General features: G+C 44.5%; 1 protein-coding gene and 3 long non-coding RNA genes across 6 annotated transcripts; 2 read left to right on the forward strand and 2 right to left on the reverse strand.

The window, feature by feature from the left end:
* Positions 1-2,402: 2,402 nt before the first annotated feature.
* CAB39 (calcium binding protein 39) lies at positions 2,403-90,173 on the reverse strand. The gene is made up of 9 exons (XM_053903832.1): positions 90,068-90,173; positions 52,704-52,859; positions 27,125-27,289; positions 24,863-24,981; positions 19,739-19,907; positions 12,598-12,657; positions 9,710-9,775; positions 5,579-5,722; positions 2,403-4,982 (listed from the first exon to the last, which is right to left on the reverse strand). Exons 2-9 carry the CDS (start codon positions 52,815-52,817, stop codon positions 4,794-4,796), a joined length of 1,026 nt encoding a protein of 341 aa, XP_053759807.1. The 5' UTR covers positions 52,818-52,859; positions 90,068-90,173; the 3' UTR covers positions 2,403-4,793.
* Positions 13,125-18,310, reverse strand: LOC128777330 (uncharacterized). The gene is made up of 2 exons (XR_008422604.1): positions 17,160-18,310; positions 13,125-16,167 (listed from the first exon to the last, which is right to left on the reverse strand). It is a non-coding gene; the product is annotated as an uncharacterized LOC128777330 (long non-coding RNA).
* Positions 90,174-104,615: 14,442 nt separating the features above from the next.
* On the forward strand, positions 104,616-113,722 carry LOC109264935 (uncharacterized). The gene is made up of 3 exons (XR_002078934.2): positions 104,616-104,651; positions 111,731-111,920; positions 113,166-113,722. It is a non-coding gene; the product is annotated as an uncharacterized LOC109264935 (long non-coding RNA).
* An 863-nt stretch (positions 113,723-114,585) lies between these two features.
* Positions 114,586-117,156, forward strand: LOC128777332 (uncharacterized). 3 transcript variants are annotated; one of them, XR_008422612.1, is made up of 4 exons: positions 114,586-115,008; positions 115,130-115,728; positions 116,757-116,817; positions 116,981-117,156. It is a non-coding gene; the product is annotated as an uncharacterized LOC128777332 (long non-coding RNA). The 3 variants fall into 3 exon arrangements; XR_008422611.1 differs by having other exon boundaries at positions 115,130-116,817; XR_008422610.1 differs by having other exon boundaries at positions 115,296-116,817.
* The last annotated feature ends 18,587 nt before the right edge of the window (positions 117,157-135,743 follow it).

A 135,743-nucleotide genomic window follows, 5' to 3' on the forward strand; every position in this document is an offset into this window, starting at 1 on the left:
AAAGATCGGATACAGGGTATGTCATTACACCACTAACATTGTGGTTTTGGGGCTCCGCCCTGCTGGGAAGCCCCCCCTCCCCCCGCCCATCCCAGCTGACGGCTGAGGACGCTGGGGCGAGGGCTGCTTCCAGGGACTCTTAACTGCCACCCTTCTGGTGCCCTGGCCCAGGGTAAGTAGCTTCTAGAGGGCAGAAGCGGGTGCTACGGGGAGGCTCGGGGCACCGCTCGGTCCTCTGTGTGTTCATGTGTTGAGGGCTGGCACTCGACCCTACCCCGCCCGCCTCATTCCCCACGGGGAGAGGTCCACGGCGGGGCTGCCCGAGGGCCGGGGAGAGGACCCCTCGCAGAGTCAACAGAGCACGAGAAGGTACTATTTGGGTTAGGAGTGGGGCCGGGACGAGGGGACCCTCATCCCTTCTCCACACAGGTGACGCCGTCAGGTGGGGAGATGTCAATCTCTCTCAAGCGTGGAAGGGGGTGTGTGGGGCAGCTCACCAGGGAGGGAGAGGAAACCGGCTGGGGCGCGGCCTCGTCTGGAAGCTTCCCCTGGGCTGGCCCCGTGGCTCCCCCTACAGCCTTGTCTGCTGCCCCCACTTCATCTCCACCGAACCGAAGACCCAGGTGCTGAAGAACAGAACAGGACCGTGTTATTTCCACAGATCACCAAGTACGTAGGTGATAAAAATTTGTTACCGAGGAACAGGAGTCCTGAGGAGCTGAAGTTCGTCTGGTAGAGAATGCTGAAAAGTTGAAATCTTCCCCCTAAATCTCTAGTGGCTGTCTTCCGGAAGGGCTACCTAGAAAAAAGTACTGCACAAGTTATAGAGGACACGACCTCCTACCTAGAAACCTGGCTGTCCCTGTACTGGGAGCCCCAGGTCCCCGGGGACGAGCCCAGCACTAGCCCTCGGGGCCCGAGGTCGTCGGCTCCCACCGGACCATCACGCGGGCAACCACACACCAGCGGGGCCGTGGCGGTCGCTGTGAACAGACGCCGTGCGGAGGCGTCACGCCACTCCTGAGGGGACACAGCTTTGTGCGAAGATCACCACCTCTTCGGTCGGCGTGAACCGGGGCAGGGACGAGTCTCCACGACAGGCTGTGAAGGCCTTTGTCCCTACTGACCGTGTCTTGGGTTCTAGACCCCGCGGAGGATCGCAGGCTGACCACAAGCGGTCAGGCGGGCGGGCGCTGACCGTCAGCGTGGAGAGGTGTTCAGACGGCTCCTGAGGGAGGCTTCCCTGTGGGGTTAGTTCCTGGGATCCAGCGCACAGGCCTTTGAGATTGTAGTGTGTGGGGTGTCTGGCCTCGTCCCTCACACCTTCCAGAAACAAAACGGCTGGAGTGAGGGCACGAGGCTCTGAAAGTGGCAGGAAGGCCGCAAAGGGCCGGGGAGGAAGAACGCTCCTTGTAAACCGAGCGGTAGCTGAAGGGCAGTGTGTCTGGGGGCATTTCTGGCAAATTCTCAGGGGATCGCTCATTCATGACCTCGGAATGGCAGAAAAAGCCATCGGGCACTGAGGCCTCACAGAGCTTGGAGAGTCATGATCTACTTTGGCCCTTACAAATAATATATATAAATAAGGAGGGCAGGGTAAGGGCTACACGTTGACCCCCGAGCAGCCCGAGACTCGCTTTTTCTTGGTGCGGGGAAGTGACACCGACAGGTGACCGGTGGGAAGTAGAACGTGAGCTAACGCACAAGTCCAGCCCTCAGCGTGGCCACTTCCTGTCTGATCAGAGAAAGGGCCAAGTCACAAGGTGTGACCTCACAGGGCCGTGTCATCTCTGGAGACGAGGGACCGAACTACCTGGAAGAAATAGGCAACGAATAAGATGTGTTCGGATGCGGGGTTGTGGCAAAGACACGTCCCAGGCCACGGCCCCAGAGAGCGGCGATCCCATTTACAGACAAGGGTTAAATTAAAAAGCGAGGACAGGGCTGTGCACCCCACAGCACAGGCGGCCCGGGGACAGAGGGCTCTCTCGCCCTCACTGTGATCTCACCCTTGGAACTTCTAATCCTCCTGCCGAATGTACAGTTTTACCCTCGAACGTTAATAATAAAGGGTCACAGAGCCATGGGCAAAGGGTCCGCTCCCCAAACGCTAGGGTCTAAAAAAGCGATCAAACAAGGAGTAATATCGTGCACGTGAAAGGCAGGGCGAGGGAGCTGGGAGCCCGGTCGCATAACACTCCAAAAGTCGTGTAACTTTTAAGGGAAAGTCGCACCAGACACCCAAAATCAAACCCTGAATAGGAAAAAGGACTTAGAAAGGCATGTGTGTTAGCTGTTTCCCGTTAGTTTGTGACAAAATGTGGGCCGGGGTGTCTCCTGACGGGGCTGTTCACAGAGACACAAGTGCAACTCTCTGGAAGACACCATAAAAACAGAAGCGCTGTTTCTCCAAAATTTTATTTTTAATTTAAATTACAGGGCCAGCCAGATATTCTGATAAGAAATTTACGTTTCCTCAGGAGAAAGGAAATGCTTTCAGGGCACTGTTAACAACTGTATACATCTCCACCTTTTTTTTTTTTTTTAAGGGTTAAAAATCACATTGAGTAACTGTACCTGACTCATGTAAAATTAAACCTTTGTAACACAAAAAGAAACCACTTCCAGTATAATAGTTTTGGTGATATGAATATATTAAATGATCGTAACTTTTCACCTTTGAAGGTTTTCACATTTCTGTTAGAAAACAAAAACAGAACGGGTCTTAACTATCCCCGGCTCCCAACGCAATGGTGGCACATCGCCGATCTCCGGGACGTGCTGCACCCTCGCTGTGTCCCACACACAAGTGCAGGTACCACCGCCCAAGTGGAAGCTGTTTTGTTGTTTCAAGTTCTAAGAGCCAGTTTGGCGGGGAAACTTTTCTGCCACTTGGTGTAACTGATGTTTTCGCACCAAATCCAGACACCAAGCACTGGACCGCGAGACCCAGAACGTCTCCTCACGGTCGAGTCCCCCGTTCCCTTCCTAAGTATCTTGGGTATTTTTCATTTCCGGGAGTTTGGATCGCTTTCCCGACTTCCAGTAGAAAAACGTGACTTATTTTACACAGATTTTGGAAAAGACAGCCTCAGGAAAAGCAATTATAATGCAGACTGCCTTTTGACTGAGATAGGATAAAACACATTTATATCTTCTGGAGCTATTTTCCTCGCCGGTATTCCCAGGAGGTCTGAAAAACCTGCCGATGCTTAAAACATCAACTGGGAGTCTCATGTTGCTGGCTGATAAATAATTCAATTAGTAAGAGAGGCTAGCAAAGAGTAATTATATAAATTTCTTAATCAGCTACAGCCATGCTGAATTCAAACTGGCAAACTCTGATTTGTTAAGTTGTTAGTTGTGATCTTCGTATCACTAAGATGAACAGATACCATTCTAAGAACTTGACATAGATATGTTCTAGGAGACGTTCTGCCGTGGTCACAGTAACAAAGTGGTGCAAAATCAGTTACTTTATAAATACTGATAATTTGCAGCATTAAGGAACAGGACATTAAAACAAAATAAGTTTCCCCATAGGACACCTATGACTAGGGGCTCTTCTTTTCCTAAGAGAAGCCAAAGTTTTAATTATTCAGTTTCACAACTATTGTACTGGATTACTTACTCTAAGAAAGAAAAGGTGCTCTACAGAGGTTCCCCCCCAACCCCACGAAGAATCAGCATGAACTTAGCATAATCAGCATCATTCATGTCTGGCGAGCTCATGACTCATTGAAATGAATAAGGCCGATACTGCGCAGGGAAGCGTGGCTGGCTGAGTGCCAGGCCTACCGAACGGCACCCCAGTAGATAGCTGAATACAAAGGATTGGTTTCCATTTTGTCTTTTAATGCTGTGATACTTAAAAGTTAAATCAGCATTTTCATGTGATCGGAAGTCTTTCAATTACATATGAGCATTCATTTTTTTTTTTTTTTTGCAAAAACTCAATATTAGGTAATAGTTACATACTAATACAGTAACATTCCTCTGCTGTACAAATTAAATCATTTAAAAGAAAGGAGCATTCTAAGAATTATATACAAAAGAAACCTGTAAGCATTGTTGAAATGAAACGCAAGGTGTCACTGTTAGCTCTACTGGTTTAAAATACCTTCCAAAAAGTAAAATTAACAAATACCCTTCAACATATCCAGGTTTACAAGTCTCAAGAAAATCAAATGTCAAAAAATTCTAGAAAGCTGTGAAAAGCATATATACATTTTCCTCATGACCTTATGAAGCTTCACGCCTTTGAAAAGTTGCTATCGATTCATTCGCACGCCAACTTTATCCACCCCAAAAGCTCCTACCTTGGATACAGCTCCCCTCTGATCTCAAACACAGCTCTGCTCGATCTTCCTTCAGCGAAGGCGTACAACCTCACCACGAACCCACGCTCAGATCTTTAACAGAGATCAAAGCAAGCACGCAGGTTGAATCTGAAAACACCAACCCCCTTCTTCCCTAAACCACACCGTCATCTACACATCTGCCTGCAGGAGCCTAGCCAGCCACGTTCAGAACTCTCACAGCAAACAGAGTCCTCGAATTCTGAAGCGACACACAGATCAAGAAAAAGTCCACGTGTGCTCTAGTGGGCAAGAAAGCAGCAGCTACGTTCTCCAACTTGGACTAAAAAAAAACAAAAAAGGTAAAATGAAAAACCGTTCACTTAACAGCAGGTTAGCAGTAATGTTCCTCATGAACCGAGAAGAGTGCCTGATGCTGAATAGCTAACAGCAAACGCTGAATCTGGATTTACTATTTTAGGTGTTGATTGGAAATTAGGCTTCTTGCTGAGCTGGTCTCTTCAAATCCCTGATCTGTTTAACTAAATAGGTCTTCTCATCATTAAATTGTTCGTCCTCGGTCCTGTCATTCTGAAACTTGCTGAGGAACTCTATGAGTTTGGTCTGGTTCTTGAGGAGGATGTCTAGGATGGGCTGCGTCTTGTTAGGATTGGCTACGAACACCTGCACGGAGAGAAAGCAGCATCAGTCGCAGGAAGGGATGAGACCCAGATGTCCGCCCACAGCCAGCAGGGCACGCGTGGCACACGCCCGATGCTTCCCCGGGGCCTGTGGTCAAGTCATGGTTCAGAGGATTTTGTTTTGGAAGACTGCATTTTACAAGTGGGGGGGGGGGGGTGAGGTGGAGAATTACATGTTTCAGCACAGAAAGGACTGACAGATTCATTCATGCTCTGAAATTCTGCAGCTTGGTATTAAAATATAGACTGATTTTAGAATAAAATGGGCAGAAATTATTTCTGGGCAAGGAAAGTCAGAATGGATTCCAAGTACTAAAACCTCCATGAAAAGCATTAAAAAATGCACTAAAAAATGCTTTACTTTGTGATTAGTAGTAGTCTACATCAGAAATGAATGATTCTCCCCTTGTCCCCCAGTGCAGATGGTGTACCTTTCTGGGTCTGTTTTTGTCAAATGTTGTGCTACACAAATAGGAGCTCAGATGACCAACACGAAGCTAGTAAAACCACAGCTAGTGGTAAATGAAGTGAGATGAACAACTGGAGAAGGAAATCCTGTCTGTGGCTCCCATGCTGTACCTTAAACACGTGGAAGGCCTCAAACTGGATGTTACGACTCTTGTCTCGGAGGAGATTCATCATCAACTTGAGGTTCTCTGGTTTACTGATGTATTTTGTCATAATTGTGAAGTTGTGTCTGTCTAACAGTAGTTCACCCAGAAGCTGAGAAGACATTTAAACAATTACTCTTACATTATCATCGAGATTTCAAGTAAATCCAAAGTTTAAAAAAATAATTCACTTTATAATCATCACTGTTAAGCCCAGGACAGTAGGCACTCAAAAGACCGATGAGTGGAACCGAATTACGACCTACAAGCTACCGAGAGCCCACCACCTGCCACCCGACCACGTACACCGTTCTTCTGGGGGCTTAACCTATGCGGAGTCCAACACTGCTCCCTGGTCTTGACATGTGCCAGCGCACATTTGGCCCAGAATCTGAAACTGTCACAGCCTACTTTTCACATAAGCATTCCTGTTGTCTCATTAAAAAACAAAAACGGAAACAAAAAACTATCAAAGAAAATGGTTAGAAGATAGGTTATTGATAATTCTTTAAGTCTGACTTAACTACAAATCTTAGTGTAATTAATTAAAATTATTTTATTTACTTGGATTTCCCAGGAAAGAGTGTTTCAGGGCCAAAGGTTTCCACACACTTACCCTTGAACTCGCCAAAAGTTATGCTTTTATCATACCTGATTCAGGAAAGTTTATGAGTATTTCTCTGTTCATTCTTTCTTTAGCAAACTATCCTGAAGATACTCTAGTTTTTTCTTAATGATTCATCATCACTAATGACATTAAGCTAAAAAAATGTCTGTGTCTCCAGGGCTTACTGAGTTCTAGAGTCATTATATACCACATCGGTGCTTGATTTTCCAACCGTCCCTGCTCGCTCTAGCTGTCTTCGTCTGAAACCAGTAGTCACCTCCTCATGTCAGTGAGTCAGCTTCTAGGTGAGGTCTAGCATGCCCGCCGTGGAGGAGGAGTAGAGTTGCAGTCCTTGGGGCTGGGGCTGGGGCAGGGGCAGGGGCAGGGGCAGAGGAAGAGGCAGAGGCAGAAGCTGGGCCCCTGCATCAGCCCACCTGGGCTTGAATCCTGGCTCCCCACTGCCTGTAAGCTATGCAACCTTGAGCACATTAATTTCCTGGTGCCCCAGTTTCATCATCCACAGCGGGAGTGGATGACAGTACCTATACCTCCTGAGATACATGCATAGTGGGAAATAAAAGCACGAATATGTGCAAGGCCCGTGGGACTGGAGTCTACATAGAGACATGGACTGAGCTCTAAGGGAAGGAAAATGCATGAGTAGAGTTATTCTGCCCTGGATTAATTGCTCTGGTTAATTCCTTTCTGGATTCTTGACTGTGTCCTAGATAGTTGAAAATTTCCAGACAACTATCTCTAGATAAGTAATATGTAATATTAAATAAAAAATAACCTGATGTGCAGGAGAACAAATCTATTCTACTTAGGATTTATAATGAAATTCTAGAAAGAATTCAAAAGCTCAAGCTCAGGTTTCACATCAATCTGAATCACAAAATGTACAACTATCAGGGCACCTGGTGGCTCAGTCGGCTGAGTGTCCGACTCTTGATTTCAGCTCAGGACGTGATCTCACGGTTCATCAGTTCGAGCCCTGCGTCTGGCTCTGCGCTGACAACTCAGAGCCTGCTTGAGATTCTACCCGCCCCCCCCCCCCGCCCCCGTCTCTCTGCTCTTCCCCAGCATGCGTGAGCGCACATGCACTCTCTCAAAATAAACTTTAAAAAAAACCCCACAAACCCAAAATATACAACTTTCAAGGTAAGAAGCAACAAGTATTTACTCTTACAAAGACTCAAAAGTTACTATTAAGCATGTGAAGGGGTACAGCTTTCCTGGTGTTCATTTTCTATCACAGAAACCAAAGAAATACCAAGCATGGCTCACTTGGTTATCTGGAGGAGGATAACTGGTAATTCTTTAAATTTCTTGAGACCTAAACAAAAAAGTTGGAGGTCTTGCACAGGGAATACACATTTGCTGGTAAAATAAATATAGGAATACTTAATGCCTGTGTAGCTGGAAAAAAAGAGCACAAGTAAAAATCCATGTTTAAAGTACCACTGGTTCTCACAATTGCTGCATGCGTCCTGAGGTGTCACAGAGCCGTGGGAGCTGGGGACCGGCCCCATGTCCGTGACCGAGGGCTCGCACACAGCGGTCTTAACCGTCCTTTTCAGGTTGGCAATTCCAAAGTGGCCAGAAGGTCTTGAATGCCCTTCTCCTTATCGAAGCAACCCCAAGATTCAGAATTTGATTTGCGGACGCACTACCTTCCTCCCCCTCTCGTGAGAGGTATTGGCCCTGGAAGCTACTATCCTAGGTAGTCCTGCCTGGCCTCCTTGGCCTTGGAAGACACTGGCTCCATCCAGCTGCTCATCCCTGTGTGACTGCTGGGGAGACAGGGCATCCTGGCCCTCAGATATGAAGAGGTCACTTTACTGTGTTGAGAATCACAGGGGAGCCTACATTATACTATAAATATTACAAGTATATATGACATTATAGTACACTAATGTACAGGGAAGACAAATTCCTGAAACAGCTGCCAGAATTTCCACACCGACCCCTGAGGATGAAAGGACTGGCCTTACCGGCGGCCATCGCCCAGCCAGCGCACCTGGAGAGATGACAGGATGGGCTGGGTGGCGAGGCCCCAACAGCGGCAATGAGCAGAAAGCACCCCAGCCTGAAGGGCCATTTCGGCCGTGATATATTTCCAAGCTGTGTCTATTACTGGTCCCCAACTGTAGGAGTTAGTCTTAAGAGAAAAGAAGGAAGTATCTGGCCAGATGGAAAGGATTCTTTTGGACATTTGGGTGGTAGAGAGTGTTCTAGTCAAAGGATACAAAGTCTAAAAGAGGCTCCTGAGGTCCTTTAGTCAATCCCCAGAGAAAGGCAAGGTCTTGAAGAGTGCTCTCCCTCTGGCAGGAGGGCAAGCAGGAATGGAGTCCCGATCAAAATGAATTTGGACACCTCTGAGAGGAACGACTCGGAGCAGAACAGAATTTGAAGTGGACCCAGCAAAAAGTACAGGTCGAGTTAGGATTGCGCCTTCCACCCCCAATCCTTTGTGAGCTGTACCTACAGTTCCTGTCAGCACCACTTACTGACAGAGTGAGGGGTATGCTTTTGTTAACTGCAATGAGAATCTTCTAGAGCAGAGGTCAGCAAACTTTCCGTAATGGACCAGAGACAGTCAACGTTTCAGACTTGGCAGGCCCATAGAGTCTCTGTGGCCACCATTCAAATCTGCTGTTATACTCTAAAGTAGTCTTATATGATATAGAAGTAAATGAATGTATCTATGTGCCAATAAACCTTTATTTACAAAAACAGGCATTGGGCTGGATTTGGCTCATGAGCCCTAGTTTGCCAATCCCTGTTCCTGAGTTTTAACTTTTTTTTTTAAGTTTATACATTTAGAGAGAGAGAGAGAGAGAGAGAAAGTGTACGCGTGTGCATGAGCAGGGGAGGAGCAGAGAGAAAGGGAGAGAGAGAGTTTGCCCAAGCAGGCTCCGTGCTGTCAGCGCATGGACCAGGCCAACACAGGGCTCAAGCTCACGAACCGTGAGATCATGACCTGAACTGAAATCAAGAGCCGGCACTTACTAGGCCACCCAGGCGCCCCTTGAATTTAAATTTCAAATGGAAGTATGCATGTCCTGGTCTGATACAAAGCGGCCAAACCTGCCTGTGGTTGAAGGTTTCACTGCTCATGGCCGCCCCGCCCCCTCCTCATGCAACAGCCTGCGTCATCCCGGAAGCACAACAGCTACCAAGACTTCATCTAGTTGGTATGAGTCTAAGTTTCAAAAACAGGCTTCCAAATCTAAAATACTGCATTGCTAAGAGGTAGAGACCTCTTCAAAATTCTGCATATTCTATGTTGATTTCTCCACTTACAAGCAGGTGGGCAGGTGCCCTGTGCCGACCACAGCTGGACTTCGTTTCCACAAAAATCCTGACCAAGGACAAATGTATTTTCCTCTCAAAGGTCTAAGACCCACACCAGCATATCTCTCATTCCCCAAACACAAATTTCACGCGCAGGGTGAAGAGAAGTAAAATACATAAAATAATCAGCCATACCTTGAGTGACTGTCTTTTTGTCACATAGTTTTCTGAATGAAGTAACTTCTCATATTCACTGAAGAACTAAAAGACAAGAAAACATGTATCAGGAATTATTTTCTTAAAGACTGGCAGAGGACCTTAAAAAGCTTGAGCACAAACTTCTAACACCACGAAGGCCAACCACTGCCCATCTGTCTCACACAGCCTTCCTCAGTGGCACTCAGAGACCCTCAGGCCCCCGCCCCGAGGATTACCTCCAGGAGGGGGGCTCCTGGGACCGAGTCCCGCCCAGTGCCGGCCAGGCCCACACAGCTGGAACCTGGTCCTCCTCTGTCATCCAAACTCCACGTGCATAAAACAGAACTCCTACCCTCCAGCTGTCTGCTCAAGGTGGAGTCTGGTCTCATTTCTTGGTTTTAGGTTAGAAGATTTCCTATTTTTTTTTAATAGTTCAGTGAGTCCAAAGCATATAGACAAAGAGAAAGTCACCTATTCTTTCAATGCATCAGGCAAGAGGAGAAAATAATTAAAACCAGACAAGAGGAGAAATTCAACACTCTCAAATAGGTAGGTGTCCTAGAAAAGGTGGGACTTGGGCTCAATCTTGAATAATAGCAGGGATTTCATTTAGAAAAGGGGAGGAGATAAAATGGGAAGGACACAGCATGAGTGAAGGCTGGAGAATGCACAACGTGACACACTTAGGAAGTGACACATGTCCACCAGATTTACACAGTGCTGCTCACTAACAAGCACGGTGTCACTGGCATGGTGAGGCGTGGCAGCCGATCAAAGCAGGAGGTAGGAAATGGACAGGAGGGACACAGGGTCCAAGGCCACAGTTGCTAACACGGGGCCTATGCTTCATGAGGGGTCCTGCTCAGCCACTCAGCTGTGATGCAGAGCAGGGACTCCTCGAGGAGCTGCTCTCAGGGAACTGCACTTCTGTCACCTCACCTCGAGGGCTGCATCCGCTACAGGCCACCGCGATCAGATCCCCCTGAGAACGCCCCTGGGAGAATGTGTTTTGTTTTACAGATGTTGTCATCTTTCGGTTGATTTTGTTCCCCTGAGTGCTTTCGGTTATTAGAAAGCTCAGGGCCGAAGTGTACAGGATTTGAGATCGTGTGATTTTGTAATTTTGTGTAAAAGCAATCCTCCCGGTTTAATTTAAATTACCTGCCTCCTCACTTTCCTTCTCCCTCCCTCAGATCTGACTGCATTATCTACACATTTCTGTTAGTTGCCTCACATAAATATTCCTGAAATTTTGTTGACCAATGTCATCTATTGATAACCTGGCTGAAGGTTAATAATTGTAGTAATATTAATTACTAGCAAACTGACGTCAATGCCTGAAGTTAAATTTCTTGGAAATTGGTTTGTATCTTTGGTAGGCTTTAAACTAAGATACTGGTATGTCGGATTCTTTCGAATCTTTGAGGCCATGTCGTAGCACAAACAATCCGACTGAGCTGACGTTTACTGACGCTCACCGAGTTCCGGCAGTGCCCTCAGGCACTCGACACACATTCTTACTTAATCCTCACAACAACACGCCACAACGCTTAGGTGCGATCACGAGCCTTCTTTTAGGGCTGAAGATCCTGAAGGCAGAGGGTGAACGAAGGCAGCCGCCCAAGGTCTGGCAGCACAAGGTGGGGCTGGCGCCCGAAGCCCACACTTCTAATTGCTGCAGAAAGGCACCCGTGAGGTGACTGTGCTGCCGTCTGAAACCAACGCACAAAGACACACACCACATCCCGGTGGAAAATCAAAAAAACCTGACCGGCAACGTTTAAGCCCCTCCTGAGACTGCCTCCGAGGGACCGGGATGCACTCAGCACTGCATGCTACCGAGTGGGAGGGAGAGGCGAACACACAGTTCGAAAGCGTAGATTCTGCCTCTGAGAACCTTACAACTGAAATTTAGTTGAAGAGTAAAGTGAACAACGAAGTATCAGCAGTGCCTAAGATTTCAAAAATTCAAACGACAAGTGAACAATGAAAACCCACGCCAAATCTCGCGGGTCAGACGGGAATTTCAAGCGGACTGTTACTATCCTGACTTCTCCAAGAACACCCATCGGGCTGTGGGAAGCGTGTAAGTCAGGCCGGTCCGGCCTAAGGATGCGCCCCTGGGCACGGCGGGGGCAGAGCTGGTGCGAGGTGGGGGCGAGCACCTGACCCTGGGACCTGAAGGCTGCTGTGCGGGCCAAGGGCACTCAAAATTGTTTATGTCGCTCAGGATGTCGGACAGCAACTCAAACTGCTGGGCTAGTCCAGTGTCCTCACTTTACAAAGAGGACGGACTTCTGAATCCCCGGGGTAATGGCCTCGGCCATGGCCCCGAGGAGCCAGCAGCAGGAGCAGGGCTTCCCGAGGCAAGTGCTCTGCTCGCCCTCGCAGCTGCCGCCCCCCTCTCTCTCCCGGAGGTGGCAGCAGTGTGGGCAGCCGACGGAAAGGAAGGGAAACTTCAAGTTTGATAATAATTTTCTTTTTATCTTAAATGTATTAACTGAGGGTCGATGGGGGGTGGGAGATGCGGGGAGGGTGGGTGACGGGCATTGAGGAGGGCACCTGTTGGGATGAGCACTGGGTGTTGTATGGAAACCAATTTGACAATAAATTTCATATTAAAAAAAATGTATACTGTCCTTTGGCAGCAAAGGGCTTTTACTTCCTCCCCTAAAGCAAGAAAAGAAGGGTAGCGTGTCAATCAAAAGATAAAAATTCTGCTTCTGACCAAGTAACAGTCAATACCTTAGTTCAGTAGAGAAATGATTACAGCACCGTCTAAAACCATTACATATGCAAAATAAGTATCTGGGATACAATCTAATTTCAATCTTTCATTTCTGGTACAAAACTTACAATTTTAAAGTAGAATTTCATATACTTACTTTATCATAATGCTGTTCCAAAAATTCTGCACTGAGCAATTTATGTCTTGTAAGTAAATCCTAGAGAAAGAAAATACACTATTTTACAGCGGTTCTGCATTTAAGTTCTTTTAGAAAGAGAATCCTAAAACATGCCACGCCATTTTACCTGATAAAAACTGTTGTTAAACTCACTATACTTAAAAACATTTGCACATGAGTTGTACTGAAAATGTGGATTCTACGGAAGAACAAATAAAATCATTAATAACTGGCAACTGTGATTGTGATGGTGATGGTTGGTCACGGGTCTACAGCTCTTAGAAGGAAAAATTTAAAAACAAACACATAAGGCAAGAGAAATACAAATTCAAAGAAAGGGAACATGGCAATAAAGTGAAAGAAAAGTAAATGATTGTGGTAAAGTATCAAAGAGAATACTGCTTCTGGAGGAGAAAGAGGGAATTTCTTTCATTAGAAAAAGTACTGGAGGTTCCATTTTCTTCCTCCTAACTTCTGTTATATTTAGTTTCATATCTAATGAAGTCTTTTTTTTTTTGGATGCAAAAAGGTGATTTTATTAAAGCACAGGGACAGGACCCGTGGGCAGAAAGAGCTGCCGGAGACAGACTGTTTTAAAAAAGCCCCATTGTGTTATAAACATTAGCTCCTAAGTAAGCACAAGGCTGCCAAAGTGTAGGATCAAACATCAGAGTGACCTGGAGTACAGCTGCATTCCTCACCACGTGGCTTTCCCAGAAAACAACTCCAGGATCATTCATTCAGAAAACATATACTATGTGCCAGGTTAAGTTCTAGGTGCTGGGGCTCCAAAGACAAAAAGATGTGGTCCCTGCCTTTAAGGACCTAAAAGTTAGCAATGACTAGCCTGGGTCTCACCACGTGGGAAAGAGAATGGGAACTCAGGACAGCATAAATGGTCAATATTTGGTGAATTATGGAATAAAATTCCTTTAGAGCGGCCTACTGGAGAGGTTAGTGCCAATAATCCCCTTTCTCCGAACCAACTTTCCTTGTTCTCTTAGCTGTTTGTGTTTGAGTGGCCCAGGTCACAACGAACCATTGTTTCCTGAGGTATGTCCAAGTGTAAGATCGGTCCTGAGAAACGTTCGAGGAAACGTCCCATGGCCAAATGCACGTGGAAAATGCTATAGCTCTGGTTCCCTTGTGGGGAGCTGGCAGGTCTCGAGAGACCCTACAGGGAGCTCTTCTGTCATGTACTTTGTTACTGCCCTTCCCAAAAGGCCTTCCTCACACAGGCTTTCCCCTTGGCCTGCTGACCTACTGATCACCTTCGGATCTCGCCCCCACATCACTGCCATAGCTTCCAGACTGGTCACCAGCATGGACAAAGTTGTCTTTACGTCTGTGAGATTACATGACTGCCATCTCCCATGCTAGACTATAAGTTTTATAAATACCACGTTCATGTCTATTTTTACGAATCTTTGAACCCCCAGCACCGATGCAGTGCCCAGCACATAGAAGAGTGTGATATTTAATACATAAATGAATGAACCAACAAAATCAGGAAACAGGTTTGGGAAAACATCACATCAAGCAATCCTTAAAGCATGCTTTTAAGAAGGTTTCTAACTCCACCCCAAAGATTTACCGGTGTTCAAACTGCTGGATAGGGTACGCATCGTATGCCTTTCTTGGGCCATTTTTTCCAAATCCCCCTTGGGGACTCAATAGACAAAATTAGAAAACCTGGAGTTTGAGCATCCTCAAGAAGCTGGAAGAGAAATGCCATGAAGCTTCCCAGTATGGGGGAGGAGACGGGGGCGGGGAGAGGAGAATTTACATTAGTGTCCTGGCCCACAGGGTCAGCTATTAGGGAGACAGGGACATGAGAACTTGAGGGCAATATATGAGGCATGCTTATTAAAGGCACCTCCTCCTTCTATAGCTACTGCGATCTGCTTATGGTGGTCCCCCCGGTGTAGGAACCTCAAGGGCAGGGGTTTGTCTGGTTCACTGTTGAACCCCAGCACCTAAAGAACAGTGCCTGACACAGGGTAGGCAGACTCGTGGAATGAGCCGAATGAACAAATGAGTAAACGGATTAAGGGATTAGTGTGTCAGGATCCATATAAGACTGTGTCATTTCTACTTTTTTTGTGGCTAAATCATTCTGGAGACCACTAGAAGGAAGTACAGAGAAAAGAACTTGGTGTTCACTGCTCTGCCATAATCTGACAGAAGAGAATGCCAAAGGAGGGGATCTTAGAGACAATGGCTCTCAACTACGGTTGAATTTCAGAAACAGGAAGGTAGAAGATATTGCTCTAGAAAGCAAAATTCCTAGACACGTTGTGCATACATTTTTAGTGAAGTTTTGAGTAAGAAAACTACTCTGAAGGATAGATCTCAAGTAGGAACAAGAGCCTCGCAGCTGGGCCACACACGAAAAGGGGACCTCCAACGTTTCCCCAACTAGGAAAGATTTTCTTCATTATCATCTGGTTTAAAGAGACCAGGAATCTCAGGAAACCACTGCCAATGTAGGAACCAAATCTCACTGGCCTTGGAGTAGGAGAGACCGAAGGGGCGCTCTGAGATGGCTAACATAGGAGACGGACCCCAATGCACAGCAGGACGAAAGCCCCTTGTTAAGAGGGCCACACCAGGGCCTGGAGAGGAGAGTGAAACACTGGTAGGAGAGAAGAACTGCCGAGAGCCAGCACAGAGAAAAAGGCTGATTCCAAGCTGGGAAGAGAGGAGGTGGGGACTTGGGCAGAGCCTCTACCTACTGAGCGATGAGAAGGAATCTCACCCTAGGAGCTGGAGCCACGTGCTTTGGAGGGCTCCCCCAGGGTCGGGGACAGAAACCGACAGAAGAGAAGATGAGGGGGAAAGGTCATGCAGTCAGTGGTCAGTGAGCTGCAAAATTTCCAGCGTGCCACATGGTCCCAGACCACGAACTGCTGGGTCGGCTAGCAGTGGGGAGGAGAAGCAGGATCTAATTTCCCACCTCCCTAAATTCCAGTACATCCAAGGCCCTGGTAGCACTGGCAGACAGGGGTCATCTCCTGAGCCCAGCAGATTGAGCACCAACTTCTGGGTACACTGAATTTAGAAAGATTCCTAAAAGTGGGTCTGGGACTCAAACAGCATGTTGCAAGGACAGTCCTGGGATCCCTGAAGAAATGCTGTTGACCCCGGGGCTCGATTTCACAGAGCCCCGGCAAGTTGTTTGGCCCAATTTCTTCCTTGATGCTTGACCATGTACCAGGACGAGAGACTCAACTCTACCAAATGTGTGTGGTTCACTTTTGGAGCTCTTAACAGAAAGTTCTCCCTGTGCTAGAGTCAAACCTGTCCCCAGGTTATTTCCAGAAACTGTCAGAGCCGACAGAAATAGGTTCAACCCACTTTCTATAGGACCCCAACTCCACATACATGAAGTGCTCTCACGGCAAGTCCCTACCGAGTCTTCTCTTCTCCAGGCTAAATACGTCCAACTTCCTTTAACCACTCCTCGAAAGACAGGATCTGAGTCCCCCTCACCATCTACTGTCTTCTGAAAGCCATCTATTTGTCTATGTGCCTCTTACAGTGTAGCGCCTGGAACGGAACACATTTATGTGCTGTTACCTTAATGGCTCATAGTGGGGCCAGACCGTCAACAGCTCCTTAGGTCACACACTACATGGTCACATGTAGCTCTGGGGCAGCATCATCATACTGTTTAATTTTTACTGCACGTATTCAGAATTCTGTGTACTCAGAGTGGGCTCTGTAGGCAGACTGCCTGGGTTCAAATTCTGGCCTCCCATTTTTTGCCTGACCTCACCCAATACTTCTAGGCTTCAGTTTCCTTCTCTGTAAAGGAGATAGTAAAAATACCTCCCCCAGAGAGTTGGTTGAGTAGGGTATGGAATTGCCTGCACTTTAGTAATTGTTATACTTAGCAATTATTATATTTAGTATTGACTATATTATTATGCCTTATTCCCACATCCCTTATTTATAGAGTTGGGTCTTCAAGTGGAAGACGTCAGTTTGTTCTGTTCCATTCTGGCCTCTCTGGATCATTCTGAAGCCTTATTTTAGGATTACCGCGGTCTGCTGTCTTTCCCTTTGTAGTTCTCACCTATACATTTGAGAAGTTGTAGGTCTTGTCACATTTTATCTAAGTCATTAATAAAAATGTTCAGCTGGACTGAGACAAAGCCCACTGGAAATCCACTAGAAATTTCTCTCCAGGGTGATGGCAATCCATTTTGCAGCACCTTATGCATATGACCTTTAGTTAGATGTAAATCACTACACTGAAATTCTACCTAGCTCCTGTCTTTTCATTGATTCCATCGAAACAGATCTGTACAATTATTTAACATCCAGTATATCCTCATAGTTATAAAGGAGTAATTCTAATAGCTGCTGTTTGCTCCACACATAGTGTGTGCCCTGACATACTAGTATTCTTACCTCCATTTTAACAGATGAAGAGCTTGAGATTAAATCCGCAGCAGGGCCGGGAACCGAACCCAGGCAGCCACACTCTGAGTACCCTCATCTACTGGCAACTATGAGATTAATATGACTGAACTTACTCTTCGTGAATCCATGCTGGCTGTGGGTACACGGTTTCCTTTCCAAAATGCTCAGATATCATCTCTTTAGAAACACTTTCTAGAACCTTACACAGGTAAAACATCAAGCTCCAAGCTCCACCAGCCTCTCTGGGGAATCTACCTTCTTTTACTCTGGAAAAATTGGAAATATATTTGTTGGCCTTCTGATGCCCCTCCCGTCTCAAGTCCTCAAAAAAGAAATCACGAACAATATTTGGCCACTGAGTTACTATCTTAGTACACATTCATTCAAGCTACGGATCTTGTTAGTTTTAATTCAGAGGGGGTAGTTTTAATTTCCTTTTGAGACCCAGCACCCATTCCACAGATTTGTAAATTCAAGTTTATGGATGAGCTGCATTTCTTCAAATTTTTTTGTGCACAGTGCAGTTTCTGGGGAGACGGGTCTGGTCACATTCTTCAAGGAGAGTGCGAGCCCCGGATCTACCCTCCTTTTCCGTTATGCAAATATTCTCTCAAAAAGGACGCCAGCAAACCAGGACAGGAGAGTTCTTCCTCCCCCTAAGCACCTTTGGCGTGAGGCTATCAGACTCTCACTGCTCTGACCGGGTTCCCTCTCGGAAGGATGGGGAGGGAAGGTGTGTTCTGATAGGTCCCGTGCCTCTCTCTCTCACGTGTCGTCTTGGTCTGGGCTCTGCTTGATTTTGTCTTGGGCAGCTCTCTGTTCAGGGGCCTCTTTAGGGAGTGCTGCCCTTTCTATGTAATCAGGAGTGGCTGAAATACAGAAGCCAAGCCAGCTTCCCAACAAACACGGTCTCTTCCAGAGTCCATCCTTCGAATCCTGAACCATCTTTGAAAGCTTCCCTTCTTCAGGGAGACACTACCTGCCTGGCTCTGCCCAGTCTTTTCCTCTCTGGCTTAACATGAGCTGACAGGGTTGATTTACCCACAGTGATTCCATCACCACCATTTTCTCCTTGGGGAGAATGGAATTCAAAGAAGCAGCCCTAACTGAGGGCTGATAATGAAATTATCAGCAAGGCCAATCGAGACTGTCAGATTCTGTGAATCACATTTCTGGCACAGTGTTAACACGTCTCCCTTCCCGTCAGCCAGCCGTGCCACCTGCGCCAGGCGCATGGCATCGAGCACTCCGCTGGGCCGGGAGGTACGACTGTGCCCCCCCCGCCCCCCCACTCCTCTCCTTCCCACCCCACCCCCACCTCTCCCAGAGTGGCCGCTCGCAGCTCATGGCTTGCTTTCTACACAGGATCTCTTCCCAACAGGTGGTATTACCACACCTCCCTTCATAACAGGCCTGCTGCTTTTCAATGGAGCATCCCCTTCCACCAATATATCCTGATTATGAGTCCTAGCCCCAAAATGCAGTGACACAAAGACATCAGATTTGTCACTTTATGTTATAACCTCGAATTCATTTCATTCTGCTTTATAAATTGACATATAAATATCTGAGATCTTACCTAAGGCTTCTGACATCCTCTTTAATAGTTTCAGGAAAATAAATCCTCGGGTACTTCTCACGCTATTACCTTATTCTCATTCCAGGTGAAACCCTAATGGCCAGGTCCCCAGGTTTTCATCCTGTTTTAAGGGTGTTCATTCACTGTGAGGGACATATTTTACCTAGAGACCAAGGCGGATGCTCATTATCTCAAGGGCTCTTTACCCTCATAAAACTGACCCTCACGAGGAAGTGGCTACTTCTCACCCTAAGAGTGTCCATGGTTCCTGAGCATAGCTGTCTGCAGGTTAGTATGTTAAATCCTGATTAAAGTAGAGGTTCTAAATAGTCACCTATGAGGTCAGACATTTTATATAAGGGAACGTAACATATAAAGGCATACTTTCATTGTGAGGAACACTAACAAATATTACTGCTTTATTTACCGTAAACAGCACAGAACCTTGCAATTCAAAACAAAAATCTGCATGTTGTACAGTGCTATTGAATCCTAGGTGCGTTTAATTTATACAAATATAGAACAGGGCGATAGGGTGTCCTGGGAAGGGAGGCCACATAAAAACGTGAACAGGGCAGGCAATTCTGCTCCCCTTGCCCCGAGCGTTCAATAAATAAGCTTTGGCATGAACATGGGACGGAGAGCTAAGTCCGTTGTTCCCCAGGGCCTGTCCACAGTGTGGAAACTTCTGCCCTGGTTGTGCTAATATTTCAAGACACGCATATCCCAAATTAGCATGGCCCTGAACGGAAGACAACGGCTTGGTGTTTAACCAAAGCAACTGCGACAGTACGTTCCAACACAGGAGAAAAACTCGTTTGTCCCACACACTGTGTATCAACATACCACGGCTGATGAGTATGTTCACAGAAAAGTGTACTTGTGACCATACTGCCCGTACTTTTAGACAGAGTTTGCAATCTAACCCTCCCACCCTGTCGAAGCTGTGACTCTACTGCACACACCTAAGTCATACATACACACAGAACGCAGATCTTCTCTCTTGCCGCTAGAGGGCAGACGGGTATAGACTCAGAGGTTAGACGTTTAGGAAAGAACAGCAAACTGGTTAATCTCACAAGTATATTTAGAATTCTACAGTTTTTATGTTACCTTGAATGTGGCAAATGCATCTGAAGCTATGTCAAACGTTGACATTTCGACATATCTGAAGAAGTCATAGAATTGTTCTGACCACAGAATGATTTTTGCAAGTGGTTCATGTCTGATGCATTCTCTTAACATTATCCCACAATTTAGAGCTATTTCTGGAGATTCATACCTGCAAAACGAAAAAAAACAACAACAAACCAACCATGATTGCTGTTTCAAAACCCCTATCACTAACCGTTCACATTTTTAGAACAGGAAGTTGAGATGTGTCTTAATTAAGTGACCAGAGTGGGTTACAAAAGGCATCTCTGTCACAGCAGGTGTGGTGAGCTCAAGTGGGTTTACCCCAGAGGGTGTGCGCACGCACGTGTGTGCACACACGCACACATACACACACACACCTAGCTGGCAACAACTGCTTCAACCCAAAGAAAAATAAAAGGCATGGGAGTGATCACATAAATAAACATTCCTTATTGAAGCTAAAAGATCTGAGGAGAAGTATTCGGGGTCACACCCCCAAACGAATTCGTTTTACGTGGGGTGCCGTCAAGACTTCAGAAAACCCAAAAGCTGAATTAAAAAAACACAACAGGAAACAAACAAAATCGTTTCCCAAACTCAGAGTATCTACATAGGTCTATCAAACATGCAGCATTTTTACTTCGTTGTTTCAAGTCAATACTCAAAACAGCGCCTCCAAGGCTCTTGGCAATGCCAAGCCTACGAAGCCGAAGGCCTGACCCTGCGGTCACGGAGCGCTTGTCGAGGAGGCCCTGCGGGACTTCGCAGTGGGTACTGGGGACGCCCTGGCATCTGTTCGGCACCCATGGCTGCGTCTCCCCTCTGTCAGGAAGGAGCCCCGTTTTCCTCTCAGCCCCACCGCCCCCAACCCCCCCACTGCCTCTCGGGCTGCACGTGCTGGCCACGTGTCCTTCCCACGCGGCGTCCCCTCTACCCTCCCGCGCTCGTTGCATTTCCCCACATCCAACTAGCAAGGACCTCCTCCTGGCCGAAACAGACTTCTCTCATGACATAAATTCCACTACTTAGTGTCCCAATGGTGCTGACCTCTGCATCTCTGTCTTTGGAAAAGGAAAGAAAAAGCTCTCTCAGTTCTCCTTTCCACCCCTCGGACTGTTCCTCTTTCTTGCCTGGCCGAGGGCATCCCTCCGGTGCCGCCAGCCTGCTGGTGGTGGGGCATGCCCCCCCCCCCCCCCCCGCCCCCCGTGACTCCTAAATCCCTGCTCAGGTCTGCTCCTGGACCCTAGTCAGGCATTTTCTGTTGCCACTGGACACTTTCAGTGAAAGGTCTACCGCAGCACTACATCTCAAAATTCGAATCTCTTCTCCCTCCACAGAACAGCCGCCCTCCCCTGCTTCCTCATTTCTGTTTTCTGGCACCGTGATGTGGTTTCAGAAACCGGGTCTAAGGTCTTGCAGAACCTCCTCGTCCGATAACGGAAGCGTCCTAGAGCTGCAGTTACTACTAGCCACACGTGGCTACTGAGCACTCCAAATCTGGCTAGTTTGACCGAGGGACTGAATTTTACGTGTTAAGTTAACGCAAAATGAAATGACCGCCTGCAGCTTGGAAGAACTGCACTGGACAGAACAGTTCAAACCTCCCGCCTTCGTCTCTTCTCAACGCTTCCATCTTTAGAGCCACCACTGGTCCTCGGGAAGACTTCTTTGAAACATTTTAGTTTCATTTCCTTTCATCCATTCCCACGGCTGCATTAACCCACACCTAGAGAAAGGTAAGTGCTCCCCAACCAGCATCTTTGCTTAAGCTCTGTCTTAACGAATTTACCCAGCACACAAGTAGATCAAGAGCATTTCCAGTTGAGGAGTTCAAAATGATTTCTCCTGCCCATCAAATAAAGACAAACTTCCGGGCTTAAACGTCCAGGCTCATGAGATCCGCTCCTTCAGGAAAACGTCACCGCCCATTCTGCCATCAAGCACTCCAGTTATCTCCCTATTGCTGCCAATCACCGTGTTCATTCCTGTCCCTGGACCCACTCTCCTTTTTTCTACTAGAATTCTAAACCCTCTGGAACTTCAATCCTTAGTCTCACCTCTTCCACCAACCCTTGCCTTATTGACTAAACCCACACCGCACCCCCTGTTATCCCACAGTCCTAATCGTTATCTGCAGTGTTATCCTTCTGTTACACACAGGTTCATCACAGGGCCTCAAGAAATGACTCCTTTGGATCACTTCTGGCACAGCTTCTAGCAGGCTGACTGGCGCTTGGGTGACTACAGTGTCTGCCCACAAAGTGGCTGGTCAAACAATTCACCTTCGCTGATCTGAATTTAACAAGCAGGAGACCGGAAAGACAAGAGTAAGACAGTTTGGTACAACAAGTTGGGCAGGTTTTGAGTGGTTTTTCAAGCTTGTCTTAAATGACTAAGCCCTAAACTATCGAGTACAAGGCAAACAGTTATGCTGTACAACCTGTTAGCACCAGAGTGGAGAGCACATTCACATTTAAGTCACCGGGGGAAAAAACTGCTGCCTCCAGATGCAGCCTAACGCTAGCGACAAGCCTATGTTGAAACGCACAGTGACTCCGCCGGATGGCTAACGTCAAAGCACTTACGGCCTACACAGTGGTCACACTGCAGGAGAGGAGTCTAGACTCGTTAAGTGAAGTACAAAAACCTTAAAAGGTAGCTCACAAGGCTCCTTGAAGAAATGGCTGTTTCCAGGTCTGAGGCGGGAATCTGTACAAAATCAGCACGGGACGTCTTGTGCCAGAAAGCAAGGAAGCTATCAAAGACTGATGGGGTCCTGCCAAAAGGACACAAGAGCCAATCTGAAGGAGCTTCCCGATGGCCCAAGATGACGCAATTTGGATATAAAAATTTGGACATCGTGACTGTGATGGATTGAAACACACCAAGTATATTTTTAAAAACCCCACAACTGGAGTTCATAACGACCTGATCACCAATTTAAGAGAAAAGAGGACAAAGGAACATGTTAAATGAAACCACAGGGATGTAAAATTCAAAATATGTGATTTTTCTACAAAGATATGACCCCGTTGCTTCAACAAGTAAATGGCATAAAAAAAAAAAAAGAAAAAAAAAAAAAGGTGTAAGAGTCATATTAACCAAATTCAGTTTGTGCACCTCGCATGGAACTGGATTTAAACAAACTAACTGAAAAGTGACATTTTTGTGTGTGAAAATCAGGGACATCTGAACACTGGGTACAAGACAATGTTAGGTCTGTAAATGGTATGGCGAGTATGCTAGGGGAAAAAAAAAATCCTGGGGTGCACTATGTACTGGGGACGCACGCTGAAGGAATCTTATGTGTGAGGAGGGAAAAAAGGAGGCAAAGCGTGTGAAGTAATAACGACAGAATGTCAACAACCGTCCGCACTGGGTGACGGGTAGGAAATGGCTATTTTATTCCCTCCAGTTCTCTGCGCAGTTTCCACTCTAAGGGCTACGCGGGACGGGGAGACAGGCGCTGGCGGGCACGGGCACCGGCACCAGCTGCACCGCCCGGGCTGCTCCTCGCCTCCCTGGCGGACGTTTCTGCTGCAGCCACTCACGTGAGAGCTGTCAACTTTTAAGAAAAAGATAATTTAAAGATAAACTGTACCTTAAAATTCTTACTTTAACAACGTTTATATCGTTCTTTTGGCTACTCTTAAGCGAAAACACAGGCCAACTAATTTATGATTTTTAACCACCACTGTTTTCTACGGAAAAGGAAATACTCAGTTTAAAAATACACATTTTTAAATGGTGCTCTAAAAAAACCATTTTTAAATGGTGCTCTGGAAGGTGCTCTAAAAACACCAAAATTTCAAACTACTCACTACATGCTTACACACACAACTCTGGACTGGTAACAACAAAAAATGAGATGCCAAAAGTTCTGTATGGCAACATCTGAAGAAGCAACCAACAGAGATTTAGAAACAGAATGAAGGAAACAGAATGCTGGCATCAAACACATGCACTGACTCATGCTTTGTCTAAACAAGTTTGAACTTGGGGGAAGTGTTAAACCACAGAGATGTGAATCAGAGGGAGGCAAGCTACGATGCGAGCGGTAGGAGAGCAAGCTGATTCACGCCAACAGTCGTGCCAGTAAAACGCCTGTCCGCCAAGTTAATAGAACAGCACCAACACTGGGACAAACAGATACACACCAGACCCAGAGCTGGCGAACAACTCCTGTGTGAAGCAATACGGTGACCCTGCCGATCGGGGAGGCTCACTGATGAGGGAGAAGAGGACTGGTTTTCTTTTGAGGTTTCGGTTTTTAGGCTTTTCTGGTTTTTGTTTGTTTGTTTTTTTCATACTGACAGACTACCACAAATGCCTGCTTACTAGTCCAGTAGTTAAATGCGCTGTCAATTACCAACCACGTCGGTTGGTGAGTGGACACAAACAGGTACAAAGCAAAGAGCACTACTTCATAAGCATGTTCTTTGTTGACCGAACAGAGTCAAGCTATGTAGCATCCAAGCTCCTTTTACTAGGCAGCTTTCACAGCCTCACAGTGTGCATGTCTGCCCAAAGATGTCTTTAAGCACACGATTTAACTGATATTTCATATAAATAAACTTCTAAAATCTAGAGAACAGAAAGAAGACCACAGAAGACTTTTTTCTTCAGTTGCATAGGAGCTGAGAATTTAAGGGCTCACGATTCATCCACCTTTAAACTCCCATAGGTATTTGCAAACTCAATTTAACTCACTGGCTTAATTTTAAGAGGGAAGTGTGTTCAGGGCACCTGGGTGGCTCAGTCGGTTGAGCGTCCAGTTCTTGATACAGGCTCAGGTCATGATCTCAACAGTTCATGGGTTCAGGCCCTGTGTCAGGCTCTGTGCTGACAGTGTGGGGCCTGCTTGGGATTCTCTCTCTCCCTCTCTTTGCCCCTCCCCCGCTCATTTTTTTTTTTTCCTCTCTCTCTCTAAATAAACAAAAAAAAAAAAAAGAGGGAAATGTGTTCAAGATCTATGGGAAAATGAAATGGCTGAACTACAGAGAGAATACTTTCCCACATTCACCATCGTGTTTTTGCCTAAGACCATCTTTCCTTTTTATTTTTCAACTGAGAATATAAATTTTGTTATATTGTACATACCCTTTCAATAACATGAACAAAATATTCTGTTGAGTGCAGATGTATTCAACAGTAGGAGTTCTTGTACCAATTTGTCTTCTGAGAATATTGTTGAAAATTTGAGCCACGTCTTTTTTGCCCTATTAGGAATACAATCATTAAAATATTTACCCGACTAACCACCAAAAAGCCCAGCCACCCTCCCAAATAAACTCAAATTAAGGCATTGCATATTTATATAATTATGACTGAATAGCTGACTTTAAAGTGCTCATAGATACTAAATTTTCTTTATTTATAATTTCAAATTCTAAGTCTTAATAGTATACTATATTTATCATGAGCAATGTATTCAAAGTGAAATGTTACTACATATAATTTCTAACCCTTAAAATCATGCAGACTCAGATATGAAAAATAAAACCTTGCTATATGCTTACAATGTTCAGGGATCTGATTCCCACCCATAGGGAACAAACAGCCTCAAATAAAATGCTCGTGTTGTAAACAATACACGTAATTTCCTCTTATACTGATGGATGAGGAGAAGCTGCACGCTGCTAGTATAATAAAAATGAAAGAATTCTGTAAGAAGCTGAGCTTTCATGGCAAGTAGACACATCCCCCTATTTAGTTAGGTCTGTTCAGGAGAGATTTTCTTTGATTAATCATGAAGGTTCTAAGTACCACATGATGTAGCAGTTCAGAGACCAGAATTATGTAACTGTGCTTTACAAAACGCAATAGAAGGACGTGACTGCTATACAGTGAACCTTATAATAAGAAAACTGCACAAGAAATTAACAAACGGAGAACTGAACCCCAGGAGAGGTTTCAGAAGGGCCACTTGTTACGAGGCTGACGAGCCTGCAGGGCACTGAGTGAAATGCTAGCTTTCCAGTGCCAGAGATCATCCCGGGGCCTGTGCTAGATCAGGAGCGGCAACGGCAGTCTCGAAGAACCCATCTCAAGGGCACACACTTCTTGGTAAATTTAAGTCACTAAAGTCCCAAGTGAACATTAAATTCAGTGACCACGTTGGGGAATGAGATGTGTGGACAAAGGAGAAGGAACTGGACGTTCCAGTGCGTTCCCCACTTTGTAGGCAATAAAAACTGTTGTTGGTGGAATTTGATACACTATTAAAAATACATGAAATCGGCTCCCTAAATGGAAATATCATTTTTATGTGTTCTACAGGAGAGCAATACTTTCTATTGTCCTTTATTACCAATATTATTCAAGCAACCTACGAACCACACTCTCTCATGACTCTTCAAAACTGAATCTGGCTATGTATCTGCCATTCTTTCCCCTGGTTTTTCAGGCACCTGCACAGACATCTGATCGACCACTCAGGATGATAAACACTGGGGCTTAAAACAAAGCCCACCCGTGACAAAGACTCAGAGGAACCTGCTCATAACCATGCCACAGCCCTTCATTACCATATATACTTCTCAGACTACTTTTCAGACTGCTGTCAAGGACCATTATTCTCACCGTTAAATTCACTAGCTAAATGGCAGGATTCAGCTGCATAAGCTTGGGCAGTAATAGCAAGTGCCTCCCAGGGCCAGGCAGGAGATGCATATGGGCCCAGCAGGCCTTGAGACAGAACAGCAAGCTGCTGTGTGCAGCACACCCAAGCATGTCATGGTGTAGTGGCTGCTCTGTTCCAGCTGAGGGGCCGGGTGGGCCCACAGGCTCAACGTTGCCAGAGCTAAAATTTTCAAGGGAAGCCAGAAATTCAAAACTGTGCATAAAATCTCCTGCTATTTAACCATTATCCTAATTTAAACATTTAAAAGTAGTGCCAAGCGAACAAAACGCATGATCTCTGCTGTAATGAGTTCTCAACAGGTTAAAAAAAACAAAAAACACAAATACATAACTGGATGTCTTCTAAAATCTCTTCTACCTCTAAAATTCTAACATTCCACAGTCTTTAGATTTATACTCTGAGAACGAAAGGCCAGTGAATTAGGTGAAACAGCAGGTGTTTATTAACTACGATGTAAACAAAAGGGCACAATGAATACCTAAGAAGCTTCGTACACGACGTGGTGGAACAGGAGAAGAGAGACCCGGCCCAAGCCTGGGGCGCCCCTGAGCTCCTGCCCAGCTCTGCTAATTAGGTGGGCAGCCTGGGCTCGCTTACAGGTCAGTAACCCCTGGGCCAAGAGCTCGACAGGAATCTTAGGATGTTTCAAAGGACGGAACACAAGGAAAAGGACCGTGAATAAGGTACTGTTTTTGAAAAATAAGAAACTGATTTCTGACCTCAAAGTCAATGAGCTGTAAATCTGCTACCAGGGTGCTCAGGAGCCCGCTGTTGTAGAGTTCTTGAGCGAGCTGCGCCACCGCCTCTGTTTGTGGCTCTTTCTCATTCGTGCCATACAGAATTTCTTTCATGGCAACCAGATTTTTGGAAACTTCTTCTGTAGCCTAGATTTGGGGGGAGAGGAGAGAAACAACTCATTAAAAAAAAAAAATATATATATATATATATGTATATATATATAAAAAACATACCTACACTTGTTAAACACCTTCTCTCTACAGTACCTACCCAGAAAGCTACGTAAAAGACACAGAGGTGTGCAAGCCCTGTGCCTGACCTGGGAGCTGAGCACTGTGGACGTGTGTACACGTGGGCCCCGACACACGTGTTCGAGGAGGGGCCGGCAGGTTACAACATGCACCCTTGAATACTGCCGACAGTGGTACTGTAGCAGGAACAGAACAGGGAGGGAAAGTTTAATCCGCCCCACCTGGCAGGGAAACAACACGGAAGAGGCACCTGAGCTGACCGGAGAACGGGGAACACTGACAAGCAAGAATGAGGGAAAAGGAGACTGAGGACAAAGGAGACGCATGAGGTGCCGATGAGGGAGCGGGAAGAGCACAGGGTCTGTCCAAGAAAAGGCATGGGGGAAATAAGGGAATGACACAGAAGGGGGCTTTGAACGTAGAGTTAAAATGTTAGGAATAAATAAAAAATCACTAAAGAGCCTCCACTTCTGGCCAAGACGGAGGAACAAGCGGCCAATTTACCTTCCTCCATGAAAAAGATGAAAAAATAGAAATTATATGAAACAATAAATTTTAAACCCTGAACTTCGGACAGCACAGGGCAGTGATCCTTGAGAGGAGGGAAACGAATGAAGTGAGGCTCACACCTGCCCCAGCTTATTGCCTGGAGAGGGTTTCCAGGCCACATCACAGGGAGGGAGAAGGCAGGCAGAACCAGCCATCTCCACAAGTTGAGGAGACAGCTGGGAAACTGCAGGGCAGGGTACCAGAGAGGAGAGAGATTAGCTTCTGTAGTGGAGTACTGATAAGCAGGTGCATGGGAGGAACACACCCAAAGTCAGGGAACAGCCATGGAGCTCTTTCCAGGCAGCCTGCCCTTCTCTGGTCTTCTCCAGAAAACCCCCTGTCAGGTTCTGTAACTGTTCTTTAAGAAAGGGGGGGGGGGGTGCCTAATGTCCCAATCCCATCTAGAATGGAATGATGCAGAAGACACTAGACCACAACCTCCCTGTAAATGTCACAAATGTTAATGTACCCTGAGGCTACCATCAAGAATTTCTGCAACTAAATCAGAGAATTCATTTGAAGCCAGGTCTCTGAATGACACTGCAATGAAGGCTTTCATTTGGCCTCATTAACAGCCCATCATTCAACTCTGTGGAGGTAGCTCTAGACTGTGAAGGGCATCCAACATATCAGCTATCACTCTCATATTTGCAATCATCCGCGGATCTGACACGGCCACCTCCCATGGCCTCCATCGTTAACCACAACACTGAAAAGGAAATAACTGAATGGAACCCACCGTTATGCCTTTGAATCATCATACTCTTTTCAGTTAACAAGCTACTAATAATCTTTGGGCATGGTCCTCAGTGACTTACATATAAACTTATTTCCAAATCATATGCAAACGACTTTCTGTTAAATACTTTGATAAAATACGAAAACATTTGACCCATGAACCACAAAAGGGTTTGAACTGTGCTAGTCCACTCACACGCGTCTTTTATAGGACAGTACTATAAATGTGTTCTCTCTTATGATTTTCTTAGTAGCATTTTCTTTTCTCTAGCTTACTTTAAGAATACAGCATCCAACATATATAACACACAAAACGTGTTAACTGTTTATTTTATTGGTAAGGCTTCTGGTCAACAGCAGGCTATTAGTAGTTAAGTTCTGGGGGAGTCCAAGGTTGTATATGGATTTTTGACTGTGTGTGGGGGGGAAGGCAGTGGCCTTATCCCCGTGTTGTTCAAGGGTCAACTGGATACTATTTCTTCCACATTTCCTGAACATAAGAAAACGAGATAAAGTTAATTTGGTATGATCTTTTTATTAGGCCTATGCTGATTTCTAAGGACTACTACTTTCTTTTCTAAATGTTTAAAATCATCCTATTAATCCCATACAAAACCTTATTCAGTACCAATGATAAACAGAATCTCTAACTTTTCCAGTCTGCTGTTACTACCCTGTTCTGTTAACGCCTTAGATTTCTGATCGCAGTTCATCATCCAATACATCAATTTTAAGCATCCCAAAATGTACTTTTTGGGGGCCAGTAGGTAAAATCATTTATCAATAGTCCATGTTCTCTTACAAACTAAGTACATGTGTTACCTCTGTAATTTCATTTTATTCATCTTTATTCTTCAGATGATTTTCTTTGACAGGGAGGAACCTGACATTCAGCAGGTTTTCGGAGTGTATTATCTGTGGGTTTTATACCAGTGACCCTAAGTAGTAGGCCTCAGCCCCCTGTGCTTCTCTGGCTAGCTTACCGTTGTGAGGCTCTTGGTAACCTTTCACATGCCTCAGCTTACAAATGCTCTTCTTTGAAGTCACGAGTTTAGATCTGAATCCAGACCATACTCTGTGCTGTCTTCCGACAGCAAAAGACAAATAAGAAGGAGGGGGGTGATAGTTAAAAGGTATGAAGTTTCTTTCTGAGGCGATGAAATGTCCTAAAATCGACTGTGGTTATGGTTGCACACTGTGAATAAACTAAAAACCACGGAACTGTGTGAGTTACCTCAATAATGCTACTTAAAAGAATAGGGAGGAGAGAAGCAAGGAAACAGAAAGCAACTTACAGTCTTTCTGAGATGAAAGGCAACCTAGACCCACTCTTCTTCCCTCTCAGAAGACAACACTGTCACCTGTATTATGGGTGGTGGCGGGATGCGGGGGGCCGGCGGGGGGCACCAATGGCCTTCCCACATCTGCTAACCACTGTACTCATCTGCTTATGCTGATCCTTCTGGATTCCACTCACTGTCTGGCTTTCTCAGGAACTCAACATGTCTATTTTCTCACCTCCTTCTCTAGTCAACTCCGTCTCACTTGTTTTTCCCCCAATCAGGTTTTAAATATGACCAGAATCATTAACAAAATCAAATAAGCTCCCCTTTCACCAACCACACAGAACCTTCCCGGCTACTGCCCACCCGTAATTAAGCCTCTAAAAAGCATCTACCTGTGAGTGCTACAGTCCACATCTCCTTCCTAGTCACTTCCAGCCCAATCCCACGTGGCTTCTCCACTGAGTACATTACAGCTTTTAGCCAGTCACCAATGGCCCGCCTGCCAGGAAACACAATTCTCAGTCTTTAGTACATGTCAGCTCTTGGCAGCATTTAAAGGTGTTGATTACACCCTTCTTTTAAAACTGCTCCTCCCCTGTCCTCTGTGACTCACCACCACCCTAATTTTTCCTGCCTGTCTCCCTGGTCGCTCCTTCTTGGCTCGTCCCTCTTGAAGAGGCCATTTAAATATTGGGAATTCCTCAAGGCAGGGTACAAGGCCTCTTCTTCTCGTTCTATCATCTCTCCCCCGGTGATTGTCATCTACACCCACAGCTTTAATTAACACCTAAATGCAGATGCCTCACAGATTCCTATCTCTAATCCAGTTCTCTTACTAGTACATTCCGCAGCCTACTTGAAATGTCTCCGCTTGAATGTCTTGAGGTACCACAAACCCAATGCTACCAAAAACAGAACTCCTGATCTTGCCCTGATGCCTGACACATTTTTCTCTTGTTCTCTATTTCAGGGGATGATACCACTCCCGCTGCTCTTGTGAATGTCAGAAACTCAGAAGCCATCTTCAACCCTTTCCTCTTTCTCACCCCATCCCAATACCTAATTCAACACCGTGTCTCCCCAGTCCATCCATTTATCCCCGTACCACCACCACCCACATCAGAGTTCCCATAATTCTTGCCTGGACTATAGTTTACTGACTAATTTTCTTGAATTCCTTATAATCCATTCTCCGTATCACAACTAGAATGATCCTTTTTTTTTTTTTTAAACTCTATTTATTTAATTTGAGAGAGAGAGAGAGAGCGCACGAGTTGGGTAGGGACAGAGGGAGAGAGGGAGAGACAATTTTAAACAGGCTCCGTGTTGTCAGCACAGAGCTCAACGCAGGGCTTGAACTCACAGACCGTGAGATCATGACCTGAATTGAGATCAAGAGTCAGATGTTTAACTGACTGAGCCACCAGGGCGCCCCTAGAACGATCCTTTCTTAGCACAAATAAGATTGTCATTACCTTTGCTTCAAATGCTCCAATTACCTACTGCTCTCGGGATGGAGAAAATTTCTTAACTTGGCCTGTAAAACCCTGCATGGTCTGACCCCATCTTACCTTACCCTGGGCTACAATTTCTCCCCCACTATCTCTACGTCAATACTCTGGTCACACCGGAATTCTTTCAGGATCCCTGCGCATGTGGTCTGCCAGGCCCATGCCCTGCCCCCACCTCCCGGCCACCTCACATTCTTCCTTCATTGCTCAACTCAATGCTCGCTTCCTCAGAGGTGATCTTTCTAGGTAAATTCCATCATACATTCACCACCACCACGTACTTCTTTTCTCACGGTTGCATGTAATTCTGCTTTTCCTTGTGATTTCTAATTAACATGTTTTCTTCTGCTCTGTCAGGAGCCCAGTGCTTGCAAGTGTGCTATACACGGTCGATGAATGGCTCAACATCTGCATCATGATCATCGGGATGTAAAAAAAATCCAAATGAAAACCGAACATAGGGAAATATGATGTTATCACACCATGAAGCCAACGAATTCCTAAGACATAGTGCATCCAAGAAAGGTAATCTACCTGACAGAGCTACATCAGTGAGCAATGAACATAAATCCCTGTGCCATCACAGAGAACAATCTGGAAGAAGACACCCCAAACTGAGTATAGTCTGCCTATGGCAACAGGTAAGAAGAATATATATATATATATATATATATATATTTAAAGTTTATTTATTTTGACACAGAGAGAGAGAGAGAGAGAGAGAGAGAGAGAGATATCAAGGGAGAGAGTGCGCACACATGTGTGAGAGCAGGGGTGGGGCAGAGAGAGGGAGAGAGAATCCCAAGCAGGCTCTGTGCTGTCAGCGTAGAGACTGACTCGGGGCTCGATCTCACAAACTGTGAGATCACAACCTGAGCTGAGATCAAGAGTTGGATGCTTACCCAACTGAGCACCCCAAGGAGAATATTTTCACTTTTCACTTGCTCTATTTCAGATCTGTATATTTTACAATTCACATTTTATTTTTTTTTAAAGGAGCAAAAAAAATAAAGGGAATGAGATAAATAGATCAAAGTGCTTACTACACTGGTGCTGATTTATCTTCTTTAAAAAAAATTTTTTTTAATGTTTATGTGTATTTGAGAGAGGGAGAGAGAGTGTGAGCAGAGGAGGGGCAGAGAGATGGAGACAAAGGATCTAAAGTGGGCTCTGTGCTGACGCGGTGAGCCAAATGTGGGGCTTAACTCCATAAACCGTGAGGTTGAAACACGACCTGAGCCGAAGTCGGACACCCAACCGACTGAGCTACCCAGGTGCTCCTGATTTATCTTATCTCTGCTTCTGTTCACTTTTTTCACTCCTCCCCAGAAGATATCCCCTCTGAATTTCTAAAACTTCAAACAAATACTAGTATTACATATGTAAGTAGTTTACATATGTAAGTAGTAACTAATCACACCTTGAAAATCAACAGGGCCACAAACAATGCCAAATGAAAAGCTAAAGACTGGAATGAGTCTAACAATAAAAGGCTAACTTGAACTCATCAGAAACAGAGAGTGGCACTGGGGACAGGAGACTTCCAAACCTGGGCATATCGTGCTCTCTCTGTATCTGAACATCTAGCTTCACTCCTGCCATATTGAGATAAGACTTCATAATGAGGAAATCCATGGTTAGTTAGCATCTACAGAAGATAATCAGCAGCATGATATGAAAAAACTAAACCTCATCAACCTTGTTATTTACTAGCAGTCCTGATAAATGAGAGATTAGGTGCATATTTCAATTGAGGACTTTTAATTTTATGCATATTTCAACTGTTTCTGTGATGTCTGTTCCATATGACATGGATAATTGTAAGCTGATTAAACTACAACTTAAAAAAAAAAAAAGAAGAAGAAGAAACCTGTCCAAATTTTACTAAAACATGATCAGAAAACCTTAAGAAGTATTTCACCTGAAAAGGTGATGTGGCGGGTGTTTACTGAATGAAGATACAAGAGAGAACAGATACCCTCGCCTGTTCTTGTGTAGATTTGGCTTGGTTCCCTTCATCAGCATTCACAGTGGTGACCCCGCCTAGCCCCCCCATCTCTGACCTGCTTGCATTAAGTCAACATGTTCTCTGCCTCTCTGACCACATCCTCCTTACCTGCACCTCCTTGTCCGTCCCTTCACACCTCATGAGTAAGCTACTCACACCTGCGTTTCTCCAAGCCCTATACCCTTTCAAACTGCTGAGATCATCATGTCACCTAAGCCACTGGGCTCCTTAATGACCACGTGGCCTATCCTGCTAAGACTGCATGTTTTAGTGCTGCCCGTGCCCACAGCTCCAGGTCTCTTGCCCCCCTAAACGTTGGATGTTCTTCACTGGAACTTTCTCTATTTCAGCAACCAGGGTTCTGAGCACTGTAGAGAAAGGGCCGGAACCTGCGGACACTTGGTTTGCCGAAGTTCATGCTGTTCAATTGCCTTCAATCCAGTCAGAAACATTTCTACAAACTGGATTATTTCTAACCAGTAACTCCTAGCAGCAGATGTTTCAAAACTGCTCTACTTTCCTCAAGAGACTTCAGTCTTTCTCTCTGCTCCCTATCTGAACATCTAGCTTCACACCTTCCATGCTGAGATAAGACTTCATCATGAAAACATCCCTGACTTCCTCCATCCATCTTGATGTATTTCTGCCATGCTCCATCTCAACTCTGGACACACACCATAATCACTTGGGGCCTTGAAAAAAGATGCCCCATCCCCCCGAGAGACTTACTAATGACAAAAGGAAAAATAGTACTTTCACATGCAGACACCGTCATACATGAGATCAAAGTAAATGGCAACGAGACCATTGAGCTCATAGCCTCCTGAGGAGGCGCTGCAAAGGGTACAGCATTCTGTGATTTTCTTGCCAAAAAGGCCTCACCTGCATTGAATCATAAGGAAACATCGGCCAAACCCAAACAAAGAGACAGTCTACAAAATAACTGGCCAGTACTTTTCAGAAGTGTCAAGGTCACAGAAGTCGACAGAAGACTGAGACACTGTTCCAGATTAAAGGAGAGCAAGGAGACGTCACAACTAAATGCAAAGTGACATCCTGAACTGCATCCTGGTCCAGAAAAAGGACATGAGTAGGACAACTGATGGAATTTGAAAAAGATCCATGGATTAGTTAATAGTATCCTATAAACGTCAGTTTCCGGATTCTGATCATTAGACTGTGGTTATGTAAAATGTTAACATTTAGGGAGGCTGGGTGAAAGGCAGTCTCTCTGCAATCATTTTGTAAGAATAAAAAGTTCATCTACTCTCTTATTTTGCTTTTTCTTCACAGGTGAGAGGCATCTCTCCTTAGTTCCAAGGCTGATGGCTCAATATATGTGTGCTGGAGAAAAGGCCCCTAAACAGAGAGTCTGGTCTTTCCTCAAGTCCCCCCATGTGCCATTTTGCCAGTTGTGTGGCCTTGTGGAAGGTGTAGATTCCATACCTTCAGACCTGAGACTCCAAATAAAGGTCCTCCCTATTCTCTACTGCCCTCTCCTCTCCTCACCTTCCTGCCCTGATATCTTTGTGTCTCCTCAAGTGACCCTGAATGCTCACACTACTCCTCTCCACCCTCGGAACCCCCCCATTCACAAAGCCTTCCCTCACTTCCCCCTCTCGTCCTCTGATGCCACAGCAGTTGCTACGCTGTTTCGGCCCCTGGCCTTGTAGCCTTAGATCTTCTCCTCTCTACCTCGCATTTCCCTAACTTACCCTCGGGCTATGGAAAGGGCTTGCTTACACTTTTTTATCCCCTCCCCTCTCCAATGTCTGAGATGGTGACTTACACGTGGCCTGACTTCATGATTTTGTTAACTGACTAAACCAAGCCTTTTAGTTAGTCGAACTCGGTGTTGTGGGACACAGATGTTACCCTTGGGTGTCCACTGAGCATCACATTAAGTTTCATGGGCACAGACTACTAACAGCAGCCAATTGTTTTACAAATACATGGTCATGAAGAAAACCATGCGGAACAATTAGCACCCCTCATGACCAGCCACTCACGTGACTGGAAAACGATGTGGATCATGCCTCACTAATCGTGCTGCTGCCCTGTCTGGGTGAGAAGCACAGAACTGTAAGTTCTTAGTTGTTTTCTTGAGGCTTTTGAGCCACACACAGTGGGAATTTGGGGATACCCCACAGAGCAGAGTCACAGGGACAAGAGTCCGGGGCTTGGTAAAGCTTCTTGGAATCAAGGCTCCAAGGTGAGAAGCCTTGCTGCTAACTGCCAGAGGTGAGGCATATTAATCCTATGCCAGAAGCCTCGCTGACTTCCACCTACAGCTTACTGGTAACAACTTCATTTCCAATTAGTATCTTCAAGAAATATTTTAAAATTTAACAATGTAAGTTACAGGATCAACCTAAAGCAGTAACCACCAACACTCCGAAGTTCACCTCCCACACTCACTTCACTAGTAACGATATCAGATCCATACCTCTTTCCCTCCCAGCGTGAGGACACAGGAACTACTTCAAATTTTTCAGTGTAGTATCCATATGATAACCTCTCCAATTAGAACTAAGGCTGGGAGCCTCTGCACCACCTGGTTTCCCATTAAAAAAATACAGTGAAGTGGCAAAATAATTGGCAAGCCAAACATTGGTGAAAATGGCCTATCTCAAGACCACCACCAACTCAGAAGGTTTCGTGTGAAATCTCTTGCCTTAGCCCAATGTTCCCACAGCACCCATCACTGTACTATTTTACTGTCATTAGGGGCAACCACTAGGCACAAAGTAGTGATACAAAAATACCATTTTAGAAGAGGAGAGACTCACTCACTCATTAGTGCTTGCAGACCATGTCCCTAAAGTGCTCATGTCCCTTTTCACCCTCCTCGTTTGGACCCAGGCCCAAATACTCAGTAGATCTCAAAGTGGCCTCACAGCAGGAATGCGAGGTGACAAGGTAGCTACTCATAGGTGCAGGCACAGGGTTGTATCTGGTGGGGTGTAAGACTGGGTCTGTCCGCTCTCTTACCCCCAGTTTTTAATACTGTTACTAGGTAAGCCTAATGTTAAGATACAAAGCACACTGAAAAATAAACACAGCTAAAGTAGTATGTTTAAAGTACAGATATGCCTGATTGCAAAATTAAAAGGTAAAAAACCCTTTAAAAAAAGATATTCTACTTCATAACGATAATTAAGTTAAAATGGTCCAATATGTTTTCCCTCCTACCAGAGGCAAAGACTTCTAAAAGATACACTGGGGGGGGGGGGGGGGGGGGTGGAAAATAAAATGAAACAACACACTAGATGGCAATTTGGCAAAATGTAGCAGAAAGTTTTAAAAGGTGCAATCTCTATGAATCCCACATTACACCTCTAGGAATCTATCCAAGGGAAATAGAGAATTATGCAAAGATGTAAGTATAAGCAGTGTGATTTACAATAGCAAAGAATTAGAAAAGTTATCCCACTGACCCGGTTAAATTATAATGTACCCATAAAACAGAAGACCATGGCAAGCTTTAAAAATAAGTAGATCTCTACTGACATGCAAAGATGTTAACATTAAAATGAAAACATAAACCGGGTTACAGAACAGTATGATCCCACATTCATTTACTTATTTGCCCCAGAGACAGAGTGAGAGGGAGGACACTAGAACAAGAATGAGAATCTAGAAGGATATCCCACCATGTCAACACTAGTTATTTCATGTAGTAGTGGAATTAGGAGGATAAAGCTCCTAAAGACAAAGATACACATATGGAAATCAATCACAACTATCAGACATAACGAAAGGAGCACAGCTCTCTCAGACACGTGCACCCCCATGTTACCCACAGAGTGTTTCAGAAAAGAGAAAACAGAAGGTGCCGATGTCAGCCTCCTCTTGCCCCACCAAATGATTTCAAATGAACAGGACTGTGGCAGATAGATGCTAAAGTAAGGAGAAAGAATCTGATGACTAAGGTTGTGAGCCATGAATACAAAGGCAACATTTCTTTTCCTTTTCTTTTCTTTTCTTTCTTTCTTTCTTTCTTTCTTTCTTTCTTTCTTTCTTTCTTTCTTTCTTCTTTCTTTTTCTTTTCTTTTCTTTCTTTCTTTTTCTTTCTCTTTTTCTTTTTCTTTCTTTTTCTTTCTTTCTTTCTTTCTCTTTCGTCCTCTCTTCCGTTCTCTCTCTCTCTCTCTCTCTCTTTCTAAAGATTTTATTTTTAAGTAAACTTTACGCCCAATGTGGAGCTCAAACTTACAGCCCTGAGACCAAGAGTCGCATGTTCCACTGACTGAGCCAGCCAGGCACCCCAAGGCAACATTTCTTAAACCAGTCAGTCAGGAGGAGAGGGACCAATCCTCTCAGAGAAAATGAATCATGAAATGAACTGTTAAGTTTGAGTGATGCTGCAGTATGCAGTCAGAGCACCTTAAGTGTTGAAACAGACATCAGCAATCCTCCAAGTAAGTGGCTTTTAAATCCTTTTGGGCCACTGATACTCTGTTCTCTACTCTGTCCATAATCATTTTTTCAAAATAAAAATCTTACGTAGAATCCCAATATACAAATGAGGATAAAGGAAAACTAAAAAAATGTACAAAGGGAGGAGCGCCTGACACCAGAGCCTGTTTCTCGATCTCGAGCACACACCCTTGGAACGTCAGGCTTAAAAGCAAACACACACACAAAGCACACATTTCCACCTGCCCCCACTTCTAACCACACTAAAACTCCCTGCTATAATCTGTCTCATTAGAAGTATCAAGCTCCTCTAGAGAAGCAGGTAGCAAACTTTTTGTGGGTCATATAGTCTCTGTCACAACTACTCAACTCTGCCGCTGCAGCAGGAAAGCAGCCAGACCGTGTCAATGGATGGGCATGTGTTTAATACTGCTACTTTATTTATTAAACCAGGTAAGGGGCCATCCTGGGCTGTAGTTATTGACTCATGCTCTGGAAAATATCTGGTGGGTAGAAAATAGGCCAAAGGGCACTTGACCCTAGAGTTGGCTACAGGCAAGCACCACATCCTCTCAATTCTCCCTCAGAAATCTAGTCTCCTATCTCAATCCTCCTTATCCTTTCACGTTCCCTCTCGCCGGAGTACTCTTACGAAGTGCATCTTCTGCCATTACGTCCGTCTTCTCCAACACACTTCCCGTCTCGCCCCATCTCTGACTGAAACGCAGCTGGTGGGAATGGGAAGTGGTACGGCAACTCTGGAAAAGAGTTTGGCGGATTCTTGCAAAACCAAACGTAACGGTTACCTTATGACTCTTGTACTCTTGGGCACTTATCCCAGAGGAATGAAAACCTATGTTCACACAAAACCCGTACAAAAATGTTCACAGCTTTATCTGTAACAGCCAAAGACTGGAAACAGTCTAGATGTCCCTCAATGGGTGAATGACTAAACGCACTGGGGTATATCCACAGAATGGACTGAAACTCAACAATCCGGAGGCATTACTGTTACTCAAAACTACCTGCATTGATCTCGTGGGAATTAAGCTGAATGGAAAAAAGCCAGTCTCAAAAGGTTATATACACTGCATGATTCTATTTATAAAATATTCTTGAAATAACAAGATCACAGATTTGTGGTTGCCAGCAAGGGTTAGGGAAAGGGGGAGAGGAGATGGGTGTGGCTATAAAGGGGTAGCAAGGGGGGCCACTGCGGTGATGGAACAGTTCTGTGTCTCGATTGTGGTGGTGGTTACAAAATAACCACATAGCTACACAGACAAAATTGGTGAAATGTGAACTAGGCCTGTGGACCCCACCAATGTCAATGTCCTGGTCCTGATACTGGACACAGTCATGTGCCATGTTACCACTGGGGGAAACTAGAAGAAAGGCACATGGCATCACCCCGTATACGTTTTTGCAACTTTCGTAAATAAGTAATTATTTAAAAATAAATTTAAAACAGAGCAAAACAACGACAACAAAGATTTCTCCAGCTCCCTCGGTATATCTTTAGGTTGTACAAAAGGCCTTTTTCAAACCACCACAACCTACATCTGTAGCCTCACTTCCCACCACAATCCTCTATCCAGTCCCCCCTATCATGTCACCCTGAACTTGCAACCATGTTCTGGACATTCCATTCCCTCTCACACTTTGCCTGGCAACGCCCTAAAATCCAGTTCAAATACCACTTCAAACCTAACTTTCTACACGTACCTCTCCCTGACAGAGGCCATAACTGCTTTATCCCCTTGGTTCCCACAGAACTTCATTCCTACCTCCAAGCCTCTGTATACTATAATATTTATATACCTATTTCATCTGGTAGATTATAAACTCCTTAAGAATGGGGATAAAATTTGATCCATGTGCCCATCTATCTGCCCACATATATGAGGGCACTAAAATGTCTGTGGATTCAATCAAGTTGGGAATCATCTTTTGCAGAAGATGACAATGGAGGTAATGAAGTCACCTTTTGCCAGAGACTGTCCTTCCAACCACTGTGCACATGAAACTTGGCATAAGGAAACATAATTCAGATGGGAATCATTGTTTATAAAGCATTCTTTTTTAGAAACAATTTTGAAATGATCTATTAAGCAGAATTTTCCATGCTTCTGTTCACCATTAGTTTATATAATCGAGTTTATTATAATTTACATGTGACTAGTTTTTATTGAGAAATGTCTCAAAAGAGCCCAGATTTTTGGGGGACTGGGGAGGGAGGCTTAAATAGTTTATTATTTTGTCTTATATTTTTATATTTTTGCATTTCTTTATACCCATTTTAGCAAAAAAAAAAAAAAAAATCATTTAGCAAACCAGAGTCTTCTAAACACGTAGCAATCTATATTTAATACCTTAAATAGCAATTCATTCTCAAAAAGGGATCTATTAAATGACCTCATTGAAAAACAGTAAGTTCTTAAAGCAAAGTAAATTAAGATAAAGGATGAGATGAAATCTAAAAGTAAACTGAAACATGTTGATGCCATTGATAAAAGCAATTCTATTTTCACAGTAATTCTTGTGTTAATTAAAAAAAAACAAACTCCTATAAACACACACACACACACATGCACCTCTCTACTAAAGAAAATGTCTGAGTCTTCTAAGCGGAAAGATCATGGGCTAAGAATAACCTATTAATAACCTTATGGTGTCAAAGATTACTCTAAACAAGTTTAGTAACCATGAGTCACTATTAAATGGCCATGCTAGGAAAGGCTACTCCCTCTGCCCCTCTTAAATATGCCAACATAGAGCAAACTTATTCCTCTCATGAAATGAGTGAATATAGCTATTCAACACCGTGAACACATGCATTCACAGCGATGAAGGGGCCCAAGTATAAGCTGAACGAGGCAGTCATACCTTCTTTATATAGCATGCCGTGGGCAAAGAGCATGTAAATAGTCATTACATACACAGATTTATGTGGCTGTTAGCAATGAAAGAAAAAATTCCACTCCATCCCACTCCACCCCCATGCCCTAGTTCCCTAAAAATAAGGATGGTAAGATAAACCATTTTTTTCCTAAAGGTATAAGGAGAGTAGTTTTTAAATTCTTTTAAAAAGGTGTGACACGGGTCCTAAGGGATTAATCTATTTGTATTATACACAATTCATAATATGGCAACTGTGTACATATTATAAAATACCAACACGTTACAAATAGGGGAATAAGCACTCAAATGTTGTATTTATCATTTTGTCCACAAGATCACAAGAAATGAATGAGAAAATGCACATGGATGTAATGAGTAAATCAGAAACAGGCATAATTTCACAATGGGTTTGGCAGAACTGGGAGTGAATTCCATCTCTGACTCCAATACAATGGGTTGTATTAGAAACAATAGCTTTCTTCATGTGGATCATGAGAATAACAACAGGAAACTGCTCTACCTCGAAATAAGATGGATGCCTATTCTTACGAAGGCACGTTGCAAAATACAGTGCTGTATGCACATAAGGATGTGTCAACCATGAAAGCCTGTATTCCTTTTACAAGAACTAAGTGGGCTCTTAGCCCACACCAAATACATACCCTTTCCCATTCCTTAGGAGACAGAAATCTGCTATCTCATAAGGAAGACAATTTCCACCTATTATTTTTCCTCACGGCAAGATGAAATTGGACTCCCTGTTTTACTTCCACTTACAGGTCTTAGTTCTATCTCCTGCGACCATCTAGAACCTTCCCTTTCCTCATACGAGATATTCCCTTAAAAACATTTTACTAAGAGCCTAGGGCCCACATTTTATTCTTTCTCTACTTCACATCTCCAGTTCATTCGATTATTCCTCATGGCAGAGTTCTCAATTTCTGTGTCAGCTGGTCACTCCTCTCTCAACACATTCTAGTTTCTCTACATTTTCAAGTAAGGATTTGTCTACTCAGAGCAGATGATCACTTTGAATTTAAACAGTGTATTTCTATTATTGCCACCTAGGCTTTCAACAGTCTTTCTGGGTATTCTATGACATGATCTATTCTCAGGGCAAACATATGTGGTTTGTAAGCCAACTCTATCTCAGTTGGTCCATGGATAGTCTTTTCTTACTCTTTACTGACTTATAACTGACATGCAACAAACCACAAAGATTTAAAGTGTACAATTTGGTAAGTTTGGACTTACGTATACACCCATGAAACCATCAAGACAGTAAACATATCCATCACCACTAAGATTCCTCTGTAGTCCCATACTTTGCCAACCTCACTCTAACCCTCCACATCCCTGCCAATCCCAAAGCAACCACTGATCTGCTTTCTGTCATTATGGCTATCCATAGAGTATTGTATAAATAGAAGCATACATTATGTACTCTTTATAGTCTGGTTTCTTTCACTCGACCTCATTATTTTGAGATTTGTTCATGTTGCTGTGTACAGCAACAGTTCCTTCTTTTTTGTTGCTGAGTAGTATTCCATTGTATGGAAGCACCACAACTGGTTTATTTACACACCTAGGCTGTTTCCTGTTTTAGACTATTACAGATAACGTCGCTATGAACAGTTAGACACAAGTCTTTGTGTGGACATAGATTTCTTGTTCTCTTGCGTAAATACCTACGAACGGGATGGCTAGATGTAAGTTTAGCTTTTTAAGAAACCGTCAAACTGCTTTCAGAAGTGGTTTATCATCTTACATTCTCACCACTTCCAGATGTTCTACATAATAATCTACATTTGCTACAGCCCAAGTTTTCAATTTTTGCCATTTTAATAGGTGTGTAGTGGCATCTTCTCATGGTTTTACTTTGCAATTCCCTAATGATAAACATCTTTTCAAGTGCTTATCTGAAATCTGTATATTTTCTTTGATGAAGTGTATATTCAGATTTCTTGCCTGGTTTTTACTGGATTGTTTGTTTCCATATTGTTAAGTTTTCAGAGTTCTTTACATATTCCGGATGCAATCTTTCATCAGATATATGCTTTGCAAAGATCTTCCACCATTCTGTGGCTTTTCAGTCTTTTAACAGTGTCCTTTGAAGAGCAAAAAGTTTTCATGTTGATAAATTTCAATTTATTTTTTCTTTTAATAGAGTATGCTTTTGGTGTCACATCTAAGAATGCTGTGCCTAGCTCAAGGTCACAAAGATTTTGTTTTCGTTTAGAAGCTTTATGGTTTTAGGTTTTACATTTAGTTGTGTGATCCATCTTGAGTTAATTTTTGTATATGGCATAGGTTATGGGTTCAACATTTTTTTGCATATGTGGCTATCAAATTGTTTCAGTACCAACTGTTGAAACAACAACCCTTTCTCCATTGAACTGCATTTGCTCCTTTGTCAAAAACTTTCCATATGTGTAGATTTATTTCTAGATCCTGTTCTGCTTCCCTGTCCTATTTGTCTATGTTGATGCTACACTATTTTGATTATTGTATCTTTAGAATTATTGGTATTAGATGGTGTGAACCTTCCAACTTTGTTTTTGTTCCAACTTGTTTTGATTATTCGAAGTCCTTTACTTTCCACACAAATTTTAGAACCAGGCTGCCAATTTCTATAAAAAGCCTGTTAGGATTGCAATGAATCTATAAATCAATTTGGGAAGAACTGACATTTTAACAATACTGAGGCTTCCATGAACAAGGTATATATCTCTCACTTATTTAGGTCTTTCAACTCTTAGCAATATACTGTAGTTTTCAAATGCACAGATCTTTCATTTGATTTGTAAGATTATCCCTAGTGTTTCATATTTTTGATACTACTCCAAATGATTTTTTTCATTTTGATTTTGTAACCTGTAACTTTGCTGAACTTATGTATTAGTTCTACTAGCATTTTTGTAAATTCCTTCAGCTTTTCTAGGTTGTGTCATCCATACATAAAGACAGTTTTACTTCTTCCTTTCCATGCTTTTTATTTTTTTCTTACCTGACTTACAGGCTAAAAACTCCAAGCACAAAGTTAAACAGAAGTGGTACTTTTATTTAACAGAAACTAAACAGACATCCTGTTTTCTTTTTTTACTCCTTTCTTATTTTTGATCTTAGACATACATGATTCAGCCTTTCGCCATTATATGTAGTGCTAGCTGGAGGGTTTTCGTGGATGCCCTTTGTAGACTGTGGAATTTCTATTCCTAATTCGCTGAGAGTTTTATCAGGATCAGAGGCTGGTTTTTTTGTTTTTCCCTCTTCCTCTTTTTCTTTCTTTTCATGTACTGACATGAGTTTGTCAATACAATGAATTACACTGATTGGTTTTTGAATGTTAAACCAGCCATGGGTTCTGGAAATAATACATCGCCTGGTCATGATGCATTGTCCTACTATTAGATTCAATTTGCTAAAATTTAGTTTATAATTTATGCATCTATGCTCATAAGGGATATTAGTCTATAGTTTTCTTGTAATGTCTTTGCCTTTGGTATCAGGATAATCCTGGCCTCACAGAATGAGTTAAGAACTATTTCTTCTTAACTTTTCTAAAAAAGTTTGTGCAGAAATTGTGTCATTTCCTCTTTAAATGTTTGGTAGAGATCGTTAGTGAAACCATCTGTGCCTAGATTTTTCTTTGTGAGAAAACTGTTAACTAAATTTTGAATTATTTTAATGTGGATATACGGCTACTAAAGTTACACACTTTTTTCTTGAGTGAGTTTCAGGATGCTGTGTCTTTCAAAAAATTTGCCCATTTCATCTAGTTGTCAAATTTATTGGTATAACGATGCTCAACTCACAATATCCTTTTATTACCCTTTTAATATCTGTAGAATCTGTAGTGATGTCAACTCTTTTGTTCCACATACTGGTCATTTGTCTTTTCTCCTGATCAGTCCTAGCTAGAGTTTACAAATTTTATTCACCTCAAAGAACCAGTTTTGGTTCTGATTGTTTTGTTTGGTTTTGGTTTTCCTGATTTTTATTTGACAGATTTCTGCTTTGATCTTTATTTCTTGATGTTTAATTTGCTTTTTTTTTTCTAGTGTCTTAAGGTAAACACTAAGACTTTTCTTCTCTTCTAGTATTTGCACTTAGTGCTATAAAATTTCCCCAAGTAATGCTTTAGCAACATCACACTGATTCAGATGTTGTGTTATTTTTATTTCACTCAAATAATTTTCTAATTTCTCTGATCCATGCATTATTCAGAAGTATGATGTTTAGTTTCCAAATATTTAGGAATTTTTCCCAGGCTCTGTTATCGATGTCTAATTTAATTCTATTGTAGTCACAGAACATATGTTATGTAAATTTATCTTTTTAAAGTATTGGACCTTCTTTTAAGGCCCAAAATATAGTCTACATTTACTAACAATGTGTCATATGTCAAAAGGGTGTAGGAGTGTTCTGCTGTTGTTGGATACAGTGTTCTATAAATATCAATTAGGTCAAATTGGTTGACAGTATCATTCTGGCCTACTAGAAGATCCTTGCTGATTTTCTGTTTTGTTCTATCAATTATTGAGATTGGGGCACTAAAATCTCCAATTATAATTGTGGATTTGACAGTTTCATCTTGCAGTTTTATCAGTTTTTGCTTTGTTTTATTTTGCTTTAAGGCTCTGTTACCAGGTGCATAAATATTTAGGATTGTTATGTCCCTTGGATTAGTTGAACTCTATTTTATCATGAAATGATTTTATCCCTGGTGATATTCATTGCTCTAAAATCTACTTGTGTCTGATATTAATAGAGGCACTCCAGCTTTCTTTTCACAAGTATTAGCATGGTATATCTTTTTTCATCTTTGTAATCTAAATGTGTCATTATCTTTAAAGTTCATTTCACATAGGCACATAAAGTTAGGGCTTTTTCATTCAATCTGATGATCTCTGCCTTTTAACTAGGTTATTCAGCCCATTTATATTTAATGTGATTATTGATATGGTACATCTGAGTCTATCAACTTACTGTTTGTTTTCCATTTGTCCCATCTGTTCTTTAATCTTTTCCTCTTTTTCTGCCTTTTTTTGGCTTAATCAAATATTTTATTTTCTCCTTTGGAATCTAGTCTGTTGTATTGTTGTTGTTGTTTTTTAAGATTCTAGTACAAAGCTATACTTTGATCTGTACTGCATTTTATCAGTTAGGATCACGCCCTTCCTTCAAGCCTTACCCTACCGACCCTAACAGCTAACCCTCTGGTGCCTGATTCAGTTACCTATAGAGTTTACTATCCTTCTACAATATTTGTAATTCACAGACTCTGCTAATAATCCCTTTAATTCTCTTCATATAAATCAGTAACAATAAATGTCACAGTTTAGAGTTGAGGACAGTATCTTACAACAGATCACTAGAACCCTGCCTAGAAGCTTAGAGTGATCCACTAATCATGTACTAGGTATAATTATTCATCCAATCATTAAAAATGTCCTCTGAGTATCCTGAACTAATTAATGAACATAAACCTATGTGGAAGATACTAGGCCCAACAGGGCAGATCTCCCAAGAAGGGTCATTTATCTCACTACTTCTGTGTGTGGTAGCTTTAAAGGGAATGTGATCCTTGGCCACCATCATAAAATCTATAAGATACCTGGCTATTATACCCTCTTATTGGTCACAAACTCAAAATACAAATTGTTACATACTCTCAGTAATACCTGTTTTATCCTATTAAGTAGGAATTAAGAGTTCAGAAGAGTCATAAGGTGACAGTATTTCAAGTTAACTCTGCTTTGTATTCCATTTTCAATAAATCCAAATAGTTATTGAGCTGTCTTTGGAAGGTTTATATTCTAACAGGAGGAAGAAAAAGTAAACAAACATCATTAGTATATTAAAAATGTTAAGTGCTACAAAGGAAAATAGAATAAGATCAAGGGGAACAGGAAAGCCAGGGAGGAGAGCTGCATTTTAAACAGGCGGTTGGGTGAAAAGTGACATTTGAGCAAAGATTTGAAGGTGATAAGGGAGTAAGCCAAGCAGAGAGCTGGGGGAAGAACATTCTAGGCAAAAGCAACAGCCAAATGCAAAGGCCTAAAGGCAAAAGCATGACTGAAGTATATCAGGAAAGGAAGTCGATGTGGGGGGAGCACTTGGAGAAAGGCCCATTGAAGCCCTGGGTCTGACTGTCCAGGGCAAGGGTCATTGTTTATTTTTTTGCTGAAGGGCAGATAGTAAATATTTTAAGCTTCGCAGGCCACATAAGGTCTCTGCTGCATATTCTTATTTGCTTTTTAAACCAACCCTTTAAAAATGTAAAGACCATTTTTTTTTTAATGTTTATTTTTGAGAAAGAGAGAGAGACAGGATATGAATGGAGGAGGGGCAGAGAGAGAGGGAGGCCACAGAATCTGAAGCAAGCTCCAGGTTCCCAGCTGTCGGCACAGAGCCCAATGCAGGGCTCGAACTCATGAACAGTGAGATCACGACCCGAGCTGAAGCTGGACACCCAACCGACTGAGACACCCAGGCGTCCCAGTAAAAATCATTCTTAGCTCACAAGCCTTACAAAAACAGGCCTAAGCAAAGATTTGGTCTGTAGAACTTAGTTCAGGTCCTTGTAAGGACTCTGACTTTTACTCTAAGGGAAATATTGTTTGACTCATGTTTTTTTTTTAATTTCGTTTTTATTTTTTAGAGAGAGAGAGAGAGTGCGCGCGCAACCAGGGGAAAGGGAGCAGAGAGAGAAAGAATCTTAAGCAGCCTCCATGCTCAGTGCAGAGCCCGATGCAAGGTTCAATCCCACAACCCTGGGATCATGACCTGAGCCAAAATCAACAGGTGGACACTTGACCAACTGAGCCACCCAGGTGTCCCATTTGAGTCATGTTTTGAAGGAACGAATACGGCCGTAGGGAGGCAAGAGACACCAGTTCAAAGGACACTATGGTATTTCAGAGCAGAAGACAAGGGGAGACCACACCAGAGTGTGTAGCAAAATGGGAGACATGGTTAGAGTCTGGCTTTTAAATCCCCCCAACCAAAGTGAATGGATTTGCTCATGAATTGGATTTGGGAAGTGTGAAAGGAGTCATGGATAACACAAGACTTTTGGCCTGAACAACAGGGACAGAAGGACCAAATTTCATTAACCATGCTTGGAAAGACTGTGAATGGATGTGTGAAGTGGGTGTTTTGCTTCCAAAGTAGAATTTATATTTCTTCAATCCGGCTACAACTTTGTGGCTCATTTATTTATTCTTCTAAAGCTTCAGAATAATTAATTACTTGTCAACTTACAAAAAGATCCTGCTCTGATTTGAATGAAATCACTTTAAGCTTAAACATTAATTTGAAAAGAAACGACATCTTAACTATATTCCATCTGATAGAGTGGACCAGGTATTCTTTGGTGCCTCTGAACAAGGTTTTATAGTTTTCTTCAAACAGGTTCTGCATCCTTCCTGATGAAAGTATTCTCAAACATCTTATTTGTTGTTGTTGTTATTGTAAATGAAATACTTGCTTAAAAAAACTACAATTTCTAGATAGTTTTGATTGGTATTTAGGGAGGCTATGGATTTAGCTGCCTTGTAAATAAACTCATTTTTACGTTGATTTGCTTGTGTTTTGTACAGATATATGAGAATGTCAATAATGTAATTCTCCCTGTTTATTTGCAATAGCTGTATTTTTTATTTCTAAACCATTTCTTCCTTCCTTCCTTCCTTCCTTTCTTTTTCTAAACCATTTCTTTATGCACTGGCTGGATTTCCAGAACAAGGCTAAATAAGTCATAGCAAGCACTCTGGTTTTATGGGACTACCTTCAAGCTTTCAGTCTTAAGTATGAGGTCAAAGTTGTTTTTCACGGTTTTTAATTTAGTGGTTAGATTTTCACCTTTCCATGTATTTTCAGGTCTCTGTTCCCTTTTTTGCCATTTGCATCAGTTGCTACTACCTTTTGAATGTTGATAACAAGGTGAATTGGGAAATTGCAGGGTTCTCCTCCCTCTTCTTAATCTATTTCAGAAAAAGTAATTTCTACAAGTTGCCTTTCAGAGTTGTCCCTTTCCACTGAAATGAAATTTATTTTTCATAAATTCAACTATTTTCCTTTGCTTTGTTTACCCTAATAGCAGGAGGTCTATTCTTGCTAAGGTTTAAAGAAATAGCTCTCAACCTTGGTGTTATGGATATCTGGGGCCAGGTAACTCCTTGTTGTGGGAGGCTGTCCCACGTTTAGCAGCATCTCTGGCCTTTCCTAACTAGATGCCAGTAGCAGCCTGTGCTCCAACACAGATTAAAACCAACAATGTCTTTAGACATTGCCAAATGTCCCACAGAAGGCAAACTGCCCCTGGTTGACAACCACTGGTTTAGTCAAGTAGATGATATGGATTCTAACGGAGACTAAGCATGCTTTCTATAACTTACAGGACTCACCTCCAGTGCCACCTCCTCATATAGCCCATCTAAGTTAGGACACTCCCCCTACCTGCTGCCACCCCCCACACACCCACACACCTTCAGTCGACTACCACAGATGTCAAAGCATTTACTCCTGTGGACCCTTGAGACCCTTTCAAGAGGCCCAGGAGGTCAGAACTGTTTTCAATCAATACAAACACATTTGCCTTTTTCTGCCGAATTGCCATTTGCACTGACAGTGCTGACCCTCTAGCCTGAGTCAAGGCGGGGACAACAAACTGTACCGGCCATCATTGCCATCTTCATCACCATGTACTCAGTTTAAAAAAAAAAAAAAAAAAAAAAAAAAAAAAATGCCATTTTGCTTAAGAATGTCATGGGAAAGCAGAAAAAAATATTCATTTTATTATATTTTGATATTTGAGTACACATCTTTTTAACATTTGGTGTGATAAATACAGGGGGTATACGTAAAACACCTTCTGCCCCTTATTAAAGTAAATGGGTTGTCTTAAGGAAAAGTAATTGTATGACAGAGCTACAAGCTGAATAAGCCACTTTTTTAATGGAACATCATTTTAACGTGAAAGAAAAACTGACGAATCATTCAGGCTTAGATATTTGGCAGACATTTTCTCAAAAATGAATGAAGTGAGAGCTTGTCACTTTAAGGAAAACACCCTATAGTATCTGCTGCCCAATTTGAATTCTGAAATCTGAATACAACATGCATAAGTCTGACCACTTCCCAGTACTTCCAGACTTTTCTGATGGGATTAGTGGTAATACTTAAAAATGTGAATTTTTGAAATTGTATAATGTGTCAATATTTGGAAGATGTGTATACATCAGTGATCCAACACTTTCTAAATGATCAATGCATGTTACAACATCATGCATGGATAAAAGATCTTTTCAGGGTGCCTGAGTGGCTCAGTCAAACATCTGACTTTGGCTTAGGTCATGATCCCACGGTTCCTGAGTTCGAGTCCCACAGTGGGTGAGCCCTGCTTCCGGTGAGCTCAAACCCAGCTTAGGGTGAGCCCTGCTTCTGTCTCCCACTCCCCCCTCTCTCTTTCTCTCCTGGAATTCTCCCTCTCTCTCTCTCTGCCCCTTGCTCACTTGCGCCCTCTCTCAAAAAAAAAAAAATCTTTTCAAAATGCAGAGTATGAAAAGTTTATTTATATACTCTCAGATTCTATTACAATCAAGGAGCTATCAATTGGGCTTTTTTCCTTTTTTATTAAAGATTTTTGTTTATTTATTTTGAGAGAGACAGAGACAGCACGTGTGGGGGAGGGGAAGAGACAGAGGGAGAGAGAGAATCCCAAGCAGGCTCTGTGCTGCCAGTTCAGAGCCTGAGGTGGGGCTTGAACTCATGAAACCGTGAGATCATGATCTGAGATGAAACCAAGAATCGTAAGCTTAACCAACTAGGCCACCCAGGTGCCCCAAGGAACTATCAATTGTTGAATTTTGGTGTGGCTATCAAAAATATTCAGAATTATCTGAAAGGCTATTAAAACACACCTCCTTTTTCCACCCATACATCTGTATAAGGCCAGACTTTATAACTTCAACCAAGGAACATATGACATCAGAGTGAATGCAAACACAAATATGAAAATCTAGCTATCATCTGTTATACCCAAATTTTTTAAAAAGTTTTATCATATCATAAACATTTATCTATTATCTTACAACGGGAATGCAAGAAACTCTAGAATTTCCATGAAAGATCTAAAGTTGAATTATAAAAAAATTTTACTAATTTTAGATTGCTTCTTTGGTTTTAAATATTTATTTGGGGGTGGGGGCAAGGGTTGAGAGAGACAGAGGGAGACAGAGGATCTGAAGCAGGCTCTGCACTGACAGCACAGAGCCCGATGCAGGGCTCAAACTCATGAACCATGAGATCATGACTTGAGCCCAAGTCAGATGCTTAACTGACTGAGCCACCCAGGCACTCCTAGATTGCTTCCAATGACAGAAAGATAGATTAATTCAATAGCCTGTAACAAATCTTAATCCCATGGGTGTGAACTTCGTTTTTTTTATAGGAACACAGGTAAACCACATCTTAAAAAGATGGTAGTAGTTAAGCAGTCTACTATTCAACCCAAGAGAGGAAACAACCTCCTAAAGTAAACAATAGGGTGGAAGTGGTCATTCCAGTCAAATACTCATTCAAGAGACAGCAGGTATCCAGCCCATGGTAGACAGGTACTGTGGAGGGCACAGGTGGGCCAGAAATAACACTGGAATCAAAGAGCTCATGTTCTAATAAGAGAGAAAAAATCCAACACAAATAAAATCATGTTCAAAGATGGAGGCAGTGCTGGCATTTCCAAAGGAGGTGACCAAAAGGTAGAGATTTGTTTTAGGGGGCAAGCATGAGGAAGCAAAGGGAGTATTCTGGGAAGCCATCTAGGAAAAAGAGAGGTATGGGGTGGTTCTGAAAGATGAATGGGGGCTGGGGTGAAAATCCAAGGGAGTGGACAAGACAAAGGCATTAAAAATGGTATAGCTGATCATTTGCTTTAGTTGCTCTAGTGGACAGAGGCAAGCTGAGATTGCTAGAGCTCACAGAATAGTGGGGAGAAGGGTTGAAAACTGCCTAGAAAAGCAGAGACCAGGTCATGAAGGGTCTTGTGTGCTATGTGAGGAGTCTGCACTGAAGGTTTAAAGCAGGGGAGATATTTTAGAAAGAGCATTAAGGAGGCTACTGCTAAGATCCATAAGAGAGGTCATGAGGATCTTCATCAAGTGGGAATGGCAGTCAGGATCAATTCCTAATCCCTTAGGAAGTAGGATTCATAGTATTTCACGAAGATGACATTTTAAAGAAGGAGGAGAAGGGGTGCCTGGGTGACTCAGTTGGTTTATCTGACTTCGGCTCAGGTCATGATCTCATGGTCTGTGAGTTCAAGTACCACATCGGACTCTGTGCTGACAGCTCAGAGCCTGGATCCTGCTTCAGATTCTGTGTCTCCCTCTCTCTCTGCCCATCCCCGGCTCGTGCTCTGTCTCTCTCTCTCTCAAAAATAAACAAACATAAAAAAAAAAAAAAAAAAAAGGAAGGAGACAGATCAGGATGAAAGCCAGGTTTTGGACTATGGTGACTGGACAGAGGGAGACACTTGTCATTGATACAAGGAACACAGAAAGGAAACTGGGAGAGATGCCACTCCAAGAAGACCACAGGTGGAAACACTGATCAGATAAACCACTTCAACAATGAACCCCCCTCCCCACCAAATTAAATAAATTTGAGAACCTGAAATGAAAAACCGAGAGAAAAGTGAGAAAGCGATCTGTTGGATGGCAGTATGGAAGAAAGTATGTGGTGTCTAGGCAGCAGCAAATGCCATTTGAGGACTCTATTTTAAAACCCCAAATAAACCCAAATTGGGATTTACTGATCTTTTAAAATCACTTCATAATCTGTCTTACATTTGCTCCTAATCAAAAGATTGAAAATATAACATAAAACCAAATGCATACCTTTTCTGCTTTTTTGTCAGAAATGTCTTGCTTTTCCAGAACAGCCATGCTCTCCTTCAGGTTCTTCACAATGTCTGCTGGGGATTTGTGAGACTTCCCAAATGGGAACGGCATGGCGGCAGCGACAGATGCCTCGCTGCGCTCTGCCTGCTTCACCTGGGGGCACAGCACAAGGCACAAGTGAGAAGAAGTGGGGTCAACAGAAGACATACTTTCTAAACCCTAATCTGGGAAGAAACCCACTGTCTGAGAGAGTCATTTTATGACAAGACTTGCAAAGTGAGTAGGAACGAGGAAACCTACAAATATACACAGGAAATGATAATGCAGAGAGATCTTAGAATTACAGAATGTTTCGTACCTCTCGAAACACCTTTTTTATCACCTGCACCCCTAACCACCCATTTGAGGAGGAACATGCTGGTGCTGGTGAGCAGGGCAACTCGCACTGCCAGGCCCCACGCTAAGCACTTTAATTCATCATCTTATGGGATCTTTTCAAACAATTCCCCGAGGGACATTATTACTCCCATTTACAGGTGAACTGTAATGAGGTCAAGAAACTGGCTCAAGGTACCAAGCTGTAAAACCAGCTCAGGTCTATCTCAATCCAAAGTGTCCTTAATTACCACACGGTACCTCTAATTAACAGGTATCTCTTACGGTTGAGGAAACTGAGGCAAAGAGCTAGGTAAGGAGCTTAGCCAAACAGCACTAGCAACAGGCTCACTATCTAAGTCTCTCCAGATATGCCCTGGCCTGTGTTCATGCTGTTTCCTCCTAAGCACCCCGGGGGCACCCACCACCTTCTCTTCAGTCAGTCAGGGTCTCTGAGTTGGAGAATCTTGGACAGAGCCTTGGGCAAAGCTCCCAGCGGATCCTCAAGTCCCTTATGTGACAGTTTCATCATGTACTCTTTCTGCCTGGATAGGACTATCTCCTGTGAAGGAACTCACTGGATAAAACCCTTGGGGTAATGAACTTCTGGAAGTTCTTAATTTCTTATGGGCAGCAGAAAACAACATTCCAACCACATAAACCACAATATTATATCATGTAAAAGGAGGACATCCACTAGAAGTCACCATGAAAAAACAAAGTGAACAAGACAAACAATGGAAAGTAACTCGGGAACCAGTCAGAACTTACAACTTCTTTTACTAAATGGAAAGAAGCTATATTCACAGACATTAAACGACCTCACGGAGATACCAAAAGATAACTTTTTTTCCCACATGTGAACATGAAATATCTCCACTGCACAGCATCAGTAACACTTCTTTTGAGCTTTGCCTAAGACTTTATTTGAATAAAGTATTTAAAGGTTTTTTCTCCAGGGTTTGAGATACAGTGACCTGTTTACAAATAAACATATAGGGGGAAACAGCATGCAAATGAAGGTCAATGTTAAGCCTACAATTAAATCATGAGCATGTATGTTAATTCTTGACATGTTTTGATATGATCTGTCCTGACCAATCTTTACACCCAAATATCACCTATATAGCTCACTTCCTACTAGACTGTAAATCCTTCTTTGATCGCATTAAAACCACATCTCCATTAACAAAAGAGATATGTCCTCAAACACAGGTTTTCAAAAACCAAAGATGAATACATTCGTTTCTAAATATCTTTTCTATGATAAGAAGTTTGGATTTTATAGGTGAGTTATCCCAAGTGGCTGTTACATTATCTGATTACCTGGCTAGATGGTACATAAATCGTGGTCACTCTTTTCCATTATTTTCTTTTTAACCTTTTGTTTTTTGAGGGGGTAGGGAGTAATGCAGATGCTTTTCCATAAACACAGTGGACTCAGAATCACAGTAAATCCTCTGAAAATGCAATCTTTCCTATTTGTACTCTGCAAATAATAGCAACGATGCTACAAGTCAATGTTGGGTGGAGGGTGGGAAGAGTTTAATGGTATTTTGCAGGAAGTGTTATGGTGCTATGCAACAGAGATATTTTCAGCTTGGGCTCAATGGTGGAAGAAGTGACTTTCCAGGGCAAAGGGGGTTTTAAAAGGTTCTACCATAAACCAGATACTCGTCATAGCAGAAAGAGTACAGCTGGTGAAGATAACACATATAAAGTGCTTCTGTGAGGGAAAGAGGAAGCATGACACAATCATTCCTTTTTTAATTAGTATACCTATGCAGCCAAGATTTTGCAGAACATATATACTAGTAAGACTGTGCTTTGAGGAAATACAGTTAGTATTTCCTGTACTAAAAACAAGAAGTGGACACTCCTCAGCAAGATCCTTGAAGGATGTGAAACACACAGGCGTATGTCTGAGTTTTGGAACTGACAATCCCAAGAGTATGGACATAACCAGGCTGGAAGCAGCAATGGTTAAACAAGCATTAACATGGTTAAGAGACACCTTTCACCATAACAATCTACCTATCTTCCCTGTTTTCCTTCTTCCTCCTTTATCATCAGCAGTATTTCATTACAAATATCTGAGGGAGTTTTAGGGACTAATAACAAGAGCCCACTGGCGAAGGCCCTTCGATAACTCTTCACCGCCCTTATAATAAAATACAAATTCCTACCATGGCCCTCCTAGGCTTTGCCCATCTCCAACTCATGGCCCAGCATCCCGACCTTTATCATAGAGGTCCAGCCACACTGAGGTCCTTTCTGTTCCCAGAAGATGCCAACTACTACTAAGCCCGAGTGCCACATTTGCAAATATGGTAAGAATCTTAATTTTTAAATCTAGATGGTGGATATATGGATTTTCATTGTTACTCAGCTTTTGTGTATGTTCAAAGTATTTCTTAATACTGTTTTAAAACTGCCTAAACTATGTTTTGGACATAACTGGAGATCATGAAAGAGATAGACAAAAATATATATTACAATTGAAAAATCATTTAGCTTTCAAATACAAATTTCCTCTGTCCCTCAAAAAAAAAATACATATATATGTGTATGTATGTTTTTGGCTCATAATATACCTCAGCAGGATTCTTTGGACTGAGTCAAAATTATTATTGCAATTGGGAGAAAACCGACCACTGTTAGGATTCTAAAGAGGGCTGTGGAAACCCATACCTACAAATCTCAAAGTGGAGATAAGCCTGCTCCTGATGGTAAACAAACAGCAGTATATGCTTGAATCCCAAAGATAAAGAAGACTTGGAGGGGAAATTTAGCTTGAAATTTTGAGGGATTGGGGGAAGGGTGGGGTGGGAAATAATGAAACATACTAGTTTCATATTAAAATTAACATTTATGGAATTGCACACTAAAGCTGCACGAAAGGAATCTATGTGAACATGTAGCACTGCATACCCCTTAGCTTCCATGCACTGCTCTCCCTTAGTTGTTGTTTTCCTTTCTCTCTGAATGCCCTTTCTTTCTGCATTTAATTCAGTGCCTCATCTCTACTCCAATGTTGATGTCCTTCAGGGTTCCACCCTCAGCTGTGTTCTTACTCTGCATTCTCTGATTGATCTCACCTACCCATGGTTTCAATAACCTGAAACCCATTTCCTGCTCCAACCAAATGGACTACATTTCCAACTACTATTCTCTATAAATGTCTTCCAGGCAACTCAAACCTCACCCCAAGTCCTATTTCTAAGTTCCCCTTCACAGTGAATGAATCCATCGTTCACCCAATCACAAAACCCAGTCATCATACCCCTCTTTCCACTTGTTAACTCTTCCATATGTGATCAATTCATAGTTTCGGTCAATTCTACTTTCTAAATCTCTATCCTACAGACACCAAATGTGGATCTTCACTATTCTCCACATAGGGCAGTGGTTGTCAATGGGGCCAATATATGACTTTTAGGGGATGTTTTGGGAAATCTCGTTCACACAATGATTGGGACCACAAATCACTCTCTCTCTCTCTCACACACACACACACACACACACACACACACACACACAAAATAATAACAACAACAAAAAAACAAAACCAAAAACAATTTCTGTGCTGTTGTTCACATAAGCATAGCCTTCAGCTAGATTCTATATATTCTTGGGGCTGTGGGGTTCGGCTAGGGATCAGAATAATGAAAGTCTTTCTATCTACTTCTGCATCTATGTCAGCCACCGAGAGTCAAACTTAATAGTTTTTAAGAAATGGTTACATTATTCATTAGCAAAATGCAAACACTGAAGCACTACACAAGGCAGACAGTGAAAATCACCTGCAAAGCCTATAGAGACAACAGGTATTAACAGTCTGTCGTACATTCTCCTTTTTATTACTTGCTCCATGTCTGTGGTCGTTCGTACTGGGAGTCTATTCTCTTCTTCAAACAGAGACCAGATGATACTAGAAACGGTCACTTAATTTCTTACAAAGAACAAAAACTGCACATCACTGTTCTGTTATGTGAATGCTCTGAAAAGTACAATGTTCCACCCCCAGGAAAGTGCTGGAGAACATACAGAACACCTACTGGGAAAATAAAAGTCTAACATAATTAGAGTTAGCATTGCTGGGCACTGCCCTTCTTAGGCAATCTGTTTTGGCTTGTGCGGACACCCTCCTAACTGTAGCTAACTCTATTCACCTGTGTATTGACAAATACCGAAAAGTAGTCAAATGGTCCATAAGCCACTGATTAGGACATCCATTCATTTAAATACCAACTATGCACTCACAATATGCCCCAAGCTAAAGGCATCAAGGGCACCTGCTCTACAGAAGACAGCATTCTGGTGTGTATGGATGTGGGTGTATGTGTTTAGAGACAATAATGAGAAGCTGCTGAATGACAACACATTCCTAGACAGCTGAGTTAATGGGATTCTATACTAACATACTGTTAGATCTGACTCATAAACACTTGGTGGTCAAATGCAAAAACTGAAAATTGACAAATAGTCCCACATACAATAATAAGACTTGCACACACGGCTGCTAAGGTAAATCAAGCAGTCATGAGAAGTGTGGAATGTACTGCACACTTAAACCCATTTTTAGACAGCTGGCTCTGAGACCTCACCTCCTGCTTCTACAGTTAGTGTGACTTACTTCAAATTAATACTCAATATCTAAAACATGCCAGACTATCCATATAGTAGTGTGGGGCAAGTATATAAAGCACAGTGGTTAATTACACAGCTTTATTTTTTTTTAATTTTTTAACATAATTTATTGTCAAATTGGCTAACATATAGTGTGTAAGGTGTGCTCTTGGTTTTGGGGTAGATTCCCGTGGTTCACTGCTTACCTACAATGCCCAGTGCTCATCCCAACAACAAGTGCCCTCTTCAATGCCCATCACTCATTTTCCCCTCTCCCCCACCCCTACATTCACCCTCAGTTTGTTCTCTGTATTCAAGAGTCTCTTACGGTTTGCCTCCCTCCCTCTCTGTTGTAACTTTTTCCCCCCTTCCCTTCCCCCATGGTCTTCTGTTAAGTTTCTCAAGATCCACATATGAATTGAGAACATACGATATCCGTCCTTCTCTGACTTATTTCACTCAGCATAGTACCTTCCAGTTCCATCCATGTTGCTGCAAATGGCATGATTTCATTCTTTCTCACTGCCAAGTAGTATTCCCTTGTATATATAAACCACATCTGCTTTATCCATTTATCAGCTGATGGATATTTAGGCTCTTTCCATACTTTGGCTATTGTTGAAAGTGCTGCTATAAACATTGGGGTACACGTGCCCCTATGAAACAGCACTCCTGTATCCCTTGGATAAATTCCTATTAGTGTTATTGCTGGGGTCGTAGGGTAGTTGGTTCTATTTTTAATTTTTTTTTTTTTAATTTTTTTTTTTTTAACGTTTATTTATTTTTGAGACAGAGAGAGACAGAGCATGAACGGGGGAGGGGCAGAGAGAGAGGGAGACACAGAATTGGAAACAGGCTCCAGGCTCTGAGCCATCTGCCCAGAGCCTGACGCGGGGCTCGAACTCACGGACCGCGAGATCGTGACCTGAGCCGAAGTCAGACGCTTAACCGACTGAGCCACCCAGGCGCCCCTATTTTTAATTTTTTGAAGAACCTCCACACTGTTTTCTAAAGTGGCTGCATCAGCTTGCATAATTACACAGCTTTAAAGATAACCTGGGTTCAGATCCTGACTGCCTCATGCCTTAGCTTAGACTTTTGAGACCCTTTTCCACATCTCTAAAATGAGAAAAATAGCTTACCTTACAACTTAGCACAAGAATTAAATTATATGTTTGAACATGATTAGCACAGCATCTGCATATGGTAAAATTTGAATAAATAGTAATAAAGGATAGTTATGCGGGGTTTTTTGTTTCTCCTAACATCTGATTTGTGGGGTGTCTGGGTGGCTTAGTTGGTTAAGTGTCTGACTTGGGCTCGGGTCATGATCTCGCAGTTCATGAGTCTGAGCCCTGCATCAGGCTCTGTGCTGACAGCTCAGAGCCTGGAGCCTGCTTTGGATTCTGTGTCTCCCCCCCCCCCCCCCCCCCCGCCAAAAATAAACAAACATTTTTTAAAAAATTTAAAAATAAATAAAATCTGATTTGTGATCATTTCTAGAATGAAAAATGGGTAAAAAAAAAAAAAGGTATCTACACAGATTGGACAGCAATATAAAATGAGTGATCTTATTCGTCTTTTTAATTTTTTTTTTTTTTAACGTTTATTTATTTTTGAGACAGAGAGAGACAGAGCATGAACAGGGGAGGAGCAAAGAGAGAGGGAGACACAGAATCTGAAACAGCCTCCAGGCTCTGAGCGGTCAGCACAGAGCCCGACGCGGGGCTCGAACTCACAGACCGTGAGATCATGACCTGAGCCGAAGTCGGACGCTCAACCGACCAAGCCACCCAGGCGCCCCCTTATTCGTCTTTTTAAACCTGCATCTTCCAAGTTTTGATTCAGCTTTTGGATGAAAAGGCTACATGCCCTTCTTAGCTGTAAATAAGATGCAATAACTTACCTCCATTAAAATAAACCATGAATAGCTTTAAGAAGCATTTGGACCTTTGGTTAATTACCAAAGCCACCAAATACATACATAGATCATCATTAACTATATCAAAACCAAAATTAAGTGTCCAAGAGATACAAGACTTTGGAGTGTGTTTTGCAATTAATACACCTTGCAGGGGCCAACAGTGTTCAAAACTGGGTACTATTCAGGAGTCAAACTGATACTCTTTTATAGCCTAGATGGTAAACCAGAGGGTTGTAGTTGTAATAGTAGTATTTAAATTATTTGTATGATCTCTCATGCACGTCACAGTTTATAAAGCACTGTCGCTTCTCTGTTCAATACCTCCCCCGATGACTTCCCATTTCACTCAGAATAAAATCCAAACTCCTGACCAAGGCATATAAGGCTCATTGTGATCCACGCCTTTCTATTCTTGTCTCTTACACCCCAGACGTTAGCTACACTCCCTGGCTTCAATTCCTGGGCCAGGCCTATGTACATTCCCCACACTGTCTAAGGAGAGCTTTCAGCTCAAATCCCTGTGGCTCTCTCCCTCATTTTACCCACACTTCTACTCAAATGACACCATATGAATAGGGCCTTCCCAGACCACTGTTTCCAAAATAGCACCTCTCCCCTACTTTCATCTCCTTATCTTGCTTCATTGCTCTTCCAGTACTTATCACCATAAACTGACATATGTTTATCTGCTCCTTTCTGTTAAAATAAGTCCTATGAAAACAAGGACTTCACTGGTTTCACTCATTCATTGCTGTATACCCAGAAACTCTTGATTTCAGCTCAGGTCATGATCCCGGGGTTGTGGGATCGAGCCCCACATTGGGCTCTGCAGTGAGAATAGAGCCTGCTTAAGATTCTCTCTCTCTCTCCCCGCTCTGCCCTTTTTCCCTCACTTACGCTCTCTAAAATTTAAAAAAAAAAAAAAAAAAAATTAATACAAGATCATTTCTCATAGAGGAATCAGGTCTCCATGAAGGAGCAGGAAATACACAAGAGGAGCCTGGGACATGTTAGTTACTTCAGAAAGCATAGATGAATGAATGGGTTCATACAAAAAAAGACACAGGAGCCAATCTGAGTAGGCTTCCACAGGCCAAAGATGATACAATTGGGGCATAAAAAGGGAAAATGACTACAATGAATTGGCACACAAATTGAACCTTTGCGTATATATTTAGTAGTAATATAAGTATATATAATTAATAGAAGTAAAACATTAAAATCTATGAAAATTATGGTACTAAAAAAGAAAATTTAGTAGTCACCTTAGAGCCTGTGAGAGCAACACCACAATACCCTCAAAACTGGTAAATGAAGGGAACGGCGCATTTATCCTGTCTCTTCTATATAGCCTGTATTTGAGGGTAACCAAATAGGTGGCAAGGAAAAGTTCTTTATAGAAGATTCACATAAACGTACTAAATGTAGGAAGAAAAATTGAAAATTACCATTTTGTAATCCTTATGAAATAATGGATCTAGGCAACAAACATCAATGGCCATTAAAATCACAAGTGAAAGGGTGAGGGAGAACTTCATAATGGATACACTGGAAAACACTCATCTATTGCTAAAAATAGGACAACCAGACATCAATCTGTCTCATGACATAATGCAATAGGAAATACAAAGTTCCATCTATAAAAATCTGATTTCCTTTCCCCTACTAGAAACAAAAAATCTGAATAACCAAGTTTCTAGAGCTACCAGCCTAAAGGAACAAGTTGAACAACATCACTAGGAAGCAGTAAGTCAAGCCCAGAACAAGGGACAAGTCAAATAACTGGTTTTCTCCAACAGATTAAAGGGCATAAGGCAGGGTGAGGTGAGAAGCAGAGAATATTAAATAGTGAGACACTCACAAGACATCGTCAAATATATGGACCTTCTCTGGACCCTGATTCAAATAAACCAACTTTTAAAAATGATATATTGGCAATCAGAAAAATTATACACTGGACATAATTAAGGAATCACTGTTAATTCTGTCAGGTATCATACTGGACTATAGTAGACAGTCTAACCGACATGTCCCAGGCTCATCTTGTTTGTGTACAGTAGACAAGAGTAGATAGGAAAAAATATCCTCAGTTAGACACACATACCAAAGTTGGAGTGATTTGAGATTTCCTTTAAAATATTCCCTAAGAGTAAGGTGGGGGGGGGGGGCAGATAGAGGAAACAAGGCTAGCGAAGTATTAATCACTGTTGAAACAGGAGATTCATTATACTACAGCCTATTTGTATATGCTTGAACATTTTCATAATTTTAAAAAGAGTAATAAGGAAAAGTTCCTATTCTGAAGAACTGGCCTGTCTACTGTGCTTTGCTTTTCCCCTCTTATTTGCCAAAACATCCAAAACGTATGTGTTAACTGCAGACGACCACCTTAATCCATGATTCTGACTTAAAAACAACACATTCTCCTTTACAGAGCCTCAGAGCTCTCTTACTGCACTGTTCCCATCTACACGTGTTCATTTTGTCCCCTGCAGTTCAATAAGTAAACTTTCCTGTTGAAGGCAGCTAGGAGGAGGAAGAACATTCACAGAGAGTAAGTACATGGGCAATGACTTCAAAAGCTGACATGCAGTGTCCTTCCTTGAAATAATCCTCGGAAAACTACAGCGATACCACCATGGGCAGTCCCTCCTTGGGAGCACAGTTACTTCTCTACTTGCCCCAAACCCGGCCCCTCCCCCTACCACAGATAAATGCCAGTCGCTCCAGGAAGATCCCACAGTAGAGGTCCCCACCCTTCTCACACTCTAAGCTTTTAAAATCCGGATGATGCTGTGCTGTTGTTATTTATATATGTATCACCTCCAAAGAGTCAGGAACCCCTGTGGTGGCCAACTGAGTATTACCCATCACGTTACATGCTTTGTACAAGACTCCAGATAAATTTATTGACAGGGAACCGAAAAAACACTTCTCAAAACAAAAACAAATAAGGCCACAGAAATGACTGATACATAAATAACCAGGAGTTAACTAAAAAATTTTAATTTGAAACCCAGCCTGAAAGGGGTTAGGGGCCACCACCTAAATAGTTTGGGAGGTCAAGTGAGCAGGAAATCCTAGGAAAGTCCCTATAATTTACCTGTTGCTATGCACAAAGCTGGACCCCTACTTACCGAGCAACTCTAATTTACCATATAAACATGGCAAAATTCTGATTAAAGTGTGACGGATTAAGGTATAATTAACCAACATGGAATACTGCTGGGTTCCCAAGATGGTGATACAACTGTAGAACTATCTTGTTTTGATTCGCACAACTTTTTTTGCATGGATTGCTTCTTTAACATTAAACTAGAATGAACTTAACAGCACTGATCACTTGTGCATTATACTGTGATGTATATATATTCTCTAATCCAATGTCTACACTTTTTTTTCATGTTTATTTATTTTTGGGAGACAGAGACAGAGGGCCAGTAGGGGAGGGGCAGAGAGAGAGGGAGACACAGAATCAGAAGCAGCTCCAGGCTCTGAGCTAATCAGCACAGAGCCTGATATGGGGCTCGAACTCACGAACTGCAAGATTATGACCCGGGCCGAAGTTGGATGCTTAACCGACTGAGCCAGCCAGGCTCTCCAAAACATTTTTTTCCTTAATTCAAGTGTAGTTAACATGCAGTGTTATATCAGGTGTACAAGATAGCAATTCAACAATTTCATGTATTACTCACTGCTCGTCAAGTGTACTCTTAATCCCCTTCGCCTAATTACCCCCATCCCCCCACCAACCTCCTCTCTGGTAACCACCAGTTCGTATAGTTAAGGGTCTGGTTTTTGGTTTTTCTCTCCTTTCCCCTTTGTTCAATTGTTTTGTTTCTTAAATTCCACATATGGGTAAAATCATATGGTATTTGTCTTTCTCTGACTGGCTTAAGCATTTTGCTTTAGCATTATACTCTCTAGCTCCATCCATATCGTTGCAAGTGGCAAGATTTCATTCTTTTTTATGGCTGAATAATATTCCATTGTACATATATACCAGATCTTTATCCATTCATCTATCAATGGAAACTTGTGCTGCTTCCATAATTTGGCTATTGTAAACAACACTGCAATAAACAGGGGTGCATCTATTCCTTCGAATCAGTGTTTTTGTATTCTTACTACAAACACTTTATCCATTCCCACCTTCTTGAATCCTATGGTAAATACTTTTATACATCTTTCGAGTCGCAGAAAAGGCTATCCCTGAGATCCTATAATGAGTGTGTCAGTCAGGATACAAGGCAAGTGTCTTGACTCCAAATTCTCTTTGTATTTACCTGTCCTTTCATCTTTAAAAAATTTTTGTTAATGTTTATTTATTTGAGAGAGAGAGTGAGTGAGAGAGAGAGAGAGAGAGAGAGAGAGCGAGCATGAGCAGGGGAGTGGCAGTGAGAGAGGTAGACATAGAATCTGAAGCAGGCTCCAGGCTCTGAGCTATCAGCACTTGGGGCTTGAACTCATGAACCATGAGATCACAACCTGAGCCAGTCGGACGCTTAACTGACTGAGCCACCTAGGCACCCCTATCTGTCCTTTCATCTTACATACAGATGAAGTATTACAAAAATGTACAACATAACGGTAATAAATTAATAAGTATCTAGAAATAAATGTTCACCAAGTCACTTTTTACAAAATATTGATTTTTAAAATTCTGATCAAATAGGCAAAAGGCAATCTCTAAGATTATGGAGTTAAATAAATGTGAAAAGAATACCCCTGAATGTCCCCTAGCCCTAAAAAACACACAAAATGAAAACTGGTCCATATCTCTGTTTCACTTGGTTTGGAAAAGATTTTTACTACTCGTTACTGAAAACCCAAGTTCCTTTTCTATTAAATATCAGAAATGCACTGCATAGAGAGCCAGGCTATGAAAACTGTATACTCCTCTCCAGTTTGAACTAGTATCTCAAACACATGCATCCGTCTGAGCGATCACGTGCTTCTCCATCCACTCATCCTTCATTCTAAGTAAATTATACAATGAGTACTTAATGAAATGGGCTTAGTAAAAGTGATGTTTAGGAATAATTTCACTTTTGTGTTCTTCTAAAACAGGCTGTTAATCCTTGAGAATTTCTTTTATACTAAACATGGAAATGTCAAATTATGAATGCTTATGAAATATTCTCTAATGGTAAAATTCATCCTATATTTGAGTAACAAAGCAAGAGACACGTACTTCTAGGAGAGGGCTCTGCTTTAAGTAGCCGATTTTTAGAAAAGTAATTTTACGAGAACTTGCTTTAAAGTATGAGATCTTATTTAAAAAAAAAAAAACAAAACAACAGAGCTCTGTGTTAATTTTGCAAAGAGGAACCTCATGGTAAATTTCAAACACTTCTTGAAAGAATCATACTACTTGTGGTAAGTTGTACTGTGGTAATTCCAGAGTAGCATACAGTCAACATGGACTTTCAAGACTAAAATAAGATAACTAAAGTAAGACAACTAAGTACAATAGAATATTTCAAGCTAAATCCTTTCTGAAACAAAGGCGGGGCATATAGGAACATCACTCAAACAGTTCCAGGATTCACTTAAAAGAGTGGGAAGTATTTTAACTGAACACAGCTAAATTAACTCTTAGGAGTTAAGAATGTATCACGGATCAGAGCTCTGGGACTTCCTTCAGCACACACACTAGTAACTTCACTTCTGCAGAAAAAAGTTTGCTCTTTGAATACATATTTGTTCTTTGCCCCAGTTGAATATTGGCCTCAGTAGCAGTTTTCAAATGTCTTTTGTTGATTAAAAGAAACGTGGTTTGCTCAGGACTAAAGCAAGATGCCATGAATGGGAGTATTCTTAAAAATGGTTTTCTTCCTTAGATGCCTGGGGCAGGGGGGGGGGGGCTCAGTCAGTTAAGCATCTGACTCTTGGTTTCCGCTTAGGTCATGGCCTCATGGTTCGTGGGTTGAAGCCCCATGTCAGGCTCTGCACTGACAGTGTAGAGCCTGCTTGGGATTCTCTCTCTTCTCTTTCTCTCTCTCCTCTCTTTTTTCCTCTCTCTCTGACCCTCCCTGCTTTCCTCTCTCTCTCTCTCTCTCTCAAAATAAACTTAAACAAAAAAAAAATTTTTTTTTAACGTTTTTTTTCTAGAGGCGCCTGGGTTGCTCAGTTGGTTGAGTGTCAACTCTTGATTTCAGCTCAGGTCATGATCTCACAGCTCCTGAGCTCAAGCCCTGCATCTCCCTCTCTGTCTCCCTCTCTCTCTCTCTCTCTCTCTCTCTCTCTCTCTCTGCCCCTCCCCTGTTCATGCTCTCTCCCTCTCTCTCTCAAAAATAAAGAGTGAAAAAAAATGTTTTTCTTCTACTTGTGACTAAATGAATATCAAATTCTAACTCAGCTTAGTAATATTACAAATAAAGTTGAGTTTTAAAAATTAAGGTCCATGTCTTTTTGTTTCAATTTTCTGCATGAACACAATTTGGCAAAACTTAATATTTTATATAAATAATTCCATGCAAAATACACCTTTAACAATGTCTTTTAAATTCATCATGAAAGTAAACACACATTTCAAAGCTGAAATTGTTCGATCAACACACTCTTTACTGAGTCAGCAGGGTGCCACTGTCGCATTTCTCCAAAGGACAGGCTGGTTTGTAACTATTTCAGCAGAAATACTCATGTCACAGCCTTTAGGTCTTATTTCTATTGGGCACCTGTATGTCCCCCCCATCGTGTTCAGATCTGCCCAGCTTTACTTTGTATTAAGGTACCGGGGCCAGTTGTCCCTGGAAGTCACGTAAAACGAGTGACGGTAAAGAAACTCCTTGTCTTCCCTCTCCTAGCCAGACGTACTGGACTCAGGACTGACACTGAGCATTAAGTGTCAGTTCTTCATCTTTATCAACTCTGAAGAAATGATCCCTGACCTACCCACCTTAGAAGGCAATGTCTCATATGGGGCGCCTGGGTGGCTCAGTCGGTTAAGTGGCCGACTTCAGCTCAGGTCATGATCTCACAGTCCGTGAGCTCGAGCCCCGCGTCGGGCTCTGTGCTGACAGCTCAGAGCCTGGAGCCTGCTTCGCATTCTGTGTCTTCCTCTCTCTCTCTGCCCCTTCCCTGCTCATGCTCTGTCTCTCCCTGTCTCAAAAATAAATAAAAACATTAACAAAAAGTTACCAAAAAAAGAAGGCGATGTCTCATAAAGAACAAGTAATTAATGGGTTTCTCTGGCCACAAAAAGACCACACAATGTTCTGTACCAGAGTAAAACAAGCCAAGGAGATTCTGAGGGACTCAGGTAAGGCAGCAGTCTGAGTCAAAACATGAAGATTGTTAACTTGTACCAAAAGCGGATGCCAATTTACACTGCCATCAACAGTGTACCAGCTCACTGACAGCAGGCTCTAGTAATCCTTCTGATTTCTTTTGTCAGATTGAAAATGCTATTTTCTTGACCTCCTCCTCTCCCTTCCCCTCTCATCAGTGCAATTCTTTTTATTTGAATTGCTGATAACTGATAACAATGAACACATTTGCATGCCTACTGTCCACGTGTACTTTCTTATTAAAACTGTACATCTCTACTGCCCGTCAGTCTACTGGGTACGGAGTATGTCTTTTTCCTACTGATTTGTAGGATAGTGTATAATTATGAATATTATCCCTTTGGCTGTTATTTTTTTGCAAATATGTTATCCTACTTTGTCATTTTCATTTTAACTTTTTAAATTTAATGCACAAATCATTTTCTTACAGCTTTATCGACAACCTTTCTCTTTATGAATTCCAGAGCTTCTACCAGACTTATAACTGCATGCTGAATACGAATGTAAGATTCCATATTTACAGGTATCAGACATTAAACAATGAATATCCTTTTCTGAAATAATGTTCTATGAGAATCTAATCTGACAAACCTCACTACATTATCCAGTTTGACAAGGCATGTTAACTTTTACATTAGCACTGCTTAGCAGTGGGGAAAAGGTCAAGAAATCTACTATAACATGAATTCATGACCTTTCTCCAGTTAATCACCAACTAATTAAGTTAGTTGGGAGGGAGGGCGCACAGAATGCATTCTTTATACATAACTTTACTAAAACGCATGTTAAGTACAATGTTAAATAAACACGAAAGTTGGTATTTTTCAAAATTATAGATGTATGGCTTGAGAATATTTTAAGATGAATCTATAGACATGCCTTTTAGACATGGATTCCAACATGATGTGATGAACTTCCTTTTCCTACACTTTATCCCAGTCTAAGCAAGCCCGAGGCAAATACCAGGATTAGAAGGAAATTGACAATATGCCATCAAACCGCGGTAGCAATTTCAGTGAGCACCAGGTAGGAATATTTTGTAGTAGACATGTATCCTCGTGTCCTAGGGACTGACGCATCCAGGACTAGAGTAAAAGGAAAGTGAGAGATTCCTGTAGAAGAAACTCAAAGCTTTTTGAGCAGCCTAGTCAGACATGTTGCTATGTAAATTACCATCACCACACTAGCCTGTGAGCTGTATGTGTGCAAAAGCCATAGATCCACGTCCAATCTGCACTACATTAAGCACAGGTGGCAATCAAATTCCTATAAAATTTATCCGGTTTTGGTTTTGTTACAGAGAACTGTGGGGGAGGTGACTCAGAGGACCCCCTCAGGTATTCTCCAGCATTCCAGCCTGTCACTGTCCTTAACAGTGCAGTGTTTCACAAATCAGAGGAACATATGGGAAGGAGAAGAAAAAGGAAGAGAGAGACAGGGAAGCAAACCATAAGAGACTCTTAATGATAGAGAACTGAGAGTGGACAGAGAACTGAGAGTGGACGGAAGGAGGTGGGAGGGGGATGGGCTAAATGGGTGATGTGTACTAAGGAGGGCACTTGTTCTGCTGAGCACTGGGTGTTATATGGAAGTGATGAATCACTAAATTCTATACCTGAAACCAGTATTGCACTATATGTTAACTAGAATTTAAATAAAAATTTGAAACAAAATTTCACCCACAAAAAATGCAGTGTTTCAGACTGAACCCTGCATTCCACATGTGCTCTGACTGGCTAACATCACCCAGCCATGTATTTCATAAACATAATCTTGGACTCCATGAAGAGCTTTGATAGTAACATACATGGCTGTTTTCTATTAAGCAATTTAATTGACCTAGGTCTTCTCCACATGTTCCCCATCTTATTACTTCTCCCTACCAGATTCCTGTCAACTACAAACCTGATCAGTAAGTCACACAGGTCTTTCTTTACTTATTAAAAGTACGTATACTGAAGCTTTCCAAATAAAGCAGGCCACCAAACTGCATTATAAGTTTAAACAACCACCAGGCCATCAGGCCACCTAACTGTATTACCACTAGTGGTGATGGCTTACAGATTTCTCTGACCTTATAACACACATATATTCACACGTTAAAAAAGTATCACACACACAGTATGAGCGAACAGTACTTATCCTTAAGAACTAAGATTGCAATGATATTCTCTCTTCTATTTCATTCCATCCTAGTCCCTTGCTCCCTTCCTCCCTTTAAAATGCTACTCAGAGCCCTCTGAGCCGATTTCACAAACAAATGACAGGATGGAACCTGCAGTCTGTAAAACAGACTTCTAATCAATTAGGGTCACTCTTTTACTAATGACAGCTAACTTATTTACAATGTTGAACTTCTCAAATTATCATAATATGGCAAAAAGATTTCATGACTTGGTTTAAGACTTGAAATTACAATTACATATTACAAAGCCTTATCTAGAAACATCTGTAATACATGACTGATTCCATGAATATGTTAAAGGCCTTTTATCAATATGATCTGTTATCTTTAATTTTATCTACATTGATTCATATACAGATAGTCTTTTTTTTTAATGTTAGCCTGCTTTGTTTTTTTTTTAACGTTTACTTATTGAGAGAGAGAGAGAGAGAGAGAGAGAGAGAGAGAGAGAGAAGGTGTGCTAGTGGGGGAGGAGCAGAGAGAGAGAGAGAGACAGAGAATCCTAAGCAGGCTCCGCACTCAGCACAGAGCCAGACGCAGGGCTAGATCTCAAGAACCAGGAGATCATGTACCTGAGCTTAAACCAAGAGTCAGACGCTTAACCAACTGAGCCACCCAGGCACCCCTCATTTACAGATAGTCTTAAGGAATTAGGAGTTACATTGTTACAGTTTGAGAATTCGTTCCAGAAAATGTGAACTGCACAACTATTTCTTTACAACCTAGCACTGTATTTCAATAATAGAGGTTAATCAATGTTCACGTTTTAAAATGTGACACCACTCGTCCTCAAGCATGAAATCACAAATCCATTTTTCTTCTAGTTAAATTTACTACTCCCTTTGCTGCAGGGTTGTGTAAATATAGTCCATCTGATCATGGGCAAACATCATGGCTTCACCCATATTTTAGTAAACGAGAAAAGCAAACAGCCAATCCTGCTCTTTTAAAAAGCTGGCAATTCCTTAAAAAGAATGTATAATTCAAACTGGAACTGTAAACAAGTGGGAGAATATGAAACAAAGTTCAAATATGAAGAAAAAAGCCTTTTAGAAAATTATTTTTGTGTCAAAGAAAAGAGAGATTTTTAAAAAAAAATTTAAAAAATGCTGTGGTTCTAAAAAGGTATACCTGAGAGGGGTGAAATGTTCATTTTTCTCTTTTGAGAAAACAATTTCCTAAATTTCAAAAAAAACAATTTCCTTTTGAAAATTTACACCCTTCAAACTTCTATCTAAAGGATCAGATATAAACCTGGAAAATCACTTTCCTTCAGGGTCCAGCACTGCTATTTTTGTTCTGGCCAAATGCCCATGAAAGCACAAACATGCCACAAAACCAGCCTGAGCCGAAGCACCATAGTTGGGGATTTGAAGGTTTATTTCCTTTTTAAACCACCGTATAGTGGTATTTAGTGTAAACAGGCTTTTTCCAGCACAAGTATTTGGAGCCACAGAATATATAGTTCCATGGCCCTTCAGAGGATGGTGTAGGACATTTTATACTCAAGGAGGATCTCTCCGAACCAGTCAGCAGATCCCTTCCAGCCCTCCATATCAACATACTAAGTGGCTGGCACGCAGATGTCTGATCCTGGGTTGGGAGAAAAATTCTAGGTGAGATAATGAAGCTAAAAAACAATTCATTTCAGAGGAAGTAACTGGAGGTCATTTGTCAACTGACTGGCACGATGAACTAGAAAAACTCTTGGGAAAAAGCTCCTGATCCTAGAGCCCAGACTCAGCTCATGGACCAAAAGATGTAGTCATGCCTCCTCCTGTGGTGCACATTCACTAGTTGTTGTTCCAGGACTCCGTTTACCACTGGGGAGCCACGGCACACCCACATGGGATGACCGAAACCTACGGAGGACTAACAGACACCATCAGACCCTGTATGAAAAACCCAGATACGTGACATGAGCAGCAAGTTCAGAGGACAGACACAGCACCCTGTGCTGAAGACCTCAGACTTCAACTGAGGGGATGTTTCTTGAGCTGTGTTCTGTAGACAGGATAAAATTGGGTAAGAGTCAGAAAATGTATTACAATATACTGGAAGGCTTTATGCAGCAATCTGAATTATGGTAAGAAAACAAAAATTATTTTGTAATTTCATCAAGCTCTGGCAGGAAATAAAGTATCAAGTGAAGAGGAAGGCAGAAGGTAAAAAACTCACGGTAAACCCAAGTGCTGTTTACAGAGTAATCACATGCCTTCTTTTATTGCCCAAAGAACATTCCACACTTGATGGAGTGGTGCTTTCCAGGTGAGTGTTGACATCACAATACAGTCACAATGGAAAACTGCTTTTTAATCTGAAAGCTGTATCTAAAATACACAACAAAAACATCTTATATCCAAGGGAGTACAAAAAGTTAAGTTTTAGGTAGAGATCCCACGCATCCAGGAAGAGCTATGATGGATGCAATTACTTAACACTGAAAACATATTTTCTTCTACAAAAGTTCTGAATATGGGATTCCATGTTTCCTTTACTATTTCAGCAGAAGAATCTACTAACTCAAGTGAATGTGGAGACTAAAGTATTCGTTTAAGTGCTATACAATCTGCAAAAAAACCCATACGGAGATTATCCCTTCTGTGCAAGCTTCAAAAGCTACTTTCTTGGGTTTTTTGTTTGTTTGTTTGTTTTTAATGTTTATTTGAGAGAGATTCCCGTGCATGCAAGAGGGGCAGAGGGAGAGGGTGGAGGCAGGAGGAGGGGCGGGAGAGGGGGACAGAGAGAGAGAGAATATCCCAAGCAGGCTCCTCACTTGTAGCGCAGTGCCTGACATGGGGCTCGATCCCACGAACCGTGAGATCATGATCTGAGCCGAAATCAAGAGTTGGACGTTTAACCAACTGAGCCACCAGATACCCTAACATTCCCGGTTTTTAACTTTATCTCCCAAATGCTTGGATTATTGCTAACCATATCGCCAATCTGTCAAAATTTTAGTGGTTCAAACAGGAAGTTAATGTTAATGAAAACTGGGCTTTCCACAGGTGTTCCTGGGAGTAGGAGGTTGCACAGGGTGAGCCTATTCCGGTGGGTGCTTGACGATGCAGGCTTTTTAATTTTTCCAGACTAAAATGACATTAGTCATGAGTCGGACAGTGGCTTCTAAACCTAACTCTAAGGTCCAAGGAAGGCAGGTGACGGGCCATCTCTTCTCCAGCCCAAACACCTCATTCCTATCGGCTTTTTATACGGAACTTCAGTGTCAGAAATTTAACAAAAATTTTTAAACTACTACTTTATAATAAACATGTCTGCACGTTGAACACAGAACTATTTTCTGAGAAAAAACACTGACCTAGCCTCCAAGTCAATTTATATAACTAGATTTGAAATCAAGTCCCGGTTAAGCTTTCTTTTTTTCACTTTTACTTAAAAAAATGTTTTAACGTTTATTTATTTTTGAGAGAGAGCGACAGGGTGCGAGAGGGGCAGAGTGGGGGGTGGCACAGAATCTGAAGTGGACTCCAGGCTCTGAGCTGTCAGCACAGAGCCCAACGCAGGGCCTGAACTTGTGAACCAGGAGATCATGACCTGAGCCAAAGTCGGAAGCTTAACTGACTAAGCCACCCAGGTGCCCGTAAGCTCTTCAATTTTCAAAGGCTGATACTGGTACTGCTGGCCAGCTTAGCCAAGTGTTAAGGCAGAGTGGTTACTAGAAAGTTACAACCTTGGACTTCTCTGCTACCCAATTTTAATAAAAAGTTCAGTGGTATGAACGATTACAGAGGGCTGCTCCCAAAGCTCCAGAGCATCAGAAAAATAATGATTTAACTGAACTGTACTCTGGCCTAATATTATTCTTTATGTTTTTATACTAAGATACGTTAAACTTGAACTTGGGTTTTACAGACACTGTAGAGAATTGAGAGAAATGTAGTATGGACTCAGAGCCTGCTAATAAAGGATCCACAGGGTCTCCATTCCTGGAAAGATTACACTTGTCCTAAGCAGCTGGTTTGTTTTTTATCTCAGGAACAGTCTTGCAATTGATCTTGTTTTCTTCTTTGTTCTGGCCACTAAAACTTAAGAGCCACAGGTCTGGTGCCTAAGTACGTAGTGTAAAAGACATGCACTTATTTGTGTACTTACCCTGCCCCAAGAATCATTCTATTTGCCTTTCTTTATTTTTCCTTGGCTCCTTATGTAAATCTTTGGGTGATGGTGGAGGAGGGGGAAGGGACACGAGGGGAAAGAAAAGAGAAGAAAACACACCCCTAACTTTTTCCATTTCCCTAAATTAGAAGGCAAGGAACATGAAAGAACAGCTAATTTTAGCACGAGGGTGTGGCTTTTAACCTTACCAACAACAGGATAAATTGGGTAAATACTGCAAGATCTAGTGTGTCGATTTTCTCGTTCAAGTGAAAATAGGTAAGGCTGCTAAGGGGACATCCTGTCTGGGAGAGATGACTAAATTAAGTCAAACAGGTAAAGTGTATCAAGGCAATCAACGGGTATGGGGTACGTTAAAATAAGGTACTCGTATCATTTTTCTTCAGAGTCAAATAATTCCTATCTGTGATTACAATGGCCCAGGCGTCCCTGTAATTCGAGAGGTGGTCGGAACAAGCTCATCTCTCAAACAGCACCTTCTCCGGTGTGCAACGCCTATTTAGGCCCTGTCATTCTCCTTTCTGGGAAGTAAGGATGAATAAAAATATTTCCAAGTTTATTCGACATATTTTTCAAGTCTCTATTATGTGTGAGGCATCGCAGACATTAAGGTCTAAGTGGCTGCCTTTCTAGAAAAATACTTTTTAAAACCACTTATACAAAATGTATTCTATTCAACTAGTGTATAAAATACCACTCATAAATTTAAATGGGTGAGCTGTACTTTCAAACTTTTATACTCTATTCCACTCTCTTCTCACATAAATTAGTAAAAGCAGTAAGATTACAACTTGCAGGGAGGGGACAGGCAAAGGGCACAAGGTAAAAATGTAAACAAACTGCAAATAAGGAGAGAAAGCAAAACGCCACCTAGTCAAATACTGGTGTTTTAGACTAAAGCAGATTAACAAAGCGGAACATTCCACCCTTGGGGAGCAAACATTCCAGTCCCTCCTTGTGTATTTCTGGGACTGCTGAGTGTCAGTGCAGTAGCTTTCAGTCAGGGCTGGAATTCCTTTGGGATTCTGTGATCCAGTCCTTTATAGACTCCTCTGGGCCCTGAGGATATCTAAGGGCAGAGGAGCTACAAAGGAGCCTGCTTTTCAGACTAAAATGTGAGGACAAAATGAGAACAGGAAGGGGTATGTGGCCTCAGGGCAGACAAATAACCAAGCAGTTCACCTGAACTTATTCTTGGTCACCTGAACAAAGCAGACAGGAGGATAAGAGCCCTAACAATCCTCCCGGCTGGGAAGGTCACAGGGTCACTCTGAAGATGCCCCCCCCATCTCCTTCTGGCAACTGCTCCCCCTCTCCGCCCCCACCATTAACACGGCTCCAAGGGGAGGTGCTCCAAGTGCTGGAAGAACCATACTCCCCCTGGCCCTAGCAAAGTAACGTAGAGGGGCAGGCAGACCTCTCAGTGAAAATCTCAACTGCAGGGCTGAAGCTCCGTGAAAGGACTTTTACGAAGTGCAGGTGGCCAGGCTCTCAGGTGGAGAAGGCTGGTCTGCGCAGAGGATGTGGTGAGCAAGCAGAGCAGAGAAACGCAGCAGCAAATGGAGACTCATAATAAAGTCTGCGTTCCTGGTTCCGACTGCTGAAGGCCCGGGTGCGTTACTGCCTTTTCCCATACTCCTCCTGAAATAAGCTTCCACCGAATCCCTGCCTTGTTGGAAGAAACAAGAGAGTTCCAAGTAGCACAGGGGCTACCTCCTAGGTATCGCTGCTCCAGTCCTGTGCCCCAAAAAGGCAGCTCTAACAGAGGGAGGGCTCAGACATTTCTCCTCTTAACTGGACCGGAACCCACCTAGTGAAGACTGAGAGTGGCACTTTTATTCCTGTATGTACCCTACACACCTCCATTCAGAGCTGAATATCTGAAATGCGTCATTAAATGACAGTGGAAGAAACATGAAAAAATGTGAAAATAGGTCTGTTTATTATCACAAATTGAGAATAAAGCTCAAGATTATACAAGCAAATGTAAATGAAATGCAGTTTTTTTTCCCAGCCATCCTAAACTGAACTCTCAGGATGATCTTGCAAAACTCCTGATCTTTCCCTTCAGGTACTGATGCTCTAAAACTTGGAAGAAATACGGACAGGTATAAAGACTACAAAATTACATAAATTAAAGTGTATGAATAGTGGTATATCATCCCCCTAAACTGTTATATGGCACCCAAGAACAACCATTTAAAAACTAGGACTCCACACCTTCTCTTCTTATTGAGCAGTTCCTGAGAACTGGAGGGAGAGCAGATGAGGGAATCTGGGTGAAAACAAGGTGTTTACATTTCGAGTGTCTCAGTGTCTGACCTGAGGCAAAGCAGAACATTTTAGAGTTAGAACATCACAGCTCTCATTCAAAGAGAAGCCAAGCCAATCCAGTGAAAAGTCCTCTGGGTTCCAGAGGGACTACGTAGCTGCTATGCTCCAGAACTAGTGCTTCGAAATCAAGCTATTTAAGGATCTGATGGACAGCCTTGTACTCTAAGCACCAAAAATGGGGGGGGGGGGGGGGGGGGGGTGGGTCAAGAAACAACTACTTTTGCAACTGCTATATGTTAGATGACATAATTTATCATCCAAACCAGGACAATTTGGGGAATGAAGGGGGATGCAATGAATAATTATGTGGGGACCAGAGGCATAAACCTGGACTTTCCCTGGCGAACAGGACATTTGGTCACCAATACTAAATTGTGGCTACCGTGCCTCCCCTATGACCACCCAACTTTTCTATTTCATTTCCCCCGATTAAGGAAAGCACCCTCCACTTACAGCAGGGCTTAGCAGAGTCACCTGCACATAAATAATTTATTAGTGGTGATAAAAATATGTCTCCCTTGGCAATATTTGGTATTTCAAATCAGTAAACATCAAAATTCACTAGGTTGATGAAGGAATATGCCCATGGCACAGAGTAACTGTAACTCTCCACTTCCCACCAAATACTCTTTGCTCCAGGCCAGGTGGTCAACAAGTTGCCAGTTCCCTTATAAGCTGAAATATTAGTCTGATTCACCCCACCATGCTGTCATTGCTGAAGGGATCACAACAGGCTGATCTAACTGATCTAATTTCCGCAAGAGCCCAGCTCCCCATCTCCATACCCTTGCCCAAACCTCTGAGCTATTTTACCCTGGCTTATGTACCCTTGTATTGGAAAATTACAAGAAATACATTTCATGTTTGCCCCTACGGAACAAGGGCCAACTTCACATCATCTTCACAAGGTAGGATACTAAAGGAAAATCAACAGTGAGAGGTGCGTTTGTGCACACACATGAGTTTTAAATAAAGGTTGGGTGTAATGTGTCTCCTAACATCCAAGCACGTGATCTTAGGAATGACTTTGATAAACCTGAAACCATAAACCTTCTGAGCTCCCTGCTAAGAGATGACTTCACTAGGCTTCCAGCTGTCTCTACTTTGACCACTAGGAGGATATCCTCAGCACTAATTTCACCTTCTTTAGGTTTATGGTGCTGCATCAGATAGGGCATTCCAATAAATCAGTGCAACATCAACTGGAAGAATCTAATTTTGAATATCTTTAACAATTCAATGATTCAGAGAAGCAAACTCCATTTTCTTCCTTCACCCAATAGCTAATTTAAAATAACAGCTTTACTGACAATAATTTACATACCACACAATTCGCTTGAAGTATACAATTCAATAGTTTCAATAGTTCAGAGTTGTGCAGCCATCACCACAACCAATAAAATACCTAGATTTTTTTGTTTGTTTTGAGACGCTGGAGATCACTTGCCGTGAGGATGAAAAACAAATGCGTGTTATTTTATCTTCTGGCTTACATGAAAGGAATATCTTAAGAATCTGGATATATGCTGGACCAAAATATTTCACAGAAAAGCCAAATGGGCAGCATATGAAATTGCCTTACTCTCCCTCTCAATGCATCCCTACTAACATAAGCATTACCACTTAAAAAAAAAATCTCAATTAACATCCCCCTCATTGTTTATTTGTATTTCTTTTATTTAGCCACTACCTGAATTGGCTGTTTATTTATCCAGTGTTTGAGTCTTTGACATGTTTGAAAAACAGCACGTTTCAAGGGTTAAGAGGATAAGCTCTTACCAGACCCAAGTTGGAACCCCAGTTCTGCCATTTAGAAGAGAGGTATATACCTCTTGGGCAAAACATTTACCTGATTATAAAATGATAGCATGACTTAAAATTTTAACATGATTAAACATCCAAGGTAGCATTTACTAATAAACAGCAGTTGCCAGTTTGAACAAGCTTTTGCTATACTGAGCTAAATATTAACCCTTTGTCTATGATCATGCAAACTTTTTTTCACACATTTATCTTTTTTGTTTGTTTGTTTGCTTTTTTGCCTTTTGATCACTTGATAGCAATGGAAATAAGCCTACTTCCTCATCCAAAGGTCTATAAATATTCACATAAATGTTCTTCTAATTTATGTTTTTAAACTCATTCTTCCATCAAATTAATTTTCTGAATTGATTTTCCCAAAGAATAACCAATTATCGAAAAATCTTCTGCTAAATAATCCTTCCTCTTTCCCCACTGATGTGTGATCTCACTCACCTAGTAGGTACATATATACCTTTCACTAAGCTCCCTAAGTTAACTTTTTAAAAATGACTTTACTCTCTGGCCAACAGTAAGCTAACTTGGGCAATTTTCTTGCTTCCTAACATTCATTCAGTCTTCACATTCAAAAACATGGTAACTCTCCATTCTTACATCTTCTTTCCACTCAATTAAGTTTGTAGTTTTCTTCATAGAGATCCTGCCCATCTTAGGCATTTCATTGTTTGTTGTATGAGATTTTTCTCCTAATATATAATATACACAAGAAGGGGAGGGGCAGAAGGAGAGAGAATCCTAAGCAAATCCTAAGCAATCCATGCCCAGTGTGGAGCCCGATACTGGGCTCAATCCCGCAACCATGAGATCATGACTTGAGCCAAGATCAAGAGTCGGATGCTTAAGCGACTGAGCCACCCAGGAGCCCCCTAATATTTTTACAACTGGATACTGCAGGAAAGAAAAACAAATGCTACCAATTTTAAATACCTTTATGTGGTATATGGCTACCTTACCAAACTTAGTTTTTCAGTTGATTCTGGTTTTCCTAGGTTTAAGACTGTAACATCTGCACGTATTGCTATTTTCTGCCGGTTTTTCCGAACAGTTATACATTCTACTTGATGTTTTCTAGCATCGGCCAGGTTGATACTGAGCATCAGAAGTGTTACTGGACATGCCTATTTCACCTTCTTATTTCAAGGGGAATTCTACCACAGTTTTCCCATTGGCAGGTTGTTTGCTGTTGGTTTAAGACAGATACTCTTTAATCTCCTACCAGCTTTTGAAGAGCTCATAATCAAGAACTGGTAAATTAGCACTGTTATCTTGGCGCATACTGAGATGACACAGCACAAGGGTGCCATATACACTGGTGCTGGACCCCAACGTACCCCGAGGGTTTGAAACCCCAGGCCGTGTGACTTACTACCCATTTATCCTCGGGCAGATTATTTTACCTCTTGGTCTAAATTCCTTCATCTGTAAAATGAGGCTAATAACACTAATAACCACCTCTTTGTCAGGGCTGTTGGGAGGACTGAAATAATTAGAAAAATGCCTGGCGCGCAGTAAATAGCAAGCGTTACCTGTTACCTATCTTCTTAAAGGAAGAGAACTGCCTATTTAATTATTTGCTGGTGTTTTACTTAGGATTTTCATGACTACTTTCCTAGGTGAAATTGAAACATAGTATCCTTCCTTTGTAATGTCTTATCAAGTTGCCATTCTTATATTCTATCAGGTTTGTAAGAGTTTTTGCCAGTTTTGAAACATGACTTCTTTATCTTTTGGTATTATTCTTCTAGGATCTAGAATAAATGAGATCATTTATTGAAAAATCTCTTTAAAATTTTAAAGAGAACTTATACTTTCTGTATCATCCAGGTCCAGAGCTCCACTCACTTTTTTGGTTCGGAGGCCATGGCCTTTTAACCTGTATCTAATACATTCCATGGTTAATAACCTCTTCAAGTGCTCTACTTCTCAAGACAGTTCTGAAAAGCAACCAGTTCCACCTTCATCGTTAGATCTTTCAAAGTCATACATGACACATTCACTGAGAGCCAGTGTTTCTCTGGTCAATTCTTTCTGGAGGCACTCCTCTGTCTTGTTTCTCCTATTTCTTATTTCTTCCTCCTCTTAACAACGAAAGCCTCTGTAGAAGAGAGTTTTGCCCTTTTCACACACCCACAGAGCGTCTGTATACAACATCCTATGCTAAGCACCCTCATCTCTCTGTCTTCCTTTCACTATATTTAAGTGTAAAATAAGATAAACAAGGAAAAACTAACATGCCTCACCCTCACCACCATCCCCCATAAGGTTTTGCCTTGTGTGGAGGAGGAATGCACTCTATTGTCCAGCCCTCTTCCCAAGGAGGCAGCTTCTAATCACACACCATGTAGTTAGTGTTCAGGAATAAGGGCAAGACAAGCTCTTGAGTAAACAAATGGGTTATGACCAACTGTAAAGAACAGGGATGAATAATTTTAACAATATAAAGCTAGAAAGTATTTACTTTGCTGTGTGCACATCCCAGGAAGCTGCTACCAGTTCTAGCTCCTTTGTGTCTACTTGAGAAGGCAAGGCACAGAGGATGTGGGCCACTGAATTTGTGTCTAATGTGCTCTACAGTACTTCGGAAGAGCATAATATACAGCTTACATTCCAATGCAACGAACAGAAGTAAAATGATCTTGGAAAAACATCAAAATGACTTCAAATCCTAGAAAATATTCCAACTTACACACTTGTACATTTTTCAGATAATCTCAAATATGAATGAAACTATCTTTACAGACATCTGTATCCTGCCTACATCCTTATCCAAGACACTTAGAATTCTATTACAAAAGGAAATAGTTAATAAACTGTTTTGTAGCTTCTAGAAATCAACACTTTGCTAATGACTCACTCCCTTCTGGAATATGTCAGCAATCAACATCAATTTCAGTCTCTATGATTTGTGGATTCCACCTTTCCCTTTTTTGGAAAAACAGTACATTAGTGTCTCTAATCTTCCTCTCTCTAATCTCCCTGTCTTGAGTGAGTCTTGACCTTGAGTGACTCCCTCAAAGTCTGGCAGGGGCACCTGCGTGGTTCAGTCAGTTAAGCATCCGACTCTTGACTTCAGCTCAGGTCATTGAGCCCTGTGTCAGGCTCTGTGCTGACAGCCTGGAGCCAGCCTGGGATTCTCTCTGCGTCTGCCTCTCTCTTTCTCTCTCTCAATAAATAAAACATAAAAAAAAAAAAAAAAAAAAAAAAAAAAAGACAACTGACAGCCAATCAGTGATGTGAACATTCTCTCAGTGTCCTAGGATCTCACACATCCTGACCAGAAGATTTGACCTCATGTTTCTGTTACAGAAATTTCCTGTGTTCCAGGATAATTCTACATTCCAGTACCTTGTGGTGGAGGCAACATAGTGGTGGGTTACAAGTGCACACTCTGGGACCAGGGTTTCAAACCTAGATGTAGGACTTCAGGTCAATTATCTAGCTTCTTTTTTCTCCATTTACTCACCTGAAAATATGGGGATGAAAACAGGGTTATTACGGGATTAAATTAGGTTAACAGAGAGGTCAACGTGATAGCAGCAGGTAACATAAGTGTGTTATGTTAGCAATTATTTATTCTTTTTACTTCGTTTTTGCTTACACAAGTAGATAATCTTTATGCTGCCTAACACTGAACTGGTGGTATACCTCAACGACGCCAATCAGAACCTCTCATTTCAGCAACTCCCGGCCCTACTCAGGACAAATAGGCAATAAAAGAAACAGGGACAGACAATGCAGATGTCTCAGCAGGTTACATAAATGTAGGAGGCAGCCAGCTATGTTCAGAACAGTGAACAGTCTGCAAACTAGATCTGGCACCCACCATTGTTAATCTCCTATAAATGCCCCTTTTCTTAGGTCAGGACACAAAATTAAACTCCCAATAGCAATGTAAAATATCGAGGATGGAGAATTTTAAAAACTGGCATAAAACAAGAAAAGGCAACTTTTGCCTTGCCTTGTTCTTCCTTTAGTGACCAAAATTACAGGAATGCTAAATTAATCATTGATGTGGGTATGTACATATTTCTATTTGATGACCTGTTATAAAGAGAAATTATTCTACCTTTAAGATATTGTTTAAAAAGAATGGTTTAAACAATAACAGTAATATAGCATAAAGTTCAGCAATTATGAGTCCATCTGCAACTATGAGACAAAACAACTCTAAGTGGGTCCTTTTGACTACTTTAAAACTATTCCAGAAGGTTGATATCACAATGAATGATACAGCTAGCTACAGATCAAAAGAGTCGATGTTCACATAGAGTCCGCTTTAACACGTTCAAAGGCTTAAAATATTTGTGAGAACGCGCATGTTGTAGCAGAGTCTCAGAGCTTCGGTCATCATAAAAGCTAAATGGACTGGGCGCTCGGAGCACATCAAACTCATGATGCGGAGCATTTCTCCCTGAATCTTCACAACTACTGAATGCACAGGTTCGTTCTATTCTCGCTACTTTACAGAGGAGAAAGCTGAAGCGGCATGGGGATTAAACACCCGCCCAAGAAAACACAACCAGAATCTCAACCCAGGAATTCCAAGGCTAGAGACCCTCTTCTTATCTCTACGCCGAGCTTTAGTGTTTTAAGTCTCTCCACTGCCTTCTCACAATAGCATCTGAGGCATTTATAAACTCATGTAATTTCACAGTGTTTCTCAAATTACATGGTGCATTATTTTAGTAGCTCATAGCATACATTAAAAAACAAAGCAGAATGAGAAGTATTCGAACACATCATACACAGGAAGGCCTAAGTATTGTTTCATGAAACTTCCTTCTCAGTTTTGACAGTGTGTTCATGTATGATGCTGGGTCACTGATTGAACATGTAATTTCTCACATGGGTGGAGGTTTAAAAAAAAAAAAAAAAACTTATCTAGAGTGTTCATTCTTTTACTTAACAAAACTGAAAATCAAATTATTCCAATCTTAGTTGGATTCCAAACCTGATATAAGTAATCATCCCAATCAAAAAGTAAATGCTTTGAATTCCATACTATGTATGGATATGTAAAAAGTATGTAAATAAGAAGCTTTCTCAAATTGTGTTCCAAAAGAACCCTCCTTCAAGACTTTGAGGGGAGTATTTCCTAGGAGGTGGGGGGGGGGGGTGTTCTTGTAAACAAATTTGGCAAATTGGGAAATACTGCACATTATATTTCCTTTGTGGACAGCCACAATGCACATTACTAAAAACTCTGACAAGCTCTGCAGAAAACAGTAACACAATTACTACCAAAAATTAAAATCCGATTAACTGTTTTTAACCTGGTGTTTTCCCAAACTTAAACTTCATTCTGAAACTTCTCCCAACTACTACTCTCTCATAAGACTAGTGTTCTACAAAACAGAATTTGGGAAACGCTGTTTTAAGTGAGCTGATCTGGAAAAGGGAGATCGATCTCTAAGAAAGTTCAGTTGTTATAGTACATAAACCTTCAAAAATAAGCACAAATATAGCAGAGATAAATAAAACACACAGAAAATTGCGTTTTGGTTAATCTTTCATCTCTGAGCAGTTTTATCAGAATATCACACAGCTGTATCATTTAATAAACATTACCAAATAATGTGTTACACTATGAAAACACAGGGTGGGGGAAGAAGGAAGAAACGAGATATGAAAAGAGATTTTAAAAATCTGCAATTCAAATAAATTACAATCTATTGTACAAAACTTACATACATAGGAAAAACTTAAAACTCACACACGAACACCGAGTAGAGAATAAAACCATACTGTGAAGACACAGCCCAGATCTGCAAAAGTCTTGATAGTGACCTGAGTTTCTGTCTCACGACTTAGAGAATCTGGAAGTAAACGAACTGGCTGATAACATGCCAGCAAAGAGGGGAAGAGTTGTTTACCTAGACTAGGAACACTTTGAGACTGGTATATAGAACAGGACCCAGCATAATGGGCTACAGAAACTTCTTGTGGAACAAATTAGTTCATAACAGATGTTCAGGAGTTATGAATGCTCAGGGGTGGCAAATATGTCTGCCATCTCCTGCCAATGATAGAACCCTGGGCTGGAAGTAATCCCCTGATCTAAACCGGCACACCACCTTTCGTAGAGGATTAGTATCAATTATAGCCAAAGAATATTATCTTTAGTATCAATTATAGCCAAAGAATACTATCTTAAGCATGTTCTTCACATCTTCAAATTTGATTCTACATTTTGGTCCTTTCTTTTCCACCTCCATGGTCTCTGACTAATATTTTTCTTTTTCCCAAAGCAAAGAGCTCCTAGAACTCCACAGCATATATATTTAAAAGCTGACTATAAAATCTGATGTGAAGCGCTTGAGAATTTGTTAATCATTAGTTAGACTTATTAAGTTTGTATTTTACCACCAGATAACATTAGTTCTTAGCCATTTATTTGTAAGTACAAAAGTAGAAAATTTGAAAACACATATTGTGATGTTACATTACCTGAAGCAGAGAACTACCGTACTGTGAAATAACACTAGGCACCTGACCAACCAGAAGAGAAAAATGTTAAAGCGTGGTTACATGCCATAAAGCCCTCATAAAGAAACCGACTTCAAGACCAAAGGCAAAAGGAGAGGTACCTGGTACAGGAAAAAAAGGCAAGTCAGAAAGTTTACACATAGGATCACTGAAAATAAGGGCCAAAGAGGGGCACCTGGGTGTCTCAGTCGGTTGAGTATCCATCTGATTTTGCGGGATCAAGCTCCGCGCTCAGTGTGGAGCCTGCTTAACATTCTCATTCTCTGTCTCTCTCTCTCCCTGTCCCTCTGCCCCTCTCCCTACCACCCTCTCACTAAAATGAAGAGGGGGGGAAAAAAAAAAAAGAGCAAAAGAGACAAGGGGTTCTCAGTCTGATCCTCTTAGCGTAACAATGGCATGACTGGAAAGGCCGAGAGGTGGAATCACTTGCCCAGAGTGAACTGATTAGACACTGAGTCAGGACCCAGCCCAGGCCTTCCAATGCCCAGGCTTCTGTGTTGCCCGCTGTAACAAGGGCCTCCCATCTCTCTACAAGGCTACCATGAAAAATAAACACCACCTACTGGCCTAACTAAAACTAGAAACCACTAATCAACTCACAACTCCATACAACCAGAACATGTAGAACAAACCATCTCATTTTGTATTATAACAGGTGGCTACTGTCTGGAAACCTATTAAAAGCCTCATTAGGCTATATTTACAAACTTAATTCTAAAGTACTAAATCAAGAATGGTCAGCAAAAAAACTAAGACTCTGTAGAAGAAAACAAAACTGAGAGTCATACCGCATTCCAAGGAGCACACATTTTGAAGTGAGGCAAATCTAGGTTTGAATGCTAGCTCAACTGTGCAGTGCCTGTGCGACCTTGGACAAGGCCCTCAACTTTCACTTCCCATCTGTAATGATGCTAGGGGACAACACTACCTACCTCAGAGGTTTGTGCAACACTCAATGGTACTCAAATGGTAATTTTCTCCCCTGATCTATTTTGTCCATTTCCCTTGATTCGTCGTCTATTCCAACTTTTAACTTCATACAACCACCCCCTAAGACTTGCCAGCTGCATCACAATTTTAAACATGAACACACACCTTTTAAAAGGGATTACGTGCCAAAGAGCATGTAATATGTGAATACAATCTTTGTAAATGTTAGTGAAAAGGTTTAAAGAAGACAGTGCTGCATAAAGTATAAAACTTAGTTTCTTTCAAGCAAACTGGATAAAGAATGAACAGAGCCAGGCTCCAGGATCAGCCCTGTGTCTAGTAAGTCACAGGACCCTGAGCAAGTGACTCCACTTTGCAGAAAGCCCCACGGGTTACTGCTCAAAGTTAGCCACACACGACTCTAGTTATAGTGGGCCTGTGTTCCCGTCTGCAGAAAGAACTATTCTGACCGCAGGGTCTCTAAAATGCTCAGGTTTCTTCCCCCTGCAACAAGTTTGGCATCAGCATCATCACAAAACTTATTGTGTCCAGTGCTTTTTATTCGCCAGGCCCTGTTCTGAGCACTTGAGATGCGGTACCTAATTTAATCCCCCTATGGTTTTCTCACACATGGGCTATATTACACCTGTCCAAGAAATCTAAGCTACAGAGAAGTCAAGGAACTTGCCTAAAGTTACAGAGCCCGCAGGATGGGCGAGGGTTCAACAATCCAGGGAGTCTGGTTGCAGGGAGTCTGTTAGTGCTTTTAACCACTAGTAATACCGCCTCTCAGAATTCCATAAATCCCAGAGTGGGCCTTAACTATAGGCATGTAAAAAGAAATGTGCTCATGCTATTTCTTCCTCATGCCCAGATACAGCTGATACAGAACCCACTGTGGAGGGAGAGAACCATGAGTAACACGTTAACGGTACTATAAGACCAAGCTATTAGACGAAGTTATAAAGTAGCAACTTAATTAAGATCAAGCAACAAAATGTATATTTTGTTTCTCAAACATTTCATCAAAATAGTCAAAGCAATGTGATGCTTTAACATGATCACACTTCCTTAGTCATCAACAATTGATCTTCTGAGTAATGTTCACAGGGAACAATTCTAAAAAAAAAAAATGAGACTGCCACTAAACATTGGTTAACTAGATTTTCTCAGTCTTTGTAACTACGCATATGGAAATGCATATATACATACAAACAAACAAACCCAAATATACAACACTATACTTTCAGTATCAAAGTGTGAAGTTAGACACTGTGTATTAAGAATCATGCAAATAGGTATGTACCGGACGCTGCCAATGAAATGGCCAGAGCGTCTACCTCCCTCCTCTGGGGCCACTTTACACCTGACTGACCTCTTGCAATTCTCCGCATGCCATTCTTCCTTCCTCTGCCAGCTTAACATCACAGATGCTAATAAGGCACAACTCCTCCATCCCCTCACCCCCTGTATCTCAAGAGAGAAGTTAACAGCACAGTGGAGCCAGGAAGCTCAGGAAGGTAGAGAAGGACGCATACACATATGCACACACACAAATCCCAAAACAAAATGCTAATGGCAACCACCTGTTAAGCTTCATTTTATCACTATCAGTCTAGCATCTGTCACCCATTCTATAGTAACTCTGCTCCCAATCCTTGGAAGGCCTGAGAACCAGAAGCAGAACAAACATTTCACGCTTACCACCGGACGGGTCTACTCCACAAACGCTGGCGGTGGAAACGCTTGACTCACTTTGCTCTGCCGCCATGCTCTGGACTGATAAAGGCAGTGACGAGGGTCCAGTCAGATAGCATCGAAGGGTGAGACACACAAAGGAAGAGCGCTCGTACAGCTCAGTTCCTCCTTTAATTAAGGATGGCCCCGACACCAGGCTTCTCTCCAGTAACAACCAAACTATAGACTGATGACTAAATCTTTATGCCATTTTTAGGCTACTTGGCTTGATCTGCATTCACACAAATACAAGATCTTCACACCTCAGTAATAATAAAACAAGTCACAAGCAACCTCACCTGGAGGTTCAGAGATTTGCTCTTTCCCACAATCTGATAACACAACAAAGTTTTACCATTTTGCTATGATCCATACTAATCCACCTAACACATTCCTATTTCTGTAACACCAGACAACATCCATGAAATTCCAAATCAAAAGGAGCCATGGAAAAAAAGAAAATGGATTTTTAAAACAGAAATACCACCAGAAAGGTAACCAGAAGACACTTCCTGAAGTGAAATTTTACCCTATACTGGATTTTATATTCTGTGTGCTGGGTGTGGATTTGGATTTGTCTGTATTTTTACGGCAGATGGCAAAACCGGGAATGATCAGAAATCAATCCCTCCTGGAAAAAAGACTCTTTGGTAAGCGTGGCAGTAATTACAGAAATCTGCAACTTACCAAAGTTGATCAAAAGAAAAAAACTTTAGTAAATATTCAAAAGTAATAAAGGGTGCTTTGTGGTATATACATTTGGAATATAAAAATAAAGATTCAAATAAAACCAAGTTATAAAACAAAACCCCATACTTACATTAGACTTTTTAAACTATTTTTATATTAACTTTATGAAAATTTATAAAACCCAACTCAACATCTCACTTTATATGAAACAGAAGCAGAGTCCTCATTAATACATTTTAGAATGTAAAGCAAAAGGGGGAAAAAAAAAACTGTTTTAAATGAGAACCTGCAGTCTGAAATGCAAAGGAACTAACTTGAAGGGTCTTGAAATTTAAAAAAAAAAAAAAAAAAAAAAAAGTCCCTTTTGTTATAGCAGCAAATTATTTCACCAAATTCTGTATTTTACTAAAGAACACCAACAGAAGAACTAAATATATACAGACTAAATCTCTGTGATATCATGATCAAAAAGTAGTTAACTTATATGGACACACCTAGCATAAAGACTATTGGGGGGGGGAGGCAGTGCTGGGATGGGGAGTGTATCACTGTGTAAGGGAGATATTATACCAGCTAAGAAAATAATCTTTTTATAGTGCCTTTTAAAAAAATTCATACACTCATACAGCAGAAATGTGTGATCTCTTCCATATCTGACGACAACACACACCCCAAATAATAAAATCTTTCTTTATTCAACAATAGGATCCAAATCCTACAAAGAAGTTAATAAATATACTCCAAACAAAACGCCTTTAGAAAAAGTTCTGCCCACAGTAGCAGTTATTAAGCATGACTACTGCATTTGATCTGAGATAAATAATGAAACTTGTCAGAAAAAAAAAAAATACATTTAAGACTTCCCTTACTTGGGTAAAAATATTTTTACATAAAGATATTTAATGACAAAAAATTTTAATAAAATCTCTCTCTGTCTCTCTCTCTCTCTATATATATATGCAGTTTTTATTTCATCACACAAAGAAAAAACAAGCACAAAAAGACTGAAAAGAAAATATGCAAAAATGTTAACAGTAACCAAATCTAAATGGTTAAGATTACAGAAGATAATTTTAAAAAATTTTCTAGTACTTAACTGCATTTTACAAGTTTTTTTAACTGAAAAAGTTGACATTCAATTGTCATATAAGCAAACAAGTAAGTGTTTACAAAACCAACACGGGTCCTAAGCTTCTTCAACAGATCATATTCCAGACTTCAAATACAGCTATTTGCCAGTAATTTGGGAAAAAAATGTACACAATCACACTAGATTTTCACGTCTCACTCTCCTACATTTTCATAACTAAAAACTAATAAAGGAATGTTTACCTTTTTCTAAATAGGTTCTATGTCCAACTTGCCATCCCAGAATATTAGTAACAATCTGATTTTTTTTTTTAAATATCAATTTAGATTGCTTTACACAAATGCCACTTCAAAGACGTTATGATCAGCTCAGTAATTCCAAAGCGTAGCCACCTCATAATACACAGTGGAAGAAGTTTTGATGCATCTTAGTGAACTGCCTACAGAAATGCCTAGGTGCAGACAACCTTATTTTATACACATCTTTCCAATACCTCTTAAGCACCTGATATCTAGTGAAGCTTTTTGCAAAAGGTACTTCTCTTAGCTTGAACATGAATTTATTTGTAGCTGTCAAAATCGATCTCAAACTGCATTATATTCAAGGCACAGAATGTCAATTCTTTACTGGGCCTCCTCTTTCTTTCACAAGAACGCCTTTAGTATCTCCTAGCTTACATTTCCGGGCCCATGAGTCACTGAGAAATGAGCTCCAGGTTTACCTTAGAATGCCGTTCAAACAGCTCCTCTACAGTATTCATGGATCTGGTCCCCAAATACCTCTTTAGCCTACCCTTAACTGCCCAACATGGTCATAGGCAACTTAATTATCCACTACTTCTAGACTATGCCTTTTTATCTTTGTCCTCTAGTTTGCTGCCCCTCCACATACCGTCTCTTGCCCAGCCGTCCTCTCCTAAACCCCATAAGCCTTCAAGACTCCGCTTAGCACCACCTCGCCCAGGAAGCCTTCCAGATTTCTGCTAGGCGGAAGTGATCGATCGGTTCGGTCATCCCTGGGTGCCTTCCTAGCACTTTGTAGTTCTTTCACAGGACTTATCACCTCCTTCCTGGTACCGAGGTTATTTGTGTACTGGTCTTATCTCCCACACCAGAAAGTGAGCTCCTCGGGGGAGGGGACCGTGGGCCCCTGTTCACCTTTGAATCCCTCCGGCGCGGACCGACTAAGGCACCTGCACGCAGTGCAGCGGTCAGCCTGGTTCGACCGAACTCGGGAACGCTCTGGCCGCACAATTCCTAACCAGAAGTCAGTTAGGCATTTTCCCGAAATGAAGATCACAAAGATGCTGCCTGCCGCCCCATAACAGGAAGTTTACCAGGGGCCAGGAGCCCGTGCGCGGTGGGAGTGACAGCTGGCCCGGCCCGCACCTCCCTGCCCTCCCGACTCCGGCCGCGGCCGCCCCCACCCGCCATCCCTGCCAGAGAACCGCGGAGGGGTGGCAGGAGAGCACCGGGCTCCCAGAGCTCCGGCCGCAGGCCTCTGGGCGCCGCGCCGGCGACGGCGAGAGCAAGGGAGGGAAGGCTCCGCGAGGGGCCCGGGCCGGGCCGGGCCGAGCCGAGCCGAGCCCAGCCGGGAGGGCGGGCCGAGCCGGGCCCGCCGCCTCCGCCACCCGAGAAAATGGAGGCAGCCCGGGGCCGGTGACGGGCCGGGGCAGGCGGAAGCCGGGAGGGCGTCCGCGCCGCGAGCAGGGCCGGGCCGGGGGTCACTCACGGGGCTGGGCCGGGCGGCTCCCTCTCCGCCTCCGCGTCGTCGCCGTCCCCGTCCTCGGCCGCCGCCGCCTCGGGCTGCTCGCTCGGTCCCCGCGGGGCGGCACGGGCGCTCGGCCCCTCCGTTGTCTTCCGCCTGCTCCTGCTCCCGGCGACGGGCTCCCGCGGCAGCGGCGGCGGCGGCTGAGCGGGCGGACGGCGGCCCAGGGGCTCCCGCGGCGGCCGCCGCACTGCTGCGCTCGCTCGCTCGGGCTGCGGCTGCGGCTGCTGCTGCGGGGCCCGGCGCCGCCTTCGCCTTCGCCTTTCAGCCGGCTTCTGGAAGCTCAGTCTCTCCCAGGCCGCGCCGCTCCCCGCTCCCGGCCCGAGCCCGGCTTTGACGTACGCACTGCGCAGCCGCCGAGGGCGCGACGTCGGGCGGTGCCGCAACGCCCCCTTCAGCCTCGGGCGCCCCCGGGCGGCCGGGCGGACTCGAGCCACCGGAGTCGGCCCCTAGGCCGAAGCAGAGGGGGACGCCGAGAAAAAACAGCAGCAGCGGAGGACGCGAGGTCTTGCCCCTGCCACTTTAAATGTTGGTGCTCAGCCCTTCTTTGTCGGTCTCGGCTCTCTTCCCGGAGGAACCCTACGTCTGCTTTCTACGACCACTTCCTCAACTCTTCACAAAGCCTTGTTTCTGCTAAAAGCTGTATTTTTGTTATTCGCTATTCTCGGTGGTGGCCAGTGAACGAAACAGTCCCTGCTCCTGAGACAACCAGTAAACAAAGAAACCAGCACATATATGTCATTGGATGTTTCCAGTGCTATGGAGAAGCTAAGGAGGGGAGAGAACGGAAGATGTTGTTACAGCACTCCTGCAAGGAGAAGCTGCTTGAAGAAAGAGCGTGCTGTGGGCTTCGTGTTATGGAAAGGCAGAGGGAACAGCAAGGATGAAGGCCCTGAGGTGGGACAACAGGGAGTCCAGCAAGGCAAATGCACTGAGGGAGGGGACAGGGGAGAGAGAAGGAGAGAATGGGGGCCAAATAGAACACAGTGAGGACTTTGGTTTTTACTCCACTGGAGATGTGAAACTATTTGAAGGGTTTTCAGCAGAGAAAGTCATGATCTGACATTTCAGACGGCTGTAGAGACTAGCCTAAAGGGCCCGAGGGTTTCAGCCAAGAGACTGAATTGGGGTGATAGTTGATAGGGCCAAAGCAGATTTTTTTTTTAAGTTTTATTTCATTTTGCGCACTTCAAGAGACTGGTTAGAAGGCTTTTGAAATAGTCTAGTCAAGAGAAGACAGGGGGCACCTGGGTGGCTGGGTCGGTTAAGCATCTGACTCTTGATTTTGGCTCAGGTCATGATCTCACGGTTTGTGGGTTGGAGCCCTGCATCCAGTCTCTGTGCTGACAGCACAGAGCCTGCTTGGGATTCTCTCTCTCTCTCTCTGAAAATTAATAAATATTAAGAGAGAGAGAGAAGACAGGCTCAGTCCAGGGTGGTAGCACTGAAAAAATAAAGTAGTCCGGTTCTAGACACATTTAGAAGGGAGCACTGACAGATATTTGCTGATTCCTAAAGTTTTTTTCTTTTCTCAAGCAACTGGAAGATGCAATTGGTAAAGTGAGGAAGACTTAAATAAAAGCAGACGGGAAGGGAGGAACTTGGGAATCCATTTGGGGGCATGTTAACTTTGAGCTGCCTGTTAGACACCCAAGTTGGAACCGGATATAGAAGTCTGGGGCCTGGGGGAGAGGTCCAGGCTGGAAATAGAATTTTGGGAGTCCTCGGAATAGGTAAAATCTGAGGACTCAATGAGAACATTTGGGAAGTGTTAATGAAGCGTAAGGTCAGGGATGAGCCTGAGGCCCCCAACGCTGAGAGGTCAGTCGGGGAGATAACAAGGAACCAGCAAAGGATTCTGAAGAAAGGAGCAAGGGTGCCATGGGAGACTGAGGAAAGCATCATGTGCTAGAAGTCCAAGGATAGAGGACGGATTAATGCTGCCATAGCAGCTAATGGTTCAAGTAAGGTTAGTGTTGGTGATTTGGACATGGGTATCAGCACCACAGAGGTAACTAGTGGCCTTGGTAAGCGCTCTTGAAGCAGAGATGGGTGGGAAAGTCTGACTGGAGTGGTTTCCAGGAAGAATGAGATCTAGGAAGATCTCTAGAAAGAATGGGACTGTAGAAAGGGATCACGCGTATAGACAACTTTTCCATGAAGTTTTTCCCCCGAGGATGAGCAGAGAATTAGGGTGATAGTTGGAAGGGAATACAGGATCAAAGTAGATTTTGTTGTTGTTTTATTTCATTTTGCATAATTCATTTAACCTGTTTGCGTGCAGATGGGAATGATTTGGTAGTGAGGGAAAACTTGGTAATGCAAGTATGTGGGACAGGGGGCATTTTCTGGAGAGCTTTCTTGAGCGAGCAAGAAGAGAAGTTCTGGCCTTGGATCCCAGCGAGACAGGTGTTCACTGGCAGTAACAGAGGGCAGGCAGAGTGTGGGCCCAGGGGCAGGGAGCCAGTTGGACAAAGTGCCAGAACATGTGGACTTGTCCTTCTAAGAGCTTCTCTTTTCTCAGGGAAACAGGAAGCAAGGTCATCAGCTTGGAGTGTGGAGAGGGAGGAGGTGTTGGAAACTGGAGGGAAGAGGAGAAGGTGTAAACAAGGATCAGACGGCAGGGTTATTCTGTGTTTTTCACCAGCCACGTTGTGCTGGGAAGGTGCAGGCACAGGAAGGTGGGGAGTAGGATTCAACCAGGGTTGTTTTCGTCAGCTAACTCCATGGAGAGAGAAAGGGAGAGAAAGGAGAGGATATATGCAAAGAAGTAATAGCGACAATGGCCAGCCGTTGAATCCAAACCAGATAAGAGGGGAGTGAGAAAACTGGGGTGGGGGTGGCAGGGGCAGTGGTAGGGGAGGGACCCTGTAAAAGTGGTCGGATCAATGGAATGATGGATGAAAGGATTGTTGGAATCAGCACAGTAAGGGGAGTGAACCGGAAAGAAGGAGGTACTGGTTGAAAAGCCAGATTGCTTGCACTGAGATCGTGTGAGAGACAATTTTGAGTACATGCAAAAGGCCTGGGACAGCTTCTCAAACGGTAATGTCCACGCGCATTCTCAGGAGATCTTGGCAAAATGCACACTGATTCCATTGGTCTAGGGTGGGGACCATGAGCCTACATTTCAAACAAGTTGGGGGTAGAATGGGTGAAGATGCCGATTATTTTTACTCTTGTTCATAGTCTTGATACCCAAACCTCCGTTAATGCAACACACACACACACACACACACACACACACACGAAAACTATACTAATCTTGCTAGTGAAAAATATATATGAAAAATCTAAACAAAGAGCTATGAAATAGAAGTACAATGACAGTATGTTAAAAGCAAAGTCCACACCAACCAAAGACAATTGAGAAGCCCTTAGAAAGGCCATAGCTGTCTAGGGACTGTCTCTGCTCACAGAGAAATAAGCTGACAAGCAGTCCAGAGCAAGCCCTGGACCTGGGGAGTGGCCGGTGCCCGGAGCTCTCTCTTTGCTTTGCTCTGGTAACAGTGGGAGGGAGGTATCCAGCAGTCTCAAGTTTTATCTAATTTTGAAACTTTGTTGCATGAGGACTTTACCCCCATAGCATTTTTATTTGTTTGTTTGTTTGCGTTTTTAACTGTAGTCCCAAAGGAAGGCCTTTGGTGTCCTCACATTCTGCAAAAACAACTCAAGACCCAACTTCCCACAGAATAAAAGAATGTAGGGGGGTGGATAATCCCATATGAAGGGGTTTGATTCCTTTGTTTCAAGGGTCAGAGCAGGGTTCCGGATTAATCTCTTAACTGGAATAAACCCACTGCAGTGACAAGATGGCACATATTTCTGGAGCAGGGGTTTGTAACAAATTCTGAAGCCCAGGTGGAAGGAGTCATGTCATTTGACTGCTTGAATTTAGCTGGGAGACACCTTCTCAATCCTTCCATAGAGCCTTCTGGAAAGCCCTTTCTATGAATATATTTCTTTGTAGGCACAACCTCTTTCTGGGAAATTCTTCTATGTCTTCATCTTGAAACCCTGTTCACAGCCCCCCCCCCTCCCCTCCCCCTCCCCACCCCCACCTTCCTGTGCAGTGTCTACAGATCTCAGGATCATAAGGCAGGGTCATCATGTTCAAGGAGAATCAGTCAGTGATGGTCCTGTGTAAATGTCTTGTCACTTTCATTTCCCTTCCTCTCTGTTGAAGCTGGGCCATCAGATGAAGGCACCTCCCTAGCCTTCATCATATCATCTGTGAAAGGACTTTGGAGCCTGACTCACAGCTTCCTCTCCACCCCACCCCATGCCTGACTTCTCCTGGGCAACATAAGTGCCACTCATCTAAATATGTTGGATCATAGTCTCCTCGTATGGTCCGCCCCGGTGACCTTCACTTCCCTTCCACTTCAACAACTGCTTGATTGGCCCTACCATAGTCTCTGCAGCGGCCAGACTCTCCCTTTGAGACTTGAACTCTGTGACTTTCCTGGGTAACTGCTCCTCCCATCCACCCACCCTCTCCACACCCTCACACCCAGAAAACCTGCTCTAAATCTCAATGAAACCTTAGTTATTCAACAAAGACTTTTTGGAAGCATATAATTACTGAGCATAAGCAATGGGAATGAAACACTGAACCATCCATGGTCCCTGCTCTCAATGAGCTTATAGTCCAGGAGAGACACACAAGAAAACTGGCAATTACAGTAGGCTGAGACCTGAAGCATAAATAAGATCTAGGCAGTTGAAGATGGGGGTGAATGTTCCAGGAAAATCATGCAAATACCATGAAAGCAGGAAAGCACAGTGAATTTGGGGAAGTGCATATGAATAGCTCAGTATACAGAGCTTAGAGTTTTACTTTTTTATGCTTTTTTAAAAATTTACATGCAGATTAGTTAGCATATGGTGCAACAATGATTTCAGGGGTAGATTCATTCCTTAATGCCCCTTATCCATTTAGCCCATCCCCCCTCCTACAACCCCTCCAGCAACCCTGTTTGTTCTCTATATTTAAGAGTCTCTTCTGTTTTGTCCCCCTCCCTGTTTTTATATTAGTTTTGCTTCCCTTCCCTTATGTTCATCTGTTTTGTATCTTCAAGTCCTCATATGAGTGAAGTCATATGATATTTGTCTTTCTCTGACTAATTTCACTTAGCAAGAGCTTAGAGGTTTAGAAGAGAATTTTTTCACTGCGATTTTTCCTCAGCTTTATTAAGATATTATTGACATATACATAAGTTTAAGGGGTACAATGTGATTAGATACAGGTGTATGTGGCAAAATGATCACCACGGTCTTATTTCTTAGGAATGCATGATCCTACCTTATTCAGGTGTTCAAATCTCCTGACGACGTTTAATATTTTGCCTTCCCCAAGTTGAATCTAAGTGATACCTTTTGCACCTAAAACGGTCTTTTGAGCTTTCCCAAGGGAAAAATCACAAATGATTTGTTCTTCTATTTGTTCTTAAGAAGAGAGATGCTAGGGAGAGTTGGGTTTACTTGATGCTTGTTCTTGATGAGTTGTATAGGAAGAGATGCTGCTTAGCCTGTCCTGGGTTAAATCGGTATGGTCAGATTTCTAGAACCGTATGTTGTGCGGGAAATTCCCAGAGCTTTACCCATGGCCTTGCTGGCCCTGACATTTTTGGTGCTGCTGTAGCTGATAGTAGACAACCAAGGTCGATGTGGTCAGTTACAATTTCAGATATTTCTCCAAATGGTGATTTGCTTACAACTTGCTTAATTTGAATCTAGCATCTCTTCTGGTGGCGGTTTCCAACAGGAACTCACATCACTTAACTGTGGAGTTATATTCGCAGGCCAGTGTTTAGAACTTATTCCAGATTTCCAGAGTATCTCTACTTGACATTCTTTATATGTTCTTAGTGTATTCTATCTGTATGTTGAGTAAACTCATGGAATATTATGTCAGGATTATTCAGTGTTATATCTGAAGATTTATTTTCTCTGTGAAGATGATGGTCTTCCATTTTTATGAATTAGATACAACATCTGCTCCTTTTTGAAAATACAGTAAGGCATTATGTTAATTGACATATTTTGTCTACAAGTTTGTCTGGATTGAGTTTATTATTTTGGTTTGCATGCCACATCAACAGCCAATGTCCTTGTCTGTTGTACTGTTCTTGTTATGAACTCCCAAGAGATAGTACACTTTTGAAAATTGTCAGTAATAGGTTAACTACAGACATTTTATTTTGTCATCGCAGATAGTTTTTTGTTTTTTGTTTTCTCTGATGCTTCCCCGAAAGTACTTGCAATCAGCTGCATTGTAGGGCGAATGTCCTCGAGGCACGTTAGGTTGCCTTGTAGCTGGCCTTTCCTCCAGAATCTGAAGAAGGCCTGTGAGCTAAAGCCCCACAACTTGGCATCAACCTCAAGGGGTCCAGCACACCGCAGCAGACCATGCCCGGGCTGGAATTGTCCCTTGACAAGCTGCTGCTGAGCCGCGAGGGAAGTCTGACAAAACGCTTGGGTCCCATGTGCTTTTGAAGACTATGAACATCTTAGCTTTGAGAAACTCAAGAAGGGATATTGCTAGATTTTCTTCTGTTGACCCCCGGAGTCCACTGGACTGGTTAATTCTCAAGATTTAACTCCTGGCTCCTAACTCTAATAGGACTACTATAGTATTATTTCTCTTTTTGGGGCATCCCTCTTTGAAGATGTCTGATCTCTAGGACTCTAAAACCATTGACCCAATTTGCCCCACCTCTCAAGAGACGGCTCACTGATTTTACAGGAACAACCCCGGCAAGAGTCTCGGAGGAACTATTTCTTAGGCCTTGCTTCATCCCGCTTGGGAGGTGTATGATTACTGAGTTATTCAGTGCCAAATGACTTTCATCTTGATCAAAAGGTGGTTCTGACAAGGTTGAACTTTATCTGAGCCCGGGTGTACCCTCAGCCATGATGGCTAAGAGATCCCTGCCCCCACCCCACCCCCCAACCTTTTGTGTTTTGGAAATGGCGAACCAGCTGACCACAAAGGGCCACACTCCCCTCAGAATTTCCAAAAGGGTCTCATCTCCATCCTTCCTTGTGATTCCCATAAGATTCCAAGATGACCCCTCTTTTGCCTGTCTCTATAAAATTCTAGGCCTCCTTCCTTTTCTTTGAGATGTTCCTCGTTAATGTGCTTTTTACTGCAATAGCCAGAATAAAAAACATCTTCTTAATTATCAGGTGACTTCTCTCTGTTGCAGCCCCAGGAAGACCTCCCTTTGGTGGCAGCCTGCGCCTTACCCCTGACTGTCCCACTGAAGCAACTATCTGCGACTACCCCCGAGACTCTCCTCAGCCCCACTGTGACTTAACCCTGTTGACAACCACCCTTTCAACAGTTCAAGATGTGAGTAAGCTGAGAAAAGGATGCATGGCCCTAGATACTTTGGGTCCCGGTGGAGTTGCAGAAGGGAGACAGAAAGAAATCAGTTTGACATGCTTCTGAGCTGAGCCAGGGGCAGACACACCCAGTTACGCCTTTAAAGGAAAGAGGAAATGACATTGAGGCAGCTGAGGTCGCAGTCCAGGCAGGTGCCCGACAGAGCGCAGAGCCACTCGAGTCTGGGAAGCTGTCATGGTGGCCAGTATGAAGGTCAGGGGTGACCCTGAAACACACAAATGCCAGGGGGCAGCTCTATAAGCTGGGGGGAGTGGAAGCCCCAAAGAGGGAAAGTCCAGGGGATAAGACTGGCCAAAAAAGTAAATAAAATGCAAGCCTTTAACAAGCCCCAACCCCTCCCATTCCTCTTCTTGTTGGGGGATGGGGGCAGGCGGGGAAGGCTCCACTTCCCTGGGTAGAATGTGCATAGTCAGGGGTGTTTGAAGGCAGCATGCGACAGGATTCGCCACCTCTGCAACTTTACAGGAATCAGAAAGTGGCCTTCCCAATTTCAGCAGGGGCATGTCGCAGAGAAGGGTTAGAAGCCACCGTTCTGGAATCATCTCTCTAGTAGCCTGAAGGCTCTAGACATGTATGGTGGTTTTTTCTTTGACGTGTCAGATATCGGACTCCCCTCAGTGAAGGGAGCATGTCTGGAGTGAGGTCCCGGGGCCAGTGATATCCAGGGAGCCCCTGAGAATTTTCGGGGCCCTTGCATATTCTTTGTGCTCAGGAGGCATCTCACAGTACTAGAGAATCTATACTCACTGGGCAGAGTGTGTTCTGTATTATATAGAGACAGGCAGAGCCAGAAAACTCACCAGAGGCAGGGTAGGAGAATGGGTCATGCTTGACCATATGACATGTAGCCAGTGGTCATATTAAAACTATTTAATAACTAGAACCACACAAACACACACTGAGCAGAATGGAATCTGGCTGAAAATCAGGCCTGTATAGAACAATGGTAGGACCTCTCTGGGGTCTGGCTCACTTATTCTTTTAACAAAAGTGAGGGACAGAGGAATGGATTGGCACATATTAGGCTTTGACCTATGCCTCCAGAATTGAGGTGCCCACTGAGGCCCCGTGGACTGGAACTCAACCTTGATGAGCAGGGCTATGATGGCTGGAAATGGGGCTCTGGTCCTAGAGATTGTGCTCATTATTTGATGATGTCACCCATAACACCAGCAATTCAAGAGCCTGAGACATTATGGGGGTTCAGGTTTTTGGGGCCTGTGGCATCTGAGATGGATAAAGGAGGCTTTAGGGGCTTTCTGGGCCTCACCTTGACCTAAGTATATTCTGCCAGAAGACCTGACATCTGGGTCCTTCTGGGATGGTGTCCTGGCAGCAACACATACTTGTGCTCTGTTCCCCAAGGAACATGCTGGAAGGGTAGCAATGGCAGAGGAAACTTCCCATATCCCCTGCACCTTGGAATTCTGTATTGCAGGACCTTGTCCAGGGGCTGCTGAAGGCAACACTCTGTTGCTGGTGCCTGATCATGTTCTAAGAGTGCTTAGCCACAACTTTTTTTTCCACAACAGAGGATCTTTTCAAGTTAGGGTGCCCTCAGCTGGTTCCTGTTGTTTGGGATGGTACCACAAGGTTTTCGTTGAGTGATAGCCTAGGCTAGTTGTTTGCCCATCACTGAAAGTCAAGTGCCCACTCCAAGTGGCCAGGGCTAAGTTTGCCTGCCTCTTAGAGTTGTTTCAAGCCACAGTGGTCAGCCTTCAAGGCCCACCAATGCCAGTTTCCACTGAGTTCACCTCTCCAAGCCGTAAAGCCCCAGGACACAAATTGGCTGCACGTATAGAACTAGAGTCTTCAAAAAACGGGCATAAGAGCAAAAGTTCTCTAGCAACATGGTGGCCCCAAATACATGGTTGGGAAGCTTCTAAGTCAGGCAGACATGGGTGGGCTGAGTTAGGACCATCTTTTTTTATTTTTTTAATGGTTATTTATTTTTGAGAGAGAGAGAGAGAAGGAGAGAGAGAAAGACAGAGCACAAGCAGGGGAGGGGCAGAGAGAGAGGGAGATACAGAATCCCAAGCATGTTCCAGGCTCTGAGCTGTCAGCACAGAGCCCCACGTGGGGGCTCGAACCCATAAACCATGAGGTCATGACCTGAGCCAAAGTCGGATGCTTAACGGACTGAGCCACCCAGGCACCCCTGAGTTGGGGCAGTCTTGAGGACAGAGGAGAGCAGGCTCATGGTTTCCTGAGGAATTTTGGCTCACTTTGGGGTCCAAATAATTTTCCTTTTATTTTGAGAAGGTCCATTGACAGGGTGGTAATGGAAAAGTGGGGTTTTGGATACCTATAGTAAACAGAGAATTTTTATTATTCCTGGGTTTGCTATTTGCCTGAAGAAACCTGGTTGTGGTGACCTCAAGTATTTTGAATATATATGTGGGGGAGAGGGCACTGGCCAGGGGTTCATGGTTAGATGGGGCCAGGAGCAGTGGGGCCTCCAGTCGCAAGGACTCATCTGTGCTGTCTGTCTGCCCGTATTGGTGTGGACCAGAGTTCAGAAGTCTCTTTGACACCCTGCCATCCGTCACGACAAAGATTATAGTTACCTGCAATTCCAGAGGTAGCCAGATCCTTTCTGCCCTGGGTTTTAAGGTTAGAGGGATGGGTCTTAATGCCTGACGAATGATATTATCCTTGGGGGCTAACAGGGGATCGATGCAAAGGAGCATCTATTAAGCTGAGGAATGTGCCATGCGTGGTTCCCTTGGGCGGCTTGCCCATTCGGTGGTGAGGACGTGTGAGTGTGCAGCGCATACAGGTGAATGAGCATGTGTGAGAGTAAGCGTGAATGTGTGGAAATGTGAGCAAGGTACAGCAGGAGGTGGCCTATAATACTTCCGTAAGAAACCACTGCCCCTTCCCAGCCAGTTCATGCTGGGCTGGTCAGGAATGCAAGAAGGTGTAGCTCTCCATCAACCTGCCGTCTTCCGCCTCGTCCATCCCCTACCAAAAACAATGAGTTGAGTGTGTCAGGTGAGGCAAGCCCCAGTGGAGGCATACCCGACCTCCCATGGAAGGGCGATCAGTGACTTCTCCCAGTGTGAGTCCTGGCTTACCTTCTGGAAGGAGAAGCAGCATCAGGGATCAGGGCCATCCAGGCCCACACTCAAGCAGAAGCCTTGGCTGGAGTTCAGCCTTCTCAGGGAGAGAGCCCGGGGAAGCTGCCAGCCACTGTGGGTTAGGCTCACTTCTTCCAGAAAGGATCGTTCAGACCTAGAATGGTGCAGAAGACAGGCTCTTCCCCATTCAGGCAGTCTGGATGACAGTGCACCGTGGCACATGCCCGGATTGGTGCAGTGAGGACGCAGCTCATAGACTTGGCATCCGGCCCCCACCTGCCAGCAGGACCCCCAAGAGGGAGCGGAATCTCTTCAGCTATTTTAAGATCATGCAGGAGATGTTATTTGGATCGCCACAGTGGCTGAGGAACAGGACGTAACAGTATATAAGGTGCGTAAAATGCGCTGGAGATGGCCCAGATCAAACTGATCAAACTGGAGCTTGATTTCTTCCAGGCTGAGGATCCACGTATATAGTCACAGTGTCCACGCAGCTTCTGCACACCCCAGCGCATCCAGCCCGAGCAATTCCAAATTCTCTGCGCGCTTTCCCAGCCACCCCCAGGATCTCGCCAGTACATTTCCAGCCATTACAGGAACCAGCTGAGGGAGAGCTACTGACTAAGCAGGAAGCAAGTTTCAGATTAAAGGAGATAAAAATTACTTTCAAAATATATAAAGTATCAACAATGTAACATGTTCATTAAAAGTGTCTATTGTCGGGGCGTCTGGGTGGCTCAGTCGGTTAAGTAGCAGACTTTGGCTCAGGTCATGATCTTGCGGTTCGTGAGTTCGAACCCCACGTCAGGCTCTGTACTGACAGCTCAGAGCTTGGAGTCTGCTTCGGATTCTGTGTCTCCCTCTCTCTCTGCCCCTCCCCCGCTCACACTCTGTCTCTCGCTCAAAAAATAAATAAACGTTAAAAAATGTTTTTAAAAAGTGTCTGTTGTCTGTTTGTAAGCTTGGATTGATCCCAAGGGTTCAGATGGCCGGGCCTATTTTATGGTGATTTCACCACAAACCACCCCAGAAGACAGGCCAGGTTGTGGGTAGATGAGATACAGCTAAAAACGTAAAATCCCATTGAGTTCACCAATAATCATTGCGTGTGCCCATCAAAGTTACCAAGGAAATTAACCCTAACATGGAATGTTTTCAATTAAAATTACATTAAAACAGCCCATTTTCCATCTCAGCATTTCAAACGTAAGTTCCATGCCTGACTGTTTTAACACAAATTATCTCCAAAGAAAAGGCATCTTGATTAAATTAAAGCACATGTTACATCATAGAAAATATTTATAAACATGTTGTTACTTGCCAAGCTATCTTATGATCAGAAACTCAGTTCTGCATTTTTGTGTGATCTGTCTTTTCTGAGTATCATCCTGTCATACAACTTTATACTTTCTTGAGCAGAATTGGCCCCACTTACATAACTGTATGGTGAATTATGTACAAAACCGAGCATTTTCACTGGGCTCTGTTCAGCCACAAAGGTAACGTAACAATTGGCAGTTCTACCCCTAGAGTGATTCATTAATAATTCCCTTTCCTCCAAATAATGAGCATCCTGAGTCACTACTTCCACGGATTTCTTGGTAAGCTTATTTATCTTGATATTCTAACGTCCTCCCCTGATTCTTGTAACTGAGACCTGCAAAACCGTAAACACTTTGCATCCTGCAGAGAACTTCTCCAGTTGCATACAGATCAGACCTTGATTTTACTCTAAATATTACCCCACCGCATTAAGAAATGAAATCTTTTTGTAAAAAGCATTTCAAAAACCAAATGAAACGTTCAAACGTTCAACTCGAGTACAAATACCCAGCTATTCACACACTAACAAAATTTTAACAGAATTGATACAGGGGCACCTGAGTGGCTCGGTTGAGCGTTGGACTTCGGCTCAGGTCACGATCTCACATTCGTGGGTTCAAGCCCCGCGTCGCGCTCTGTGCTGACAGTTCAGAACCTGGAGCCTGCTTCGGATTCTGTGTCTCCTTCTCTGCCCCTAACCCACGTGTGCCCTCTCTCTCACTCTTTCGCAAAAATAAATAAACATTAAAACAATAAAATTGATACAACCCAAATTGAACAAATCACTTGTGGAGGGGGGGTGGGGTGGCAGTAAGTGGGGGAACCGGCTGGATTCTAAGCTGAGGTAAATTCAGGCATTCTTTCCAGATCTACTGCCATAAACCTAACAGTGTTTTTTCATTTCTTTGAGAATCAGTCGGGAGCTTTGTACCAAGCAATGGGCTCTAGCTTTCCCATTAAAAGGAAACAAGAAAAGAAAAGGTCGTATGTTTTCAGCTGCCAACTTTACAATAATCAAAGTTCATGGTTTCTTGATTCTTTCAGGACTGGCTCTCTGAGGCTGAGGATTATTGTTCTAGATGTTCTTTGCCCCTGGCTGAGTCAGTCACCAGGCTTCATTCTTTGCCATTCCCGGGCTTGGAACCAGCATCTTTTACATTTAAATTGCCATTGTAGGGTTTCAATGAGGGGATTGATTAATATTTCACCTTTAGTATTTCCTCTTGCTAAATTCTCTCTGCCCTTCCCCTCCCTCAATCTTCCAGCCTTTACTCTAGTCTCACCTGCAAGGTCAGAGCACATCACCCAAGTCTTGCAAGGATACCTCCTAAGGCTCATACAGGGCCTGAGGCTAGGAGTCAAACAATTCACAGAGACTTGGAAGACTTTTTTTTTTAAGTTAATTTATTTTGAGAGAGAGAGAGAGAGAGTGAGAGAAGGGCAGAGAGAGGAAGAGAGAGAATCCCAAGCAGGCTCTGCACTGTCAGCACAGAACCCGACGTGGGACTTGATCTCATGAACCGCAAGATCACGACCTGAGCCAAAATCAAGAGTTAACCGACTGAGCCACGCAGGTGCCCCCGAAAACGTTTTACAGATGTTGAAGTAATAGGGTTAAAATAGCAAATTTTTCTTGAGTCTCTAGTATGTTCAGGTCCCGTGCCAGAGGCTTTACCTATGTGCTTGTTGATCCAAAAATAAAACGGAAATACCATATTTCATTAAATCCAGCACACTTCGGTCGTTAGACTCACCATTACTTTATGTAACATTAAAAAAAAAAAAAAAAAGAACAACCCACAATCAACTCTAGGGTAACCTGTCACTGATTGCAAATGCATCTGAATTTCAGAGGTGTTAAAGTGTGGGGCGGGGGGAGGGGAGGAGTACATGTTCAAACTGATGACAAAGAATTTTTCAGAGACGATGGGTAAGGTGGCCAGAACCACAGAGCTAACAAGAGGCAGAGCTGAGTTCAGATTGTTCTAGGGTTCACTGCCTCTCCAGAGGTTTGCAGGCTTTGTTTCCCTGAGCAGTTTCCTCCCCCCAACCCCTGCCTGCCAGTAGTCAGGGACCGGGGTCTAAGCCACCTGTCCTGGAAAACAGAGTCTCCCCTTTAAGTTGGCCTGACAGCTAACTGAGCTGAAACAACTAACCGGCTTTCGGTGACCGCTTCCCCTCTGCATGGAGCCTAATTATAGAGACCATTCCGCGGCCGTGGCTACATTATTTTTGGTGGCGTTGGGTCGTAGGGGAAGGAGTGGGTGTCGGCAAAGGCCACGCAAACTTCCCCAGCTCCCAGGCAGCCAGGGGCCACAGCACAGCAAGGAGATTAACCAAATCGGATTTAGGGAGCTGGAAGCTGCCGGGATAATCTACTCACGCCTCTGCTTATCAGATCTCCCTGCTCCTCTCTGTCTCAATGAGCTGCTGCTCCGCTCCCTACCTCAACTTCACCCCTGCGACTCGGTGTCTCCAGATGCGAACGCCCATCTGCGGCGCACGTCGTCTGCTTGTCTGGCTTTATTCATCCATTTGTTCATTCGTATTTAGTGAACAGCTACTCTGTCCAGGTGCTCTGAAGACGAACGGCAATCAACACACACAGTTCCTGCCTTCGTGGGGTTCATAGCCTAGCAAGGGCCACCGATGGCATCTCAGAAGCTTGCAGCCAGATGTGAAATGACAACGGTAATAAAAGATTCTCAGGAATTTTGGGGGATGGCTCAGTCAGGTAAGCGTCCGACTCTTGAATTCGGCTCGGTCATGATCTCACAGTTCGTGAGTTCGAGCCCCGTGTTGGGCTTGAAGTGCAGAGCTTGCTTGGGATTCTCTCTCTCCCTCTCTCTCTGCCCCTCCCCTATGTGCTTGCTCTCTTTCTCTCTGTCAAATAAATAAGGATTAAAAAAATAAAAATAATAAATAAAAATTTCTCAGGAAGGAGCACCTGGATAGTTCATTCCGTTAAGCATCTGACTTCGGCTCAGGTCATGATTTCATGGTTTGTGGGTTTGAGCCCCGCGTCGGGCTCTGTGCAGACAGCTCAGAGCCTGGATCCTGCTTCGGATTGTGTTTTCCTCTCTCTCTGCCCCTCCCCCACTCATGCTCCGTCTCTCTCTCTCTCTCTCTCTCTCTCTCTCTCAAAAATAAATAAACATTAAAAAAATGCTTCTCAGAAAAAGCTGCACAGAGACAGTGTTCACCAAATATTCTGTGTTTTCCCCTCCTTTTCCCAGCCCCTTTACAGTTTAGGTTGGGGCCATGTGATTAATGCTGGTCAAGAACCTTCAATAGATGTGCTGTGTGGGGCCTCCGTGGAAAGACTTTGAGAGCTGGGATGTCAGTTTCAACTCTCTTTGCTCTGCTTGATGACCTTGGGCACCGGGTGTTCCAAATGGCATAGCTACAGGATCAAGGAGGGCTACCCGCCCCACATGGAACTTTATGGTTAGGAGAAATAAATCTCTGTTGTGCTTGCTCACTGAGACCTCAGATTTGACTCAGCAGCTGATGGTAATTCCCTTAACCAATATAGAATCACATGTTCCTATGAGGGAAAACAGAGAAAGAACTGATCAAAGGGTCAGGAGAGACATTCTTAGGAAGAGATATTTAAGCAGGGTCAAAAGGAAGAGTGGGAGTTAACTTGGAAAACAGTGTGGGGAGGAGTATTCCAGGAAGACTGACAGACAGCTTGTACAAAGGTCCTGTGGCTAGAGGGTGCAGGACACATTTGGTGAAATGGATACAGGGCAGAGGGGCAGGAGGAGCTCAGTAAGAGGGGCTCATCTACTCGCTATCAGGCTGATCTGAGACAAAGCCTCACGTCCAGGCCACACACTGGGATGCCAACGCTTCCCAACTCCCCTGGACTGCCATGGCCTGCAGGATGGGTCACCCAGGCTGGAAACGGGGTCAGCTTTGCCCTCCCACCCTCGTTGGCCCCTCACGGCCAGTGTCTCGCCCGTGGTCTTTCCCTCTGTTGCTGTGTCTATTCTTCTAGTGGGACCCGAGGGCCCCGGGGACGGGGTGGAGGCAGGAGTCCTGGGAAGCTCTTACTCAGCATTGCTGGGGCATGGAACCTGAATACTGTTACAGGAGCCTCAGGGTAGCTGGGCAAGAAGCCCAGCATCCAATGAGAGGACCATGGTGAGGACCACAAGGCATGCAGAAGAGGCTGGAGGGATGGGACACTGAAGCCTGCGGAGGACTGATCTGACCCGAGCCCCCTCCCATGGTATGTCACAGGGTCTTGACTTCGCTCACGCACAGAGCAGCATAACACGCATCCTGGGTTGCCCATCTCTGGGGGGCCCAGAGGCCTAAAGAGAGTACGGGGGACAGGGCAGTTTGGCACCCAAACTGGTGCCATGATCGTTCCCACCCCCCTCCCCCACCCCACTACATCTACCGAGGCTGGCTCGTCCATCTCCCTGAGTGCACCTGCTGAGAGCTCCCCCTCGAGCACAAAGTAAACTTGGGCATGGAGTCCAAGGACCCTGAAGCTCTGGCCTCTGACTACCTTCCCGTTACTCTCCTTCTGATCCTGCCCCTCACTGGCCTGAGTCCTACCCCTCTGGAGCAGGACAAGACCCGTTGCAACGGAGCTCACCCTTGCCTAACCAATATCCAGTCCCTGCTTCTTCCTTGAATTTAGTTCCATGCAGCCGTGTGCCCAGCCCCCAGGATTTAAATCTATCATGGCAGTCTCATTCCCAGTTGGCCCGGTTCTCTTGTAGCCAGGGAAGACCATGTGACTGTTTTCTCAAGGAGAGCTAGGCGGGGATCTCCGGGGGGCGGGGGTGGGGTGGGGTGAAGCAATGTCTTCTGGAAATGCTTTTGCTTTCCTAATAACAGGGAACACCTATCATTGTTATGGCTGGTACCACCTTTTCTCTTTCTTCTCTTCTTGACTGCACATGTGAAGGCTGGGGCAGGGGCAGCCACCTTTGAACCATGAGGAAATAAATGACCAAGATCACCCTGTCATCATTAACAACTGTCCATTTCTGGACTTCCTGTTATGTATATCCTGTATTCACGTAAGCCTCTGTAGTCATTTTCTATTGCTTGCAGCTGAATATCATTCCTACCCAGTACGCCTATTCAGGAGCCTAGCCTCAGATTTCTTTGATCTCCTCAATTCCAATGACACTTACCTCTGCCCCATTTCAGCACCATACCATCTCCAAAGCTTGGGCCTAGAACTGTCCATGCCCCAAATATCTGGTCGTCACCTAGAACTATTCCATGCCTGAAATATCTGATACAAACTGCTCATATTCTGAGCCCAACCCTGATCCTTCCTCATTCCTGGGGTGATGGTAAGAGGGAGCCATTGATTTGGAATTGGGCAGTTATTTTGGGCTCCTTGTGAAAAGGGTCAGGTTCTTCAGGCCAGTTCTTATTAATATTTCTCTCTGGTGTTCACCCTACTATGAACTATGTGTTTCCCCTGTGTTTCACACAGGCCCCGCCCCCCTTGTCTCTGGTCAAGTCCAGCCCTTCTACCAACACACTCGATCCTGTTTCCTCTGGTGCCTCCAGAATTTACCCCATCCACTCTTATTGCCCTCTGATGTCTTCAACCTCTCCCCACTTACCCTCCACCTGGAAACAGGCCCAAGCCCCCGCCCACCCCCCACAAGCACCTTCCTTTGACCTTGTACTTCCTCTTTCCTCTCCTTTTGCCCTGAGCTTAATAGAACAGCCATCTTCACTGGGTAGAAGTCCCTCACCACTCAGTCGCTCCCCATCCACTCTGCCTCTATGACTGTTTACAGAAGTCTCCAATGAGTTCCAGATTATCAAGCCCACTGGACACATTTCATTCCCTCTCTCTCTGGACTGCTTTGTTGATTCGACATGGTGACCATGATCTCATTCTTGGGGCTTCCCACTTCCTTGGCTTCCAAGATAGCCTCTCTCTTGTCTGGCAGTCCTTCTACTCATTAACCGGTGCTTCTGAGACTCCTTCATGGAGGCTCAGGGTCTTGAGACCTGAGTCTTGACTCCTCAGGGTTCTGTGTTCAGTGTGGTACTCTTTTCTTTCACACCCTGCCTCCTTTCTCATCCACGTTAGAATTTCTATGACCTCTTTGGTGTCAGTGCTTTGATATATATCTTCAGCCCTGATACTTACTGCTTCTAAGGTTTAAAAAATTATTCTATCACCTGTAGATTATATCTCTAGCTGCCCATGAACATGGCCGCATGGCTGGCCACCAAAGCCAAGTTCCTCGGGATGACATATGTGCCCTCGGGTCTTAGTTCCTGCTCTTTCTTTTGTCTTACTCCCTGCCTAGTCATTCCAGACCCTCTGGGCTTCCCAGCACATGGCGTGATGCCTCATGCCTCTGCGTTTTGATACACACAGCCTGAAACTCCCTTTGCCGCTTCTTCCCTCCATGCCTCATTCTTACTCACCTTCAGTGCTCACCTCGGGCGTCACCTCTCTGCCAGGAAGCTTTACCTGTCTGGCGTCCTGAGGCAGAGCCACGTGCCCCCCTTCTGGGTGTGCCTTTACCACTGCACGTATCCCAGCACATACCAGACCCAGCCTCTCTCTGTCTCTCTCTCCCTCTCTCTGTCTCTCTCCACCTCTCCATCTCTCTGTGTCTGTCGTTCTCTCACAGCCCCCACCTCTCTGCACACTTGTTCCACGGTCCCCTTGACGGCTTGTGGAGCTTTGCCTCACGTGCGGCACTGACACATGTCACCTCCCAGCTGCACTGCCCGCGAGCTAGCTTCCGAAAAGCCGCAGCAGCTCTGGAACTCGGGACTCACTTCCACATCCCCAGGAGAAGGTGGTTAGGTCACGTTGGGTCAGGGACAATCCATGGGAAAACTGGAGAGAGATCTCCTGAAACGCAAGCTGCCTATGTGAGCTGTGGCCTGGAAGGAAATGATACCCATTTCTAGCCTAACTGATTAAAAAAAATAAACCATGAAAAAGAAACTTCTAGAAAACAGCACTAAAGTTGGCTTCTTTTCCCCATGACCAGAGCCAGGGTCTCTGAGTGGATTATGGTTCCTCTGAAGTTATCTGGGCAGGGCTGTCTGCTAGTCATCTGGCTGTCACTACTGCATCGTGATTCAGAATTTGGATTGATTCTTTGCCTGAACTCCTCTTCTTTGAGGGCTCACAGAAATGACATTGGCCCAATCCCCAGAGTTGGTTTCAAGAAGGCCTGAATTGGCAGAGGTTCCTCGGGTGGTCCTGGGATCCAGGGAGAAGCCTTGCTTTGACTTTCTTGGACCCTTGCTCCTGGGAGACTCGTTGGGTCGTCTGGGGAGGGAGAGACACAGGTTCAGACACCCAGGGATCTCTGGGGTCTCAAGGGGCAAATGGCCACGCGTGTGGCAACGCTGGGAGAGAGGACCACTCAGTAGGGTGCCTGGCAAGGCAGAAGGGAAACACAACCAAATGCCTTTCCTCTGGGAGCACACGGTGAGAGAGACGCGCCCATAACTGATCTCTCTGGCCTCATCCCCTTTGCTACTTTGTTTATCTTTATAGAACTTCAACTCTGACATGCCATGTAGCTTACTTACTTACTTATTGTTTTGTCTCCCTCACACACACTAGAAGGTAGCTTTCGGTTCTTTTGTTCACTGCTGCATCCCCGGGACCTGGGGCAGGTGCATAGTAGGTACTTAAGTATCTCTTAGAGGAACGAATGACATACTAGAAGCAAGGTTGTTACCAGTGTGGAAGTTTAATCCATACTAGGGATTCAGAGACGGCTCTCTGGAGCCAGTCCAGATGTGCTTAAGCTACATCTCTGAGCATCAGCCAGGCAAATCTGGGTAGGAAGAGGAGAGAGGGGATCGAAAGCAAAGGATGGAAGGAAAGAACAGCCCGGTGTGTGCTTGGCTCACCTGCCCGCAGGGTGGGCAGGCTTCTGGATGTGGGTGTGTGGCAGTGGCTGTGGGTCAAGGGCCCAGGCTGGCGGGTACTGATCGGGTGAATGAAGGGCCTGAAGCCACAGGTGTCCCTCTTTGGGGGTGGGCACCGCTGGGTGACACACAGGTGCTCAGTCTTGTGTGGGGCCTCAGTACAGGACCAGAAGGGGGGATGTGGCCCCCTCTCCCAGTAGCTGGACAGCCAGGCCCCTCTGCGGGCACTCACACTGGACCGTAGAACTATGGCACTTTGGGATTCCGGTCTGTGACGGGAGAGGGGCTCAGGATCTTGGTCAGCAGAGGGACAGAAGGGGCCAGGACCTGGATACACGCACTCCAGAGGGCACAGGATCCCCAGTGTCAGGGGAAAGTGGATGGAGACTTCAGTCTGACTGCTCACTTTGGCTGCCCCCGCTCCTGCCCCTCCATGGGGAGTTGCTTCTGGGAAAAGGCGCTGCGTGGAAGAAGGCCTCCTTGTTCTTGCCTGGGATGATGCCCTTACTCCGCTTTTAGCTCAGAAGGCAGAAGAGCCCCACCCTCAGCTTCCTGAATGTTCAGTTTACAGCCTCGTACTCAGCCACTGTCTCTGAAAGCCACTCCAGGGGGGAAGCCGGGTTGTTGAAAGCCCTTGTGTTGAACCTGGGCCCTGAGACCTGTCACCACCGTCCTCATGGTGACTTTCCCTCTGAGCGCCTTCCCGCACAGATCTTCATTTGGGACAGCCTCAGCTCATCAGAGGTGCTCATGTGACGCTGAAGCCCGAGAGCCCTGGGGCCAAGATCTGGGCTGCTTTGGTTCTGGGAGCCTCTTGGCCTTTATGCAAAGATGCCCACCCATCCCCAGGCCAGCTCTGCAGGGTCAGGGGCGATGACCTTGAACACCAGCTGCTGCATCCTCAGAGACCATCTGTGGCTCCGCAATGCTCCCAGCAGCGTTGCACCTCTGGCTCTTCGTACCCCGCTCCTGCCAGGGCCACGGGCCCCTGTGTGGTCAGCCTGGAGCTTGCACTTGGTTCCGCTAGGCGTCTGCTTGCACCCGAACTCCCCTGTTACATTGTCCCCCGCTGAGAAGCTCCCCGTCTACACTGTAGTTCCTTCGAAGTCTAGCCCACGTGCAGCCCAGGATCCAAGCGTGGCTTTCAGAGCTGAAACCGGAGCTGAGGTTCTCCTAACCCTCAGGGTGACATAGATGTGGCCGCATCCCAGGCAGCTATGAGTATCGTCTCCCCAGAGACTTGACCAGGGAGTAGTGAGCAGGGGTGGGGTAGGGCTGGTGGCGGAGAAGGGTTCCCCTCTACTATCACCTGGCTCTTGTTAGACCCTATACACCTCCCACTGACTGGGACATACATGAGGTTGCTTTGTACCCACCCCCCCACCCCCCCCCCCCACCCCTGCTTTGCTCAGGCTTTGTTCTGCTTTTTCCTGGGCCGGAGGGGGTTTTTACACAGGATGGGGAGAGCACGTTTTGTTAAAAGCTAAGTTGGAGGGAGGGCAGGGAGAGATCAAGTAATTTAGAACATCTTTTTCAAGGCAATAGCTTGACTTGCAAGGCGATTTTTTTCCTCTAAAGAAGCTGAATGGCACCTAGATGTTTTTCTTGATTTAACTTCCACAAGAAATCTTAAAGTGTCCCCAGGCAGATGGAGCACAGACCAAGGTGGAAGTTCAAGTTCTTATTAATGTTTTTTAAGCTAATGGCATACTTTGGTACGCATCCATTCCTCGTGTACAAATACAAAGTTCTTGCTCAAAAGAAAAACAACAACAGCGACAAAAGATTTGGTTTGGCTGTCTGAGGAAAAGGGCTGAGATCTCCTCTTTGTTTCCTTCTTCGCATTTTCTGAGTAACGAATGAGTCAAACAATGAAGGCGTCTGTTGGGGCAGCCTTTTATTCTCTCCTCTCAGGTGCCACCATCTCTGCTCCTTTTCTGGCCTCCCTCATGACCCACACAGCTGTCCTACAGATTGTGGAAGAACGTGGGGTCTCTACCTGCGGTCCTCTGCTGTGGAGAAGCCCTTCCTGCTGGAGACGATGCCAGGATCTCAGGACACAACCTGACTGCAATCCCTGAAGTTGTACAGGGGACACAAATGGGTGGGTTGAGGCCCTCCCCTGGGACATTTGCTCGGTGGGGTGGAGGGGCGATGATAAGGGAGAAGTAAGTTGCACTTCTCACAATTGCCCGTGTGTCCTGAGTATTTATGGAGGGAAAGCTAGCAGAGGAAACCGAGTCCCTTGCTCTGTGGGACTCTTTCTGTAGGATGCACGACTCACGCTCAGAACAGAGAACCATGGCGACGGTGACAAAGCGGCTCTGTCCACCTGAGCCTCAACTGGCTGCTCCCTCACCCCAAGCCACACCCATCGGCATGGGAACCCACACGGTCCCCTTTGCCCTACGTCCCATCTCTGGCACCTAGTGGCTAAAAATCTGGGACTTGGCTCCTGACTGGCCAGTTCAGATTCTGCCTCTGCTCCTTACTGGTTGTGTGTCTTCTGTTCATCTCTCTGAGCCTCAGTTTCCTCATCTATAAACCGGGGATCGTGCTAGGACTCGGCCATAGGGTTTTGTGAGGATTAAATGAGATGGAGTTTGGAAGGGGTTAAGCATAGTACGTGGCATGGAGTCCATAAGGAACCCTGGCTAAAGAGCTCTGAGCTGCAGCAGGAAGAGGGGAAGGTGTTAGACTCCGGTTGGGGAAGTAAGACTGACCCATGGTGAGAAAATAGATACTGGCCACAAATAAATTAGGGATGAGATACGAAGAAAAGAAAGGATTGGGGATGGCTAAGGAGGTCTTAGAGCCACTAGAGCTGGTGTCCAATGGGACCAAAAGGACCCTCTTTGAGTACGTAGAGGCCATTCTTCCGAGGCCCAGTTGGGGCTGCTGAGGCTGAGCCAGCCTCCTGCAGACCCAGATAGTGGGCTCCAAAGATTTGATACTTCCCCAAGGCGATTTGCACTTGGACTTACTAAGCACCTGCTATGTGATCAGCATACATTTGTTGAATAGCCCCAGTTTCACGAAACATTATTCCGGGAAGTGTAAAATACATGACTTGCAGGCTTGTTGTTAACTATATACCTAGAGGCTTCCTGGGTAGACGTCTGGCAGAGCTGAAAAGCTCGCTTGTTCTTCTGTGATGAGCACCCGATTGAGAAGTTTTTGAGGACAAACCCAGGCTCGCGTTGGCATGATTTTACTCCGCAATCACTGACCCTCCCTTATTTTCCTAGCCATGCCAAGCTTGTTGACTTAGAAAAAGCATTAGTTACAAGTTCCTGTTGTTGTTGTTGTAATTCAAATACCCGTTACACTTGGTTTTGCGATTCTGCAGGAGAACGGACAATTCTTCGGAGATGCCACTCAAGGCAATGAGGGCTGCTGGGTCACCATGTCTACAACACGTCATCAGACGTCTCAAATACAGGTGGGTGGATGGAGACGAGGGCAAAAGGTCAGCAGTTGTTGCATCTGGATGGAGGCTTCACAAGTGGTTGTATGTATGTTCTTTCCATTGTTCTCTGTGTTTGGAAATTGTCAAGTAAAAAGGTGGGGAAAATACTATCTGGGTAAGGTAAGAGGAACAGCTGTCCTCTCGTGGCTGGTAGTTTGGGGCTCTAGCCGAGGACTTCCCTCCTTGTGCCTCAAGGTGCAGTGTTTCCCCTATACTTCGGGGTTCTTTAAAACTTGGGCATAGTGGCTGTTCACGACAGGTTTCCATTTTCTGCTGTCTGCCCTGGGGCCACCTCTGTGCCTCTCACTGGCTTCATCCTCGGCCGGTTGGACCTTCTGAGGAGCTACCAGACCCTGCCCTGGCTGCCAGGGCAACAGAGGAGCAGCCCTTGGAGGAACGTGAAAGAGAATGGAGAGCCTCTTATTTTTAAGATTTCTAGACATGAGTTCTTTGGGGGACATGTTGCATAAACCCTGAGAATCCCTGTAAAGCACCTGTCAGCCCCAAAGCCTTGGGAAGACATCTTGGGGTCCGTGGGGAGTCGGGGGAGTACTAGATCCCTATCCTTAGGTTTTGTGGGGAGTGGGGGGGCGTTGTCTGAGGAGACAGGTCTTGTGGAGGCAATATGGTCCCATTGGACTTACCGAGAGATTTATGCCTTCCTGTTGGAGTTTCAAGGGTGATTTAAACTTTGAGCTCTTCACAACTTATTCGCTCCCTTTAGACCTAACCTCTACATAGCACACGATGCCACTGTGTAATAAGGTGGTCATTCATTCATTCATTCATTCCACCCATACTACCTAGTGCTTGTTTGGGGCCCGGTACGTGCCAGTGCTGGGAACACAGGGCTCCACTGTGCCTTCAAATCTGCAGTTACCCCAGGCACTGGGAGAGGAGAGCGCTCTTTGGGAGGTGGTGGTTAAGGCAACGTTCTTTGGAGGGGTGGAATCGGGGCAGGTAAAAGAGGGATCGAAATTAGATAGAGGAAGGTGCTTTCTTGCAGGCTGGGTGTGCGGGACACCATGAGTGAAGGCAGCATCTGATCAATGTGCATTCTCTAGGCAGATGGAGATTAGTGGGCCTCTGTCAGGCTGGGGAAAAACCTAAAATTAGCCCGACCAGCTGGGCCTGGGCTGTGCAGGACCCACCCCCCCTTACCCCCCTGACCTCCTCAAATTTCAGAAAGCACGAGTGTGTGCAGGAACAGTGTGCTTTGCCCGGGTCACCAGAGGCAGAGCAGGTCACCCAGGGCTAAGCTGGGCAGGGGGTATGGCTCCCAGCAGAGATACGGTCTCTCGTATGGGCTCCCCAGTCCCACAGGGGCCAGGCATGAGGGAAGGGGGAGCCCCTGCCCTTCCCCTCCCTCTCCTTCCTGACACTGCTTCCTCTTTTGCTTCCTCATTCCCCTTCCAGATCCGTGGGCTCTGGCAGCGTGGCCAGAGGCAGGTCAGAACATTCCCCGGGCCAGCAAGCTGTGACCGCCACGGGGCAAACCCAACTGGGACGGAGGCCTGGGCAGGCACCTTCCTGGGGTATTGGGGCAGGAGCAAGCAGAAAGCCCTATCTTCACCCACTGCACCCCGTGCCAGCCTCCTTGCTGACCTTGCCTGAAGGTCCCTCCATCAGTCACCACGAGCAAAGAGCGGGTGCTGACATTAAGCCTTGGAGGTTGTTTGAAAAGCTAATCTTGCCTTAGAAGGTGCCGGGGCTGGTGTGAGAGGTAAGGAGCAAAGTGGCACCTTGGGAGTTGTGGGTGAAGCGGGGAGGACCCAGGTGGCGGCACTAGCGGGGGCCGGGGAGCTGGGCAGCCTCCTCAGTGTCCCCTACTCTCTCCCACACAGTGTCCACCCCACTCACATTGGATGGTTTTTCTTATGGGCTGAGCTGTGTCCCCCCCCCACCCCAGTTTTTTGTTAGAGCACCTCACAATGTGACTGTATTTGGAGACAGGATTTTTAAAGAGGTAATTATGTTAAAAGGAGGGTGGGCCCTAATCCATTATGACAGGAGTCCTTGGACACCCGCAGACAGAAGATCATCTAGGGACACGGGAGAAGATGGCCAGCTACAAGCCAAGGAGAGAGGCTTCTGAAGCAACCAACCCTGCAGACACCATCTTGAACTTGTAAACCTCCAGGACGGCGACGACATAAATTTCAGTTGTTCAGGCCTCCCAGTCTGTGATGCTTGTCATGGTGGCTTTAGCCCACTAACACAGTCCCTGTCCCCAGAATGTCCTGTCTGGTGCCCCATCTTCTCATCTCTCTCCACTCTGGGGTCTTCCCTCCCAGGCCACCAGCCCCGGCTTTCACAGTCTCTGAGACAGTTGCAAATGCAAGCCTGGTCAGGACGTTTCTTGAACTGCAGGTGTGCTGGAACCTTCTGGGGAATGGAGCACAATGAGCATGAGCAGGGGGGCTCCGGAGCGCTTCCTGAGAAGGTGTGGTGAGGGTGAGCTCCCCGTGCCCTTTCATAAACGGCTCAGCATAAGCTAACGGCAGCAAGAACCTTCCCTGCAGCCTGCTAGGTGGCCCACATGCCCAGCAGCAGCATCCATTGATATATGACTTTGGGGTTCCTCTCCCTACATAACTGCCTTCATCCCCTTTCCAGCGCAACGCCTTGCTTGTACGTCCCAGCCTTGGGAATTGGTGGAATATAGAATGGCCTGTCTGCGAAAGGCCTCAGCAAGTGCAAGCTGGTCCCGATTCCCAAGGAATAACAATAAAACTAGCACACAGACCCCGTCTCCCAGCTTCGCATTCCTTCTTTGGCAGAATGGAGAGGGAAGACCTTTGAGAAGCAGCGATCCAGGGTGATCTCCACCCCTCACCCATTAGTACCATGCTCATGGCATCAGGGAGCCCCCGTGACGAGTATGTGTGAGCGATAAGAGGACGCCAGTCTGTAGGATGGGAGCCGTGGACGCTGGCCCACAGGGGCCCCATGTGTAAATGGGAGGAGAGGGCACATTGTTAGAGAAGGGAAAAAATCTACCTACCCCTGCCCTGCTCATGCCAGTCAGGCTCTCTAGACCCGCGGCCCCAGGCTCTGCCCTCCCAACTCTGGACTCTCCTGCCAGTTCTGGGGCCATTGCTGCTGGTGGGGGTGGTCCCGGGCCAGCCTGTTGGCTCCAGTTCTGGCCTCGGCAGGGGTCTGGTGCATCACCCACCCTCACCGTACCAAGCTCTGCTGAGAGCAGTGTGCCAGACATCTACCTAATGTCTAGTTTCCCCTTCTTCCTACCAGCGGGACCCTGACTGGGGTTGGGGGGTAGCCATGTGCCCAGGTAAATTGCTTCCTTGGATCCTTTGTAGCTAGTGGTGGCCACGTTGACCCAGTTCTGCCCAATGGAATAAGAGGCAAGTCGGCGGGGAGATATTAAAAAAAGAAATGACTCATCTGGCATGTTCGTCAGCCCTTGACCTCTGACTGCTGACTTCACCCTATCCCTTTTTGCCTTCCTAGAAGACAGATTGGATGCCTGGAGGCACAGCAGCCATCTTTCACCCATGAGGAGAGAAGTCAGGTGCTAAAGTGTACTGGAGGAGGAAGGGACAAGGAGTCTGGCTGACACCCTTACACAACAGCACCAACTGTTGGCTGCCAACTCCAAACTTAACTTTTCTGTGTGAGTGAAAAAAAAAAAAATCTCTTCTTTGTTTAAGGCCTGGTTACTCTCTGGTTTTCAGTTCTCTGCAGCTGAACACAGTCCTCACTGAGACACAGCTCTTCCTATGCAAAGTCTGGTAGCTCCTTCTGAAATCTCAGCACCTACCCCAGCCCCACAGCAGCCTGGCCCATGGATGGTTGGGCCTCTTCCCTGACCCCACCGCACGGAGGTGATGGCCCGAAGGTACGGGATCGCACCTTTTCTTCTCTGATACTAGAGCTGTGGGTGTGGGGGGCTGGCGAGCAGAGATGAGGGGGTTCACAGCCCAATGAATCTGATATGATTTCCTAGGAATAATAGATCAAATCCTCACTGAAGGTTTTGTCAAATGTTGCCTGAACAAGGCCTACCTTGACTACGCTGTTCAAAATTTCAACCCTTATTTCCGGAGTCCTCTCACCTTGCTCTCTCTTTTTTTTTTAATTTCATACAATTGATCACCTTCCAGGACACCACTCGGTTTACTTTCATTGTGTTGGCTGTGTGATGTCTGCGCCTTTCTCCCCACCCCCAGGATGAAGCCCCACACAGATAAGGGTCTGGGTCTGCTTTGTTCTTTAATGCCTTTCTAAAAGCCTGGAAGCATTTCTGGCATAGAGAAAGCATTTGCTGACTGGAATTCATAGCTATGTGTCCTAAGCACCAGCTGTTCTGGGCTGACTTGTGTCCCCCCCAGTTTGCATGTTGAAGTCCTAACCCCAGGACCTCCGAATGTGAACCGTATTTCGATAAGGGGTCTTCGGAGAGGTAGTTAAGTTAAAAGGAGGTCGGTAGGGTGGGCCCGGCTCCAATATGACTGGTGTCCTCGTAAGAAGAACTGATTAGGGACCCAGAATGCAGAGAAGGAAGACGATGTGAAGACACAACGGAAAGATGCCCAACCACGAGCCCAGGAGAGAAGCCTTAGAAGAAACCATCCGTGCTGACATCCTGATCTCCGACTCCCAGCCTTCAGAATCATGAGACATAAATCTCTGTAGTTTAGGCCACCCACCACGTCCGTGGTCCTTTGCTATGGTGGCCCCAGCACACGGATACAGCAGCCATATCTGACACACTTTGGAGGGGTTTGTATGTGTTGTCTCATTTGATCTGAACCACAATCTGAAGAGATAGTACCTACTTTGCAGATGCAGAAACTAAGGCCAGGAAACGTTGATGCGGGGGCCTGAGGAGGCCTACGTGTTGGGGTGCTGGGCCTCATGGGGCTGGGGTGGGGGAGCCTGGGTTGCTGACCCAACAAGGGCCCCTCCTTATCTGGAGTTCTGTGGGCAATCAGGCCGGTCGTCCCTCTGCCTCACTCCCAAACACACCTCGAAACAGGCCCGTGCTAGCCCCTCACACCCCAACCTGCTCTACAGGTTTTTTTTAATATTTACTTTTTTAAAATAATTTTTTAATTTTTTTAATATTTATTTTTTTTAGTTTTGAAAGACAGAGACAGAGACAGAGCGTGAGCAGGGGAGGGGCTGAGAGCGAGGGAGACACAAAATCCAAAGCAGGTTCCAGGCTTCACGCTGCCAGCATAGATCCCGACGTGGGGCTTGAACCCATGAACCGTGAGATCACGACCTGAGCCGAAGCCAGTCGCTCAACCCACTGAGCCACCCAGGCACCCTGCTCCCTGCAGCTGTGTGCAGAGTCCTGTGATCTGAGACGCTGCCTGACGCTCTATGGGGCAGTTTCAACGCTGAGGCCAACGGAGGGAGGAGAAATAAGACAGCTTTGGGGACAGTGACCCTCAAAGCAGTTATTGCTGATGTGCTGACCTGCAGGTCTGCGCAGAGAGCCAGGTTCTCCATGAGGAGGGTGTGGGGAGCCCACGACTCTTTAGCTGCCACTCCTAGCTGGGACAACAGCAGTGGCTCACGTTAATTGAGGTCCTGGCAGCTGCCAAGCCCCGTGTTAAGTGCATGATACAGAGTTTCTCATTCAGTCCTCTGAGCAGCACTGCAAGATGGTCACTGATATTATCACCATTTGACAGCTCGGGAAACTGAGGCTCAGAGAGCTCAAGTAAATTGACCCCTCAGCTAGGAGGGGTCAGCGCTTAGCACTCCAGTGCTGGTTCTCTTCACCAGTAACTTACATCAGCTGTATACCCTGCCGCGTGCTTTCTCAGGCTGTAGTTGGAAATGTTCCCCCAAACCCCTTGCACTGGGCAGAGAATTAGGAAGGAAGTTTGTGGGGGGAGAGGACAGAAACTCTGCCAACCCATGTGACACAGATCCGAGCTGCTGAGCGTGTGGCTGGTAACCTCTCCTGCTCGCTCCCGCCTCCCCCGCCGACGACCTCCATCGGGGAGCTGAGGCCATCCCCTCTGTGTGAATCCCCCTTCAAGGCCACCCTGTGCTCATCTCAGCCAGGGTCATGGGGAAGGCAGAGGTGGCCCCTGCCACCCGCTCGTTGTCATCGGTGGCTGGTTGCGAAACACCCTGGCCAGTCCATGGCAGCAAAGGGGGAAGGAATTCCCTTGGATAGTTCCCTGGATAATTCCAGCCCCTTCCTAGGGGTACAGGGACAGCCTGGGGACAGTCTGAAGTGAGTATCCGGTGGTGAACCACCTGTGCTCTGTGACAGTGTGGGGCTGATTCCCTTTGTGCTAAGAGTCCCGAGGAGGGGCCATCTGGGGCTTTGACCGTCTGCCGTGTAAGCTTGGCTTTGGACTTCACAGCCTGGGACACTGTGGGTCGGAACCTCGGGGCAGGTGAAACAGGGCAGTCTCTTCTCCACTCCTTCCGGAGGGCGGCTGCCGGTGACCTAGCCGTCTCCCCCAAGAGTGGGTGTGTCCCAATCTGGTGGGGGTGGTGTGCCCCCCACGTCGGATGTGCCTCTGTGTTAGGGGTTTGGGTCTCGGGTGCGTGTGCCCAGGAGCATGACCCTTGCCTGCTCGTGGGCCCGCCCCTGTCACCAGACCCCAGGCGGCCTACAGGAAGGTGTTTGGCATGGGAAGAGGGCAGTGATGTCCATGGGCCCAGGGCAAGAGGCAGGAGGACTGGATGGCCTTGGTGGGAAGCCAAAGTGCATGACAAGGCTGCATAGGGCCACGCCTCCTTGCCCGAGTCTGAGGAAGTGGCAAGGCCCCAGCTCCAGGTGCCCGAAAGCCACAGCAGGGCAAAGGCCAAGGGCTTGCACATCCGGGGCCTCTCAAGCTGCCGGCTGCAGGGGCTGGGCTGGGCACCAGCTGATGGAGGAGAGCCTCAAGGGAGGGGGTATTCCTGTGTGTCCTGGTGGGGCTCTCTTGGCAGGGCTCCCCCCTCCCAACCGCACTTATCCTGCTCTGCAGGCTGGCTTCTGGGCTCTTCTTTAGAAAAAGTAGCGTAACTGTCATCCTTTCTGACCCTCCCCTCCCCATAACCTGCAACCCCTCCAAACCCTTATCTTCACTATCAGACGCCCAGCACCCTGCTTCTCATTTCCTGGATGACTCTGTGGTTCTAGAAATTCAGAGCCACTGTGTTCTGAGAAGGTGCTTTCTGTCGCCCCTGGGAAGCGGGCAACACAGGCTTCATGACTCCACGGGACGCCCGTGGCTGCTTACAGCAGAAATGGTGGGAGGAGAGGCCCCGGGGCCTGGGCTAGGGCTGGCGCAACAGGCCAAGTTCTTGACGTGGCCGCAGGCGCTTCGCAGGGACAGCTGGGCCGGCAGGCCTCACAGGGGGAGCGGGAAGGGTCAGGGAGGGAGCGCTGGTGTCTTCCTGGTTGAGGGTAGGGAGCAGGAGCAGGTGGGAGGCAGCGGAGGCCTGGCTAAAGATGCTGGGGATACACCAGGCAGGGTAGAGTCATTGTCAGTGGGGGCGGAGGGCCAGGCAGTTTCTCAAGGCAGGGACTATCTATCCCAGGGGCCGTGGTCACCGGGGCTGTGGAAGAGGGTCCCCGGGGCCTCCCTGAGACGGCTGGGTAAGGCCTGGTCAGCCCAGGTGCTGTTTGCTCCACGGCAAGGCTGTTGGGGTCACCGGGGGCCTAGGAGGAGGCACGTGAGGCCCTCTCTGTGGGTAGGTGTTCAGGTCAGGATGGGGTCAGAGACAGGAGGACAAGGAACTTTCTTCTGGAAGAGTGCATTGCTGCTGCAGGGGGCCTGGGTGGCATCTACACCCAGGAGGGGGATGGTGGCCAGAGGAGGGATGACCAGCATGTGCCATCCGGTCCCTTTGGGGCTGTGGCAGAGACCTGCGGTTTGGACACAATAACCACTGAAGGGTCAACTGCCCCAGTTTGGGGAGCAGAGGCTACCACAGCTCCCTTTTGGGGACCCCCTACTCAGCCAAAGGACTAGTTTCTTCCCTTCATGCAGTAGGTCCTTCCAGGTGCCCACGAAGAACCTGACGTGTGCAGGGCACCGTGAGAGAGAAAGGTGAACGAGGCAGAGCCCTGTTTCCAGCCCTGAGGAGAAGCAAAAAGGCCCATGTGTCCAAAGAAGTCTTTTTAAATTTTTTTTTTTTTTTTTAAGACTCAGAGCGTGGGCTCCGGAGTGAGACCGTCGCGGTGGTCTGGGGTGCAGAGCAAGAGACACTTAGCCCTGAGGGCTGTATGGGCCACAGACAGAAGGACGACGGGGCCAGGATGGTGGGAGGGGCACGGGATGGCCTGAGGAGTCGCGGTGGAAACGACAACCGCCAGTAGTGACTAGGGATTAGTAATCATAGCCCCGGTCGCTATGGGCGTAAACCAGATGTGCAAAAACACTGGCTCCGGGCCTGGGAAATGGTAGCTGTTAATCCTACAGAAGTTGGCTCCCAGCAAACTGAAAGGCAGAGGTGTGAGTATGAGCCACCTCTTCTTTGCCCCCACGGGCGGGGCTGGGCCCCAGGTGGACCCAGCCCTCTGGAGCGCAGCCCTCCGGAGCTGAGAGCCTGGGGGATGGCAGGACAGCCCCATGCCTTACACATGCTGCCCGCACTGCTTGGGACAGCACCGTGTGGGCCCCTCCACAGCGGATTAAGATGTCCTTTCACCTTGGCCTGGCCATTTCCACTGGGGGAATAGCAGGGTCAAGTTTCTTTGCGACTCGGGGAGATGCCTTCACTGCCCCGGAGCGGGATCTGGGTGTCCTTGTGTGACTCCGAGGGCCCAACTGCGGCTCTGAGGCACTTTGGGGTATGTTCCAGAACGCAGATGAGGAAAGCCCACCCCAACCCCACCCACAGAAGCCAGGGCATCATTTGGATGACTGTCTGTGCCTCAGAACCTGCTCCCTGTCCGGAGATGTGGCCCTGTCACCTACCCAGGTTCTGATCTTTCCACCCCCTCTCTGACTCCTCTCCCACACGTACCCAACTGACTCTGACTGTCTCGTCCAACCCTCTCAGACTCTCTCAAATCTTCCCTCCTCTCCTCCCCGAGGCCCTGTCTTCTCCTGCCTGTTATTACATTAGCCTCTCAATGTCTGGCTCCCCTCCAGACTCTCCCTTTCCGGGCCATTCTCCAAAGACCAAACCCCACGCCAGAGTTCCCCTTAATGACACTCAATAACCTTCTAGATAAAACCCCAGTTCCTCAGCAAACCAGGCTCTCTGTGACAGGGTCCCTCTTTTTCCCACCTGCCTACCTCTTGGACTTTTGGGTCCAGGCCCATTGAGGTCTCCACCTGAAGCCCCTGGCCCTTGCTTTCTCGGAACTCCCATACCTTTGTACCTGCTCCCTCTGCCCGGAACACCTATGCATCGCAAGCTAACTGCTACTCAATATTTACATCTCTATTTTACTTTCGTTTATTTTCTTTTAAACCGGAAATGTCTATCATTTGCTGGCTATCAGTGTGACCCAGGATCGCTCTGCTCAGGGGTCACCGCCTTGACATACTTTACTCCCCACCTGGGTGCTCTTCACGTGGGTGCCCTGGTGCCTGGGAAGAACGCACAGGTAGCATGCGCGAGAGTTTTCGTTCTCCAGCTTCTCCTGTTTTATCCTCTCCCAGCAGTTCCTGAGTTGCATTAGGTGCCGAATAAAGACATTGATTAAAACATCTAACTCATAGAACGGCAAATTCTATTTCAAAGCTGTAGATCCAAGTGTACGAATTTAAAGCTGAGTTTAATTATCCCACCATTCAACTCTGTCTTCAGCCCCCTTTCTGGTTCATGGCAGAGATGTTAGCCAATTCCAGAAACCCACCACTTCTGTGACTCTCCTCCCTCACAGCCCAATTATGCTCGATTTATTTCATTTCCCCCTCTTCACTTCTGTAGCAGGATCCGTGTGGGGTTGCGTCTGTGACATGTCCAGACGTGGGGGCGAAGAGGTGGGTCATTGGGGGGCATTCTGAAGCCTTGCTGGCATCAGCCCCGTTCTCTGTTTGCAGTTGGCACCTGTCCCTCAGCCTTTGCTGAGCTGAATTCTCAGCACGTTACAGAAGATGGAAGGGGACAACCATTGAGTGCAGGGTCTGGTGGCTTCATTCGCTTCAAAGAGCCCTTTCCTCCTGCAAATCCCAAACCTCAAGACCCTACCCTGAGAAAACAGCACCTTAGAGAAGGAGGTGGGTGAGCAGGTGTCCACTCAAAAGTGGGGAGGGACCCGAAGAGAGGACAGATGTGGAGAAGGTGCCCCTTTATCTGGTAGAGCACACTTATGAGTCAAAAAGCCCTGTGGGGTCCAGGTTGGTGGTAGGAAGTCCTAAGCACATTGCTTTGCATAACGAAGGAGGGAGGAATATCTTTGGAGCTGGAGTTGAGGGTGGGGTTCTGGGCATCAGCAAAGGGGGTGAGTGGGATGAGTAGAGTGACTGCTGGCAGAATGGTCAAGGGACCATTCTTTGTCACTTCCGTGGGATGGGCCCCATCTGTCTCCCCAAACTTTCATAAAGTAGGCTGCACAAAATGAGGGGTTCACCTTTGCAAAGGAAAGGAGGTTCTTTCCATCCCATGTTCAAACTCCCTTCCACCCCCTTGCCCTTGGAGAAGCCCCCGGGGGAGGCAACCACATTTACCCAGAGCCTGCTATCTTGATGTGCCCAGCAGCAAGGAGTTCAGTGCCCGGCACGGCAGACAGTTTTGAAAAGGGTCACCTTTTGGCAGTAGGGTCTCTTGGACAGACTTGGGGCGTGGAGGAATCAATCCCCGACCCTCCTCTATGAACACATTTGGCGATCTTCATGCCAATGGTCTGTAAAAGAAAAATTGTCCCCAAACTGCAAGGGGACAGAATTTTTTGCGTGTGACGAAGTTAGCAATTTTCTTCTGGGAAGAACTCAGCGTTCCTGATGAAATGCACGAGCAGATTTCTGATGAACTTCAATGGAACGAAACCAGTGCCCTGCCCACCCAGTTGCCTTGAAGAAGGAAGGGGGCAGCGGATATGCCTGCATGTAACAGAGACATGGAAATAGCTCTTTCCCAGCTCCTCCCCCGAAGAGAGGCTGTCCACAAACAAATGCCCTAAAACAACAATAAAATACGGGTAGAGCATCCACTGGAGTCTGGATGGACTCAGACAGAAACAGGCCCACGGCCACTGTGTGCCGAGATGGGTCTTGGGTGGGAGCACCGCCCACTGGGGGATGACGGAGCTGTTCATCATGAATGGGATCCTCTGTCTCTTTGTCCAGAGGAGGGTCGTGGCCCTGCCTCCGTTCCTTGAAGGCTGGGATGATCAAATAATCCCCAAGGATTAGGTGGGGACGTACCTGGAAAAGTGGAAGGCAGCTCGTAAATCAGGGATTTATTATGATTACCATCTGATTCAGAGATAATCTGCCTCACGCCAGTGAAGTTCAAGATGCAGGTTCTATGCTGTTCTTCCTAAAATAGGCCTTCTTTTCGGCGGCGTGCAATTCCCCAACCACCCACCTTCGCCCCGTGCATTTTCTCTTTGCTTGCTGCAGCCTCGAAGCCTCTGAAGTGCATGGCTTCCTTCCTCCCTGCGACAGCTTCCTGACTCTCTTCTGAGGCCTCCCACGCAGTCTCCCCAACATTCAGACCGGCCCAGCCGCTCCCCAGCAGGCCCCCGCTGCTTGTTTTCAGCAAAGCCAAGGCCACCCGAGCCGGTGTTGGGAGAACAGGGCTACTCACCTTCCCAGCCCACAGCGGCCCCTGCCCAGCTTCTGCCCACCCCTAGCCCAGGCCCCACGAGGTCTGCCTCTTTGCTGATTATGAGATAGCTCATGGCTGTTAGGTCCGCCTGAATAAGCTCTTTTGTCCCAGAGAATTTTCCCATGTCAAACATTTAGTCTGTTGTGTTATGGGTCAGTGAGCAAGGAGATAAGTCTGAATTCTTAAACAACCTTGTGAACGCAAGACATCTGTCTGAAAGGCAATCAAACAACATCTGTCACGCTGTCCCTAGCTTTCAAGACACTTAAAAAAGCAAATCATTATTTTATGTCTTTGTTCTTAGAGAAATACATTTTATTTATTTATTTATTTCATTTGGAGCTCAAATCTTCCTTTTCTTTTTTCTCTTTTAAGGTTATTTATTTATTTTGAGAGAGAGAGAGGGTGCGAGCAGGGGAGAGGCAGAGAGAGAGAGAGAGAGAGAGAGAGAGAGAGGGAGGGAAAGAGGTAATCCCAAATAGGCTCTGTATGGGCAGCACAGAACCCGACCCGGGCTCGAACCCAGGAACTGGACGAAACCAAGAGTCAGACGCTATACTGACTGAGCCACCCAGGCACCCCGAACTACAATTTCTTTTAAAAATTCAAATATTATAGGGGCGCCTGGGTGGCTCAGTCGGTTAAGTGTCCGACTTCGGCTCAGGTCATGATCTCACGGTCCGTGAGTTCGAGCCCCGCGTTGGGCTCTGTGCTGACCGCTCAGAGCCTGGAGCCTGTTTCAGATTCTGTGTCTCCCTCTCTCTGACCCTCCCCCATTCATGCTCTGTCTCTCTCTGTCTCAAAAATAAATAAACGTAAAAAAAATTTAAAAAAAATTCAAATATTATAGAAATATATACTTTAGAACATGAGAAATCCCTCATAAATTTGTGCCTCCCTTTCCTCCTCCCCTAATGCCAGAAAACTATTGTTAATACTTTGGTGTATGTTGCTAAGATTTTTTTTCCTCTGCACCTACTAACATAGGTAGTATTATTATTATCAGCATCCTTTCTAACACCGTACCATAGATCTTGTGTTCCAACTTGCTTTTTGACTTAGCACATCTTCAACGTCTTTCGGTGTTAGGATCTCTCTAATTTAACAATTATAGAGTTTGTCTATAACTGTGTCTATGAAAAATCATCTATTTCATAAGTTTCTTACTGACAGGTACTTGAAATTCAACCCCTTCTAATGCAGTTTTTCCTCTATATAAACAACACTGCATATATGTGTTTGTAGAGTCATGAAGATGTTTCTATGAGCATAGGAAGCAGAAATGCTGGGTCAAAGGTGTAAACACCTAAAATTTAGTAGGCACTGCCAAACTGACAAAGCCAGCGTTGTTGTTCAGTTTGTCGATCTCTTGAAGGTGGAAAATGTCACCGGGCACCGAGAGGAGTCAGTGCCAGTAATAAGAAATGGCCGTTCATTTGGGTGCGCTCACGAGAGTGCAAGGCTTGGGACATCTTTTGAGTGTGAGGACTGACTCAGGAGAGGTCAGAGGCATAAACTATCGGTCTGGAAAGTACAGAAATCATCAGTTGAGTGAATTCCAGGAAAGGTGAAGCCTGAATGACACAGACATTTTTTTTTTTTGAAGATGTGATTGGGTTTATTAATATGTCCCAGATAGCAAGTAGAGAGATGTTCCCCTGAATGACAAGGACATTTATGAAATTGTCCGTCTGGCACCCATTCTGTCTTTTGGAAACAGCGCATCCCTTTGAGAGAGACCTCTTTCCAATGCCCAGCTCCAGAAATTGGGTTCCAGTAGGATCTGCCTAGGTTATTGTTTACCAGCCTCGGCAGGGTCAGTAAATAGAATCTCTGGCTAATTAGAAGACTTCCCTAGAATTTTTTGGATGGGGAGTAAGGGAGGAGAGGTCTTGTTTCATGTAAGAGGTTGGGGATACATGTGTTCAGAGGGGGGCAGGGGCTATGGTTTCTGCCCTGCAGAGACAGCTATTTGGAGAGACTGAAGTTGACTTCTAAATAGAAACTCAATCAAGGGCAAAGAAAGCCCCAGAGCCCAAGTATTGAGTGAGGCCCTGATTCTTGTCATCCCCAAGGCCCAAGGGCTTCCAGTATCTTCCCATACTTCTGATATGGGCCGAAAGATTAGTTTTGCCTGGTTTTGACTGTTGTATAAATGGAATTGTACAATTTGTGCTTATTTGTCCTGGTTTCTTCGACACAACAGTACATTAGTGAGACTCATCCATGTTATTTCATATAGCAGTAGCTTTTCACTTTAACTGATTTATAGTATTCCAATGCTCTTGAGTGCATACCCATGAAAAAGATTGCTGGGCTATGTGATAACTCCATGCTAACTTATTGTTATTATTGTTATTTTTGAGAGAGAGATAGAGAGAGAGACAGAGACAGAGACAGAGCATGAGCGGGGGAAGAGCAGAGAGAGAGGGAGACACAGAATCCAAAACGGGCTCCAGACTCCAAGCTGTCAGCACAGAGCCCGGCGCAGGGCTCGAACTCACGGACCACAGGATCATGACCTGAGCTGGAGGTGGCCGCTTAACAGACTGAGCCACCCAGGCGCCCCTCCATGCCAACTTTTTGAGGAACTGTCAAATAGTTTCCCAAAGCACTCACACCATTTTAAGTTCTCACTGAAAGTATGAGGGTTCCAACTTCTCTACATCCACACATATATTTGTTATTTTCTGTTTGTTTGTTTGCTTGTTTGTTTGTTTCGATTATAGCCATCCTAGGGGATGTGAAGTGGTATTCCATTATGGCTTTTCTTTGCATTTCCCTGATGGCTAATGATGTGGAACAAGTTTTCACGTGCTTATTGGGCATTTGTATATCATCTTTGGAGGAAAATCTATTCAAATTCTTTGCCAAGTTTAAAACTGGGTTATTTGTCTTTTTGAGAGGTGAGTTGTAAGAGTTGTTTAAATATTCTGGATACCAGACTCTTATTGCGTATATGCTTTGCAGATATTTTCTCCTGTTCTGGGTTGGCTTGTGTCTTCAAAAGATCACTCTGTGTTACTATTTGGACAGTAGGCTCTGGGGAGGGAGAAGAGTTGGAAACTAGGAGAACAGATATGAGGCTAACGCAGTCATCCAGCAAGAGAAGATGATGGTCAAAATGAAGTCAGACTCCCTGAGTTGTAAGGCAGATCCTTGTGTCTGCTCTAAAATCTCTGTCTGGCTCTGGCCCTGGCATTGTCTTTGACTCTCCCTGGCTCTGACCTATTTTTCTTTCTTTTTTTTCTTTTTTTTGCCTATAGTTTTGCTTGCCTCTGCCTGATTTCATTTTATGTCCATGTCCCCATTTTCCCTTCCATTTCTTCATATCTTGCCAAATAGTAGGCAGTTCTGTGAATCACCTCATATCCCCTTTGCAATGGGTACAAAACATGAGAAAATAAAGATAAAGCGGCTGTAGATAGGAAAATGGGTAGATAGGAAGATGGACTCCTGGCTTCCACGGACTTACGGAAGCTAGGCTCCTCCTGGCACTCGCCCTTCCGCAGCTATTTATCTGGCTCTGATTTCTGGTTCCACTTTCTGGATTCCCAGTTTCCCATGATGCCCTGGGAGCCTGGTAAGTGACTCAGAAGTGGAGGGATACAATCAAGAACTTTGGGGGGGCAGCCTACAGATCTCTGAAAACATAGAGACTCCATTCCTTTTTTTCTTTTTTTTTGTCTACGGGGCAGCTCCTTCTCAATCTTCATGTCACTGAGCTTTAATAGGCAGGAATCATGCCATGGATGGCCCACACTCCTCTCTGGGATCTAAGAGTCAGGGCTACAAAAGTTGCCGGATACAAAGTCTGTATACAAGAATCAACTGAATTCTTACGTATTGGAAACAAATTAGTAGAAATAAAAATTTTAAAGAAATATCACATAGAATAGCCAAGGCTAGGATAAGGGGGAGGCTAGGGTGGCATCTGGGGTGCAAGATTTAAGGAGGTATTCCCTTTCATTTTCTCCTCTTGCCTTCCTTTCGTCCTGGCCCTAAGAAAATACAGGAAAATATCAAGTAGCCAGGAATGAATCTAATGAAAAATGTTCAATATTTTGCCGCAAATACTCTCTGACCTTTATTGAGAATTTAAAGGACAAAATAAAGATCTCTACCTTGTTTATGGATCGGAAGATTAAGTGCTGTTAAGACCTTAATTTGTCAGTTCTTCTTAAATTCGCCTACAAATTCAGAGCAATCCCAGTAAAAATCCTAGCTGCTTACTTTGTGATTCTGAAATTTATATGGAAATTCAAATGATTTAGAATAGCCAAAGCAATTCTGAATACACACCAAGCTGGAGAATTCATACTACCTGATTTTGAGACTTACTATAAAAGCTACAGTCATTACGATAGTGTGGTGGTGGTATAAGAATGGACAAATACACTGAAGCAATAACAAAGACACTTAAGAAACTGCCTCATGTATGTAGTACCTGGACTTACTTGCTCCATGGTAAGTCGGTAAGGAAATCCTGTGTTTTTCAATAAATGATACGGGTCAGTTAAAAATTCATACGGAACAAACGAATCTTGACCCCTACCACACACACAATAATTACTTTGAGATAAATTGTAGTCCTGCGCTTGAAAGTTAAAACAGTGAGTGTGATGGGATATCTTGATTTTGGTGGTAGTTATATGAACTTGTTAAAAGTTTGTCTACTTTGTGGCAGCTCATCCAGCTATATGCGTATGTTTTATGCTCTTTGAATCTATGGATTACACTTCACAATAAAATTTATTTAAAAAGCAGAAAAGAAGTGGGGCACCTGGGTGGCTCAGTTGGTTAAGTGTCTGACTTCAGCTCAGGTCATGATCTCACAGTCCGTGAGTTGGAGCCCCGCGTCGGGCTCTGTGCTGACAGCTCGGAGCCTGGAGCCTGCTTCGGATTCTGTGTCTCCTTCTCTCTCTGCACCTCCCCTGCTCATGCTCTGTCTCTCTCTGTGTCAAAAATAAATAAAAACATTAAAACAATAAATAAAAAGCAAAACAGAAGTGTCAAAGCTATAGATGAAAATTTCACTGCATGTAAATTATGCTTTAAAGAGAAAATGGACGAACAAAGTAAGCAGGGCTGTTGGGAGCTAGCTACCCTGACATAGACTAGCCACCGACCCCAACTTTATGAGCTGTGCATCATGCAAGCTCTGCCCCCATGAACAATTCATCTCACTTCGAGGGCACCATGGGGGGAAGTGGAAAATTCACTAGGCAGGAAGAAGTCAGAAGAGTTGTGTGATTAGCATCTGACTCTATGCAGATTCAGTTTCAAGATGTGATGAGTATGCAGAAGAAAATGGAAAACCCCACTACCTCCTGTCCCCAGGTTCTAATCAGGAAACTTCATTATGAGTAAAACCTGAATTACCAGTGTGGTTGATGTGTTGAATGGAAAAGCAGCAAGAAACCATTCTTTTTTTCTCCTAATGCCAACCCCAACTTGATTTTTGAAATCATCTTATCTTTTCCTGGGGTCTCGGTTGGGTGTCCCCAGAAGCAGACCCTGAGACACGAATTTGAGAGCAAGTAGTTATATGGAGGCAATCCCAGGACCCACGGGTAGGTGGAGTGTAGAAGTGAGATAGGAGAGTGAACCGGCCAATGAAGAGGAAGTTTTCAGGCCAGAGAGCACAGAGCTATCCCAACTGGGGACAGGTGGGGAGTGAAGGGCAGGAAGCTGTGCCCTTACCCTGCAAACTCCTGGTCCTCAATGGTTGAGGACTGCTACCTGGCCCTTGAGCTCTGCAGTGCTTCTGGTCTGCCTTTCTTGAGAGTTGGGCGCCCTCCCCAGCCAGATTAAAACCCTCAGCCAGAGTCGTAGGAATTGGCAATACACAGCCTTCCTGCCTAGGGTTAATGTCATGGCATATGGGTATGACCGTGTCTGCTAAAACTGCTTACAATCTGGGGAGGGCCCATATTTTTTCCAGGCCCTTTAGTCACAAGACTATTTTTTAATAATCAAAAAAGTCTCATCTGCTCTCATATTTGATATTGCACTCTAATCCTCTCCCAGACATTAGCTGGAGCCGGACTTAGTCTGGGGACCAACAGGAAAGTGATCTGATTGCTTTTCTTTCCTGATCACTCATTTTCCTCTATTACCACCTGCTCTTTTCAGTTTCTGCAGGGCTGTAGTGGCAGGGGAAGAGAGGAAGGGACAGGAAAGGCTTTGCTTGACCTGTTCCATTGTAGTTTTGTGATGGGGTTCTCTGCATGCATGGAGCAGATGCCCCGGCACTACATTATTTTCTCAGGGAGCATTTTGGGGAGGCTTGGGGGGGGGGGTTCTACCATTTCTGGATGTCTTGCACCCACAGTTCCCTTGAAGTGGTTGATGTCTCCTCTTGCTGGCCAAGTGATTACTAGCACAAGATTCCCTTCTGCTTTCTAATTCATTCCCCTGCTGTACTCCCATGCAGTTCTTTTGGGCAGAGCCTCCCTCAAGAAGACCTATTTGGGCTCCCTTCAGCAAGCCCCCTTCTGGCCTCTGGGAGATGCACATCCATCTTTGTCCATCAGGCTCTTCAGTGCAGGCATTTCCACCTCTCTTCCTCCAGCTGCTGGCTTCCTACAACTCACAGGGTGAGTTCAAGCCACAGCCTCCAGCCTTCAGACTCTACAGGTGTGGTTCCATCCCTGTGTCCTTCATGTCTAGCTCTCCAAGAGTCCCTTTTAAAGCCTCTTGCACTGATTGGAAGTGGTGGATATGCCTTGTGATGCCAGCTTGACATCTAGGAAGTGTTGGGTTGAGAGGAATGCAAAATTCAAGTCTTAAACTATAAAGCCTTTAGCATTAAGATTGGTGTGTTTCAGGGCAGACCGATCCAGGGCTTTAGAGATATCTCCAAGGAACCAGGGTGTTTGCATTTCTCTGTTCTGTTGCTCACCCTGTCGGCTGCAAATGAAGGTGGCTGTTACCAGATGTGGTCCACGTTGCATGGTTTTTGGTTCACATCTGGTGGCTCACATCCTTCTCTGGAGATCCCTCTGTCCCATTTTAAGGGAGAGTCCTGAAAGTCACTCTGGCCCAATTTAAGATATACAGCCACCCCTTAACCCAGTGACTCACAGGTGAGGGAATGGAAGATGCTGATCAGCTAAGCTGACCAGAGTTTTGACTTGGCATTGGAGTAGGTCCCTTCCTATGTGGTATGTGGTTAGTGGCAGAAAGGAAAATCTGGGTGTTGTTAGGGAGAGAGGAATGGATGCTGAGTGGACAACTAGATTAGTTCCAGGGGCAGTTGTAACAAAGTACCCCAGACCAGGTGGCTTGAAACAGCAGAAATGTATTGTCTGACTATTCTAGAAACAAGATGTCCAAAATCAAGATGGTGGCAGGGTGCTGTTCTCTCTGACATCTCTAAGGGGGAATCTTCCCCTGGATCTTCTAGCTTCTGGTGTTTGCCCATGATCCTTTGTGTTCCTTGGCTTGGAGATGCATCACTCCAGAGACATCGCTGTCTGTATTCTGTGTGTTTCCACACTGTTTTCTCTGTGTATGTGTCTGTGTCCACAAGATGTCCCCTTCCTTTACGAAGATGCCAGTCATTGGCTTAAGGGCCCACTCTACTAGAGTATGACCTCATTTTAATGACTCTGCAATGACTCTACTTCCAAATAAGGTTGCGTTCTGAGACACTAGGGATTAAGACTTCAACATATCTTTTGGGGGAGACACATAAACAACAATAAATATCTACTTAAAACTATTCTCACGGCTTACTTTTGCACAAAATTATTTAATTACATTATATAACTTATTCATCACTCTTAAATCCCAAATTAAATTTGTCTAGTTCTTATAAGAAGCTTCACTTAAAAAAATATTGAGTCTCTCTGAAATTATTAAAAGGTATATGTTATCTATATTTTGAAGATAAATTCCAAAGAGAAGTATCAAAAATATTTTTATCCTGGTAGCATCATTGTGAATATAGGTGAAACCTCCAAAGGATAGTGTTGTGGACACTCACTCATTCAAGTGAATACCTTCTGGTGAGTTTGGGGAACAGTTACTCATGTTATACCCCTCTTAGAGGAACCTAGAAGAAGGTCAGAAGAAAATCTCAGTGGAGTGGACTCTTTAGCTGCTATAAGTTGGTATTAGCTTCATAACTGATCTGCCTCCCAATGGTTACACGGTATGTGGGGTTTCTTTTGATGTTTATTTATTTATTGAGAGAGAGAGAGAGAGAGCACATGAGCAGGGAAGGGGCAGAGAGAGAGAATTCCAAGCAGGCTCCACGCTGCCAGCCCAGAGCCTGATGTGAGGCTTGAACCCATGAATCGTGAGATCATGACCTGAGCCGAAACCAAGAGTCGGAAGCTTAACTGACTGAGCCACCCAAGTGCCCCTACACTGTGTGTTTTGTGTATATCCCATGGTTTTTCTCACATCTATCTATATATCATCTATCTCTGTCATGATTTATCTATGATCTACTTATGGCATATATATTTCTACCTAATCTATACATATTTAACTTTTTGATTACATAAATAAATCATGTTTACTGTCAAGTTAGTGGTTGGGTGTAGGGGTCATGATTTTGCTCCCCAGGAGATATTGGGCAATGTCTGGAGATACCTTATTTATCACAATTGGGGGATGTTACTGGTTTCTAGTGGGTAGAGGCCAATGATGTTGCCAAACATTCTAAAAGACACTGAATGGCCCCCACAATAAAGAATAATCTGGCCCCAGATGGAACCAGTGTCACTGGAGCTAAGATTGAGAAATCCTCCTGCAGAATAATAGAAAATTCAAGGAAAATCATTACCTCTGGGCATTTTCCCAATTAACATTTTGGCCAAATTCTTCCAGATGTTTTTTACACACGCAAATAGATCTATATGGGAATAATTACAGACGTATAGAGAAAAATGTGATTATAAATATACATGCTCTTTATAACCTGGCTTTTTTCACTTAAAAATATTGCTCCATGTCAGGAACTTTTTCTCATTGAAAAATGAGTTTTTTAAAAACAAAAGTGTTACATTCATGTGGTTAAAAATGAGAACTGCAAAAGGGTATACAAGAAAAACATGTTCTTTCGCAAGTGGTTATGTATACTTGAGTGAATGTGGATTCTTTAAAAAGCCACAAATTTGATTATGCAATAAAATTCCATATACTTTGCTTTCATGACTTAATAATCTATCTTAGGGCAATTTCTATATTGACACACAGAGACCCCAGTCTTTACTCTGGTGCATTGGCATTACCTACTGCCCTCTTGATGGATCCTTAGCTCTTTGCATATTTTGGCTGTTCCAAACAGTGATGCAGAATACTTCTATACCACCTCTCAGTAGACTCTGGGGAGTACACCCCAAGAATTGGAACTGAATCAAAAGGTCTGCCCTGACATTTTTGGCAGCTATTGCAAAACTACTCTACAAAGAGCTTGTCTCGTTTACCTTTCCCACTGTCTTCCTCCCCATAGTCTCACCCAAAAAATACTTAAATTTTGCACATCTGATTTAATAAAAATGCTATCTAGTTGTTTTCATTTGTATTTCTTTATTATTTTTTTTAAATGTTTATTTATTTTTGACAGAGAGAGAAACAGAGCATGAGCAGGGGAGGGGTAGAGAGAGAGAGAGACACAGAACTTGAAGCAGGCTCCAGGCCCTGAGCTATCGGCACAGATCCCCTGTGGGGCTTGAACCCATGAGCTGTGAGATCACGACCTGAGCCAAAGTCAGACGCTCAACTGACTGAGCCACCCAGGCGCCCTGCATTTCTTTAGTTATTAATAAAGTACAGCTTTTATTTTTTCATTTTATGTTTTATTTTTAAAATATAATTTATTGTCAGGTTGGCTTCCATACAACACCCAGTGCTCATCCCCACAGGTGCCCTCCTCCATGCCCATCACCCACTTCCCCTCTCCCCCAACCCCCACCAACCCTCAGTTTGTTCTCTGTATTTAAGAGTCTCTTATGCTTTGCTCCCTCCCTCTCTGTTTGTAACTTTTTCCCCCCTTCCCCTCCTCCATGGTCTTCTGTTAAGTGGCCAACAGACACATGAAATGATGCTCAATGTCACTCATCATCTGGGAAACATAAATCAAAGCTACATTGAGATACCACCTCATGCGGGTCAGAGTGGCTAAAATAAAGACATTTTTTAATGCTTAAGTGGTTGTTTTTCTTTTTTCCTATCAACTGTTCATTTCCTGTACCCATTTTTTTCTCTATTGGGTCTATTGGGTCTATTTTTATGTTGTTGACTATTGTGACCTCAGGGGATTTAAGGAAAGTAGCCATATGTCCATAAGTACTTTCTCCTGGTTGGTCTATTCCCATGCAGAAATTTACATTTGTTTATTTACACAAAAATTTAAAAAAAAATTCTGTTTATGGTGTCTGGATATGCTATACTACAAAGGCATTCCTTTCTTTCTCCTTTCTTTCTTTCTGATTATATTTTTAAGTAATCTCTACACCTAGCGTGGGGCTTGAACTCACAACCCTGAGATCAACGTCACATGCTCTTCTGACTGAGCCAGCCAGATAACAGCTGGCTCCCCATAACAAAGGCTTTTTTCATGCCAAGGGCATAACCAGATTCATTCATGTTTCCTTATTTTATGGTCTAATTTTTTTATTAAAAAAATCTGTCTTAACCACAATGAGATACCACCTTACACCTGTCGGAATGGTTAACATTAACAACTCAGGCAACAACAGATGTTGGTGAGGATGCAGAGAAAGAGGATCTTTTTTG

The sequence above is a fragment of the Panthera pardus genome, unplaced genomic scaffold, assembly GCF_024362965.1.
Source record: "Panthera pardus isolate Hobbes unplaced genomic scaffold, ASM2436296v1 HiC_scaffold_10, whole genome shotgun sequence".
Classification (NCBI taxonomy): Eukaryota; Metazoa; Chordata; class Mammalia; order Carnivora; family Felidae; genus Panthera; species Panthera pardus.

Bases quoted from the DNA above. Each gene is read 5' to 3' on its own strand.
- CAB39 (XM_053903832.1), bottom strand. From the start codon at position 52,817: ATGCCGTTCCCATTTGGGAAGTCTCACAAATCCCCAGCAGACATTGTG. The intron at 27,290-52,703 runs GTATGCATTTGG...CCCCAAATCTAG, and splicing joins CTGACAAAAAAGCAGAAAAG to GCTACAGAAGAAGTTTCCAA. The intron at 4,983-5,578 runs GTACAGCATGGG...CTCTCCGTGCAG, and splicing joins AGGCCTTCCACGTGTTTAAG to GTGTTCGTAGCCAATCCTAA.